The sequence below is a fragment of the Artemia sp. Qi Xiang Cuo genome, chromosome 9 (genome assembly GCF_049724085.1).
Source record: "Artemia sp. Qi Xiang Cuo chromosome 9, ASM4972408v1, whole genome shotgun sequence".
NCBI classification, from domain to species: domain Eukaryota; kingdom Metazoa; phylum Arthropoda; class Branchiopoda; order Anostraca; family Artemiidae; genus Artemia; species Artemia sp. Qi Xiang Cuo.
The window spans coordinates 77,581,478-77,703,934 of NC_142802.1; the positions used below are offsets into that span (position 1 = coordinate 77,581,478).

The 122,457-nt window shown below is 36.4% G+C and overlaps 1 protein-coding gene across 1 annotated transcript; it reads left to right on the plus strand.

The window, feature by feature from the left end:
* Window positions 1-37,626: 37,626 nt before the first annotated feature.
* Window positions 37,627-121,685, plus strand: LOC148949041 (zinc finger matrin-type protein 2-like). The gene is made up of 4 exons (XM_089095098.1): window positions 37,627-37,638; window positions 42,620-42,852; window positions 46,218-46,291; window positions 121,304-121,685. Exons 1-4 carry the CDS (start codon window positions 37,627-37,629, stop codon window positions 121,579-121,581), a joined length of 597 nt encoding a protein of 198 aa, XP_088951224.1. The 3' UTR covers window positions 121,582-121,685.
* The last annotated feature ends 772 nt before the right edge of the window (window positions 121,686-122,457 follow it).

Genomic DNA, 122,457 nt, shown 5'->3' on the forward strand with positions numbered 1-122,457 from the left:
TCTCTGTATGTCTTGGTGTGCCTCTGTGTGTCTCTGTGTTTCTCTGTGTATCTCTGTGTGTCTCTGTGTGTCTCTGTGTATCTCTGTGTGTCTTTGCGTGTCTCTGTGTGTCTCAAAGTGTCTTTGTGTGTGTCTGTATGCCTCCATGTGTCTATTTGTCTCTATGTGTCTCTTTGTTTCTCTGTGTGCCACGGTGTGTCTCTGTATGTCTCTGTATGTCTCTGTTTGTCTCTTTGTGTCTCTGTGTGTCTGTTTGTGTCTCTTTTGTGTCTCTGTGTGTCTCTGTAAGTTTCTGTATGTCTCTTTGTTTCTCTGTGTCTCTTTTTGTGTCTCTTTTGTATCTTTGTGTGTTTCTGTGTGTCTCTTTGGGTCTTTGTGTATCTCTGTATGTTTCTGTGGGTCTTTGTTTATCTCTGTATGTCTCTCTGTGTCTCTGTATCTCTATCAGTCTCTATGTCTCTCTGTCTCTGTGTGCCTCTTTATGTGTCTGTGTGTCACTGTGTGTCTCTATGTGTCTTTGTGTCTCTGTGTGTCTCTGTGTGTCTCTTTGTTTCTCTGTATGTCTCTGTGTGTCAATGTTTGTCTCTTTATTTTTCGATGTGCCTTTGTGTGTCTTTGTGTCTCTGTGTGTCTTTGTCTGTCTCTGTGTGTCTCTGTGTGTCTCTGTGTGTCTGTGTATGTTTTTGTGTGTTTCTTTGCGTCTTTGTGTGTCTCTGCGTGATTCCGTGTCTCGTTGTGTCTCTCTTTGTGTTTTTGTTTGGCTTTGGGTGTCACGGTTTGTTTCTTCTTTTTTTTATGTGTCTTTGTCTTTCTCTGTTTGTCTCTATGTGTCTTTGTGTTTCTGTGTGTCTCTGAAACTCTGTTTGTCTCTGTGTGTCTCTGTGTGTCGCTGTGTGTCTCGGCTTGTCTCTTTATTTTTCGATGTGTCTTTGTATGTCTCTGTGTGTCTCTTTGTCTCTATGTGTCTTTGTATCTATCTTCGCGTCGCAGTGTGTCTCATTGTGTCTCTTTGTATACTGGTGTGTTTTTGTGTGTCTCTGTGTGTTTAGGTGCGTCTCTTTATGTCTTTGTGTGCCTCTGTGTGTCTCTATGTTTCTCTCTGTGTCTTTGTGTAACTTTGTGTGTCTTTGCATGTGTCTGCGTATCACTGTGTGTGTCTACATGTCGCCGTGTTTCTTTTTGTTCGTCTGTTTGTCTTTGTGTTTCTCTGAGTGTCTCTGTGTGTCTCTGTGTATCTCTTTATTTTTCAATTTGCCTCTTCGTTTCTGTTTGACTTTGTGCCTCTGTGTGTCTCTATCTGTCTCTGTGTCTCTTTGTGTGTCTGTGTGTCGCTGTGTGTCTATTTGTGTCTAAGTGTGTCTTTGTGTGTCTCTGTGTGTTACTGTTTGTCTATATGTGTCTTTGGGTGCTTCTGTGAGTCTCTCTGTTTCTCTGTGTGTCTCTGTATACCTCTGTCTGTTTCTGCGTGTCTCCCTGAGTCTCTTCGTGTCTCTGTGTCTCTGTGTGTCTCTCTGTGTTTTTTTCTACTGCCATGTGTGTCTGTTTTTCTGTTTGGGTTTTTGTGTGTCTCTTTCGGTCTCTATATGGCTCTTTATGTCTCTGAGTTTTTTTAAATGACTCTGTGTGTCTTTATATGTCTCTCTGTGTCTCTAAGTTTCTTTGTGTGTCTCTGCTTGTCACTGTATGTCTCTGTGTTTCTTTGTATCTGTGTGTCTCGGTGTTTTTCATGTGTGTCTCGGTTCTTCTCTGTGTGTCTTTGTGTCTCTGTGTGTCTTTGTGTGTCTCTGTTTGTTTCTGTGTGTCTTTCTGTCTCGGTGTGTCTCTGTTCTTCTCTGTGTGTCTTTGTGTCACTGTTTGTCTCTGTGTGTCTTTGTGTGTCTCTGGCTCTATGTGTCTCCTTATCTCTCTGTGTGTCTCTTTAAGTCTCTGTGTGTCAATTTTTAACTCTGTGTGTCTCTGTTTAACTTTGTGGGTCTCTGTATGTCTCCGTGTGTCTTTTTGCTTCTCTGTGTGTCTCTGTGTGTCTCTATGTACCTTTGTGAGTCTCTGTGTGTCTCTGTTTGTTTTTGCGGGTCTTGGTGTGTCACTGTGTGTCTCTTTGGGTCTCTCTGTGTTACTGTGTCTGTCTCTGTGTCTCTTTGTGTCTCTGTTAGTCTATGTGTGTCACGACCTATTTCTTTATTTTTCGTTGTGCCTCTGTGTGTCTGGGCGTGTCTTTGCGTTTATGTCTGTCTCTGTGTGTCTTTCGGTGTCTCTTGCAGTCTCTGTGTGTCTCGTTGTGTCTCTATGGGTCTCTGGGTTTTGCTGTGTGTCTCTGTGTTTCTATTTGTGTCTTAGTCTGTCTCTGTGTGTCTTTGCCTGTGTCTCTGTGTGTCTTGGTTTACTTCTTTGTGACTTTGTGTGTCCCTCTTCGTCTCTTTCTGTCTCTGTGTCTCGCTGTGTTTCTCTGTATGTCTCTGTGGATCTCTATGTATCTCTGTGTGTTTTTGTGTGTCTCTGTGTATATCTGAGTCACTGTGTGTCTTTCTGCGTCTCTTTCTGTCTGTGTGTGTCTCTTTGCGTCTCCTTGTGTCTATGTGTGTCTCTGTGTGTCCCAGTGTGTCTCTGTGTGTCTTTGGTTGTCTCTGTGTGTCTCTGTGTTCCTCTGTGAGTCTTTGCATGTCTTTGTGTGTCTCTGTGAGTCTTTGTATGTCCTTATGTGTCCCTGCGTGTCTCTATTTGTCTCTATATGTGTCTCTGTGTCTCTTTCTGTCTCTTAGTGTTTCTATGTGTCTCCATGTGTCTCTGTGTATCTATGTGTGTCTTTTTGTGTCTCTGTGTGTCTCTGTGTGTCTCTGCGTGTCTATATTTGTCTTTGTGTTTCTCTGTGTTCCTCTGTGAGTCTTTGTATGTCTTTGTGTGTCTCTTTGAGTCTTTGTATGTCCTTGTGTGTCTTTGCGTGTCTCTATTTGTCTCTCTATGTGTCTCTATGTCTCTTTCTGTCTCTTAGTGTCTCTATGTGTCTCTGTGTGTCTTTGTGTATCTCTTTGTGTCTTTTTGTGTTTCTGTGTGACTCTTTGTGTATCTGCGTGTCTATATTTGTCTTTTGTGCCTCACTGTGTCTCTTTCTGTTGCTGTGTCTCTCTTTGTGTCTCTGTGTGTCTCTAAGAGTCTTATTGTGTGTCTGTCTGCCTCTGTGTGTCACTTTAAGTCTCTGTTTGTCTCTTTGTTTCTCTATGTGTCTTTTTTTTCTCTTTTGTGTCATTGTTTGTCTTTGTGGGTTTCTGTGAGGCTTTGTGTATATCTGTATGCCTCCATTTGTCTCTGTATCTCTATCAGTCTCAATTTCTCTTTCTGTCTCTGTGTGTCTTTTTGTGTCTCTGTGTATCACTGTGTGTCTCTATGTGTCTCTGTGGGTCTCTGTGTGTCTCTATGTTTCTTTTTGTGTTTTTGTGTGTCTCTGTTTGCCAATGTGTGTCTCTGTGTGTCTCTTTATTTTTCGATGTGTCTTTTTGTGTCTCTATGTGTCTTTATGTCTCTGTGTGTCTCCGAGTCTCTGTGTGTCTCTATGTGTCTTTTTGTGTCTCTGTCTGTCTTTGTTTGTCGCCGTGTGTCTCTGTTGGTCCCTTTGTTTCTATTTGTGTCTTTGCCTGTCTTTGTGTGTATCTGTGTGTCTTGGTCTATCTCTTTGTGTTTATATGTGTCTCTCTATGTTTCTTTCTGTCTCTGTGTGTCTCCCTGTGTCTCTTTGCGTCTTTGTGTGTCTCTGTGTGTTTCTATGTCTCTCTGTGTGTCTCTGTGTGTCTCTTTGTGTCTCTGCGTGTCTCTGTATGTCTCTTTGTGTCTCTTTGTGTATTTGCGTCTCTGTATTTCTCTGCATGTTTTGCTGCGTCTCTATTTGTATTTGTGCCTCTCTGTGCGTCTCTATGTGTCTTTGTATTTCTCTGTTTGTCTCTGTGTGTCTATATGTGTCTTTGTGTGTTTCTGAGTCTCTGTGTGTCTTTGCATGTCTCTGTTTGTCTCTGTGTGTCTCTGTGTCTTTGTGTGTCTCTATTTGTCTCTGTGTTTCTCTGTGTGTCGCTTTGTGTCACTAAGTGTCTCTGCGTGTGTCCGTTTGTCTCTGTTTGTCTGTTTCTTTCTCTTTTGTGTCTCTGTGTGTCTCTGTGTTTCTCTATATGTCTCTGTGTTTCTTTGTGTCTCTTTGTGTGTGTCGGTGTCTGTTTGTGTCTCTATGTTTCTCTGCATGTTCCACTGTGTGTCTGTATGTATTTGTGTCTCTCTGTGCGTCTCTGTTTCTTTGCGTGTCTTTGCATGTCTCTGTTTGTCTCTGTGTGTCTCTATGTGTATCTGTGTTTCTCTGGGTCTCTGTGTGTCTCTGTGTGTCTTTGCATGTCTCTGTTTGTCTCTGTGTGTCTCTATGTCTTTGTGTGTCTCTATGTGTCTCTTTTGTGTTTCTTTTGTCTCTGTATGTCTCTATGTGTCTCTTTTGTGTTTCTTTTGTCTCTGTGTGTCTCTGTGAGTCACTGTATGTAATTGTGTGTCTCTCTGTGTTTCTTTGTGTCTCTTTATGTGTGTCTGTGTCTGTTTGTGTCTCTATGTTTCTCTGCATGTTCCGCTGTGTGTCTGTATGTATTTGTGTCTCTCTGTGCGTCTCTGTTTCTTTGCGTGTCTTTGCATGTCTCTGTTTGTCTCTGTGTGTCTCTATGTGTATCTGTGTTTCTCTGGGTCTCTGTGTGTCTCTGTGTGTCTTTGCATGTCTCTGTTTGTCACTGTGTGTCTCTATGTCTTTGTGTGTCTCTATGTGTCTCTTTTGTGTTTCTTTTGTCTCTGTATGTCTCTGTGTGTCTCTGTGTCACTATGTGTCTCTCTTTGTCTCTTTCTGTCTCTTTGTGTCTCTGTGTGTCTCTGTGTGTCTCTATGTGTATCTGTGTGTCTCTGAGTGTATCTGAGTGTATCTGTGTGTTTCTTTATGTCTCTGTGCGTCTCTGTGTATCTCTGTATGTCTCTGCGAGTCTCTGTGTGTCTCTGTTAGTCTCTGTATGTCTCTCTGTGTGTCTTTCTGTCTCTTTGTTTCTCTGTGTGCCTCTGTGTGACTCTTTGTGTCTCTGTGTGTATCTGTGTGTATCTTTGTCTCTGCGTGTCTCTGTTCGTCTCTTTGTGTCTCTGTTTGCCTCTCTATATCTCTGAGTGTATCTGTGTGTCTCTGCGTGTCTCTGTTTGTCTCTGTGTGTCTCTTTGCTTCTCTGTGTGTCTTGGTGTGTCTTTGTGTATATCTGTTTGTCTCTGTGTGTCTCTGTGTGCCACTGTGTGTATCTGTGTTTTTCTCTGTGTCTCTGTTTGTCCCTGTGTGTCTCTTTGTTTCTCAGTGTGTCTCAGTGTGTCCCTGTGTATCTCTGTGTGTTTCTGTGTGTCTTTGTATGTCTCTGTGTGTTTTCGCGTGTCTCTGTGTGACTCTTTGTGTGTCTCTCTGTCTCTCTGTGTGTCTCTGTTGTGTCTCTGTGTCTCTTTTTTTCTTAGTGTGTCGCAGTGTGTCTCTGTTTCTCTTTGTATCTCTCTGTTTCTTTTTTGTCTCTTTTTGTCTCTGTGTGTCTCTATGTGTCTCTGTGTGTCATTGTGTGTCTCTGTGTGTCACTGTGTGTGTCTGTGTGTCCCTGTTTGTCTCTGTTTGTTTCTGTGTGTCTCTGTTTGTGTCTGTATGTCTTTGTGTGTCTCTCTTTCACTATGTGTCTTTTGTGTCTTTTTCTGTCTCTGTGTGTCTCTGTGTGTCTCTGTGCGTCTTTGTGTGTTTCTCTGTGTCTTTTTTTGTCTCTGTGTGTCTCTGCGTGTCTATGTTTGTCTCTGTGCGTCTCTCTGTGTCTCTGCGTGTCTCTGCTTGTCTCTGTTTGTCTCTATATGTCTCTCTGTTTCTCTTTCTGTCTCTATATGTCTCTGTATGTCTCCGTGTGGCTTTTTATTTCACTGTGTGTCTCTGTGTGTCTCTATGTGTCTTTATGCGTCTTAGTGTATCTCTGAGTGTCTTTGTGTGCCTGTTTGTCTCTGTGTGTCTCTATGTCTCTTTCTGTCTCTGTGTTTCTCTAAGTGTCTTTGTGTGTCTCTGTGTGTTTCTTTGTGTCTCTGTGTGTCTCTGTTTGTCTCTGTTTGTCTCTTTATTTCACGGTTTATCTTTTTGTGTCTCTGTGTATCTCTGTGTGTATCTGTGTGTCTCTTTGTGTCTCTGGTGTCCCTGTGTGTCTCGGTGAGTCTTTGTGTGTCTCTGTTTGTCTCTGTGTGTGTCTGTTTGTCTCTGTGTGTCTCTTTGGGTATGTCTCTATGAGTCTCTTTGTGTTTCTGTGTGTCTGTGTGTGTCTCTCTGTATCTCTCTGTCTCTCTGTTTGTCTCTGTCTTTCTGAGTGTATCTAAGTGTGTCTCTGTGTGTCTCTGTGAGTCTTTGTGTGTCTCGGTGTGTCTCTTTGTATGTCTGTGTGTCTCTGTGTGTGTCTGTGGGTCTTTGTGTCTTTATGTGTCTCTTTGTGTCTCTGTGTTTCTCTGTGCGTCTCTCTGTATCTCTATGTGTCTCTGTTTGTCTCTTTCTTTCTCATTTTGTTTAAGTCTTTCTCTTTGTGTCTTTGTGTGTGTTTTCGTGTTTCTGTGTGTCTCTGTGTGTCTATGTATGTCTCTTTTTGATTCTGTGGGTCTCTGTTTGTCTCCTTTATTTCTTAATGTGTCTAAGTGTGTCTCTGTGTGTCTATGTGTATCTCTGTGTTTCTCTGTCTTTCTCTGTGTGTCTCTGTGTGTCTTTGTGTGTCTCTTTATGTCTCTGCGTGTCTATGTTTGTCTTTTTGAGTCACTGTGTGCCTCTTTGTGTCTCTGTGTGTCTCTGTGTGTATCTGTGTGACTCTGCGTGTCTCTGTGTGTCTCTGTGTGTGTTTTTGTGTCTCTTTGCGACTTTGTTTGTCTCTATGTGTCTCTGCATATCTCTGCTGGTCTGTATTTGTCTCTGTATGTCTCTCTGTGTCTCTTTCTTTCTCTTAGTGTCTCTATGTGTCTCTGTGTGTCTTTGTGTATCTCTGTGGGTCTCTGCAAGTCTCTGCGTATCTCTGTTAGTCTCTGTATGTCTCTCTGTGTGTCTTTCTGTCTCTGTTTGTCTCTGTGTGCCTCTTTGTGTCTCCTTGTGTCTCTGTGTGTCTCTGTGTGTATCTTTGTGTCTCTGTGTGTCTCTGTTTGTCTCTGTGTGTCTCTGTGTGTCACTGTGTGTATCTGTGTGTCTCTGTGTGTCTCTGTGTGTCTCTGTGTGTCTCTGTGTGTCTCTGTGTGTCTCTGTGTTTCTCTGTGTGTCTCGGTGTGTCTCTGTGTGTCTCTGTGTGTTTCTGTGTGTCTCTGTATGTCTCTGTGTGTTTTCGCGTGTCTCTGTGTGTCTCTTTGTCTTTTTATGTCTCTGTGTCTCTCTGTTTGTCTCTGTTGTGTCTTTCTGTGTCTCTGTGTGTCTCTGTGTGTCTCTTTGTTTCTTTGTGTGTCGCGGTGTATCTCTGTGTCTCTTTGTATCTCTCTGTTTCTTTTTTGTCTCTTTTTGTCTCTTTGTTTCTCTTTGTGTCTCTGTGTGTCTTTGTGTGTCTCTGTGTGTCACTGTGTGTCTCTATGTGTCTTTGTGCGTCTCTGTGTGTTTCTGCGTGTCTCTGCTCGTCTCTGTTTGTCTCTGTATGTCTCTCTGTTTTTCTTTCTGTCTCTCTGTGTCTCTGTGTGTCTCCGTGTTTCTTTTTGTGTCTCTGTATGTCTATGTGAGTCTCTGTGTGTCTCTGTGTATCTTTGTGTGTCTCTGTGTGTCTTAGTGTATCTCTGAGTGTCTTTGTGTGCCTGTTTGTCTCTGTGTGTCTCTATGTTTCTTTCTGTCTCTTTGTGTTTCTCTGTGTCTCTTAGTGTCTCTACCTGTCTTTGTCTGTCTCTTTGTGCCTTTTATTTTCTCTGGTTGTGATTATGTATGTCTTTATGTTTTGATGTGTCTCTGTGTGTCTTTGTTTATATTTATGTGTATCTGTGTGTCTCTGTGTGTCTCTGTGTGTCCCTGTGTGTCTCGGTGAGTCTGTGTGTTTCTCTGTGTGTTTCTGTGTGTCTCTGTTTCACTCTGTGTGTCTCTTTGGGTATGTCTCTATGAGTCTCTTTGTGTTTATGTGTGTCTGTGTGTGTCTCTCTGTATCTCTTAGTGTGTCTTGTGTGTTCTTTCTTAGTGTGTCTAAGTGTGTCTCTGTGAGTCTGTGTGTGTCTCTGTGTGTCTCTGTGTGTGTCTGTTTGTCTCTGTTCGTCTCTTTGGGTGTATCTCTGTGTGTCTGTGTGTGTCTCTCTGTATCTCTGTAAGTCGCTGTTTGTCTCCTTTTTTCATAGTTTGTTTAAGTCTGTCTCTTTGTGTCTTTGTGTGTCTTTTTGTGTTTCTGCATGTCTCTGTGTGTCTATATATGTCTCTTTGTGTTTCTGTGGGTCTCTGTTTGTCTCTTTTATTTCTTAATGTGTCTAAGTGTGTCTCTGTGTGTCTATGTGTATCTATGTGTTTCTCTGTCTGTCTCTGTGTGTCTCCGTGTGTCTCTTTATGTCTCTGCGTGTCTAAGTTTGTCTTTGTGCGTCACTGTGTGCCTCTTTGTGTCTCTGTATGTCTCTGTGTGTATATGTGTGTCTCTGCGTGTCTCTGTGAGTCCCTGTGTGTGTTTTTGTGTCTCTTTGCGACTTTGTGTGTCTCTGTGTGTCTCTGCATGTCTCTGCGTCTCTGTATTTGTCTCTGTATGTCTCTCTGTGTGTCTTTCTGTCTCTTAGTGTCTCATGTGTGTCTCTGTGTGTCTTTGTGTGTTTCTGTGTATCTTTGTGTGTCTTTGCATGTCTCTGTATGACTCTTTGCGTATCTGCGTTTCTCTGTTTGTCTTTGTGTGTTTCTCTGTGTCTCTTTCTGTCTCTGTGTGTCACTGAGTCTCGATTTGCGTCTCTCTGTTTCTCTGTTTGTCTCTAAGAGTCTTTGTTTGTGTCTGGCTGTCTCTATGTGTCTCTGTGTCTCTATGTGTCTTTTTGTTTCTCTGTGTGCCTCGGTGTGTCTCTTTGTGTCTCTTTATTTCTCTGTGTGTCTCTGTATTTCTCTGTGTGCCTTTTTGTGTTTCTTTTGTATCTTTGTGTGTTTCTGTGTGTCTCTTTAAGTCTCAGTTTGTCTCTTTGTTTCTCTGTGTGTCTTTCTGTGTCTCTTTTGTGTCTTTGTGTGTCTCTTTGTGTTTTTGTGGGTCTTCGTGTATCTCTGTGTGTCTCTGTGTGTCTCTTTGTGTTTCTGTGTGTAATTGCGTCTCTGTATTTCTCTGCATGTTTTGCTGTGTCTTTGTATGTTTTTGTGCCTCTTTGTGTGTCTCTATGTGTCTTTGCATGTCTCTGTTTGTCTCTGTGTGTCTCTATGTGTCTTTGTGTATCTCTGAGTCTCTGTGTGTCTCTATTTGTCTTTGCGTGTCTCTGTGTTTCTCTGTGTGTCACTTTGTGTCACTAAGTGTCTCTGCTTGTGTCTGTGTGTCTCTGTCTGTTTCTGTTTCTATATGTCTCTGTGTGTCTCTGTGTTTCTCTGCGTGTCTCTGTGTTTCTCTGTGTTTCTTTGTATGTCTCTGTGTATCTCTTTGTGTCTCTGTTTGTCTCTGTGTGTATTTGTGTGTCTCTGTGTCTCTTTGTGTCTCTCAGTGTTTCTTTTGTCTCTGTGTGTCTCTGTGAGTCCATGTATGTCATTGTGTGTCTCTTTGTGTTTCTATGTGTCTCTGTGTGTATATATGTGTATCTGTTTGTCTCTAAGTGTATCTGAGTGTCTCTGTGTGTTTCTTTATGTCTCTGTGCGTCTCTGTGTCTCTCTGTGTGTCTCTGCGAGTCTCTGCGTGTCTCTGTTAGCCTCTATATGTCTCTCTGTGTGTCTTTCTGTCTCTGTGCGTCTCTGTGTGCCTCTGTGTGTCTCTTCGTGTTGCTTTGTGTATCTGTGTGTCTCTGCATGTCTGTGTTTGTCTCTGTGTGCCTCTCTATGTCTCTGTGTATCTCTGTGTCTCTGAGTGTATCTGTGTGTCTCTGCGCGTCTCTGTCTGTCTCTGTGTGTCTCTTTGTTTCTCTGTGTATCTCTGTTTGTCTCTGTGTGTCTCTGTGTGCCACTGTGTGTCTCTATTTGTCTTTGTGTTTCTCCGTGTGTCTCTGTTTGTCTCTGTGTGTCTCTTTGTTTCTCTGTGTGTCTCTGTATGTCTCTGTGTGTTTTCGCGTGTCTCTCTGTGTCTCTTTGTCTTTGTGTGTCTCTGCGTCTCTCTGTGTCTCTGTTGTGTCTCTGTGTGTCTCTGTGTGTCCCTTTGTTTTTGTGTGTGTCGCGATGTGTCTCTGTGTCTCTTTGTATCTCTGTGTGTTTTTTGTCTCTGTGTGTCTCTGTTTGTCTCTGTGTGTTTCTGTGTGTCTTTGTTTGTCTCTATGTGTCATTGTGTGTCTCTGTTTGTCTCTGTGTGTCTCTGTGTGTCTTTGTGTGTCTCTGTGTGTCTCTGTATGTCTCTGTGTGTCTCTGTGTCACTATGTGTGTCTCTGTGTCTATTTCTGTCTCTGTGTGTCTTTTTGTGTCTTTGTTTGTCACTGTTTGTCTCTGTTTTTCTCTTTATTTTTCGATGTGTCTTTTTGTGTGTCTGTGTGTCTCTGTGTGTATCTGTGTGTCTCTTTGTGTCTCTGGTGTCCCTGTGTGTCTCTTTGGGTATGTCTCTATGAGTCTCTTTGTGTTTCTGTGTGTCTGTGTGTGTCTCTCTGTATCTCTGTGTGTCTCTGTTTGTCTCTGTTTGTCTCTGTATGTCTCTCTGTTTTTCTTTCTGTCTCTCTGTGTCTCTGTGTGTCTCAGTGTTTCTTTTTGTGTCTCTGTATGTCTATGTGAGTCTCTGTGTGTCTCTGTGTTTGTTTGTGTGTCTCTGTGTGTCTTAGTGTATCTCTGAGTGTCTTTGTGTGCCTGTTTGTCTCTGTGTGTCTCTATGTCTCTTTCTGGCCCTTTGTGTCTCTGTGTCTCTCTTAGTGTCTTTGTGTGTCTCTGTGTGTCTCTTTTTGTCTCTTTGTTTGTCTTTGTGTTTCTGTTTGTCTCTTTATTTCTCGGTGTATCTTTTTGTGTCTCTGTGTATCTCTGTGTGTATCTGTGTGTCTCTGTGTGTCTCTGTGTGTCCCTGTGTGTCTCGGTGAGTGTTTGTGTGTCTCTGTCTGTTTCTGTGTGTCTCTGTTTGTCTCTGTGTGACTCTTTGGGTATGTCTCTATGAGTCTCTTTGTGTTTATGTGTGTCTGTGTGTGTCTCTCTGTGTCTCTGTGTGTCTCTGTTTGTCTCTTTCTTTCTTAGTGTGTCTAAGTGTGTCTCTGTGTGTCTCTGTGAGTCTTTGTGTGTCTCTGTCTGTCTCTTTGTATGTCTGTTTGTCTCTGTTCGTCTCTTTGGGTGTATCTCTGTGTGTCTCTGTGTGTCTCTCTGTATCTCTGTAAGTCGCTGTTTGTCTCCTTTTTTCATAGTTTGTTTAAGTCTGTCTCTTTGTGTCTCTGTGTGTTTTTGTGTTTTTCTGTATGTCTCTGTGTGTCTATTTATGTCTCTTTTTGACTCTGTGAGTTTCTGTTTGTCTCTTTTATTTCTTAATGTGTCTAAGTGTGTCTCTGTGTGTCTTTGCGTATCTCTGTGTTTGTCTGTGTGTCTCTGTCTGTCTTCGTGTGTCTCTTTATGTCTCTGCGTGTCTAAGTTTGTCTGTTTGCGTCACTGTGTGCCTCTGTGTGTCTCTCTGTGTCTGTGTGTGTATCTGTGTGACTCTGCGTGTCTCTGTGAGTCCCTGTGTGTGTTTTTGTGTCTTATTGCGACTTTGTGTGTCTCTGCATGTCTCTGCGTGTCTATATTTGTCTCTGTATGTCTCTCTGTGTCTCTTTCTGTCTCTTAGTGTCTCTGTGTGTCTCTGTGTGTCTTTGTGTGTTTTTTGTGTATCTTTGTGTGTCTTTGCGTGTTTCTGTATGACTCTTTGCGTATCTGCGTGACTCTGTTTGTCTTTGTGTGTTTCTCTGTGTCTCTTTCTGTCTCTGTGTGTCACTGAGTCTCTATTTGCGTCTCTGTGTTTTTCTGTTTGTCTCTAAGAGTTTTTGTGTGTGTCTGTCTGTCCCTATGTGTCTCTCTGTGTCTCTTTGTTTCTCTATGTGCCTCGGTGTGTCTCTGTGTGTCTCTGTGAGTCCATGTATGTCATTGTGTGTCTCTTTGTGTTTCTATATGTCTCTGTGTGTATCTATGTGTATCTGTTTGTCTCTAAGTGTATCTGAGTGTCTCTGTGTGTTTCTTTATGTCTCTGTGCGTCTCTGTGTATCTCTGCGTGTCTCTGTTAGCCTCTATATGTCTCTCTGTGTGTCTTTCTATCTCTGTGTGTCTCTGTGTGCCTCTGTGTGTCTCTTCGTGTTGCTTTGTGTATCTTTGTGTCTCTGCATGTCTGTTTTTGTCTCTGTGTGTCTCTGTGTGCCTCTCTATGTCTCTGTGTATCTCTGTGTCTCTGAGTGTATCTGTGTGTCTCTGCGCGTCTCTGTCTGTCTCTGTGTGTCTCTTTGTTTCTCTGTGTCTCTCTGTTTGTCTCTGTGTGTCTCTGTGTGCCACTGTGTGTATCTCTTTGTCTTTGTGTTTATCTGTGTGTCTCTGTTTGTCTCTGTGTGTCTCTCTCTGTTTCTCTGTGTGTCTCTGTATGTCTCTGTGTGTTTTCGCGTGTCTCTCTGTGTCTCTTTGTCTTTGTGTGTCTCTGCGTCTCTCTGTGTGTCTCTGTTGTGTCTCTGTGTGTCCCTTTGTTTTTGTGTGTGTCGCGATGTGTCTCTGTGTCTCTTTGTATCTCTGTGTGTTTTTTGTCTCTGTGTGTCTCTCTGTGTCTCTGTTTGTCTTTTTTTGTCTTTGTTTGTCTCTATGTGTCATTTTGTGTCTCTGTGTGTCTCTGTTTGTCTCTGTGTGTCTCTGTATGTCTCTGTGTGTCTCTGTTTCACAATGTGTCTTCCTGTGTCTCTTTGTGTCTCTGTGTGTCTCTGTGTGTCTCTGTGTGTCTCTGTTTGTCTCTGTGTGTCTGTGTGTGTCTTTCTGCGTCTTTGTGTGTCTCTCTGTGTCTATGTGTGTCTCTCTGTGTCTATGCGTGTCTCTGTTTGTCTCTGTGTGTTTCTGTGTGTCTCTGCGTGTCTCTACTCGTCTCTGTTTGTCCCTGTATGTCTCTCTGTGTCTCTTTCTGTCTCTTTGTGTCTCCGTGTGTGTTTTTGTGTCTCTGCGTGTCTTTGTTTGGCTCTGTGTACTTCTGTGCATCTCTGAGTGTCTTTGTGTGTCTGTTTGTCTCTGTGTGTCTCTAAGTGTCTTTGTGTCTCTTTTTGTGTCTCTTTGTAGCTCTGTGTGTCTCTGTATTTCTCTGTGTGTCTGTTTGTGTCTCTGTGTATTTCTTTGTGTCTCTGTGTGTCTCTGTGTGTCCTCGTGTGTCTTGGTGAGTGTTTGTGTGTCTCTGTCTGTCTCCGTGTGTCTCTGTGTGTCTCTGTGTGTCTCTTTGGGTATGTCTCTATGTGTCTCTTTGTGTCTCTGTGTGTCTGTGTGTCTCTCTCTATCTCTGTGTGTCTCTGTTTGTCTCTTTCTTTCTTAGTGTGTCTAAGTGTGTCTCTATGTGTCTCTGTGAATCTTTGTGTGTCTCGGTCTGTCTCTTTGTATGTCTGTTTGTCTCTGTGTGTGTCTTTGGGTGTGTCTCTGTGTGTCTCTTTGTGTCTCTGTGTGTCTGTGTGTGTCTCTCTGTATCTCTGTGTGTCTCTGTTTGTCTCTTTCTTTCTTAGTTTGTCTAAGTCTGTCTCTTTGTGTCTCTGTGTGTTTGTGTGTTTTTTTGTATGTCTCTGTGTGTCTATGAATGTCTCTTTGTGTCTCTGTGGGTTTCTGTAAGTCTCTTTTGTTTCTTAATGTTTCTAAGTGTGTCTCTGTGTGTCTTTGCATATCTCTGTGTGTCTCTGTGTGTCTCTGTGTGTCTCTTTATGTCTCTGCGTGTCTTCGTTTGTATTTGTGCGTCAAACGACAAACACTCAGATACGAGACAGACACAGAGACGACACACACACAAAGACGACACACACACACAGACGAAACACACGGAGAGACGACAAGCACACAGAGACGACACACACACAGAAACGACAAACGCACAGAGACAACAAACACACAGAGATGACTAACACAAAGAGACGAAACACACACACACAGACGACACACAAAGAGAGAAGACACACAAACATGACGACACACACACAGAGAAGACACACTCATAGAGACGACACACACACACACAGACAAAACACACACAGAGACGACACAAACATAGAGACGACATACACACAGAGACGACACACAAACAGACACGAAAAACACACAGAGACGACAAACACAGAGGCGATACAAACACAGAGACGATACACACACAGAAATTACACACGCATAGAGACGACACACACAGAGACGACACACACATAGAGACGACACACACAGAGAGCCGACACACACACAGATACGTAACACACACAGAGACGACATAAAAATAGAGACAACAAACACACAGAGACGACACAAACACAGAGACGACACACAAACAGCGACGAAACACACACAGAGACAACAAACAAACAGAGCCGACAAAAACACGGAGACGACACACAGAGAGACGACACACACAAACAGAGACAACTAAGACACAGAGACGACACACACACAGAAACGACAGACATACAGAGACGACACACACACAGAGATAACAGACACACAGAGATGACTAACACATAGAGACGACACACACATAGAGACAACACACGTAGAGAAACGACACACACACAAAGACGACAGACACATAGAGACGACACAAACAGAGGTGACACACACACAGAGACGACAAACACACAGAGATGACACAAACACAGAGACTACACACACTGAGATAACACAAAGACAGAGACGAAACACACACAGAGACGACACACACATAGAGAAGAATGACACAAAGATACGACAAACACACAGAGGTGATATTCACACCGAGACGACACACAAAAAGAGACGACAAACACAGAGACGACAAACACACAGACATTACACAGACAAAGAGACGCACACACACAGAGACTACACACACATAGAAATGAGGCAAACAGAGAAGAAACACAAACCGAAACGAAACACAAACAGAAACGACATACACACAGAGACAACACACACACTGAGACGACACACACACAGAGTCTATAAGTGTGTCTCTGTGTGTCTCTGTGAGTCTTTGTGTGTCTCGGTCTGTCTCTTTGTATGTCTGTTTGTCTCTGTGTGTCTCTTTGGGTGTGTCTTTGTGTGTCTCTGTGTCTCTGTGTGTGTATCTCTATGTCTCTGTGTGTCTCTGTTTGTCTCTTTCTTTCTTAGTTTGTCTAAGTCTGTCTCTTTGTGTCTCTGTGTGTTTTTGTGTTTTTTTGTATGTCTCTGTGTGTCTATGTATGTCTCTTTGTGTCTCTGTGAGTGTCTGTTTGTCTCTTTTGTTTCTTAATGTGTCTAAGTGTGTCTCTGTGTGTCTTTGCATATCTCTGTGTGTCTCTGTGTGTCTCAGTCTGTCTCTGCGTGTCTCTTTGTGTCTCTGTGAGTCTCTGTGTGACTCTGTATGTCTCTCTGTGTCTCTGTGTGTATCTGTGTGATTCTGCGTGTCTCTGTGTGTCGCTTTGTGTGTTTGTGTGTCTCTGTGCGGCTTTGTGTGTCTCTGTGTGTCTCTGCATGTCTCTGCATGTCTGTATTTGTCTCTGTATGTCTCTCTGTGTCTCTTTCTGTCTCTTTCTGTGTATCTCTGTGTGTGTTTGTGTGTGTCCGTGTGTCTCTGTGTGTCTCTTTATGTCTCTGTGTGTCTCTGTTTGTCTCTTTATTGATTAATGTGCCTTTGTGTGTCTCTGTGTGTCTCCATGTGTCTCTGTGTGTCTCTGTGTGTCTCTGTGTGTCTCTATGTGTCTCTGTGTGTCTTTGTGCGTCTTTGTCTGTCTCTGTGTGTTTAAGTGTGTCTCTGAATGTCGTCGTGTGCCTCTGTGTATCTCTTATTTTCTCTGTGGCTTTCTGTGTGTCTCCCTGTGTCTCTTTGTGTTTAAAAGTGTCTCTGTGTGTCTCTGTGTATCTCTGTGTGTCTTTGCGTGTCTCTCTGTGTCTCCGTGTGTCTCTATGTCTCTGTGTGTCTCTATGTGTCTCTTTCTATCTCTGTGATGTGTCTTTGTGTGTCTCTGATTGTTTTTGTGTCTCTGTGTGTCTCTGATTGTATTGATCTGTCCCTGTGTGTCTTTTTGTGTCTGTGTGTGCCTCTATTTCTCATTCTGTATCTCTATGTATATCTGTGTGACTCTGCGTGTCTCTGTGTGTCCTTTTGTGTGTTTGTGTGTCTCTGTGCGGCTTTGTGTGTCTCTGTGTGTCTCTGCATGTCTCTGCATGTCTGTATTTGTCTCTGTATGTCTCTCTGTGTCTCTTTCTGTCTCTTTCTGTGTGTCTCTCTGTATCTTTGTGTGTCTCTGTGTGACTTTTTTGTCTCTCTTTGTGACTATTTGCGTATCTGCGTGTCTCTGTTTGTCCCTGTGTGTCTCTCTGTGTCTCTTTCTATCTCTGTGTGTCTCAAAGAGTCTTTGTTTGTGTCTGTCTGTCTCTATGTGTCTCTGTGTATCTCTGTGTGTCTCTAAGAGTCTTTGTTTGTGTCTGTCTGTCTCTATGTGTCTCTGTGTCTCTAGGTGTCTCTTTGTTTCTCTGTGTGCCTCGGTGTGTCTCTGTATGTCTCTGTATGTCTTTGTTTGCCTCTTTGTGTCTTTTTGTGTCTTTTTGTGTCTTTGTGTGTGTCTGTCTGTCTCTGTGTGTCTCTTTAAGTCTCTGTTTGTCTCTTTGTTTCTCTGTGTGTCTTTTTGTGTCTCTTTTGTGTCTTTGTGTGTCTCTGTGTTCCTCCGTGGGGCTTTGTGTATCTCTGTATGTCTCCGTGTGTCTCTGTATCTCTGTCAGTCTCAATTTCTCTTTCTGTCTCTGTGTGTCTCTTTGTGTCTCTGTGTGTCACTGTGTGTCTCTATGTGTCTTTGTGTGTCTCCCTGTGTCTGTATGTTTCTCTGTGTGTCTCTTTGCTCATGGCTGTATCGGTGTGTCTCTTTATTTTTCGATGTGTCTTTGTGAGTTTCTGTGTATCTTTGTGTCTCTGTGTGTCCCTGTGTGTAGCTGTTTGTCTCTTTATTTTTCAATGTGCCTTTGTGTGTCTTTGCATTTATCTGCGTGTCTCTTTGTTTCTCATTGTGTCTCTGTGTGTCTTTGTGTGTCTCTGTGTTTCTCTATGTGTCTCTCTGTGTCTCAGCGTGTCTCTGTGTGACATTGTGTCTCTCTGTGTGTCTTTTTGTCTCTGTTTGTCTCTGTGTGTCACTATTTGTCTTTTTATTTTTCGATGTGTCTCTGTTTGGGTCTTTGTGTCTCTATGTGTCTTTGTGTCTCTGTGTGTCTCTCTGTGTCTCTAAGTTTCTGTGTGTGACTATGTGTCTCTTAATGTCTCTGCGTGCCTCTATGTGTGTCTTTGTGTCTCTGTTTGTCTCTGTGTGTAGGTGTTAAACTCTTTATTTTTCGATGTGTCTTTGTGTCCCTCTGTGTGTCTATGTATGTCTCTGCGTGTCTCTGTGTGTCTCAGTGTGTGTTTGTGTATCTTCTTGTGTCTCTGTGTGTCTTTGTGTGTCTCCGTGTGTCTCTATGTCTCTTTGTTTGTCTTTGTGTGTCTCAGTTTGTCATTGGGTGTCACGGCTTGTCTCTTTATTTTTTGATGTGTCTTTTTATGTCTCTGTGTGTCTTTGTGTCTCTTTGTGTCTTTATGTGTCTCTAAGTCTCTGTGTGTGTCTATGTGTATTTTTGTGTATCTGTGTGTCTTTGGGTGTCTAGGTTTGTCTCTTTATTTTTCGATGTGCCTTTGTGTTTCTTTGTGTGTCTCTGTGTCTTTGTGTCTTTGTCTTTATTTTTGTGTCGATGTGTGTCTCATTGTGTCTCTGTGTGCCTTTGTGTGTCTCTGTGTGTCTGTGTGTGTTTATTTTCTTCTATATATAGCTTTTGGTGTTTCTTTGCGTCTCTGTGTTTCCCTCTGTGGCTTTCTATCTATATTTGTGGATTTCAATGTGTCTGTGTGTCTCCGTGTGTCTTTGTGTGTCTCCATGTTTTTTTGAGTTTCTCTGTTTGCTTATTTGTTTCTCTGTGTGTCTCTGTTTGTCTCTTTATTTTATGATGTGTCTTTGCATGTCTGTTTGGCTCTGTGTGTTTCTGTGTATCTCTGAGTGTCTTTGTGTGTCTGTGTGTTTCTGTGTGTCTATAAGTGTCTTTGTGTGTCTCTTTGTGTCTTTGTGTGTCTCTGTGTGTCTCTTTATTTCTCGGTGTATGTTTTTGTGTCTCTCTTTATCTCTTTGTGTATCTGTGTGTCTCTGTGTGTCACTGTGTGTCTTGGTGAGTGTTTGTGTGTATCTGTGTGTTTCTGTGTGTGTCTGTGTGTCTCTGTGTGTCTGTTTGGGTGTGTCTTTATGTGTCTCTTTGTGTTTATGTGTGTCTCTGTGTGTCTCTGTATATCTCTGCGTGTCTCTGTTTGTCTCTTTCTTTCTTAGTGTATCTAAGTGTGTCTCTGTGTGTCTCTTTGAGTCTTTGTGTGTCTTTGTCTGTCTCTTTGTGTCTCTGTGTGTCTCATTGTGTCTCTTTGTGTCCCTTTGTGTGTCTCTGTGTGTCTCTGTGTGTTTATTTTCTTCTATATATAGCTTTGTGTGCTTCTTTGTGTCTCTGTGTTCCCTCTGTGGCTATGTGTATCTCTGTGTGTCTTTGCGTGTGTCTGTGTGTCTCCGTATGTCTTTATGTGTCTCCGTGTTTTTCTCTGTGTCTCTGTGTTTCTTTGTGTTTCTCTGTGTGTCTCTGTTTGTCTCTTTATTTTTCGATGTGTCTTTGCATGTCTTTGTTTGGCTCTGTGTGTTTCTGTGTATCTCTGAGTGTCTTTGTGTGTCTGTTTGTCTCTGTGTGTCTCTAAGTGTCTTTGTGTGTCTTTGTGTCTCTTTGTGTCTCTGTTTGTCTCTTTATTTCTCGGTGTATGTTTTTGTGTCTCTCTGTATCTCTGTGTGTATCTGTATGTCTCTGTGCGTCCTTGTGTGTCTTGGTGTGTGTCTGTGTGTGTCGTTGTGGCTTTTTGTATGTCCGTTTGTCTCTGTGTGTCTCTGTGTGTCTCTGTGTCTCTATGTGTCTCTGTGTTTTAATCTGTGTCTCTATGTGTCTCTGTGTGTCTACGTGTGTCTCTGTGTGTCTCTTTCTTTCTTAGTGTGTCTAAGTCTGTCTCTGTGTGTCTCTGTGAGTTTTTGTGTTTCTTTGTTTGTCTCTTTGTATCTATGTATGTCTCTTTGTGTCTCTGTGAGTGTCTGTTTGTCTCTTTTGTTTCTTAATGTGTCTAAGTGTGTCTCTGTGTGTCTATGCATATCTCTGTGTGTTTCCGTGTGTCTCTTTATGTCCCTGCGTGTCTTTGTTTGTCTTTTTGAGTCTCTGTGTGCCTCTGTATGTCTCTATGTGTCTTTGTGTGTATCTGTGTGACTCTGCGTGTCTCTGTGTGTCCCTTTGTGTGTTTGTGTGTCTCTGTGAGGCTTTCTGTGTCTCTGTGTGTCTCTGCATGTCTCTGCATGTCTGTATTTGTCTCTGTATGTCTCTCTGTGTCTCTTTCTGTCTCTTTCTGTGTATCTCTGTGTGTGTTTGTGTGTCGCTGTGTGTGTCTGTCTTTCTCTGTCTGTCTCTGTGTGTCTCTGTGTGTAGCTGTTTGTCTCTTTAATTTTTTATGTGCCTTTGTGTGTCTTTGTGTGTCTTTCTGTGTCTTTGTGTGTCTTTGTCTATCTCTGTGTGTCTCTGTGTGTCTCATTGTGTATCTATGTGTCCCTATGTGTCTCTGTGTGTCTCTGTGTGTTTCTATCTGCCTCTGTGTGTTTTTGTGTGTCTCTGAATGTCGTCGTGTGCCTCTGCGTATCTCGGATTTTCTCTGTGGCTTTCTGTGTGTCTCTCTGTGTCTCTGTGTGTCTCAAAGTGTCTCTGTGTGTCTCTGTGTATCTTTGCGTGTGTCTCTGTGTCTCCATGTGGGTCCGTGTGTCTCTATGTCTCTGTGTGTCTCTATGTGTCTCTTTCTTCATCTGTGATGTGTCTTTGTGTGTCTCTGTGTGTCTTTGTGTGTCTTTATCTGTCCCTGTGTGTCTTTTTGTGTCTCTTTGTGTCTCTGTTCGTGTCTTTGTGTCTCTGTGTATCTCTGTGTGTTTATGTGTGTCTCTGAATGTCTTTGTGTGCCTCTGTGTGTCTCTGATTTTCTCTGTGTGTTTCTGCGTGTCTCCCTGTGTCTTTGTTTGTCTCAAAGTGTCTCTGTGTGTTTTTAGTGTCTCTCTGTGTCTCCGCTTGTCTCCGTGTGTCTCTATGTTTTTTTTTCTATTGACGTGTGTCTCTTTGTTTCTGTTTGGGTTTTTGTGTGTCTCTCGCTCTCTATATGGCTCTTTATGTCTCTGTGTTTCTCTATATGTTTCTGTGTTTCTCTATATGTCTCTGCGTGTCTCTAAGTGTCTCTGTGTATCTCTGCTTGTCACTGTGTGTCTCTGTGTTTCTTTGTGTGTCTTTGTGTGTCTCGGTGTTTTTCTTGTGTGTCTTTTTGTCTCTCTTTTCGTCTCTGTGTGTTTTTGTTTCTCTTTGTTTGTGTTTGTGTGTCTCTGTTTGTCTCTGTCTGTCTTTATGTTTCTTTTTGTGTCTCTATATGTCTCGGTGTTTTTCATGTGTGTCTCGGTGTGTCTCTGTTCGTCTCTGTATGTCTCCGTGTGTCTTTTTGCTTCTCTGTGTGTCTCTGTGTGTCACTATGTGTCCTTTGTGAGTCCCTGTGTGTCTCTGTGTGTCTTTGTGTGTCTCGGCTTGTTTCTTTATTTTTCGATGTGCCTTTGTATGTCTCTGTGTGTCTTTGTCTCTGTGTGTCTCTTTGTCTGTGTGTGTCTTTGTCTGTATTTTTGCGTCGCTTTGCGTCTCATTGTGTCTCTGCGTGTATTTGTGTGTCTTTGTGTGTCTATATATATCTTTTGGTGCTTCTGTGCGCTCTGTGTTTCTCTATGTTTTTTTGTGTTTCTCTGTGGGTCTTTGCGTTTGTCTGTGTGTCTCCGTATGTCTCTGTGTGTCTCCAAATGTTTCTCTCTGTCTCTTTGTGTCTCTTTATTTTATGATGTGTCTTTGTGTGTCTCTGTATGTCATTCTGTGTCTCTGTGTGTCTTTACCTGTCTCTGTGTGTCTCTTTGTGTCTCTGTGTGCCTCTATGCGTCTCTGTGTGTCTTTGTGTGTCTCTGTGTGTTTTCGTGTGTCTCTGAATGTCTTTGTGTGCCTCTGTGTGTCTCGGATTTTCTCTGTGGCTTTCTGTGTGTCTCTCTGTGTCTCTTTTTGTTTAAAAGTGTCTCTGTGTGTCTCTGTGTATCTCTGTGTGTCTGAGCGTAGCTCTCTGTGTCTCCGTATGGGTCCGTGTGTCGCTTTGTCTCTGTGTGTCTCTTTGTGTCTATTTCTTCCTCAGTGATGTGTCTTTGTGCGTGTCTGTGTGTTTTTGTGTCTTTGTGTCTCTCTGTGTCTCTGTGTGTCTTTATCTGTCTCTCTGTGTCTTTTTGTACCTCTTTGTGTCTCTGTTTGTCTCTTTTAGTCTCTGTGTGTCTGTTTGTGTTTACGTTTGTCTATGAATATATTTGTGTGCCTCTTTGCGTCTCTGTGTTTCTCTGTGTCTCTGTGTGTTTCAAAGTATCTCTGTCTGTTTTTAGTGTCTCTATGTTTCCCTGCGTGTCTCCGTGTGTCTCTTTGTGTCTCTTTTTATTGCTGTGTGTCTCTTTGTTTCTGTTTGGGTTTCTGTTTTTGTGTGCATTTAAGTTTTTGTGTGCATGTTTGTTTTCGTGTGCATGTGTAAGTTTTTGTGTGTGTGTGTGTAAGTTTTTGTGTGTGTGTGTGTGTAAGTTTGTGTGTGTGTGTGTGTGTAATTTTTTTAGTGTGTGTGTGTTTTTTATTGTGTGTGTGTGTATTATTTATTGTTATGGTTTTTTTTTTTGTTTGTGTGTAATTTATTTCATGTGTGCTTTATTTTTAGTCTTTTTGTGTGTAATTTTTTTTTTTGTATGTGTGTGTGTGTTAATTTTTTTTTTAGTGTGTTTGTGTGTGTTTTTTTTTGTTAATTTTTAAGTTTTTTTGTTTGTGTGTGTGTGTATGTGTTATTTTTTGTGTGTGTGTAAGTTTTGGCATGTGTGTTTGTGAGTTTTCGTGTGTTTTTGTGTGTATGTTTTGTTTGTGTGTGTGTGTGTTATTTTTTGTGTTAATGTAATTTTTTGTGTGAATGTTAGTTTTATAGTGAATGTGTTATTTTTTGTGTTTTTGTGTGTGTGTGTGTGTGTTAGTTTTTGTGTTTTTTATTTTTGGAGTGTTTGTGGAATTGGGCTTTTGTTTGGGTGTTAGTTTGTGTGTTTTTTGGTATGTGTGCGTGTGTATGAGATGGTGCGTGAGTTGTTGAGTTTTTTTTTGTTTTCATGTGTTATATTTTTTTTTCGTGTGTGTGTGTGTGTGTAATTGGTTTATTTGTGTTAAGTTTTGGTGTGTGTGTGGGTGTTTTCGTGTGTGGTATCTGTTTTATGTTTTGTGTGTGTGTGTGTGTGTGTGTAAATTTTTTTGTGCATGTAATTTTTCGTGTGCATGTAAGTTTTTATGTGCATGTGTAAGTTTTTGTGTGTGTGTGTAAGTTTTCAGGTGTGTTTGTGTTTATGTTTGTGTGTGTGTGTGTAAGTTTTTGTGCGTGTGTGTAAGTTTTTGTGTGTGTGTAAGTTTTTGTGTCGTCTAATGTGAATTTCAACCATTCAGGCTGGTGGACTAAGACCCCAATTCTGAGCTAGTGAATTTCCACCATTCGGGCTGCTGGACTAAGACCCTAATTCTGAGTTAGTGAATTTCCACCATTCAGGCTGGTGGACTGAGACCCCAATATTGAGCTAGTGGATTTCCACCATTCAGGCTGGTGGACTAAGACCCCAATTCTGAGCTTGTGAATTTCCACCGTTCAGGCTGGTGGACTGGGACCCTAATACTGAGCTGGTGGACTAAGACCCTAATTTTCCAACTCTTGCATTTCATGACAGAAATTCAAAATGAACAAGCCTGAAATAGCAAACTAGTCATCCCAAACTATTGGTTTCAGACAACAAACACCAATGATGGACTAAGAATCCTAGCTCTGAAAAGTTCAAATAGCAAACTACACATCCCAAATCGTAATTTTCTGACAACAGACACCTATGAAAGGCTATGAAACCTAGCTAATAAAAGCCGGAAATATTAAATTAACCATCTCAAATCACAAGTTTCAGACAGCACTCACCTATGAATGGCTAAGAAATCCAGCTCGGAAAAGTAAAAAAATAGCAACCCACAGATCCCAAATCATAGGTTTCAGACAACACATACCTATGAAAGGCTAAGAAATCTAGCTTAGAAAAGCCCGAAATAGTCATTTACATATTCCAATTCCTAGGTTTCAGACAACACTCACCTAAGAACGTCTAAGAAAACAAGCTCAGAAAATAAAAAAATATAAAAAAACTCATCACAAAAGATAGTTTTCAGAAACCAAACACCAATGAAAGGCTAAGAAATACAGCTCTGAACAGTCAAAATTAGCAATCCACCCATCCCAAATCATAGGTTTCAGACAACACACACCTATGAAAGACTAAGAAATCCCACTCAGAAAAGCCCGAAATAGTAATTTACATATCCAAAATCATAGGTTTCAGTCAACATACTCCAACGAACGGCTCTGAAACCTTAGATTATAATAGCCAGAAATATCATACTACTCATCCCAAACTAGAAGTTTAAGACAACAAACGCTTATGACAGCGTACGAATCATAGCTTTTAAAATCTCAAATAGCAGACAATACATCCCAAATCTTAATTTTCTGACAATACATACCTATGAACGGCTAAGAAATCTAGCTCAGAAAAGACAAAAATAGCAAACCACTCATCCCAATCATATGTTTCAGTCAACACACACCTAGGAAAGGCTAATAAATCCAGCTCAGAAAAGTCAAAAATAGCAAACTACGAATCCCAAATCATAGGTTTCAGTCAACACATACCAACGAAAGACTAAGAAACCTAGCTCAGAAAAGTCAAAAATAGCAAACTACTCATCCCAAACTATAGGTTTCAGACAACATTCACCTACGAAATACTACAAAACCTTAGCTCAGAAAAGACTGAAATAGCAAACTATAAATCCAAAATAATAATTTTTTGAAAAAACAAACATATGAAAGTCTAATAAACCAAGCTAAGAAAATTCTAAAATAGAGAAAAATAAAAAAAACAAAAAATATTTTTGATACAACACACACCTATGAATTACTAAGAAATCCAACTCAGAAAATCCCGAAATAGTAATTTACATATCCCAAATCATAAGTTTCAGACATCATTCACCTACGAAATACTAAGAAACCATAGCTCAGAAAAGTCTGAAATAGCCAACTACTCATCCCAAACTCGAAGTTTCAGACAACAAACACCTATGAGTGACTAAGAATCCTTGCTATGAAAAGTCCAAAAAGCAAACTATACCTCCCAAATCATAATTTTCTGAAAGGACACACCTATGAAAGGCTAAGAAACCTTAGCTCAGAAAAGCCTGAAATAGCAAACTACACATCCCAAATCATAATTTTCTGACAACACATACCTATGAAAGGCTAGGAAACCTAGCTCAAAAAAAGTCGAAAATAGCAAACTACACATCCCAAATCATAGGTTTCAGACATCACACACCTATGAAGGACTAAGAAATCCAACTCAGAAAAGCCCGAAATAGTAATTTACATATCCCAAATCATGATTTTCAGACAGCATTCACCTACGGAATACTATGAAACCTTAGCTCAGAAAAGTCTGAAATAGCCAACTACTCATCCCAAACTCGAAGTTTCAGACAACAAACACCTATGAGTGACTAAGAATCCTAGTTATGAAAAGTCCAAAAAGCAAACTATACCTCCCAAATCATAATTTTCTGAAAGGACACACCTATTAAAGTCTAAGAAATCTAGCTCAGAAAAGTCAAAAATAGCAAATTAACCATCCCAAATCATAGGTTTCAGTCAACACACACCTACGAATGGCTAAGAAATCCTGCTCAGAAAAGCCTGAAATAGCAACCCACACATCCCAAATCATATTGTTCTGACAACACATACCTATGAAAGGCTAAGAAACCTAGCTCAGAAAAGTAGAAAATATCAAAATACACATCCAAAATCATAGTTTTCAGACACTAAACAACTATGAAAGACTAAGAAATCCAACTCAGAAAAGCCCTAAATAGTAATTTACATATCCCAAATCATAAGTTTCAGACAGCATTAACCTATGAAATACTAAGAAACCTTAGCTCAGAAAAGTCTGAAATAGCCAACTACTCATCCCAAACTCGAAGTTTCAGACAACAAACACCTATGAGTGACTAAGAATCCTATCTCTGAAAAGTCCAAAAAGCAAAATATACCTCCCAAATCATTATTTTCTTAAATAGCAAACATATTATAGTCTAAGAAATCTAGCTCAGAAAAGTCAAAACTAGCAAATTAACCATCCCACATCATAGGTTTCAGTCAACACACACCTACGAATGGCTAAGAAATCCATCTCAGAAAATTAAAAAAAATAGCAAGCCACACATCCCAAATCATAGGTTTCAGACACCACACACCTATGAAAGACTAGGAAATCCGGTTATGAAAAGTCGGAAATAGCAAATTACATATCCCAAATCATTGGTTTCAGACAACACTCACCTATGAACGGCTAAGAAACCTAGCTCAGAAAAGTCAAAAATTGCAAACTAGTCATCCCAAACTATAGGTTTCAGACAACAAACACCAATGAAAGGCTAAAAAATCCAGCTCAGAAAAGTCAAAAGTAGCAATCCACCTACCCCAAATCATAGGTTTCATACAACACACACCTATGAAAGACTAAGAAATCCAGCTCAGGAAAGTCAAAAATAGCAAACTACATATCCCAAATCATCGGTTTCAGTCAACACACACCAACGAAAGACTAAGAAACCTAGCTCAGAAAAGTCAAAAATAGCAAACTAGTCATCCCAAACTATAGGTTTCAGTCAACATTCACCTATGAAAGGCTAAGAAATCCTGCTCAGAAAAGCCTGAAATAGCAAACTATACATCCCAAATCATAGGTTTCAGACAACTCACATCAACGAAAGACGGGTGCTCGGGGAGAGCGTTTGTGGGTCTGTGGGTCCCTTGAGGGCCGGTGGTCCTTTGGGAGCTCGGGGGGACCTTTGGGGACCGGGGGTTGGGCTTTGGGGTCCGGGGATGGCATTTGGGGGTCTGGGTGGGCGTTTGGGTGCCTGGGGGACCTTTGGGGACCGGTGGAGGGCCTTTGGGGCGCCGGTGGCCCTTTGGGAGCCCGGGGGACCTTTGAGGACCAGGGGAGGGCAGTTGGGGCAGTTGGGGCCCGGTGTAGGGCCTTTGGGACCCCGTGGGTCCTTTGGGAGCTCGATGGGCCTTTGGGGGGCCCGGGGATGGCCTTTGGGGGTCTGGGTGGGCCTTTGGGGGCACCGGTGGCCCTTTGGGAGCTTGGGGGACCTTTGAGTGTCCGGGGGGGCAGTTGGGGGCCTGGGGGACATTTGGGGACCGGTGGAGGGCCTTTGGGAGCTTGGGGGGCCTTTGAGGACCGGGGGCTTCCTTCGGGGTTGGGGTAGGAGGATTGGAACCCTTTGGGGTTGGGTTAGAGGACCTCACAACACTGTTCAAATGAAACTTGTGTATTATAACGACCACAGAGTTTCACCATTAAATTCTCTTCTAAAATCTTTCCTAAAATCATCTTTTAAAATGTCTCTAACCGTTTCGCCGAAATAGTTCCATAACCTGTCTAAAACGGTTTCGCCCAAATAATCCCTAAACGTAAATTTAGCGTGTTCCTTTGTTATTGGCATCTCCGCGCTAACGCATTTCAAATTAATATGAAACCTTTTCGCACGCTAAAACAATTCATCGCTAAGATGCTTCTTGCCTAATTGTTTCCATGGCCTTTGGTTATTAATATCCTTTGGAGTTCGACCAGTAGAACTGTTCCCGAGGCAAAGACATTAATGTCTTGGATCTATTCCTGGAGAAATGTTTCTAGGCGAAAATTTTTAAAGTCTGACAGATGATGTCATTGATTGATTGATCTGTCAAGAAAGGGGAAATTAATTTGTTGTTTCTAAGGGGAATTATTGATTCACGATAGGTGAATTGAGGTCGACAGCACAGGTGTTCCACGGTCGATGTTGTTGTAATTGCACGCTCTCAGCGAATGTCAAGGTCGATGTTGTTGTTGTTGACACACAATGATTACGCAATCAAATTCTCGGAAATTAACATCCCCCACGAGTCCTAGATAAAAAACACTTTTCCCCTGAGAATTCAATGCGCAGGTGCAACCTTCGCCCCGGAGCTATTACACATAGAAACATCAAATAAATCGACCTTGGAAAAAGAGGTCATTGACCCCATTACGCAATCTTTCTCCCTAGGGAGGCTATGCCCTTATTTGGGGTGCAAAAAAGTTGTAGGTGGCAGCAGGGGTGCCACATGGGGCTGGTACCCCCTCCTCTACTCTAGACCACCTTTCACCTCTCTTCTTCACCAAATGTATCAGATCGAAATTGTGAGATAGCCATTTGGCTAAAAAAAAACTCCAAGAAAAATATAACAATGCATAAAACAAGTTTCCCCCCCCTAGAGCCCTTGTGCAAGGGTTGTAAGGTATGCCCTGGGGGCATATAAGGTCCTTATGGAATGGGAGAGCGTATCAACTCACAAAAAGATGGGGCTCATTTGATTTGAAATTTACGGTTAGAGTGCTCTTTTTAAGAGTCAAAAGTGATTTGAGATCAACCAGCCCCACCCCACGCCTATCATTCCCAAAACAAACAACTAAACATAGCTTTGAGATATCTATAATTTTGATTCATCGTTGAAAGGCTCAGTAATTATTCGTTTGCCCTTTAGGCCTCAGGGCACGGGCTGTAAGTAGGACAATTTGTTCATTATTTCCATACTGTGTATGCTATATAGGAAATGTATGCATGTTTATCTTCCTCTTCCAGAAATACGAAGGGCAATAAGGCGAGTCTTTTAAGAAATTTAATAAAAAAACAAGTAGTTTGAACTGACATTAAGGAGCGAAATTAAAACTTAAAATGATCTAAAATCATTCCGAATATCAAAGTGGCTGTCCCCTCCTCAACGCCTCGGTTTTTATGCTAAAATTTTTATTGCTTAAAAAAAAGTTGTGAGACAGAGTCAAACTTTCAAACAGTTCGTGGTAACGAACTGTAAATAAGGAGCGACCCGGCTCAATGGTAACCAAAACTCTAGAAAACGGGATTTTAATACCAATAAATACATCAAAAGAATCAGATTTCAATTATATAACTTTCATCAAGTTTATTGCTACTCATCAAAAGTTATCCGCCTGAGACAATTTGGCCGATTTTCAAAAAAAGGGGGAAAGACCCCCTAAAAGTTATAGAACCTTAATGAAAATCACACCATCATATTCAGCGTATCAGAGAACCCTACTGTAGACGTTGCAAGCTCCTATCTACAAAAATGTGGAATTTTGCATTTTTTGCCAGAAGAAAGATCACGGATGCGTGTTTATTTGTTTGTTTTTTTTTCCCCAGGGGTGATCGTATCGACCCAGTACTCCTAGAATATCGTGGGTAAACTCATTGGAACGGAAATTAAAAGTTCTAGTGCCCTTTTTAAGGGACCAAAAAATGGAGGGCAACTAGGCCCCCTCCAACGCACATTTTTTTCCCAAAGTCATCCGATCAAAATTTTGAGATAGCCATTTTGTTCAGCATGGTCAAAAATATGATAACTATGCATTTAAGGATGACTTAATTCCCCGAAGTCCTCGGGGGGAGGGCTGAAAGTTATGAACTTTACCCAATGTTAACATATGGTTTTGGTTATTGGGAAGTATACAGAAGTTTTCAGGGGGGATTTTTTCTGGTAGTGGGGGAGGGGGTGGGTTGCGTATTATGTGGGAGGATCTTTCCATGAAGGAACTTTCATCTGGGAAGGGACATTGCTATGAAGGGGGCGCCAGATTTCCCAGCATTCTTTAAAAAAAAAGACCAGAAATCAAATGGAAAAAAATACGTTTTTCAACTGAAAGCAACATCACAACTTAAAACGAACAGAAGGGAACACCCCGAACTACGCATATGTACGCATATGATTGGGTTCACCCCCTAGTCAATACCCCGCTTTTTAAGTCAAAAATATTCCAGTATTTTTATAGAAACTATTAAATCTAATTTACGGTTTGTGTGATTAAGGGAAATTGCTAAAGTACAAAGTTTGAAATATTTCTTAAAGAACAAGGTCGCTACTATAGGATGACCTCTTCAATATAAATATTAAGAGTATATTAATATAGAATTTCGTTACGTAAGTTAATTCGTAAGTTACGTATATTTATTGCTAATAAAAACGTTCGTAAATAAAATTAAACAGGTTTCGAGAAAGCCATTTAACCAAATAAAATTAAAATTAATATTCAAATAAACACGCATGCGTGATCTTTCTTCTGGCGAAAAATGCAAAATTCCACATTTTTCTAGATAGGAGCTTGAAACCTCTACTGTATGGTTCTCTGATACGCTGAATATGATGGTGTGATTTTCATTAAGGTTCTATAGATTTTAGGGGGAATTTCCCCCTTTTCTCAAAAATCAGCCAAATTTTCTCAGGCACTTAACTTTAAATAGGTAGGAATAAACTTGATGAAACTATATTTGAAATCAGCATTAAAATCTGATTCTTTTGATGTATCTATTGGTATCAAAATCCTGTTTTCTAGAGTTTCAGTTACCATTGAGCCGGGTCGCTCCTTACTTACAGTTCGTTACCACGAACTGTTTGATTGACTATCCTGTGCTGGGTATGGAGGTTGGGGGAAGGGGAGGGGGAAAATCTACTGCAATAGCAGTGTTGAATCTGGCTGAAAAATGTCGAGCGTATGCAACATTTACCCTTGCCCACCCGAAAGCTTGTCTACGCTATTCGCCTGTAGCTGCTCATTCCTGACAATTTTAGCAAAAGCCAAGCACTAGCTCTTATATTTATTACTTGTTGTCGTGTATTTATTGCTTATAATGTGTTGCGTATTTTCTTTAGTACACCATGTAGCGTGTGTGTTAAATAGTTACTTTTCTTCACTACTGCTTGAATACCACCTATTTCTGAAGCACCCCCTCTCCCCCCCTAATAAAAATAATTTAGCTACACCACTGAGTAGTTCCCCTCGTTTACATTTAACTGCCCTTTAACTGGAACTCAATTCCCATCTCAAGCATAATTACTAAAATTTGAGGAAGGGGGATATTACTAGTTTGAGGTGGTGTGGTGTTTTTAAAAAAGAACCAGGTTGCATTCCGGAGTATCTGGATTTTATTTGTATTTCTTATGTGTGGAATGTTTTCTTTTATGGAAGACTTATTCCCTCCCCCCCCTCTCTGCAGACACTGACACAGAACAGTTTCTAGAATCCACAGATTGTGGTAAACATGGATGTTTGGGCTAAGTATTCAAACAAATTATAATAAATATTTCTCCCACTCCATGATTGTTTGGGCTACTTTTCACAAACATTTATTACTTATTTAATTGCCTGGAATAATAAGAATGGAGGGGTAGAGGAGCGTAAAATATACTTTTTCAAAATCTAGGGGGTTGCACTTTAAATGTTTTTTTCAATGGAATTCTAAAAACGATATTTTTAATTAAAATATTATAGAGGAAATAATTTTTATTATATAGGGCGCGAACACTCCTTTCACCACCTCAAAATTAGAGCTCGTGCTGAAATGCTGCCAATTATTATTTTCACTGGAAAATTGTTGATTATTTTATTCTGGAATTTATTTATAAGTTGATTCATCTATTGTTATATCACTAAATGGTTTGTTTAATATTTTAATTAAACATCTTAGAAAACACATTTTTTCCCCAAATAATAAGGTAGATAACTAAAACAAAATTTATTTTTTTAGAATAGTCGTTTTTTTTTTGTCCACCCAAAAAGCAGATTATTCACCCTCCCCCCCCCCTTGGTTCTTTAACTGTCCCCTCTTCTTGCTGCATCCCCCTCGTTTTCTATGTTGCTGTTATCCCTTAATTTAGAAAAAAGTCCCGATCCTTAGCAGCAGGTTTTGCAGCACTTGGTTCAGACAGAGTATTTTCCTTTGGTTCCTCATACAACATAACAAATATTGCTTTTTTTATTTTTAAATACAAAGTAATAGAGCTAATTTTTTTTTATTTACATATTTGATTATAATCGTGCAAACTGATAATCAAACTTGACTGTGTCCCGGAAATAGCCAATTTTTGGGTTATTTGAATAAAAAATTTGTGGGGCATCAAAATGTTAATGATATTATTTGCATTTGTAATGAAACATAAGTCTCTTGGGTTACTTTTGATTAATTAAAACTTAGTATTTTAAAACTAGATAATTGGAAAAACTATCATGACCTTGATTCAGTCAAGTTTTAATAGTGGTATATGCAACATATCTGAAGAACTTTTAACAAAAAAGAGAAGAAAAAAATGGAAAACTGTATTGCAGTAAGTGTTTTAGGCTAAATTAAGTTAGTTTTGTTAAACTAAGTAGTTGGCTTTGGGAACCAACAAATTCTTATTGTTTAAATTTTTACAAGCGAAATCTTCGTCAAATTCTACAAGTTTGTTTTTCTCATCTTCAAAGTGTAAAACTCCAACAAATCACCATAAATAAATAAAAACCCAAACAAAGAGAAATTATAAAAGATAACCAACAGACCACTGTTCTTTATATCTTTAAATGTCCATGGGTGGGCATGCATGAAAGCCTTGCGCCATGTTTTTATGCACTTTTCCTGATCTATAAAATGCTACCGGATTCCATTCAGATTCCCAGAAGGCTGATGAGTAAACATGAGTTAATTTGAGAGACTGCATTTAGGATTTAAAAAGCTTGTAAGAACAGAAAACAGGCTAATCTGATGAATAAATCACTGGAAAGTATTGAAAAAAAATTATAAGATTAAGCATGGGGGGTATTAAGTCCCATTTTCAATTCTCTTTGCTAGTAGGGTATTAGGTCCCATTTTCTATTCTCTTTGCTATTGCTATTATCCACTTAATTTAAAGCTTATGGTACTACGTTAATTTGGCTTTGTTCTTCCAATCAGCTATTTGTTTTGTGTTATATCAAGTGAAAAAATAATTAGGAGGTTATGGTAGGGGTCCTAACCCAATTTTACTAATCATTTGCATACGTGTTTTTCCTCTGTTTAATTTGGAGGTTGTGGTTTTTAGTCAATTTACCCATTTGGTTTTCCACATGGCTGCATTTTGGGTTCTTTTTGCATTTTGAATTAAAACAATGTATTATTTGGATTCTGTTCACTTATTTTTAAAGTTTTCTTTGCTAATTGTATTTTTAACCTTGTCATTCTTAGAGCCTAAATATGTACCCTAATAAATCAGAACTTTCTGTCAGTCTGTCAGTGAAATTTTTGTAAAATCCTTTTTTATCAGCCTGTAGCTTCAAATTACAAATTTAAGAAAGTTAGCTCATCCAAATGGAATATTTATAGCCTACAATTAAACCTGAGTTTAAATTTGATTTATTTGTTTTCTTTTATCTTTAAGCTGTTGTCCTAACCATTAGGAAACTTCGATTATTTACTAAATTTAACTAAAATAATTTGCAATGGAAAATGATGTATACACACTGTATAAGCTTGCAAACAGCCTGAAAGAAAATTAAGAGACAAAATTTACCTATATATATCACAAAGTACACATATAGTTTTGTTTTTCTACAGTTTTTTGGTGCAATGTGGAAAAGTCCAGGGCCTCAGAAAGTAGGTATTTATCTTTACCCCTTTTTCTTTTCTTTTGTAAGTTTTTCACTAACTTAGGCTTTTGTGAATGCAAATCCTACCTGGTCCCTTCAAATTTATAATCTAAGTGATTATAATTTATAATCACTCGGTTTAAGATTTATTTATTAATTTACATTAATATCTGTTGTATGTTTGTTCGTATTGATTATTTATTTAATTTCTGTTCGTTTTAAGTTTAATTTATACTTCAATATGAAAATATTTTTTTTCATTTTAAGCTTGATATTCTTATTCAATCCAATCATTACTCACTTTAAGATTTATTTATTTATATTATTACTTGTTGTATGTTTTTGATATGATTGCTTATTTAATTTCAGTCTATTTTGGGTTTAATTTATTATTTAATAGTATTTTCTGGTCGTTTTGAGTTTTAATTTTAAAAGGTATTTGTATATTCTTAAAATAATTTTAAAATTTCCTTCAATTTTATTTGAAAAACTTATTTTTCGGAAAGTTCTTTTTTTAATTAATACGTAAAAAATCGGGTTTTTAGGCTTATTTCTTCGATTTTTGTACTCTCTGATCAATCTATAAAATTTTTCCTGGCTTAGGGGGGGGGGGGGTTCTTGGGGGACCAAAATTGACTAAGAAAGTGAGAAAAGAAAAAAGAACGAACTGATTGAAGAATAAGATAGCATTCATAATTTTATAATATTTTGCAGATCCAAGATGCAAATTCATTTGCTTAAGGACAAAAGGACAGCTCACTGCCAAATCTGGTTCAATATGACTTTTCTGATGGCGAAGAAACATCTGAAAGTGAAGAAGAGTTAAGCATTGGCTCTGTTGAAGTGACTGACTATAGAAGCTCAAGCGTGAGCAGATCCCCCAGAGAACAAGAGGAAGCACAACTTAAAACAGAAGCAGATTATTGGCTGCTACCTGAGCCATCATCAAAATGCCCAGGAAGGCTACAAGCACGTGTTAGTGAGATGTATGAAAGAAAAATTAGAGATGGTATTGACTATAATGCTAAAATACAAGAATTGAAATCCTTTAGGAACCCTAGTATTTATGACAAACTTTTAGAGTATTGCGAAGTTGATGAATTAGGAACAAATTACCCTGAAGACCTTTATCCTTCTGATAGCTGGTGGGGTAAAGAATCTTATTATGAAGCACTTGCTAAAGCTCAAAAAGAGGAAATGTATAAAAGAGAAAAAGAAAAAAATGAAAAGCTATCCAAAGGTCAAAAGGAAACCGGCTCTGCTCAGAAATCTCCCAATGCAGAAGAAAAGATAAAATCTAAATGGGATCAAGTTGGGTCATCTATGGGTTCAGCCCAATCTGCAGGAGCACCCAAAACAACCCTTGCATCATTTGGCACACTTGAAAAGTCCAAACCCTGAAGTGCATTTTTGTTCTAGAAGGAAATTATTATTCACTGATCCTTGTTTTTGTACCATAAATGACTTATATATTGTATGATATATTTTGTAAATTTTGTTTTTATCGTATAATAAGAATTGGCTGGACTTAAACCTAGATTTTGAGCAATAGTATAAAAACCCAAAAAAATTTTTCCCACCGAGAATATACTTCTCTAAAGCAGTTGTGGATCCAGGGAGGGGCCCTCATCTTGGTTTGGGTCTAGTTTTTTTTTTCAGTTTTTACTTATATTTCTACCAATCTGTTACCCCACCCCCCAGAGTTTGGATATCCCATCATTTAAATAAATCTGCTGGAAAAAAGAGGCAATCAGAACTCTAACCTGAAAATCTGTCAAGTAAAGTTGAAATTCTAGCTGGCCTCTAAAAAGTTCTGGATCTGCTTTTAATATAAAATAAAGATCTCCGTTCTAGAAACAAAACAGCACATCCTCCACTTTTTTGCCCAAGCATGTTCTTAACAATGGCTGCTTTTGCAGAAATGTATTTATTCCACAAACCTCCTATTCAAAAATAAAGCAGAAAAAGGGGAAAGATATCGTATTTCTAACTTCATCCTACCATATTTCAAGCAGTAAGATATTAGACGAATGTGGTTCCATCCCGCTTTCTAGGGCTAAAATGAGAGAAAGGTTGAGACGGCTAGAACACGTTTTGAGGATGAAATATGAAAGATTGCCCTTGTTGGCCAAACGAAAAGATTTTGCCATAAAGACTTTACCATATGTAATACCCCAAATGAAACATTTCACACTAAAAAAAAGAGAAAATATTGGTAACTTTCCACTTGATTTATGTAGTCTTATTGTTGGTTAATTGAAAATCTAAATAAGATTAAGTCAAAGAAATAGACTGTCAGGTTATTTTACATTGGAAGTGCTGGACTGAAAGAAGAATGATAAAACTTCCAACAAAAAACAGGCGTGTTCATTTGCCCTGGGAGATACCTTTTGCGTCTTTTTTATCCACTGGTCATGTTAGCGAAAGTGTATTTACTCCATAGGATTAAGGGTAGTTCAGGTATCATTAGTTCAAAGGGTAGCTCACTGATATTTTGCTTTATGTGGTCTTAAGTTTTGGTTCGTTGAAGATCTAAATTAGAGTCAATAAAAAATAGACTTTGTTTCAGTGCTTCAGAATTAGAAGTACTGAGCTAAAAGAAAAATGACAAAACATCTAAAAAAAAGTTGTGTATGTGTAACTGAACCTTCGTTCAACTCGGCCCATTTAACTGAGCCGTTGTTAAACTGAACCCTGGTTTAACTCAATACCCATTTCAACCCTCGTTCAAATCATTTTCCGTGCAAACTCCACCTTTATTTAATTTAAGAACATGCAACTCAACCCCAGTGCAATTTAACCCTCATGCAACTCGATTGCTGTCTAACTTAACTTTCATTCAACTCAATTGCTACAACCATGAAATTTAGGTGTGTTCAGGATTGGACGTGACAGCTTTTGCCAATTTCAAGTATTTAAGACAGAAGGTCAAGTTGTTACTATTCATAGGAAGGGGGGATAGTTTTGCATTAAATCAGCATAAAACAGACTTACATAATAATTAACCAATGAATAAAGACCATTTCATTTGAGTAAACTCTTATCACTTACGACAAAATGGGCTGAACTACATTTTCTAGGTATATTGTTGATTTAAAGAAGGTTGAGATGAATGGGGCCGAGTAAAATAGGGTTAAAAAGGATACAGTTGGGTTAAAGGAGGGTTGAATTAAACGGGGATTGAGATGGATGAGGATTGAGTTGAATGAGGGCAGAGTCGCACGAGGGCTGATTCGAATGAGGGTTGTATTAAACCGGGATCGAGTTGTACGAGGGTTAAGTTAAATCGTTTCAGTTCCACAGAATCAAAAAAGGACGCATTCATTTGCCCTTGGAGGTACCTAGTAAGGCCCTTCATCATTCTTATTCTTTTTCAGAGCTATTAAGATTTAGTTTTCCCATTGGTGAAAACAGAAGGAAATGAAGTTATGGGTTGACTTGCATGATTTTTAATGTCATTCTTTTTATATACAGCAGCTATGCTTTTTCTAAGCTCTAATAGATATCAAAACACGGTTTATGTGACTAAATGCATAAAAATTTGACAGGGTTTCTTTCTGCAACTCTGTTTTTGTACTTTTATTTGTACTCGAATAAAGATAAAGGCTCACTGAAGGCTTTTTGGGTCTGAAGCCATATCAGGGGCCCCAATTACGAAAATGTATGGGAGCTGTGAAATTTTTTTGCAACCTAAATAGGGTTGCAGTCTCTCTCTCTCTCTCTCTCTTTCTCTCTCTCTTTCTCTCTATCTTTCTCTATCTTTCTCTCTCTCTCTCTAAACGCCTCTGCTCTAAACTGAGGAGAACTAAGTAGGTAAAGTTTTTTCCCAACATATAGTTAAAATTTTGTCTTGATAATTCCTTAGAAATTGCCCCTGGATTATTTTTTGCAGTGATAAGATTTAAAGGCGACAAAATTACCCCCCCCCCCTAGATTTTGAATAATAAATTTTTGTGCCTCTCTCCCCCCTTAATTTCCATAACTTGGTGTTACTGATTTATCATGGATCTCTAGTAGCTCATTAACGTGTGCTATGGACTGTGTATAAATTACTATATGTTTGTATTTACATGCACTGGAACTATTTGGGAGTAAATACATAGCTTATGATTACAATTTTAGCGGGTTTATGCAGTTTTTTAATATTGTATTTCAGTTGAGACTGTTGATAGTATAAAATATTGTACATTTTTAATGCTTTGTAACTTCGTTATTTTTGGCTTGCCAGAGGTTTATGCAAATGTGGCATTGATCTACACTTTAATATATAAGAGCCTAAATACCCCATATGAATCTTTGAAGGACTCTAGCGCAGCAAGATTCCCTCTGCAATCAGTTTATTGATAATACATTGCTAATTTTATCTATCGGATAATTAATAGGAATCGGCGGAGATTTTTCAAAAGGCAGTATGTTGCACAACATATATTTCGTAAGAAAAACAGGAAAATATTCTTCTGGAATTTTGAATATTATAATCTCCAATTCCCATTATTTTGAGTGCGAGAAAAGAGGACAGGCCGTATTTTGGGAAAAAGAGAAGCTTCTAAATAGTTGCGTACAAGGAATTGAACCAATCAATAGAATTGGTTTTGCTTGAGGGATGAAATGTAGGCTCAAGTTTTCTGAAATAACGTCACATGACCCCCTTTAATATCAATGCGATCTATGGTTAGTTCATAGAGTAGACAAGAATTATGTTGGAGTGAAATCGCCTTATGTGATTATTTAACCAGTCTTTGGCTTTGCATTTATCATTCAGAGGTGATGCCAATTCTCATAAAGCCTTATAGTCAGTACACTGTAGCGTCCATTACATTTACATTGAAGCGCCAAATATTTAAATTCTGCTTTAGTCTAGTATAATAGATGTCAGCTGCGCTTGAAAAAAGCAGGACAATATATTAAAATCATAATTTAGGCTAATGAAGTAGATGCCATTAGTGTGCCTTAGGCACGTGGGCAACTTGGAAAGATAATGGGGTTATTGACCTATTCTGATACGTGTGCCTTTTAACTTTTTCCCTAAGAGTGTCCAGAAACTTTACTGATGGGGGGGGGGGGGGTCAGAATTTTCCAATATAATCTAAAAATAAACTGAAAGTCTAGATGAGGGTCTTTTGCTTAGTTGAATAAAATTTTTACGGATTGATAGAAAGCATAAATTATGCTCCAAAAGGATCTTTTGAAGTGTCTATTCCACTTTTCCTCCATCCAAAGGACACTAATATTTTGATGAGCTTGAACAGATGTTATGTTGTAAAGATTATCCACCTAGAGCGCAAATAAGGTCGAATGACTCGAAGGGGCGTGTTTTAAGCCTCACGAATTTTCTAAATCCTGATTTATAAGGTTTCGAATAATTCACAAAAATGCGGCTCGAAAAAAAAAAAAAAAAAAATTTTGGAACTATGCTTTTGAAACCTAAATCATAGAAAAATAGATTAAATTCAAGATTAAGGAAGCATTGCCTTTCAAGGTCAAGATATGTCTTCAATATAACTCTTTAAGCCTTAGAAATAGGGAAGCAGCAAAAACAGGACCAAAACTGAATGGTGCATACAATTGATTGATGACATTATGTTGGTTGTTCGTCTTTAAATGTATCCGAAATGAAGCATTGCTTTTATTTCAAGATGTATCCTGCCACCAACGAGCGCTGAAACCTGCATCATCGGACTATCAAGGGTGACAATATGGTTTAACATAAATCTCTTTTTATTTTCGGATTTTACCTTAGACTTTTTCCAATAAAAGCGATTCTACGCTAGAGTAACCTAAAATAATCTTGTAATTGACACGAAGTCCTCAATTTCCTTTCTATAAAAACAACTTTAATTCTAAAAGCGCAAATTTCTACAAAACTTAGCTAACTGAAAGGTAATACGTATTCAAAGGAGAAAATGCGGACCGACAAAATAGTAGAATTATGCGTATAAATAACCACTTCGGACAAAGTAGATGTCGTCGTCCGATTTTTTTATCTCTTAATGTGCCATATGATAGGTCTACTCGATCATCTTGCACTAGCTATCCTAAAAAAAAAAAAATGAAATTGCTGCATGGATATAGACAGTAGTCACTGTCTTTGCTTCGTTCCTGAACCAATAAATGACTGTGATAGAAGTTTCCGATGGCCTGATCAAGAGACATTGAAAAAAGCGGAAATATATAATTTCGAAGTTCTTGGTAGAATTTTCAACTTGAAGACCTTTCATCCCCTACTTTTTAACTGGCAAAGCTTTTCATTTTATTTGTATCTGGTCCCAGCTTTTTATCGGATAATAGCAGAGAAGTGGCCCAGAAAATATCAAAGGAAGACTGCGATCTCTTAACAAGCATTGGTGTTCATCCAAATTCAAAATTGATTTTGAATTCAAAATTGATTTTGAATTCAAAATGTATTTTTGTCAATCAACACGGTTTGAACTTCAACAGTAGTTTGAAGTTTCTTGAATATCATTTTAAATTTGACTATAGGACCATTGAAAGTAATATGTTAAATATAAGTTCAATTCAAATATTTGAATTATAGCAGAAAAAGGCGAATGCTAATTAATTTTGAGCATATAAAGATAATTATAAAAATAAGGAAATATTTTTTTACTTTGAAATAAGTTGAGCTTTCTTGTCTGCAGTATGAACACACAGAAATTTATGTACAAATATATTTTTTAACTTTTACAATCGCTTTTTTTAAATACATATGTTGTGAGCTTCTATAGGTAGAAAGTTTCTTAAGATGCTACCCTAATCTTAAAAGTAATAATAGTGAAAATATATTGCTTTCTGAATTCAATTTTTTCTAATTAAGAATGAAAATCCTTTTGTGGGAACAACTTATGTTTTTGTGATGAACGTCATTTTTGTAATGAGACCCAAAAAGCGTTTCAAAAAAAATTCTTCCCTGGATTTGTCGTAAATTTGATGCTTACCCTGAAGCAAATATATCGAAGAAAAGAAGACGCCTGTAAGGGTAGATCAGTTCTTTACGTACACGTAAAGAAACCAAAAGCTTCCCCCAAAAAGAAAATTTTCTAAAATGGTGCACATTTCAACTAGACTCAGAAATACTACACTTTAATAGCATGAATCGCGCTTCAAAATCTCCGGTCTGCTACAGGATTAATTAAAAAAATGGGAAGTTAGCCAAATAAGTTTTATCAAACAGTTCATAGTGTTAAACTGTAATAAAGGAGCAACTGAGCTAAATTGTAACCGAAACTTAAAAATAGAATTTTGATAACAATTCATAAGAATTGGGTTTCTATGCAGATTGCAAATATATAAAATTCATTACGTTTAATATCTACCCACCAAAGGCTACCCACCCACGGATGCGTTTCGATTTGTTCTTTTTTTTTTCTTCTAGTGTCCTTTTTAAGAGACCGTAAGGATTGGACAGCAACTAAACATCCTTTCAAGACCTAATTTGTCTCTTATTTTGTTTTCGAATATTATTATTTGAGATCAATTTGACAAAAAAAAATCATCTCCTTAAACTACCTGCAAACGTATAATATAGAAGTAGATTTAATGTTAAGACCTTTAAACGACAAAGCGACGATTTCGCCTAGGGGGCATTCAGAGCAGAGAGTGAAGACAGTCTGATTGTGATGGTAAGTATTCAGTTTAGTTTATTAATATTGATAACTTGTCTTATGTTTCCCAAAATGTTTAAGATAGTATATTTTTATAAATAAAAAAAGTTTGGTAAAATTCTACGGTACTGTTCTATTAGCTGTAGACCATGCAAGAAGTAAAGTTTGGTTAATGCTAATGAAACAAAACAAAATAAGATAAAAATATAATAGTTTAGAAACAAAATTCAGTTATATATTTGCACATTAGGGGTGTGAAGGGTAAAGCATAGCATATATTAAATACGTGGATGAAGTTAGGAAAAGCTAGTGGTTGAAGCTATAAAAAGCTAGGATAAAGCCTGTGTTCTAGTTTTAACGGCAGTAATTGAGGGGAAGAGAAGTCCGTACCTCCTTGGGTTTTTCTCTTGCCTACGCTTTGAAATCATCTTTTTTTGGAAATTTCATTGGGGATGGCAATTGTTTCATTTAAAAAGTTGTGAAAACAACTAAAAATGCATTTTGTGGGAATGTGCTACTAAGTAAAATTCTTAAAAAGCGATTAGATATAAATATGAGCTTTTAAATAAGCGCTTAAACAGCTTTATTTTGTCAAAGTAGCCTTCTAGTTTCTGCAAGTAAGTGGGTTATTTATAAATCCCTGTCTTCATTATGGCTTTTCAGGCGAAGTCGGCCGAGTAAAAACAGCTTTTTGCTCATCGAAAAACAAACTTTCCTGAAAAACATGTATTGTTTTGTGAAGTATGGATAATGAACTTTATGTTATAGACTAAAATTTTTTCTCAGCTGTCAAGATTGTTTGCAGTATTTTTCAGAGCTGTCTTATCTCCCCTAGATCGGTGATAATTTGATATTATATTAAAAATAAGTTTTCAACTGAAACTAAGAAGCAACATTAATACTTTAAAAAAGCATACATTATGCCGTATAAATAATAAAGATCATAGCAGCGATGTTTCAGCTTTAAATTTTAATAAAAACGAACAAAGATTAATTTAAAAAAACTAAGTTTTTCCGAGGGAAGTAAAGAGTGAAGTTGAAGCTTAAAACGGACAAAAATTATTGCTTCACAGCCTATTTAATATATATTAATATAACTAGTACAAATAAACCAACTAATTATGTTTCCCTATGCTTTCATGATTATACAAACCTAGCGCTTTACTGAAAATGCAAAATAATATAGGAGTTTTGGTACAGTAAAAGCAAACCAAATTAAATCACTCCCTTTCAGGTTCAATCCCTTTTAAGATAAAGCAACAATCCATTTTAGGATTTTCTTTATCTTTTTACTTTTAATTTGGTATCACTTCTGCACAATGGCTCAGTTCAATGACTGGCTCTCGTTTTGGTTCTTATAAGGACATGTCATGATTAGTTTGTACACAAGTTTGAATTAAGGCCATCTTGATAGTATTAGGACTATAGACTAGCTTTAGAATTTGTATCATTGATTGAAAATCACTCTTGCCTGGAGAGAAATAATCGGATTTCCTGAGTTCATCGTATTATGTCTTATTTGATCTACATTTCAAGCTACTGACAAAAATCAGAACTTTTTATCAGTCTGTCAGTGAACTTTTTGTCAAATCCTGTTTTGTCAGTCTGTAGCTTGAAATTACAAATTTAAGACAAGTTTTACAAATTTCAAATTTGAAAAACTTAGGCTTTTGTGAATTCAAATCATACCTGTTTACTTCAAATTTATAATCTATAAAAATTAATAACCCACTGCTCCACTTAAGTAAGTCTTATGTCCTTTTTTTTACCATGAGCTTCAATGTTTTGCAACAAAATTATAGAAATTATGTGTCTATAATTCAAACGTGTACCATTCAATCAAGGAGGCTTAGTCCTGGTTAAAAAATGGGCCCTCTTTATGAAAAGTTCACATAACTAGCTCTTACAGCATGGGTTGCTTTTCCTTAGATCTTCATTCTTATCCAAAATCTTATGAATCCAAAATCTTCATTAGATTTTATTATTATGCATGTCATGCTTTACTCTTAAGCTTAAGATCAGTCTTTTTATACTGAATGTGTATTTTCTAGGCTCAAATTCCTGGTTTTCGCCGCACCTGGGACTGCGACCAATATGAAAAAAAGGCAGAAGAAACATACAAGGAGATCATAAAATCTTCAGATGAAGAAGAAGATAGAAAAATAAAGTATCATCCTGTAAAGAGAGAATTCCTGAATAAAAGTAAATATAAAGTGGACCTCGAGTCAAAACTAGGGAAAACTATATTTGTCACGAAAAAAACTCCACAGTCTCAGTCTGGTTTGTAATTTGTTTTTTTTAGTATAAACTTTAAAAATTCAATGCTAATTTTTTTTTTTTTGTTTTTAGTATGTTTTTCTTAAATTATAAAATTTATATTGAAATTTGAGAAATGTTCTGCCTTATATCTATAAATTTTAAAATCCCTATTAAATCTACATTTCAAGGCACTCTTATTGAAAGCTTAAAAAAAATTAACACGTAAACTGATCCCTCGAAGTTTCTGTCTATTATAGAAAATAAAATACATAGTTAATCATATAATAAAAGACATTAATACTACCGTTCAATAGTAACAGATATAGCTGATAATCAAGTTTTCTTTTTAAATTTTGTTTCTTTTTTTCTGTTTCTATTAAGCAGAAGACATGTCATGGTTTTGACAAAAACGTTATTGAAATGTTATTTAAATAAATAAAACTAAATAATGTCAATTTCATCTCGAATAAATGACAACATAATGTTGTATAATAGTGAAAATCTTTAAAATACAAAAATAATACTCACTTTGTTTTAAACCCTGCGTTCAATGTAGCCCCCACCCCCCAAGTCACTTTTTTTATTCTGGCAAAATGAGAGGTGATGAGACCTGCCATGTGCTCAATATAGTTTTTTGTAATAGCAATTAGTTTGTGAATAAGCGCAATTATTGTGCTCTAACTAATACCGCCTGGACAGCAAAAATTTCTTTAAGTGAGTTATTATAAAATTTAAAGAAATTGTCAAAATTATTAAGTTTAGAGGCCGACCTTTTCCCCTCTATACGCCTATGTTGTTCGTGTTTTACAAAAATTTTTATCAAAAATGGAAAAAATCTTTGGAGTTATAGATCATGTGCCTCCATGCGCCATTTAAGAAAGGTTCTAAAATGAATGATTTTTAACTTGTCTAGATAGACTAATACACTAAATATTTTTTATCTGGGACAGAATGAATCAAAACTAATTGAGCTTGGAAGTGCAATAAGCAAATAATTAATTTAATAGGTTTCAATAAGTGCTTTCGAATGTCATTCAAATATTTGCATTTGCCTATTGAATACCAAAAATTACAAAAATCAATTACATTAAGCTTAATGAATGTGGGGTAAAGTAGGTTTCTTTGAAAAACTTTTTTTTGGGGAAATATTTTTTTTAATTAATTAAGTAAAAGGCTTTACACATCGTCTAATTTTTTGCTATTAACAATAATTGAAATCGGACTCAAGGGCAAAAAAAAATTAAACGAATAATATTAATATAAATGTTGTATAATAACGTAAGCAGTTGTAAATGGTAGGGTAACTGCTTCAATTACTTGTTCAAACTAAAAGGGCAAGCGCTTGCCTAGAGATTAGTTATAACGGAACTACGTCCTAAGATGAGATTTGCCATATTTAGGAAATGGCTTGGGTTATTTTCCTTAAAAAAACAAAGTTTATCTGATAAAAGCAAGAGTGTTTATGTTGAAATTTAAAATTAACTGACTAAGCCTGACTCATGATATTCATGAACTGACTCGTGATATTTTTTTATATTTGTTAAATCAGGAAAAACTAGCTCTTAATTAAAAATTGAGATTCCTTGAGATGTTAGAAAATTTGCATTTAATTCTAAAAGTTATCAACATATTGGTTGGTGAGGTACAATTGAGAGCCTTATAAAATCCTTATGAATTAGGCATATTCATGGACATATTTTTTAGTTACTGCAGTAAATGTCTTCATGGCCAATAGAATAATTCTGAAATTAGTTTTTTTTTTCGTTTGCCTTTTTTGTGTGCGATCTGCAGTGTTGGTAGATATCTCTTTTTTGTGATGCCTTGTTTCAAGACACAACAATTGCTGTCATTACACGTAACTTGGTAATTTCAAATTCCTATCGCTCAAAATTCATATTGATTCAGGATGGTCTATTTTATGCTATTTTAAAATGATGGCCAAAAGAATAATTCAAGTTTGAATTTGTGTTTGTGACCCAACATTTTTTTTTTTTTTGCACTATGTTTTTCTATTACTTTTGCTGGTCAGATAATTTTCTTTTTAACCATTTCTTTTAGATGTTATTGTAACGTCTGTGATTGCAGCGTGAAGGATTCTATAAATTTTATGGATCACATTAATGGCAAGAAGCGTAAGTGTATTTACATTTTGAAGTTGTAATATATATTTGTTTGATTTTTGACGTTTGGGAAACCATCAAATTTGTTTCACCCCCATGATTCGAAAGGATCTAGCCAAAGTACAATTTCAAAATGATTGTATGGGAATAATTAATATATTTTAGTTTTCTTTTCACCTTTTGATTGATTTATTTAATTTTACGTTCACATATTTTTCTGCCCTTGATTAGTTGCACACTCATGCAAACTTAGTTTTTTTATGGATTGCTGGTTTTTTGTACTGTATTTGAAATCAAATATTGTACTACCAAACTGAGTCCCAAATAGCTATTCTCTTACGTATGTTCCGTCATCCACTTAATTTAAAGTTTGTGGTCCTTAGTAAATGGTTAGGATTTAGAATATTTACTTTTAACTTTTTTTCTTTTATAAACATCTATTAACGAGTATATGGAATTATTTTTATCTCGTGAATTCGAAAGAAATACAAACTAATAGAATGAGACTAAGGGCACAATAGAAATTAAATCTCTTTTCTTGGTGGAAAAGAGTTAAATATGATTATCGGTTCTCCTTCAAAAATCCGTTATTATAAATATAATATTTGATCCCGGGAGTAAATGTAGATAATGCTGTTGATGTTCAATCTCAATCAAACAGTTCGTGGTAACGAACTGTAAGTAAGGAGCGACCCGGCTCAATGGTAACCTGAACTCTAGAAAACGGTTTTATATAACTTTCATCAAGTTTAGTTCTACCCATCAAAAGTTACCAGAGAAAATTTAGCTGATTTTCGAAAAAAAGGGAATAGACCCCCCACAAGCAATAAAACCTTGATGAAAACCACACCATCATATTCAGCATATCAGAGAAGTCTACTGCCGAGGTTTCAACCTCCTATCTACAAAAATGTGGAGTTTTGTATTTTTTGCGGGAAGAAAGATCAATATAATAATTCTTAAATTAGTTTTTTTTTTCGTTTGCCTTTTTTGTGTGCGATCTGCAGTGTTGGTAGATATCTCTTTTTTGTGAAGCCTTGTTTCAAGACACAACAATTGCTCTCAGTACACGCAACTCGGTAATTTCAAATTCATATCGCTAAAAATTCATATTGATTCAGGATGGTCTATTTTATGCTATTTTAAAATGATGGCTAAAAGAATTATTAAATTTTGAATCTGTGTTTGTGACCAAACATTTTTTTTTTGCAATATGATTTTATATTAATTTTGCTGTTCAGCTAAGTTTCTTTTTAACTATTTATTTTAGATGTTATTGTAACGTCTGTGATTGCAGCGTGAAGGATTCTATCAATTTTCTGGATCACATTAATGGCAAGAAGCGTAAGTGTATTTACATTTTGAAGTTGTAATATATATTTGTTTGATTTTTGACATTTGGGAAACCATCAAATTTGTTTCACCCCCATGATTCGAAAGGATCTAGCCAAAGTACAATTTCAAAATGATTGTATGGGAATAATTAATATATTTTAGTTTTCTTTTCACCTTTTGATTGATTTATTTAATTCTACGTTAACATATTTTTCTGCCCTTGATTAGTTGCACACTCATGCAAACTTAGTTTTTTTATGGATTGCTGGTTTTTTGTACTGTATTTGAAATCAAATATTGTACTACCAAACTGAGTCCCAATTAGCTATTCTCTTGCGTATGGTCCGTCATCCACTTAATTTAAAGTTTGTGGTCCTTAGTAAATGGTTATGATTTAGAATATTTACTTTTAACTTTTTTTCTTTTATAAACATCTATTAACGAGTATATGGAATTATTTTTATCTCGTGAATTCGAAAGAAATACAAAATAATAGAATGAGACTAAGGGCACAATAGAAATTAAATCTCTTTTCTTGTTGGAAAAGAGTTAAATATGATTATCGGTTCTCCTTCAAAAATCCGTTATTATAAATATAATATTTGATCCCAGGAGTAAATGTAGATAATGCTGTTGATGTTCAATCTCAATCAAACAGTTCGTGGTAACGAACTGTAAGTAAGAAGCGACACGGCTCAATGGTAACCGAAACTCTAGAAAACGGGTTTATATAACTTTCATCAAGTTTAGTCCTACCCATCAACAGTTACACGCCTGAGAAAATTTGGCTGATTTTCGAAAAAAGGGGGAAAGACCCCCTACAAATTATAGAAACTTGATGAAAATCACACCATCATATTCAGCGTATCAGAGAACTCTACTGTAGAGGTTTCAAGCTCCTATACACAAAAATGTGGAGTTTTGTATTTTTTGCGAGAAGAAAGATCAATATAATAATTCTTAAATTAGTTTTTTCTTTCGTTTGCCTTTTTTGTGTGCGATCTTCAGTGTTGGTAGATATCTCTTTTTGTGAAGCCTTGTTTCAAGACACAACAATTGCTGTCATTACACGCAACTTGGTAATTTCAAATTCCTATCGCTCAAAATTTATATTGATTCAGGATGGTCTATTTTATGCTATTTTAAAAATGATGGTCAAAAGAATAATTCAATTTTGAATTTGTGTTTGTGACCCAACATTTTTTTTTTTTGCACTATGATTTTCTATTACTTTTGCTGTTCAGCTAAGTTTTTTTTTAACTATTTCTTTTAGATGTTATTGTAACGTCTGTGATTGCAGCGTGAAGGATTCTATCAATTTTCTGGATCACATTAATGGCAAGAAGCGTAAGTGTATTTACATTTTGAAGTTGTAATTTATATTTGTTTGATTTTTGACATTTGGGAAACCATCAAATTTGTTTCACCCCCATGATTCGAAAGGATCTAGCCAAAGTACAATTTCAAAATGATTGTATGGGAATAATTAATATATTTTAGTTTTCTTTTCACCTTTTGATTGATTTATTTAATTTTTATGATTGATTTTTATTGATTTATTTTTTTTATATATATTGTTATTTTGGGGGATGGGGGTAAAAGTAAATTATAAATCGGGGGAAATAGAGGTTGATGAAAAAGGATTTGAAAAGTGTAATTTAAGGTCACGATGGAAGGGGTGCCCTAAGGGGGAAGGGCAGCCTGAGATATCGGATGAACCTAAAAGGTATATGAAATTTGAAATGTAGTATACCTCTATTTTTGTAACCTGATATATTTTGTTCAGCGTAGTTGATTTCCAAAAACAAAATATATTTTTGAGGAGGACACTCCCCCACAACCCTCAGGGCGAGGGTTTTAAGTTATGCCCTGGGGGTATATAAGGTTTTTAGAGAAGGTGTTGTCGTAGAAACTTCAAAACAGAATCAATCGATTGGAAAATAAAGGGCTAGTGCCCTTTTTAATAGTCGAAAGTGATTGGAGGGGAACTAGCCCCCCCAATCCCCCCAAACACATCCAATCAAAATTTTTAGATAGCTATTTTGTTCAGCGTAGTTGATTTTCACATACAAAATATATTTTTGAGGAGGACAATCCCCCACAACCCCCAGGGCAAGGGTTTTAAGTTATGCCCTGAGGGCATATAAGGTTCTTATAGAAGGCGTTGTTGCAGAAAATTCAAAAAAATCTCATTCGATTGGAAATTCAAAAAGCTAGTGCCCTTTTGAAAAGTCGAAAGTGATTGGAGGGCGACTAGACCCCCCCCCCCACGCGCATTATTCCTCCAAACACATCCAATCAAAATTTTGAGATAGCCATTTTGTTCAGTTTAGTGGATTTCCAGATAGAAGATATATTTTTGAGGAGGACACTCCCCCACAACCCTCAGGGCAAGGGCTTTAAGTTATGCCTTGGGGGCATATAAGGTTTTTTATAGAAGGCGTTGTCGTAGAAACTTCAAAACAGAATCAATCGATTGGAAATTAAAGGGCTAGTGCCCTTTTTAATAGTCGAAAGTGACTGGAGTGCACTTAGCCCCCCCCCCACCCCCCTTAATTCCCCAAACACCTCCCAACAAAATTTTTAGATAGTCATTTTGGTCAGCGTAGTTGATTTCCAGATAGCAAATATGTTTTTGAGCAGGAAACTCCCCCAGAACCTTCAGGGCAAGGGTTTTAAGATATGCCCTGGGGGCATATAAGGTTTTTATAGAAGGCGTTGTTGTAGAAACTTCAAAAAAGGCCCATTCGATTGGAAATTCATAGGGATAGTGCCCTTTTTAATAGTCGAAAGTGATTGGAGGGCAACTAGCCCCCCACGCCCATCATTTCCCCCAAACATATCCAATCAAAATTTTGAGAGAGCCATTTTGTTCAGCGTAGTTTATTTCCACATAGAAAGTATGTTTTTGAGGAGGAAAATCCCCCACAACCCTCAGGGTAAGGGTTTTAAGTTATGCCAATACCAAAGAAGCGATATCTACTGCCTCCGTGCTTCATTTCTTTTATTTCGCGGAATATTATTGATTCCATACATCACAAGGTACTGTTTGTGAAGCCTGCTTAGCTTTCCATGTGATATTCGTGTCTATTGGAAAGTTGCCAGACCAATAATCGTGAATAGACAAGAATTCACTAGACTTGAAAAGCAAGTCCAGACCAATGATGGAGTGTTCACGACTAGTATTTTTAACGACAAACTGAAGTTATTATACCCATGGCTTTCAAAATATCGCTGTCTTCTTTATCTTGTAAATGAATAACTTCAGGACATGAATAGTATTCTTGAAAAAATTTCAGAATTCCAGCAGAGACCAGGTCACTAACACCAGTTTATTGAGTTGTTTTTTATGGCAGTAAAAGCGTTGCCGATTTTGCAAATAGTTTGCTTTTTCAGGCGATATTCACAGTAATTTTCACTGGGCGGTCTTATATGCAAGCTCCACTTTCAATTGGATATTCGGGAATGGTAAATATTTCCCATTAAGACTTGGCTAGTCGCCAATAACCCCATTATCTTTCCAAGTTGCCCACGTGCCTAAGGCACACTAATGACATCTATTTCATTAGCCTACATTATGATTTGAATATATTGTCCGCCTTTTTCAAGCGCAGCTGACATCTATTATACTAGCCTAAAGTACAATTTAAATATTTGGCGCTTCAATGTAAATGTAATGGACGCTACAGTGTACAGACTATAGGGCTTAATGAGACTTGGCAACACCTCAGAAGGATAAATGCAAAGCCAAAGACTGGTAAATAATCACATAAGGCGATTTCACTCCAACAAAATCCTTGTCTACTCTATGAACTAACCATAGATCGCATTGATATAAAAGGGGGTCATGTGACGTTATTTCAGAAAACTTAAGCCTACATTTCATCCCACAAGCAAAACCAATTCTATTGATTGGTTCAATTCCTTGTACGCAACATATTTAGAAGCTTCTCTTTTTCCCAAAATACGGCCTGTCCTCTTTTCTCGCACACAAAATAATGGGAATTGGAGATTATAATATTCAAAATTCCAGAAGAATATTTTCCTGTTTTTCTTACGAAATATATGTTGTGCAACATACTGCCTTTTGAAAAATTTCCGATGATTCCTATTAATTATCCGATAGATAAAATTAGCAATATATTATCAATAAACTGATTGCAGAGGGAATCTTGCTGCGCTAGAGTCCTTCAAAGATTCATATGGGGTATTTAGGCTCTTATATATTAAAGTGCAGATCAATGCCACATTTGCATAAACCTCTGGCAAGTCAAAAATAACAGTCTCAATATCAACAGTCTCAACTGAAATACAATATTAAAAAACTGCATAAACCCGCTAAAATTGTAATTGTAAGTTATGTATTTACTCCCAAATAGTTCCAGTGCATGTAAATACAAACATATAGTAATTTATACACATTCCATAGCACCCGTTAATGAGCTACTAGAGATCCATGCAAAATCAGTAACACCAAGTTATGGAAATTAAGGGAGGAGAGAGGGACAAAAATTAAATTTTTGAAATCTAGGAGGGGGGGGGTAATTTTGTCGCTTTTCAATCTTCTCACTGCAAAAAATAATCCAGTGGCAATTTCTAAGGAATTATTAAGCCAAAAGTTTAACTATATGTTGGAAAAAAATTTCCCTACTTAGTTCTCCTCGGTTTAGAGCAGAGGCGCTTAGAAAGAGAGAGAGAGAGAGAGAGAGAGAGAGAGAGAGAGAGAGAGAGAGAGAGAGAGAGAGAGAGAGAGAGAGAGAGAGAGACTGCAGCCCTATATAGGTTGCAAAAAAATTTCACAGCTCCCATACATTTTCGTGAATGGGGCCCCTGATATGGCTACAGACACAAAAGGCCTTCAGTGAGCATATATCTTTATTCGAGTACAACTAAAAGCGCAAAAACAGAGTTGCAGAAAGAAACCCTGTAAAATTTTTATGCATTTAGTCACATAAACCGTGTTTTGATATCTATTAGAGCTTAGAAAAAGCATAGCTGATGTATATAAAAAGAATGACATTAAAAATCATGCAAGTCAACCCATAACTTCATTTTCTTCTGTTTTCACCAATGGGAAATCACAAATCTTAATAGCTTTGAAGAAGAATAAGAATGATGAAGGGCCCTACGAGGTACCTCCAAGGGCAAATGAATGCGTCCTTTTTTGATTCTGTGGAACTGAACTGATTTAACTTAACCCTCGTACAACTCGATCCCGGTTTAATACAACCCTCATTCGAATCAGCCCTCGTGTGACTCTGCCCTCATTCAACTCAATCCCCTTTTAATTCAACCCTCATTTAACCCAACAGTATCCTTTTTAACCCTATTTGACTCGGCCCCATTCATCTCAACCTTCTTTAAATCAACAATATACCTAGAAAATGGAGTTCAGCCCATTTTGTCGGAAGTGATAAGAGTTTACTCAAATGAAATGGTCTTTATACATTGGTTAATTATTATATTATAGTCTGTTTTATGCTAATTTAATGCAAAACTATCCCCCTCCCCTCCTCTGAATAGTAACAACTTGACCTTCTGTCTTAAATTCTTGAAATTGGCGTTTTCAATACTTGAAATTGAAGTTTTCACGTCCAATCCTGAACACACCTGAATTTCATGGTTGTAGCAATTGAGTTGAATGAAAGTTAAGTTGGACAGCGATCGAGTTGCATGAGGGTTAAATTGGATTGGGGTTGAGTTGCATGCTCTTAAATTAAATAAAGGTTGAGTTTGCACGGAGAATGATTTGAACGAGGGTTAAGTTAAATGGGGATTCTTCTTTCAGTCCAGCTAATAATCTAATTTTTCGTTCATACATCTCACTAACACGCGCTTGTAGCCTTCCTGGGCATTTTGATGACGGTTCAGGCGGCAGCCAATAATCTGCTTCTGTTTTACGTTGTGCTTCTTCTTGTTCTCTGGGTGATCTGCTCACGCTTGAGCTTCTATAATCAGTCACTTCAACAGAGACAATGCTTAACTCTTCTTCACTTTCAGCTCTTTCTTCACCTTCAGAAAAGTCATATTGAGCCAGCTTTAGCAGTGAGCTGTCCTTGTGTATTAAGAATGCTGAACTAGATAAATTTGAATCTTGTATTGGAGAAGATCTCGTGGATTGTGTTCCCAAGCTCATGTCTTCAGGTTCCATTTTCTCCTCTTCTTTTTCAGATTCTGTATATTGAGCAGTTAATGAAGCAAGTGAATTTGACATCTTGGATCTGCAAAATATGATACAATTATTAATGCTATATTATTTTTCAATCAGATTGTTTTTTTCTTTTCTCAGTTTCTTAATCAATTTTTTCCACCCAAGAACCCCCCCCCCTAAGCCAGGAAAAATTTTACAGATTGATCAGAGCGCACAAAAATCGAAGAAATAAGCCTAAAAAGCCGATTTTTTACGTATTAATTAAAAAAAGAACTTTCCGAAAAATAAGTTTTTCAAAGAAAAGTGAAGGCCATTTAAAACTTAAGTTCAGCAGATACAAATACCTTTTAAAATTCAAACTCAAAACGACCAGAAAATACTATTAAATAATAAATTAAACCCGAAACGAACAGAAATTAAATAAGCAATCATAGCAAAAACATACAACAAGTAATAATATAGATCAATAAATAGATCTTAAAGCGAGTAATGTTTAGATTGAATATGAATATCAAGCTTAAAATGAAAAAAAATATTTTCATATTGAAGTATAAATAAAACTTAAAACGAACAGAAATTAAATAAACAATAAATGCAAACAAACATACAACAGATATTAATGTAAGTTAATAAATAAATTTTAAAACGAGTGAAACTTAAATTGAATATGCAAATAAAGCTAGAAACGAACAAAAATCACCACAAACAAGAGTTTGGGTACGACCTCATTCTCTCATTGTAAAAGTCTAAAACCTACTGCGTCATTGGCTCTTTACTGAAAACTATATGCGTCTAGAACAGTATTGGAAAGTATAAACAATATCAAATTGATTATTGGATGAATAATGATATTAATTGTTGAAAGATCCATCAGTTCAAGAATTTATTTCACTGTAATTGTAGTTTTATTTTCAATACTGTAAGAACTGGAAAAGAAAATATTTGTAATATAATCCGTTTTCAGTTAAGCGCCAATGACGCAGTAGGCTTTTGGTTTTTATTTACAGTTAGGAAAGGAGGCAGTATCCAAACACTTGTGTGTAGGGAAACTATATTCGTCTTTAACAACTTTAAAAAGAGCTAATAAATTAAACTGAATATTTGATGCATAATGATATTAATTGCTGAAAGCTCATCAGTTCAAAATTTTACTATAATTCCAATGTTTATTTTCAATATTAAGTACAAAAGAAAACATTTGTCATAAAATTGGTTTTCAGTAAAGCGTTCAGCATATTTAGGCTCTAAGAATGTCAAGGTTAAAAAATACAATTAGCAAAGAAAACCTTACAAATTAGTGAACATAATCCAAATAATACATTGTTCTAATTCAAAATGCAAAAAGAACCCAAAATGCAGCCATGTGGAAAACCAAATGGGTAAATTGACTAAGAACCACAACCTCCAAATTAAACAGAGGAAAAAACGTATGCAAATGATTAGTGAAATTGGGTTAGGACCCCTACCATAACCTCCTAATTATTTTTTCACTTGATATAACACAAAAAAATAGCTGATTGGAAGAACAAAGCCAAATTAACGAAGTACCATAATCTTTAAATTAAGTGGATAATAGCAATATCAAAGAGAATAGAAAATGGGACCTAATACCCTAATAGCAAAGAGAATAGAAAATGGGACTTAATACCCCCCATGCTTAATCTTATAATTTTTTTTCAATACTTTCCAGTGATTTATACATCAGATTAGCCTGTTTTCTGTTCTGAAAAGCTTTTCAATTCCCAAATGCAGTCTCCCAAATTAACTCATTTTTACTCATCAGCCTTCTGGGACTCTGAATGGACTCCGGTAGGATTTTATAGATTAGGAAAAGTGCATAAAAAGATGGCGCAAGACTTTCATGCATGCCCACTCATGGACATTTAAAGATATAAAGAACAGTGGCCTTTTGGTTATCTTTTGTAATTTCTCTTTGTTTGGGGTTTTATTTATTTATGGTGATTTGTTGGAGTTTTACACTTGGAAGATGAGAAAAACAAACTTGTAGAATTTGACGACGATTTCGCTTGTAAAAATTTAAACAATAAGAATTTGTTGGTTCCCAAAACCAACTATCCTTTCAAAGGAAAGCTAAACCTTCTTAAGCTTTTTAGTGCCATATATTTTTTACTGTTTTTTTCTTCTTCTTTGTTTTTTAGTTCGGCCACCGCTACTGCCAAAATTGCGGAAGTTCATATGGAAGTCATTTCAACAAAAATAAATTTGCGCTTAGTCTAAGTTTTTTCCTCCTAAGTAAATTCCTATTTATCCCTTCCATAGCCACTTCTCAGCGAAACTAAAAAAAAAACTCAAATAAAACTCTCAAATTTGGAAAATTTTACTTTCCAAGGAGGAAGGGTTATTTTCTTCGGGGAAATATTTTCTGGAGGGGTAAACGCCTAGAACTGTGTATGTAGTTGAAAAGGATGCATAAGCAATACATTGTAAACCGCTTTGAGTATCATATTGGAACTTTCGGGTATGTTGATGGGGATGTTAAACTAATCAAAAGGCACTATATACATGCTGCTAATACTACTACAACAACTGCCCCTCTTTTTGGGGCCCCTTCCTATCTTTAACATGTACAAGTCCAGATTGACTATACCCTTTTGACCTATTAACATGCCAGTAAAATATGTTACTGCTATGCCGTCAGGCTTCATGTTCCACATCATAGCTTGGATAAATATTTTCCATTTAAACTTTCCAATGTCCTGGAAATATGTGTAGGTCAACTAAAACTGAGTTTACGCGCTAGCTTCACCGTTTTGTCTTAAAAGTCGCGAATATATACTAGTTGGTCCAGAAATATTGGAATGTCGGAAGATTACTTTTTTCTAGAACTTAACAGAATAAAAAAGAGTAATTGCCTACTATTCGCTTCCAACACAGCACTCATTCCAAATATAATAATCGCTGTCGTGATGATTGTGTACTGTCCAACTGCCATCTTCTAAAGTCTGAATATAGCTCTAGGCAAGCAAGTAGACAGATTTCATTTCCGAGAGGGGCTAGGTATAGAAGCCCTTTCATGTGTACGCCCCTAACCCAGGATCATATACAATTTAAACATACAAAAGTTCAGTCTAAATGCATCGGATAACCCTCTTAATTTAGCCTAAAACACTTACTGCACTACAGTTTTCCATTTTTTTCTTCTCTTTTTTGTTAAAAGTTCTTCAGATATGTTGCATATACCACTATTAAAACTTGACTGAATAAATGCAATGATAGTTTTTCCACTTATCTAGTTTTAAAATACTAAGTTTTAATTAATCAAAAGTAACCGAAGAGACTTATGTTTCATTATAAATTCAAATAATATCATTAACATTTTGATGCCCCACAAATTTTTTATTCAAATGACCCAATAATTGGCTATTTCCGGGACACAGTCGATTTTGATTAGTAGTTTGCATGAGTATATTAAATTATGTAAATAATAAATATTTAGCTCTATTACTTTTTATTTAAAAATAAAAAAAACAATATTGGTTATATTGTAGTAGGAACCAAAGGAAAATACTCTGTCTGAACCAAGTGCTGCATAAAAAGATATAAAGAACAGTAGCCTTTTGGTTATCTTTTGTAATTTCTCGTTGTTTGTGGTTTTATTTATTTATTTATGGTGATTTGTTGGAGTTTTACACTTGGAAGATGAGAAAAACAAACTTGTAGAATTTGACGAAGATTTCGCTTGTAAAAATTTAAACAATAAGAATTTGTCGGTTCCCAAAACCAACTATCCTTTCAAAGGATAGTTGAAATCTTTATCCCTTCCAAATTTGATAATGTAGATGGAAGTTGGTTGGAAAAATTTTGGAAAAATTATTTGTGAAGTTGCTGAAAGTGTCTTACGGAAGAAAGCTTGGACTACAACTATGAATATTAGTGAAAAAGCTTTAGTTTAATAGAAAAGAGAAAGGACTTGTACAAGAATTATCTGAGTGATAGATCATATGAAAACAAAAGGAATGTAAAGAAAGTGGAGAAAGCATTAAAATATGACCTAAGGTGCTGTGAAGTGGAGGCCATGAATAAACTTGCCGAGGATCCATAAGATGTAGCTAGACGGCATAATAGTAAAATATTGTACTGGCATGTTAATAAATTGAGAGGGAGTAGTCAATGCAGGATTGGACCAGTTAAAGATAGGAATGAGGCCACAATTAGCGATAAGGGAAGAATTATAGAGAGATGGGCAGAACATTTTAAGAATTTGCTAAACCGAGATAGAGTTGCAGGGAAAGATACAGAGGAAAATGAAAAAGTTTGTGATACCTTGGATGTGAAGAAAGATTTGTTTTGTGAGGAAGAATTAGCGACAGTACCTAAATGATTAAAAAATTTTAAGCCTCCAGGTGCTGATAGGGTCGTAAATGAGTTTCTTAAATATGGTGGCTCTGAGGTTAGAAATAAGTTACTGAAGATTATGAATATGATTTTGAAAAAGGGGAAGTACCTTACAATTTTAGGAAAACCTTAATTAGGCCACTTTATAAGAAAGGTGATAAAATTGAGTGTGGTAGTTAAGGAAATGGGAACTTCGTGGAAGGGTGTAAAGAGGGGGGCTTTAAATAGATTGGGATGGAGGAGGAGCTTTCGTAGCTTTCTTGGCCTCAAGGGACTTGGTGCTGCGGTGAGTTATTACTAGTAGTAGTAGTAGTAGTTTTTCAAATCGTGCCTGAAATCCCTCCATCCTCAAAAAATTTTTCCAACCTTCAAATTTTTTCAAATTTCATAAGAACTTATACTCTGTTTCGTGGTCCTTGGCCTAACAACAGAAAGGGCCATTTCAAAATGTCTCACTTCAACAATGGTTGCGTTAATATCTTCCTCTTACGTCTTTCAAATGGTTAGACTGCATGTTTTAAAGCATAATCTATATCCTACCTACTATGGGACCATCTCACAGAAAGTGGCTGTGCTCAGTAGTGGCTAAGTGGACGTATTCACTTAGTAGATTTCTTTTGACTGAGAGAGGGCTTTGTTCCGTTGTATCGATATCTTGTTTTTTATATAGTCTTTATTTAGACGACAAACCACCAGCTGAAGAACCACCTATTCAACCGACAACTAGCGGACCAGTAAGCATTTTTTTTCTTGTTTTTTTTATGTATATAAAATGAAACTATGAACGATTAGTTTTTAATTTTATTTTCGGTACCACTTTCAAATCTGTATTGAAAAATATCCATTGTCACACTTCCTTCATTTACGTTTTCTACTTCTTATAGTGTTTTTTTTTGTACTCTGAGGTTTGTTTGTCGAAGGCTCTGCTGAGGTTTGTTTGTCGGAGGCTCTGCTTCACAGCCTATGTAATGTATATCAGAAACTATTCTAAATTAACCTATTGACTATATTTTCCTATGTTTGTAAAACTATGCAAAACTGGATCTTTACTGTAAACATAAAAGTATAACCTTTATAGTCTAAGCTTTATTTCTAAGTCTATAGTCTAAGCTTTATTTCTAAGTCTATAGTCTAAGCTTTATTTCTAAGTCTATAGTCTAAGCTTTATTTCTAAGTCTATAGTCTAAGCTTTATTTCTAAGTCTAAAGTCTAAGCTTTATTTTTGTATTAAAAAAATTGCAGAGAGCCACTTTATGTTTCTGCTGTACAAAAGTCCTATAATTTTTATTTGCAATCCGTAGAGTTTAGTGTTGTCGAATTTTGTCTAGCCTACGAATAAAAAATTTTATTTTTTTTAAGTTACGACTGAGTTCTGTACGATCATATGGAAACTATGATTTTGGAGTAATTTTTGCTTTCTTCCATTTTAAACGAAAAATGCATACCGTATATGACTTGGGTAATAAACCTGAATGTCACTATTTGAAGTAGCTAGGTGTAGATGAGGTTTTGTATGGTTGTTAAGATGCAGTATTTGGTACTAGTGCACAATTTGGACTATTGAGAAGGAAACATGTTAGAAAAGCTATTCTTACTTCTTAATATGCAGAAAACTTGCAGTTAACAAATTTTGAGGGTGATTCTTCTAAGATTCACCCCCCTCCCCCCACAAATAGGAGGGGGGGTGGACTTCATTGCGAATTGTGAGGGTTTTTGGTAATTGTAGTGATTATCGACCGCAAAGTCTTGTGCTAAGTGACATTATTGAATTTGTGCTTTTGATCCCAATGGTAATGTTTTTAGTATCTTTTTGGACGCTATTTCAGGAAAAAGTTAAAAAAATGATTAGCAGTGGTGCGATTTCGTCAAATCCTGGGGAGGGGGGGCAAATTTAAAGCCAATTATCCCTAATCAAGGGAAAAGGACAGTGAAAACTGAAAAATGGGTCATATATTGCCATAAAGGCAAAGAAATAATAAAGGAAATTAAAAGTTTTTCTGGATCCTTGAATTATGCAGGCTTATCTTAACTTTGACAAGACTTTTTGCAGAAACTAAATTTCAGCTTGGGGGGGAGAACTAAGGTAGGGGGGTCAAACTGAGATCTGGGGGGTCAAACTGAGATTCGGGGGCCAAACATGGTTCTGGAGGGGGCAGTTGCCCTTCCTGCCCCATAGCAAATTTAGCCCCTGATGATTAGCAATATCTTTTCTTAAGGTGCGAAGTTTTGTTGGAAATTCTAATTTAGGCTCATAATTGAATGATTACCCGTAGATGAGCTATAGCTAACCCGGGTCTTATCGCATCGGAACGGCCAGTAGCTTTTGTAATTCGCTTGATCAAAACCACAGTTTTTTTCAATGCAATTATTTTAATTTTCGTGTATATCTACGCAAGTGTGATTGTTTTGCTGTTTTTTTTATCCTTGTCTTTTTGCTCTGTAGTGTAATTTTTTTTATGTTTCTAGTCGGCAATCAAAGTAATTATTAATAGCAATGTGAAATTTAGTCGTCAAAGACATTCGTCCCGATAAAAAGTCTTTCCTGCTAAATTCCCTAGGAAACTTCCCTCCGAGTGAAAAATTCTCCCAGTAGAAAATTACCACTCACTGATAATTACCCCCCCCTCTCTTAAAATGTCTGTAAATATCAAATATATATCAAATGTCTATATATATAAAGTCTAGGGTAAAATCAAAAAATAAAAAGAGATTTATGTTAAACCATATTGTCACCCTTGATAGTCCGATGATGCAGGTTTAAGCGCTCGTTGGTGGCAGGATACATCTTGAAATAAAAGCAATGCTTCATTTCGGATACATTTAAAGACGAACGACCAACATAATGTCATCAATCAATTGTATGCACCATTCAGTTTTGGTCCTGTTTTTGCTGCTTCCCTATTTCTAAGGCTTAAAGAGCTATATTGAAGAATAATATATATCAAAATATATCATACAATATATAAGTCATTTATGGTACAAAAACAAGAATCAGTGAATAATAATTTCCTTCTAAAACGAAAATGCACTTCAGGGTTTGGACTTTTTAAGTGTGCCAAATGATGCAAGGGTTGGTTTGGGTGCTGCTGCAGATTGGGCTAAACCCATAGATGACCCAACTTGATCCCATTTAGATTTTCTCTTTTCTTCTGCCGTGGGAGATTTCTGAGCAGGGCCAGTTTGCTTTTGACCTTTGGATAGCTTTTCATTTTTTTCTTTTTCTCTTTTATCCATTTCCTCTTTTTGAGCTTCATAATAAGATTCTTTACCCCACCAGCTGTGAGAAGGATAAAGGTCTTCAGGGTAATTTTTTCCCAATTCATCAACATCACAATACCTCCAAATCAAACAGAGGAAAAAAACGTATGCAAATGATTAGTGAAATTGGGTTAGGACCCCTACCATAACCTCCTAATTATTTTTTCACTTGATATAACACAATAAAATAGCTGATTGGAAGAACAAAGCCAAATCAACGAAGTACCATAAGCTTTAAATTAAGTGGATAATAGCAATAGCAAAGAGAATAGAAAATGGGAGAATAGAAATAGGATTTTATAGATCAGGAAAAGTGCATAAAAACATGGCGCAAGGCTTTCACGCATGCCCACCCATGGAAATTTAAAGATATAAAGAACAGTAGCCTTTTGGTTATCTTTTGTAATTTCTCGTTGTTTGGGGTTTTATTTATTTATGGTGATTTGTTGGAGTTTTACACTTGGAAGATGAGAAAAACAAACTTGTAGAATTTGACGACGATTTCGCTTGTAAAAATTTAAACAATAAGAATTTGTTGGTTCCCAAAACCAACTATCCTTTCAAAGGAAAGCTAAACCTTCTTAAGCTTTTTAGTGCCATATATTTTTTACTGTTTTTTTCTTCTTCTTTGATTTTTAGTTCGGCCACCGCTACTGCCAAAAATTGCGGAAGTTCATATGGAAGTCATTTCAACAAAAATAAATTTGAGTTTAGTCTAAGTTTTTTCCTCCTAAGTAAATTCCTCTTTATCCCTTCCATAGCCACTTCTCAGCGAAACTAAAAAAAAAACTCAAATAGAACTCTCAAATTTGGAAAATTTTACTTTCCATGGAGGAAAGGTTATTTTCTTCGGGGGAATATTTTCTGGAGGGGTAAACGCCTAGAACTGTGTATGTAGTTGAAAAGGATGCATAAGCAATACATTGTAAACCGCTTTGGAACTTTCGGGTATGCTAATGGGGACGTTAAACTAATCAAAAGGCACTATGTACATGCTGCTAATACTACTACAACAACTGCCCCCTCTTTTTGGGGCCCCTTCCTATCTTTAACATGTACAAGTCCAGATTGACTATACCCTTTTGATCTATTAACATGCCAGTAAAAGATGTTACTGCTATGCCGTCAGGCTTCATGTTCCACATCATAGCTTGGATAAATATTTTCCATTTAAACTTTCCAATGTCCTGGAAATATGTGTAGGTCAACTAAAACTGAGTTTACGCGCTAGCTTCACCGTTTTGTCTTAAAAGTTGCGAATATATACTAGTTGGTCCAGAAATATTGGAATGTCGGAAGATTACTTTTTTCTAGAACTTAACAGAATAAAAAAGAGTAATTGCCTACTATTCGCTTCCAACACAGCACTCATTCCAAATATAATAATCGCTGTCGTGATGATTGTGTACTGTCCAACTGCCATCTTCTAAAGTCTGAATATAGCTCTAGGCAAGCAAGTAGACAGATTTCATTTCCGAGAGGGGCTAGGTATAGAAGCCCTTTCATGTGTACGCCCCTAACCCAGGATCATATACAATTTAAACATACAAAAGTTCAGTCTAAATGCATCGGATAACCCTCTTAATTTAGCCTAAAACACTTACTGCAATACAGTTTTCCATTTTTTTCTTCACTTTTTTGTTAAAAGTTCTTCAGATATGTTTCATATACCACTATAAAAACTTGACTGAATCAAGGCAATGATAGTTTTTCCACTTATCTAGTTTTAAAATACTAAGTTTTAATTAATCAAAAGTAACCCAAGAGACTTATGTTTCATTACAAATGCAAATAATATCATTAACATTTTGATGCCCCACAAATTTTTTATTCAAATGACCCAATAATTTGCTATTTCAGGGACACAGTCAATTTAGATTAGAAGCTTGCATGAGTAAATTTAATTATGTAAATAATAAATATTTAGCTCTATTACTTTGTCTTTAAAAATAAAACAAAAAATATTGGTATATTGTAGGAGGAACCAAAGGAAAATACTCTGTCTGAACCAAGTGCTGCATAAAAAGATATAAAGAACAGTGGCCTTTTGGTTATCTTTTGTAATTTCTCTTTGTTTGTGGTTTAATTTATTTATTTATGGTGATTTGTTGGAGTTTTACACTTTGAAGATGAGAAAAACAAACTTGTAGAATTTGACGAAGATTTCGCTTGTAAAAATTTAAACAATAAGAATTTGTTGGTTCCCAAAACCAACTATCCTTTCAAAGGATAGTTGAAATCTTTATCCCTTCCAAATTTGATAATGTAGATGGAAGTTGGTTGGAAAAATTTTGGAAAAATTATTTGTGAAGTTGCTGAAGGTGTCTTAGGGAAGAAAGCTAGGACTGCAACTAAGAATATTAGTGAAAAAGCTTTTGTTTAATAGAAAGGAGAAAGGACTTGTACAAGAATTATCTGAGTGATATATCATATGAAAACAAAAGGAATGTAAAGAAAGTGGAGAAAGCATTAAAATATGAGCTAAGATGCTGTGAAGCGGAGGCCATGAATAAACTTGCCGAGGATCCATAAGATGTAGCTAGACGGCATAATAGTAAAATATTGTACTGGCATGTTAATAAATTGAGAGGGAGTAGTCAATGCGGGATTGGACCAGTTAAAGATAGGAATGAGGCCACAATTAGCGATAAGGGAAGAATTATAGAGAGATGAACATTTTAAGAATTTGCTAAACCGAGATAGAGTTGCAGGGAAAGATACAGAGGAAAATGAAAAAGTTTGTGATACCTTGGATGTGAAGGAAGATTTGTTTTGTGAGGAAGAATTAGCGACAGTACCTAAATGATTAAAAAATTTTAAGCCTCCAGGTGCTGATAGGGTCGTAAATGAGTTTCTTAAATATGGTGGCTCTGAGGTTAGAAATAAGTTACTGAAGATTATGAATATGATTTTGAAAAAGGGGAAGTACCTAACAATTTTAGGAAAACCTTAATTAGGCCACTTTATAAGAAAGGTGATAAAAGTGAGTGTGGTAGTTATCGAGGCATTAGTCTGGTCTCTGTAGGTAGCAAATTACTTAGTAATATGATACTTTTTAGACTGAGAGATTTCGTAGAAAGGGTTTCAAGAGAAGAACAGTGTGGTCTTAGAAAAGGTAGAGGATGTGTCGACCATAAAAAAGTTTGGAAGAATAGGAAGATAAGTCTGCAAACCAAGATTAGAATATTAGGAGCTACAGTGATGAGAGTGGTCAAATATGGCTCTGAAGCATGGGCGCTCCGAAAAGCGGATGAAGATTTGCTAGATGTTTTCCTTGAAATTGCTTAAGGATTGTTCTGGGTATCCGGCTGACTGACCGTATTTTAAACAATGCTCTCTGGGGCTATAATGAAAGAAAGTTTGAGGTGGCTAGGCCACGTTGTGCGGATGAAGGATGACAGATTGCCGAAGATTGTTCTTTTCGACCAAATGTCTAGGGCTAAACGGATATCGGGTCTTCCTCGTCTGGGATGGGAGGATGTCATAAATAAAGATTTAAAGGAAATGGGAACTTCGTGGAAGGGTGTAAAGAGGGAGGCTCTAAATAGATTGGGATGGAGGAGGAGCGTGCGTAGCTGAGTTGGCCTCAGGCGACTTGGTGCTGCGGTGAGTTGTTTGTAGTAGTAGTAGTAGTAGTTTTTCAAATCGTGCCTGAAATCCCTCCACCATCAAAAATTTTTTCCAACCCGCCGAAATTTTCCCCTGGACAGTACCCCCGGAACATTTATGCTTGGACGGCTTCGTGATAGGCAAAAATTACCTTCGACTAATGGAACGTTTATTTCACAAGTGATAGTTCTGGTAAGAAAGGATATTCATCAGGGTACGATTTTATATACAGTGGTCTGTTAAGAGAGTTTTATCTACAAAACCGAATGTTTCGACAAGTTATATTCTCTGCAGTTCAGATTTATCTTTATTAAATTATTATATTAAATTATGCGGACCGCAATTTAAATTTAAGTATATCGTTATCTCAAATTGAAGAAAACTATACAATTTTGAGTAAATGTAATTCTTACCCGCAGAACAACTTCGCTTCTTCCATACTTCTCGTTCCTTTTTAAATCTATAAATTGAGTGACCAACACTAAAAGTAAGTCGTTCCGCTAATCTTGGTTTTCCACTAAGATTTAAAGGAAATGGGAACTTCGTGGAAGGGTGTAAAGAGGGAGGCTTTAAATAGATTGGGATGGAGGAGGAGCGTTCGTAGCTGTGTTGACCTCAGGCGACTTGGTGCTGCGGTGAGTTATTACTAGTAGTAGTAGTAGACCAAAACTGAATGGTGCATACAATTGATTGATGACATTATGTTGGTTGTTCTTCTTTAAATGTATCCGAAATGAAGCATTGCTTTTATTTCAAGATGTATCCTGCCACCAACCAGCGCTTAAACCTGTATCATCGGACGATCAAGGGTGACAATATGGTTTAACATAAATCTCTTTTTATTTTTTGATTTTACCTTAGACTTTTTCCAATAAAAGCAATTCTACGCTAGAGTACCCTAAAATAATCTTGTAATTGACACGAGGTAAAAAAATCACCTCAATTTCCTTTCTATAAAAACAACTTTAATTCTAAAAGCATAGAATTAAAAAAAGAAAGAAAGCATAGACATAGTCTTTTTTTAGGGAAAAAGAAAATAATAGTTTGAATTTTTCCGTTTTTTTTAAGAATTTACAGTTTAGCCTAGTATTTGTGTGCTGGTAAAACTTTTTCAGCAATTTAACACAACATAAACGATTTTGAATATGTACGATTTTATGTACAGAGGTCTGTTAAGAGAGTTTTATCTGCAAAACCGAATGTTATGACAAGTTATATTTTCTGCAGTTCAGATTTATCTTTATTAAATTATTATATTAAATTATGCGGACCGCAATTTAAATTTAAGTATATCGTTATCTCAAATTGAAGAAAACTATACAATTTTGAGTAAATGTAATTCTTGTAATTCTTACCCGCAGAACAACTTTTGATTTTACCCTAGACTTTTTCGAAGATATGATATGATATATATATATATATATATATATATATATGATATGTATATATATATATATATATATATATATATATATATATATATATATATATATATATATATATATATATATATATATATATGGCTCTGAAGCATGGGCGCTCCGAAAAGCGGATGAAGATTTGCTAGATGTTTTCCTTGAAATTGCTTAAGGATTGTTCTGGGTATCTGGCTGACTGACCGTATTTTAAACAATGCTCTCTGGGGCTATAATGAAAGAAAGTTTGAGGTGGCTAGGCCACGTTGTGCGGATGAAGGATGGCAGATTGCCGAAGATTGTTCTTTTCGACCAATCATCTGGGGCTAAACGGATATCGGGTCTTCCTCGCCTGGGATGGGAGGATGTCATAAATAAAGATTTAAAGGAAATGGGAATTTCGTGGAAGGGTGTAAAGAGGGAAGCTTTAAATAGATTGGGATGGAGGAGGATCGTGCGTAGCTGAGTTGGCCTCAGGCAACTTGGTGCTGCGGTGAGTTGTTTGTTGTAGGAGTAGTAGCAGTTTTTCAAATCATACCTGAAATCCCTCCACCCTCAAAAATTTTTTCTAACCCGCCGAAATTTTCCCCTGGACAGTACCCCCGGAACATTTATGCTTTGACGGCTTCGTGATAGGCAAAAATTACCTTCGACTAATGGAACGTTTATTTCACAAGTGATAGTTCTGGTAAGAAAGGATATTCATCAGGGTACGATTTTATATACAGTGGCCTGTTAAGAGAGTTTTATCTACAAAACCGAATGTTTCGACAAGTTATATTCTCTGCAGTTCAGATTTATCTTTATTAAATTATTATATTAAATTATGCGGACCGCAATTTAAATTTAAGTATATCGTTATCTCAAATTGAAGAAAACTATACAATTTTGAGTAAATGTAATTCTTGTAATTCTTACCCGCAGAACAACTTCGTTTCTTCCATACTTCTCGTTCCGTTTTAAATCTATAAATTGAGTGACCAACACTAAAAGTAAGTCGTTCCGCTAATCTTGGTTTTCCACTAAGATTTAAAGGAAATGGGAACTTCGTGGAAGGGTGTAAAGAGGGAGGCTTTAAATAGATTGGGATGGAGGAGGAGCTTTTAGCTGTGTTGGCCTCAGGCGACTTGGTGCTGCGGTGAGTTATTACTAGTAGTAGTAGTAGTTTTTCAAATCGTGCCTGAAATCCCTCCATCCTCAAAAAAAATTTTCCAACCTTCAAATTTTTTCAAATTTCATAAAAACTTATACTCTGTTTCGTGGTCCTTGGCCTAACAACAGAAAGGGCCATTTCAAAATGTCTCACTTCAACAATGGTTGCGTTAATATCTTCCTCTTACGTCTTTCAAATGGTTAGACTGCATGTTTTAAAGCATAATCTATATCCTACCTACTATGGGACCATCTCACAGAAAGTGGCTGTGCTCAGTGACTTAGTAGTGGCTAAGTGGACGTATTCACTTAGTATATTTCTTTTGACTGAGAGAGGGCTTTGTTCCGTTGTATCGATATCTTGTTTTTTATATAGTCTTTATTTAGACGACAAACCACCTGCTGAAGAACCACCTATTCAACCGACAACTAGCGGACCAGTAAGTATTTTTTTTTCTTGTTTTTTTTATGCATATAAAATGAAACTATGAACGATTAGTTTTTAATTTTATTTTCGGTACCACTTTCAAATCTGTATTGAAAAATGTCTATTGTCACAATTCCTTCATTTACGTTTTCTACTTCTTATAGTGTTTTTTTTTGTACTCTGAGGTTTGTTTGTCGGAGGCTCTGCTTCACAGCCTATGTAATGTATATCAGAAACTATTCTAAATTAACCTATTGACTATATTTTCCTATGTTTGTAAAACTATGCAAAACTGGATCTTTACTGTAAACATAAAAGTCTAACCTTTATAGTCTAAGCTTTATTTCTAAGTCTATAGTCTAAGCTATATTTTTTAAGTCTATAGTCTAAGCTTTATTTCTAAGTCTATAGTCTAAGCTTTATTTCTAAGTCTAAAGTCTAAGCTTTATTTTTGTATTAAAAAAATTGCAGAGAGCCACTTTATGTTTCTGCTGTACAAAAGTCCTATAATTTTTATTTGCAATCCGTAGAGTTTAGTGTTGTCGAATTTTGTCTAGCCTACGAATCAAAAATTTTATTTTTTCTAAGTTACGACTGAGTTCTCTACGATCATACGGAAACTGTGATTTTTGATTAGTTTTTTCTTTCTTACATTTTAAACAAAAATTTCACACCGTATTTGACTTGAGTAATAATCCTGAACGTCACTATTTGAAGTAGCTACGTGTAGATGAAGTTTTGTATGGTTGTTAAGATGCAGTATTTGGTACTAGCGCACAATTTGGACTATTGAGATGGAAACATGTTAGAAAAGCTATTCTTACTTCTTAATATGCAGAAAATTTGCAGTTAACAAATTTTGAGGGTGATTCTTCTAAGATTCACCCCCTCCCTCCACAAATAGGGGAGGGTGGACTTCATTGTCAGTTGTGAGGGTTTTTGGTAATTGTAGTGGTTATCGATCACAAAGTCTTGTGCTAAGTGATATTATTGAATTTGTGCTTTTGATCCCAATGGTAATGTTTTTAGTATCTTTTTGGACGCTATTTCAGGAAAAGGTTAAAAAAATGATTAGCAGTGGTGCGATTTCGTCAAATCCTGGGGAGGGGGGGGGGGCAAATTTAAAGCCAATTATCCCTAATCAAGGGAAAAGGACAGTGAAAACTGAAAAATGGGTCATATATTGCCATAAAGGCAAAGAAATAATAAAGGAAATTAAAAGTTTTTCTGGATCCTTGAATTATGCAGGCTTATCTTAACTTTGACAAGACTTTTTGCAGAAACTAAATTTCAGCTGGGGGGAGGGGAACTAAGGTAGGGGGGGGGGTCAAACTGAGATCTGGGGGTCAAACTGAGATCTGGGGGGTCAAACTGAGGTCTGAGGGGGCAAACATGGTTCTGGAGGGGGCAGTTGCCCCTCCTGCCCCATACAAAATTTAGCCCCTGATGATTAGCAATATCTTTTCTTAAGGTGCGAAGTTTTGTTGGAAATTCTAATTTAGGCTCATAATTGAATGATTACCCGTAGATGAGCTATAGCTAACCCGGGTCTTATCGCATCGGAACGGCCAGTAGCTTTTGTAATTCGCTTGATCAAAACCACAGTTTTTTCAATGCAATTATTTTAATTTTCGTGTATATCTACGCAAGTGTGATTGTTTTGCTGTTTTTTTTATCCTTGTCTTTTTGCTCTGTAGTTTAATTTGTTTTTATGTTTTTAGTTGGCAATCAAAGTAATTATTAATAGCAAAATTTAAAATTTAGTCATCAAAGACATTCGTCTCGATAAAAAGTCTTTCCTGGTAAATTCCCTAGGAAACTTCCCTCCGAGTGAAAAATTCTCCCAGTAGAAAATTACCACTCACTGAGGATTACCCCCCCCCTCTCTTAAAATGTCTGTAAATATCAAATATATATCAAATGTATATATATATCAATGTATATCATATATATATATATATATATATATATATATATATATATATATATATATATATATATATATATATATATATATATATATATATATATATATATATATATATATATATATATATATATATATATATATATATATATATATATATATATATATATATATATATATATATATATATATATATATATATATATATATATATCAAATATATATCAATGTCTATATATATCAAATACATGTCAAATATATCATAATATATCAAATGTCAAATAGCAAACACTGTATGGAAACAATGGACAAATTTCATTTATACTTTTTAAGGAGCTGTGGGGAAGGGGGGGGCATATCATCATCTTAAGAGGCATAAATGTTGAACTTGTCAACTATGCTAAACAATACTTCTTTCTCAAAATTTTGATTGAATGTTTTTGAGGGAAAGGGTTTGGAAGGAAGGAAGTTGGATTCAATCTTTTTGGTCACTGAAAAAGGTCACTGGAACTTTTAACTTCATTTTCAATGAGCCCTCTTTCTATCTTCTAAGACCATTGGTTCGATACCATCACCTCTGAGGAAAAAACGAAGTAACAGATAAACACGTATCTGTGATACTTTTTTGGCACAAAATATAAATTCTACGTTTTTGCAGACAGGGGCCTGAAAGCACTAGTGGTTTTCTGATATGATGAAACTGGTGGTGTAATTTTCATTAAGGTGCATTGACTATTTTTCAAGATGTGAGGGGCCCATCCTTTTAGAAAATCAGGCAAATTTTTCTCATATTTGCAGCTTTTGATGGGGAACATTAAACTTAGTGTTACCCAAAAAATATACAAATTATAGAAATTTATTGAATTCCTTAATTCATAAAGCCAAGTACATTTATTACTCCCAGATGTTCTCCAAATTTGGTAAGACTATGAGAAAAACCTGGCAACTTAGTTACACAGATCTTCATCTCAATTCCACAAGAAATAACTTGCCAAATAAATTAATTTCTAAAGAGATAGTAATAACTAGTAGCAAGGTTGTAATGGATGAATTTTGCTCTTACTTTGCATCCATAGGAAAATCAATTTGGTGAAGATATTTTTATTAGTGCTTCTTTTACCAGTGACTTTAAAAAGCACCTCGGTCCATCTTGTCAAAAACCGATGGCTTTGGATCCTCTTTCTGAGTTTGAAGTCCAGAGAATCGTCTCTGAGCTAATAGGACCTTCCTCTTGTTGACCTTACCCAATTCCTGCCAAGGGTTTAAACTTTATATTACTCTCTATTCTATCTCCTCTCACCATTCTTGTGACCTTATTATTTTTGAATGGAACTTTTCCTAGTGCCCTAAAATCTGACAGATTTAGTTATTCCCTATAAGGAGGGTTCTAGAGATGATCCTTCTAATTATCGGCCAATTTCTCTTTTATCAGACTTTGGTAAAATTTTTGAATAATGTATATACTCTAGACTTCTGTCGTTTCTTGATAAAAAAAAACAAACAATTTTTCCATTACAATCAGTTTGGTTTTCACCCTAACCACTCAACAGAAAATGCTTGCATGACCATGCTGAAGTTTATTCACAAGGCACTTGATGAGGGTAGCATTCCAGCTGCAATTTTCCTTGATGTCAGAAAAGCGTTTGACAGCATATCATATACTATCCTACTCTCCAAAAGGGAACACAGAGGGATATGGGGAAGCCATTATCATTGTTTTGAAAATTATTTATCTGAAAGGTCTATCAGTATTGACCCTAAGCTTCAAGATCAATTCCATGTTGGTTTTGGAGTCCCTCAAGGGTCTATCATAGGACCTGTTTTATTACTTATGTTCACCAATGATCTTTTTATTGATGTATCTGAACAAACTAAAAAAAATTTGCTGTAGTATTTGTGGTCACAGTTTTGTTCCACCTATTGAGGCAGCTCAAGACTCAGTGCCATTTGAATTTGTGGATGATAGTACTCTTTGGTGTTCAGAAAATAGGGATTCTTCCCTTATCAAGAAAGTGTATTCTGTTTTTGAAAGAACCTTTGCTTGGTTCGATGCAAATCACCTTGCCCTAAATCTAGCTAAATATAGTCTGATTATTTTTTTCAGACCACGTACTTCTTGTCTTCTGGTTCAAACTATTTCTACAACTCATGGTGATATAACTCATCCCCCTGACAGACATGTTCGAATGCAGGGGTTTTATTGGACGAAAATCTCTCTTTCAAACATCACTGTGCTCTCGTAAAACTTCAGTTCTCCAGAAACCTAGGAGTTCTTCAAAAGCTTCGTCATTGTTTCTCTGGCACAATAACAAAGATCCTCTTTCACTTTCTCTTTCAGCCTTATATGTACTACTGTTTAACAGTATGGCTATCGAAATTCTCTTCTGTTACCTTCCCCGTTTTCAAAATATATAACAGAGCAATTAAATTAGTGTCTAAGGTGACAGGCCAGCTCAGCATGAATTTAGTGGATGGTCAATCCACATGCATCGTTATTTCCTCTTGTTTAATTTTTAAGTATTTTCATGGACTCCTCCCTAACTTCTTCAAACAATTATATGTTTTAAATTCTGAACTACAAAAGGAATCTTGTGTTTCTTTTTCTCTCAGAAAGTACATGTTTATTATCATTCACAAAACCATAACCATAGCATCAGATTTTAATCCAGTTTTATATTGTGCCTCCGTATGGAATTCCCTACCAGTTAAAATTTGGCTATATCATTCTTATGGACAATTTAATAAAGAGCTAACGACCACCTCTTATGCCTAGAGAATTAATTCTCTTCCCCTTTCAGTTTTTTCCCTCTATCTTTCCTTTTCAATTTTTTAATTTTTTATTTTGTTTGGCTTGGTAGTTTTTGTTGTTGTTGTTTAAGTATTATTCCTTTTTCTTTTTTTCTTCATCTTGTCTTTCTGTTTGATTTTGAGTGTTATTATTTAATGTTATGTTTAGTCTCCCACTCTCAAAGACCAAAGAGCCTCTGTGGGGGGTTTAAAGTCTTGTAATTTTTTCTCTGTTTCTTTTAAATAAATTGATTGATTGATAATGAATCTCATATATTTGGAATCACCATAAAAAGCTAATTAGAAACCATTTTGATATTTCTCTTGGTGTCAACATTTTATTTTTTAGATGTGCAGTTACTATTGGGCCAAACCGCTTCTCATTTACAGTTTGTTACCATGTATTGTCTGATAATTGTACTGGCTAAATATATACGAATATTTCATGAATGTTGCGCTTTATATTCGATTCACCTATAACACAGGCAATTTACTAGGCTTAGGCTTTATGATATATATGAGAGAGTAAAGTTCTTTCTAATTTATTAATATAACATAACTTTCAAAAGTACTACAAATAAATTGTAGGTTGATAAAACTAACACTTTTAATAAACAGCATATATGCAATAAATACATACGGGTACCATTCTTTCCCCATGAAATATTTCAACTATCAATGTAAACAAACATTTTAATATTTATAGAATTGATGGTGCAGAAAGGGGTGGCAAAATATACGTTTGCCCCCCCCCCCCTGAGAAAAAAAATATCTGGCTTTCCCGTAACCTGACTTCCAATCAATCCACTCAGCCCACTTGCTTTGCTCGGCAGCTTGGGCCTTCAGTTCCTGTATAATTTTTTTTCCTTAGAATCCTCAGTTGCCTTTTTCTATTTTTATCTTTAGTACAAGTAATTTTTTTCCTAAAGTTTGTTAAGTTTCAAGGTGTTAATTTTATTTCTGTTTTCTTTTCAGGAGGACCCAAGAGTTGCCCCTTCTCAAGGTCTATTGACTGCTTATATCGCGTGATTTGAGTTATAGATGGCGCTACTTAAACACAATCACTGGATATAGCAGTATAGACTGCTTGGAACTTAAATCAGGAAATTTATCTCAGATGTATAACAAAAAAGCAGATTTGCAACACTCCTTTGAAAAAAAGACATAAAATAAAAATAGCGCTTAATGTTCACTTCACAAAAACGAGAATCAGATTAGCATCTACTTTTTGTAGACATTTTTGAAATTAAATTGGTTGTAAGTTGGTTTGAGTTTTCTCCTTCAGAGGCCGAGCCATTCAATAATATAGTTACGAATAAAGCCTACCTATACATGGAGTTTAGTATTCTAACTAGTAGGGATATGAAATTATGGAAAATTAGCGTTTTATTGAAACTACAAAAACTCCAGAAAGGAAAATTTGCTATTTCAAGAGTCAAAATTCAAAATTAGTTAATTCTTGAAAGGTGCAGATGATCCTTTAAGCTTGATTTTTTGAAAATTAACCAGGCCTCCATTGTTCGTATTAACCCATATCGATAAACAGCGGTATGGCAAACATGATTGAAGAAGAAACTGTTTCCTGATTCAGAACGACATATATATATATATATATATATATATATTATATATATATATATATATATATATATATATATATATATATATATATATATATATATATATATATATATATATATATATATATATATATATATATATATATATATATATATATATATATATATATATATATATATATATATATATATATTTATGGTTTCCGCTTTTTTCAATGTCTCTTGATCAGGCCCTCGGTAACTTCTATCACAGTCATTTATTGGTTCAGGAACGAAGCAAAGACAGTGACTACTGTCTATATCCATGCAGCAATTTCATTTTTTTTTTTTTTTTTTTTTAGGATAGCTAGTGCAAGATGATCGAGTAGACCTATCATATGGCACATTAAGAGATAAAAAAATCGGACGACTACGTCTACTTTGTCCGAAGTGGTTATTTATACGCATAATTCTACTATTTTGTCGGTCCGCATTTTCTCCTTTGAATACGTATGACCTTTCAGTTAGCTAAGTTTTGTAGAAATTTGCACATTTAGAATTATATTTGTTTTTATAGAAAGGAAATTGAGGTGATTTTTTTACCTCGTGTCAATTACAAGATTATTTTAGGGTACTCTAGCGTAGAATGGCTTTTATTGGAAAAAGTCTAAGGTAAAATCAGAAAATAAAAAGAGATTTATGTTAAACCATATTGTCACCCTTGATAGTCCGATGATGCAGGTGTAAGCGCTGGTTGGTGGCAGGATACATCTTGAAATAAAAGCAATGCTTCATTTCGGATACATTTAAAGACGAACGACCAACATAATGTCATCAATCAATTGTATTCACCATTCAGTTTTGGTCCTGTTTTTGCTGCTTCCCTATTTCTAAGGCTTAAAGAGTTATATTGAAGACATGTCTTGACCTTGAAAGGCAATGCTTCCTTATTCTTGAATTTAATATATTTTTCTATGATTTAGGTTTCAAAAGAATATTTACAAAATTTTTTAATTTCAGGCAATCTTGGATTTTTTTTTTCGAACCGCATTTTGTGAATTATTAGAAACCTTATAAATAAGAATTTAGGAAATTCGTGAGGCTTAAAACACGCCCCTGCGAGTCATTCGACCTTATTTGCGCTCTAGGTGGATAATCTTTACAACATAACATCTGTTCAAGCTCATCAAAATATTAGTGTCCTTTGGAGGGAGGAAAAGTGGAATAGACACTTCAAAAGATCCTTTTGGAGCATAATTTATGCTTTCTATCAATCCGTAAAAATTTTATTCAACTAAGCAAAAGACCCTCATCTAGAATTTCAGTTTATTTTTAGATTATATTGGAAAACTTTGACCCCCCCCCTTCAGTAAAGTTTCTGGACACTCTTAGGGAAAAAAGTGCAAGGCACATGTATCAGAATAGGTCCTGTAATACAGATTAACCTAAATAGGAGCAACATGTTTTTTTCTTTCTAAACTGAAAAATATGAAGTATGGAATTTTGTTTTTCTAATTGCCTGTCCGCTGAGATATCTTTAAGTTAATTTTCTTTTTAGCTACTCAGAATTTCTTTAATTCTCAAATCCTTTTTTTCTGAAAAAGGGTGATTTAAAGGATATTCTTTCTCCAAAGAACATTTTATATACACATCCTTTAAAACCAAATCAATATTTTTTTTTAAACAAACCTACCCTTATTTATTTTTGTAAGTTCATTATTAAATTTATCTTTGTTTCCTTCTGAAAGCTAGGATTCACAGAATATTATTTTTTCAGATACTCGTTGAAAAAGCATTCCATAATCACCTACCGAATTATACAATGAATCCTATAAAAACAGAATTTCCAATACCAAAGAAGCGATGTCTACTGCCTCCGTGCTTCATTTCTTTTATTTCGCGGAATATTATTGATTCCTTACATCACAAGGTACTGTTTGTGAAGCCTGCTTAGCTTTCCATGTGATATTCGTGTCTATTGGAAAGTTACCAGACCAATAATCGTGAATAGACAAGAATTCACTAGACTTGAAAAGCAAGTCCAGACCAATGATGGAGTGTTCACGGCTAGTGTTTTTAGCGACAAACTGAAGTTATTAAACCCATGGCTTTCAAAATATTGCTGTCTTCTTTATCTTGTAAATGAATAACTTCAGGACATGAATAGTATTCTTGAAAAAAGTTCAGAATTCCAGCAGAGACCAGGTCACTAACACCAGTTTATTGAGTTGTTTTTTATGGCAGTAAACGCGTTGCCGATTTTGCAAATAGTTTGCTTTTTCAGGCGATATTCACAATAATTTTCACTGGGCGGTCATATATGCAAGCTCCACTTTCAATTGGATATTCGGGAATGGTAATTATTTCCCATTAAGACTTGGCTAGTCGCCAATAACCCCATTATTTTTCCAAGTTGCCCACGTGCCTAAGGCACACTAATGGCATCTACTTCATTAGCCTACATTATGATTTGAATATATTGTCCTGCTTTTTTCAAGCGCAGCTGACATCTATTATACTAGCCTAAAGCAGAATTTAAATATTTGGCGCTTCAATGTAAATGTAATGGACGCTACAGTGTACTGACTATAAGGCTTAGTGAGAATTGGCATCACCTCTGAAGGATAAATGCAAAGCCAAAGACTGGTAAATAATCACATAAGGCGATTTCACTCCAACATAATTCTTGTCTACTCTATGAACTAACCATAGATCGCATTGATATTAAAGGGGGTCATGTGACGTTATTTCAGAAAACTTGAGCCTACATTTCATCCCTCAAGCAAAACCAATTCTATTGATTGGTTCAATTCCTTGTACACAACATATTTAGAAGCTTCTCTTTTTCCCAAAATACTGCCTGTCCTCTTTTCTCGCACACAAAATAATGGGAATTGGAGATTATAATATTCAAAATTCCAGAAGAATATTTTCCTGTTTTTCTTACGAAATATATGTTGTGCAACATACTGCCTTTTGAAAAATCTCCGCCGATTCCTATTAATTATCCGATAGATAAAATTAGCAATGTATTATCAATAAACTGATTGCAGAGGGAATCTTGCTGCGCTAGAGTCCTTCAAAGATTCATATGTGGTATTTAGGCTCTTATATATTAAAGTGCAGATCAATGCCACATTTGCATAAACCTCTGGCAAGTCAAAAATAAAGAAGTTACAAAGCATTAAAAATGTACAATATTTCGGACTATCAACAGTTTCAACTGAAATACAATATTAAAAAACTGCATAAACCCGCTAAAATTGTAATCATAAGTTATGTATTTACTCCCAAATAGTTCCAGTGCATGTAAATACAAACATATAGTAATATATACACAGTCCATAGCACACGTTAATGAGCTACTAGAGATCCATGCAAAATCAGTAACACCAAGTTATGGAAATAAAGGGGGGAGAGAGGGACAAAAATTTATTTTTCAAAATCTAGGGGGGGGGGTAATTTTGTCGCTTTTCAATCTTATCACTGCAAAAAATAATCCAGGGGCAATTTCTAAGGAATTATCAAGACAAAAGTTTAACTATATGTTGGAAAAAAACTTTCCCTACTTAGTTCTCCTCAGTTTAGAGCAGAGGCGTGTAGAGAGAAAGAGAGAAAGAGAAGAGAGAGAGAGAGAGAGAGAGAGAGAGAGAGGAGAGAGAGAGAGAGAAAGAGCGAGAGCGAGAGAGAGACAGAGAGAGAGAGAGAGAGAGAAAAAAAGAGAGAGAGAGAGAGAGACTAAAACACTATATATCGTGCAAAAAAATTTCACAGCTCCCATACAAATTAATAATTGGGGCCCCAGATATGGATTCAGACACAAAAAGACTTCAGTGAGCCTTTATCTTTATTCGAGTACAAATAAAAGTACAAAAACAGAGTTGCAGAAAGAAACCCTGTCAAGTTTTTATACATTTAGTCACATAAACCGTGTTTTGATATCTAGTAGAGCTTAGAAAAAAGCATAGCTGCTGTATATAAAAAGAATGACATTAAAAATCATGCAAGTCAACCCATAACTTCATTTTCTTCTGTTTTCACCAATATTAAAACTAAATCTTAATAGCTTTGAAGAAGAATAAGAATGAAGAAGGGCCTTACGAGGTACCTCCAAGGGCAAATGAATGCGTCCTTTTTTGATTCTGTGGACCTGAACTGATTTAACTTAACCCTAGTACAACTCGATCTCGGTTTAATACAACCCTCATTTAAATCAGCCCTCATGTGACTCTGCCCTCTTTCAACTCAATCCTCATCCATCTCAATTCCCGTTTAATTCAACCCTCCTTTAACCCAACTGTATCCTTTTTAACCCTATTTTACTCGGCCCCATTCATCTCAACCTTCTTTAAATCAACAATATACCTAGAAAATGTAGTTCAGCCCATTTTGTCGGAAGTGATAAGAGTTTACTCAAATGAAATGGTCTTTATTCATTGGTTAATTATTATGTAAGTCTGTTTTATGCTGATTTAATGCAAAACTATCCCTCCCCCTCCTCTGAATAGTAACAACTTGACCTTCTGTCTTAAATACTTGAAATTTGGCAAAAGTTTTCACGTCCAATCCTGAACACACCTGAATTTCATGGTTGTAGCAATTGAGTTGAATGAAAGTTAAGTTAGACAGCAATCGAGTTGCATGAGGGTTAAATTGGACTGGGTTTGAGTTGCATGCTCTTAAATTAAATAAAGGTTGAGTTTGCACGGAGGATGATTTGAACGAGGGTTGAGTTAAATGGGTATTGAGTTAAACCAGGGTACAGTTTAACAACGGCTCAGTTAAATGGGCCGAGTTGAACGAAGGTTCAGTTACACATACACATCTTCTTTTTTTTAGATGTTTTGTCATTTTTCTTTTAGCTCAGTACTTCTAATTCTGAAGCACTGAAACAAAGTCTATTTTTTATTTACTCTAAGTTATATATTAAACGAACCAAAAAAAAGAACACAAAAAGCAAAAAATAAGGGAACAAACCGTTGTAATAATTATAACAGAACAACCCATAATACAAAGGAGTAAATACACTTTCGCTAACATGACCAGTGGATAAAGAGACGCAAAAGGTATCTCCCAGGGCAAATGAACACGCCTGTTTTTTGTTGGAAGTTTTATCATTCTTCTCTTAGTCCAGCACTTCCAATGTAAAATTGCCTGACAATCTATTTCTTTGACTTAATCTTATTTAGATTTTTAATTAACCAACAATAAGACTACATAAATCAAGTGGAAAGTTACCAATATTTTCTCTTTTTTTAGTGTGAAATGTTTCATTTGGGGTATTACAAGTGGTAAAGTCTCTATGGTAAAATCTTTTCGTTTGGCCAACAAGGGCAATCTTTCATATTTCATCCTCAAAACGTGTTCTAGCCGTCTCATTTCTCTCCTTTTGGCCCTAGAAAGCGGGATGGAACAACATTCGTCAAATATCTTACTGCTTGAAATATGGTAGGATGAAGTTAGAAATACGATATCTTTCACCTTTTTCTGCTTTATTTTTGAATAGGAGGTTTGTGGAATAAATACATTTCTGCAAAAGCAGCCATTGTTAAGAACATGCTTGGGCAAAAAAGTGGAGGATGTGCTGTTTTGTTTCGTGAACGAAGATCTTTATTTTATATTAAAAGCAGATCCAGAACTTTTTAGAGGCCAGCTAGAATTTCAACTTTACTTGACAGATTTGCAGGTTAGAGTTCTGATTGCCTCTTCTTTCCAGCAGATTTATTTAAATGATGGGATATCCAAACTCTGGGGGGGGGGAAGGGGTAACAGAGGGGTAGAAATATAAGTAAAAACTGCAAAAAAATAAACTAGACCCAAACCAAGATGAGGGCCCCCTCCCTGGATCCACAACTGCTTTAGAGAAGTATATTCTCGGTGGGAAATATTTTTTTGGGTTTTTATACTATTGCTCAAAATCTAGTTTTAAGTCCAGCCAATCTCGATTATACGATAAAAACAAAATTTAAAAAATATATCATACAATATATAAGTCATTTATGGTACAAAAACAAGAATAAGTGAATAATAATTTCATTCTAGAACAAAAATGCACTTCAGGGTTTGGAATTTTCAAGTACGCCAAATGATGCAAGGGTTGTTTTGGGTGCTGCTGCAGATGGTGCTAAGCCCATAGATGACCAAACTTGATCCCATTTAGATTTTCTCTTTTCTTCTGCCGTGGGAGATTTCTGAGCAGAGCCGGTTTCCTTTTGACCTTTGGCTAGCTTTTCTTTTCTTTCTTTTTCTCTTTTATCCATTTCCTCTTTTTGAGCTTTAGCAAGTGCTTCATAATAAGAATCTTTACCTCACCAGCTGTCAGAAGGATAAAGGTCTTCAGGGTAATTTGTTCCCAATTCATCAACTTCGCAATACTCTAAAAGTTTGTCATATATACTAGGGTTCCTAAACGATTTCAATTCTTGTATTTTAGCATTATAGTCAATACCATCTCAAATTTTTCTTTCATACATCTCACTAACACGTGCTTGCAGCCTTCCTGGGCATTTTGATGACGGCTCAGGCGGCAGCCAATAATCTGCTTCTGTTTTACGTTGTGCTTCCTCTTGTTCTCTGGGTGATCTTGTTCTCATGTTGTTCTCTGAGCTTCTATAGTTCTCAGTCACTTCAACAGAGCCAATGCCTAACTCTTCTTACAATTTCAGATCTTTCTATCAGCCTTCAGAAACCAGTCATATTGATACCAGCTATTGGCAGTGAGCTGTCCTTGTGTCCTGAAGCAAGTGAATTTACATGCTAAATGGATACATGCAAAATATGATACAATTATGAATGCTAGCATTGAATTTTTCAATCAGATTGTTCTTTAAAATTCAATTATTCTCCAGACTTTGCTTAATCAATTTTTTCCACCCTAGAATCTCCCCCAGTTTAAGCCGAGGACAAATTTTATAGATTGATCAGAGCGTACAAAAATCTCTCTTTACAGGATGATACCTGATTTTTTACGTCTTCTTCATCTGAAGATTTTATGAATCTCCTTGTATGTTTCTTACTGCCTTTTTCAAATTAAGTCAGCAGGTCCCAGTACCTTGAAAACTCAAGAATTTGAGCCAGAAAATACCATTCAGTATAAAAAGACTGATCTTAAACTTAATAGTAAAGCAATGACATGCCTAGCAATAAAATCTAAATGAAGATTATAGATTCATAAGATATTAGATAAGAATGAAGATCTAAGGAAAAGCAGTCCATGCTGTAAGAGCATAGTATATGTGAACTTATCATAAAGAAGATCCATTTTCTTAACCAGGACTAAGCTCCTTAGATTGAATGGATACACGTTTAAATTATAGACACATAATTTCATATAATTATTAGTTGACAAAACATACAGAGATCATCGTAATATAAAGGACATAAGACTTAATCTTAAAATGGAGCAATGAGTAATTATAATTATTTATAGATTATAAATTTGAAGGAAACAGGTAGGATTTGAATTCACAAAAGCCTAAGTTAGTGAAAAAGTTACACAAGAAAAGAAAAGTCCAGTGACGAAAATATATTTTTTTTATTGTTAGGGAGAGTGTTAAAGGTAAAGATAAATATCTACTTTCTGAGGCCCAGGACTTTTCCACATTGCACCAAAAAATTGTAGATAAACTAAACTAGATGTGTACTTCGTAATATACAGATAAATCTTGTCTTTAAATTTTCTTTCCGGCTGTTTGCAAGCTTATACAGTGTGTATACATCATTTTCCATTGCAAATTATTTTAGTTAAATTTAGTAAATAATGGAAGTTTCCTAATGGTTAGGACAACAGCTTAAAGATGTTTATAAAAGAAAACAAATAAATCAAATTTAAACTCAGGTTTAATTGTAGGCTATAAATATTCCATTTGGATGAGCTAACTTTCTTAAATTTGTAATTTGAAGCTACAGACTGACAAAACAGGATTTGACAAAAAGTTCACTGACAGACGGGCAGAAAGTTCTGATTTTTTAGGGTACATATTTAGGCTCTAAAAGTGACAAGGTTAAAAAATACAATTAGCAAAGAAAACTTTAAAAATTAGTGAACAGAATCCAAATAATACATTGTTCTAATTCAAAACGCAAAAAGAAGCCAAAATGCAGCCATGTGGAAAAACAAATGGGTAAATTGACTAAAAACCACAACCTCCAAATTAAACAGAGGAAAAAAACGTATGCAAATGATTAGTGAAATTGGGTTAGGACCCCTGCCATAACCTCCTAATTATTTTTTCACTTGATATAACACAAAAAAATTGCTGCTTGGAAGAACAAAGCCAAATTAACGAAGTACCATAAGCTTTCTAATTAAGTGGATAATAGCAGTAGCAAAGAGAATAGAAAATGGGACCTAATACCCTAATAGCAAAGAGAATAGAAAATGGGACTTAATACCCCAATAGCAAAGAGAATAGAAAATGGGACTTAATGCCCCAATAGCAAAGAGAATAGAAAATGGAACTTAATACCTCCCATGCTTAATCTTATATTTTTTTTCAATAGTTTCCAGTGATTTATTCATAGATTAGCCTGTTTTCTGTTCTGACAAGCTTTTCAATTCCCAAATGCAGTCTCTCAAATTAACTCATGTTTACTCATCAGCCTTCTGGGAATCTGAATGGAATCCGGTAGCATTTTATAGATCAGGAAAAGTGCATAAAAACATGGTGCAAGGCTTTCATGCATGCCCACCCATGGAAATTTAAAGATATAAAGAACAGTGGCCTTTTGGTTATCTTTTGTAATTACTCGTCGTTTGGGGTTTTATTTATTTATTTATGGTGATTTGTTGGAGTTTTACACTTGGAAGATGAGAAAAACAAACTTGTAGAATTTGACGACGATTTCGCTTGTAAAAATTTAAACGATTTATTCAATTATATTAATATATATTGTATGTTATTTCGCATTGATTGTTCATTTAATTTCTTTTCGTTTTATGTTTCATTTACACTTTAATAGCAAAATATTTGTTTCTGTTTTAAGCTTGATTTTCATATTCAATCTAAGCATTACTGGCTTTAAGATCTATTTATTCATTTAGATTATTACTTGTTGTATGTTTTTTGCTATGATTGTTTATTTAATTTCTGTTCGTTTTGGTTTTCATTTATTCTTTAATAGTAATTTTTAGTCGTTATTAGTTTGAATTTGAATAGGTATTTTGTCTCTCCTGAGCTTAAGTTTAAAATGGCCTTTACTTTTCATTGAAAAACTTACTTATCGGAAAGTGTTTTTAAATTAACTTGTGTTCGTTTTTGATTGTAAAAAGTCGCAAGTTTTTATGGCATGGGGGGGGGGGTGCCTACTGTCCCATTATTCTTGACTTTAAAAAACAGATCTAAAGCTTTTAATTTAAATGGAATGAGGGTTTTTTCAAAGTCTATACGATTACCTCTTTAATGAAGACCTCACATATGAACAATAGACAGCCTGCATAACTCGTGGACAGCGATTGACAACAATGAATGGATTGAAAAAAATAGCTCCAATAAGGGGGTTTAGACCATTTCACTTGCTAACACAAAGGGATCACGACTGTTTGGAATTGACCTTAATATGATTTTGTGTGCCAAAGCAATTTTGCATCTGTCACAGAGTATGTATTTTAACCTTGTAATTGGATAATTATGATAGATTTCCTATGTGTTCTTCCCATACAAAAAACCTTCCCATAAGTTATAAACCCTCCTTAATAAGTTATGCCCCAGGGCATAACTTACAACGCCTACCCCCGGGCCCTGGTGGGCTGTGTCGACACTGGAGTTTTTTGTTATCAGAACTTTTAACTATTTTAACAAAATGTCTATCTAAAAAATTTTATGTGATGCATTTAGGGTGTGGAGAATGGGGGGGGCTAGTTACCCTCCAATCTCTTTTGACTCTTAAAAAGTGAACAAGAACTTTCAATTTTCAGTCAAATGAGCCCTCTCTAACGTTTATACGAGCATCCCTTCCATAAGAAATAAGAAACACTTTTACGTCTTATAAACTATTTAAATATTTATTCAGTATCCGTAACCTAGTGGAAGGTGTGACGTCACTGGAAAAATTGAATTGACTGGAGTTTTCTGTCCAATGCATTAATTTCATGTTAATTTCATGAGACATCCAAGTGCGGTATGCTAGTTTGGCAATAATAAGGATTATTATTCATCATTAGGATTATTATTAGCCATTCTGTTCTCATTGAGTGAACATCAAAAGTGGATTATAGCTATTTTTGACAGAAACTAAGGAATACAAGTAGACTGGATTTAAATTACATTTCAGCACTTGACTAATTGCATCTGTGTTACCTGTTTGTGGATATTTGCCAAGTGAAATACCAATTAAAGGTAATCTGAGTACTATTTGTCATGGAATAAACTAAATATTTCACTTCGCGGATTTTGTAGTATCTAAAGATGTCATACGTCAGTCAGTCGTCATTCGACAAATTTGCTGATTTATTCGGAGAAAAACTGGACAAAACAATTGCGTCTCAGGTGGAGTTTTCCAGCAAACTAGACTCAATTTCGGCAGAAGTTGTGTCGTTAAAAAGTGATGCAACAACCCGTGACTCACGAATAGTTGAACTAGAATCTACACTAGAGGAGCAGAAGCTCAAATCTGAAGCTCTAGAGAAACGATTGCTTGCTTTTGAAGTAAAAGACCGAAAGCTTAACTTGTTGGTTCACGGATTACCGGAAGAAAAATCTAATGAAACGCCTGAAGCTAATGTGAAAAACCTTTTTGCGAATAAGCTAAGAATCGATGAGCCAGTAATGACAACGAAGTGCTATCGCATTACTTCACGTTCAGCAAATATTACTGACTCCCGCCAGCGCAAAAGTAAGCAAAAGCAAGTGAAGCCTTTGCTTGTATCTTTAGGGTCCGAAAATGAGATTCAAGCTATAATGTCAAACGTCGGTAAACTTAAGGCCAGTGGTATCGTTATTTGCACAGACTTGCCGCCTGAACTGAATATCCGAAGAAGTGAGCTATTAGCCAAAGTACGTGAGATGAAAATGAAAGGGGAAATAACGTCTTCTCGGGTTCGTCAAAAAGGCATAGACATATGGCTTGAAATTAAAGGATCTGCTTCGTCTTCGTGGTCTAGCGTCCAAATTAGTTAATGAATTAGTTGTGACATCGATTTTGATTTATTATTATATTCCGCGAGTGAAAAAAGAGATTGGAATTGATCTCGTCATAGTGTGTTTTTTATGCCTTGTCATTATGTGTGATTATTTTCCTGTTTTCTTTCTTTTCTGTCTTGCTCTAGTTGTGCAAAAGAAGTTCTCGTTCTGCTGTTTTTTTCACTCCTCGTATGCTGGGAATTATCCAAGGTACCACCTTTTACTCATTAGCCAATCATTTCATATTGAATTTGGTAAGTTTTATGTGTATGATATTATTATGATATAAATTGTTAAATGAAAGAACATTGGACCGGCTCCATGATTTTGAGAAAAAACAACTTGACCTAAATGAATTATTTAAATCGGTAGGATCAACTGGTGATGAATCTTCTGATCTTTTTATCCAGTCTTTTCCTCGTAGTAAATGTATAAATAATTACAAAATCCCTCCATTTAATCAGTTAGAATCCTCCCGTATCGCATTTTGGAATTGTAGAGGAGTGCTTAGTAGTTTAGATTTTCTATCCACATTCCTTTATAGTAATCGTATTGGTATTCTGGGACTATATGAGACTTTTCTTAGTGATGGTAATATTTCTTTGGTTGGTGTATCTGGGTACGGGATAGTTACTAGAAACAGGTCTACCCGTTCGAAAGGTGGACTTGTCGTGTTTATTGACAAGAATCTCCCTATCCGTAAAATTACAGATTTTAATGATTTGTATCAAGAGATGGAGTTTGAATTTTTAATGGTTGAGATCAAGTCTGGTAAGGAGAAGCTACTCCTATGCTTATTTTATCGACCATCGGGATCAAGTGCGTCAAATTTTATTCATAACTTGAATGGTCTAACACAACGGATGACTTTTAAGGATCATAAAGTGGTTTTTATGGGTGATTTAGTAAAGATTTTGGACTGGTGAGTTCTGAGTCTCAAGAATTAAGATCTCTACCTGTAGATTTACTAACTACTTGCTTTTCTGCCGGATTGGTTCCAACAACAAGAATGCCAACACGTATTAGTGAGCAGTCGGCATCAGTTATTGACAACATTTTCACGAATTTCTACATTCGAGTTATGTCGTATTAACTGATGAATCGGATCACTCTATGTTACTTGGTGAATTCTTGATAAATAAACTGAAATCTAACCCGAATATAAAAGTAAGAAGGACTATTGATGATAAATCATTACAAATTTGAGAGCTAAATTGACTTGTGGCGACTGGACTTCAGTTTATGAAGAAACCAACCCAGATGCAATAGCTACCCTAGTTAATGAGAAGTTCTCTTCTGCCCTTGACTCTGCCTGCCCCTTTTCCAAAAACCGCTCCAGGTATGCGATCCCGAAAAAGCATTGGATCACCCAGGGCCTACTAACCAGTATTGAACACAAAAATATGCTATTCAGGCATTATATTGATAATCCTGATGCTCTTGGAACGGAATTCAAGAATTATAAAAACACTCTGACAACCCTGCTAAGGAAAGCTAAACAGGTTTACTACCATAAGCAATTTCAAGAAGCAGAAGGATCACCAAAGAAGACATGGACACTGATAAATGCATGCCTGAATAAACAAAAAACTAATACGTTTCCTGAGACCACAACCAAGCCTGATGGAACATCTTCAGCATCCCAACAAGAAGTAGCCAACACGTTAAATAAATTTTTTGCATGCATTGGAGAAGCAACCGTAGAGGAAGCTTATGGCCTTTCAATTGTCGTCACGGATAATTACAAGAAACACCTACCTTCGCCGTCTTCCTCCTCTATGTTTCTGTCACCAGTCACTGAAGACGAACTGCTGAATATTGTTCAAGCCATGAAAAACGGTCTCTCCGAAGGTTCAGATGGGTCGTCAAATTACCTCATAAAGAAGACCATCGATTGCTATGTCGGAGTTATCGCACACATCGTCAATTCTTCATTAAAAGATGGCATCTTTCCTACTGTCTATGGAGGTTATACCCCTCCACAAAGGTAGCGACCCCAAGCTGCCTTCAAACTACCACCCTATCTCTATTCTCTCTGCTTTTTCAAAAATTATGGAGCGTTGCATCTACAAGAGACTGATGAATTATCTAACTAGGTCTAACTTCTTCAACAAGTATCAGTTTAGGCCTGGGCACTCAACCGAACATTCTATAATGGTTTTGCTACAGTTTTTGAATGATGCGATGGACTGTGATGTGATACCAGCTACAATATTTGTGGATGTAAAAAAAGCGTTTGACACAATTTGTCATCTGATTCTTCTGGATAAGCTTGACAACTACGGAATAAGAGGTAATGCTCTTTTACTCATCCAGTCTTATCTCAGTGGTCGGAATCAATTTGTGTATGGAGGTGCAGTAAGATCGGTAAAAACACCATGTTCTGAAAAGGTAGGAGTACAACAAGGTTCAATTCCTGGACCACTACTATTTTTAATATACGCCAATGACCTTCTGGACAATATCACCGATGATGGACTTGCTGTACTATTCGCAGACGACGCGGCTAATTATGTCACAGGTACAGATGAATCATCCGTCAGAGAAAACATCTGTTTTGGTCTAAAGAAGCTATTGCAGTGGTTTGCTGACAACCTCATGGTGTTAAACTCTTCGAAGACCCATTTTATCTTCTTCTCTCGAATTTCACATGCCGTACCGTTGATTTCCCAAATATCTGTCCCAACTAGTTACCATTGCCAGGAAGGAGTCTTGTAAGTATCTAGGGCTAACAGTTGATGAAAATTTATCTTGGAAACTTCATCTTGATAGGCTAAGGATGCAGCTAGGAAGGAATGTGGGGTTACTGCGGTATCTAAAACTCCACCTCCCTTTCCCTGCTCTTAAGTTAGTTTATTATTCTCTAATCCATTCTTATTTTAATTATTGTCCAATTGCTTATTTAAATACTTTCAAATCTCTAATTAAGCCCCTTCAACGTCTTTAAAATAATACCCTTCGTACGTTAAAAGCGCTCCTTCCTTCCCCATCTTCGCTTCCCGATAAATCCCCTACTAAGAGCCTTTATAAATTTTTAAGAATATTGCCAGTTGATGCAGTAAGGATCTAGTCCTTACTGCACATTGTGTCCTTTTCAGACTAAAACAAATAAAAGAATTATTACCATTGGCTTTAAATTCTAGTACCTTCTCTTTAGTTTCTTTGGTCCCGAATAATTAGTGTTTAAGAGGAATTTCAGCCAAATTACCTTGCCCAAGAGTCCGATCTGAAAGATCCAGATTTTCTCCTAAAAATTCCATAATAAAGTTCTGGAATATTACTGAAAGTAATACAGATTCGCCTTTTTCTATTGCAGTTTCTAAAGCTAAATTCAAACTATATTTAATAAGTAATTATAGATAACTATTCATTTATTTGAAGTCATGTTTTCCGGTGCTATTGTTGATAAATATTTAATTGTGTGGTTTTTTGTTGATTTGAGGTGTGGTCTGTGGGTTCAGTTTGGTGTCTCATTTTCTTCCTAGTATATCTAGTGTATTATTATTTCTTTTCATCATTTGTTATTATTATTATTATTTCTTTTATTTTATTTTTTTTATTTTTTTTATTTATTTTTAATTTTTTTTTTTTTTTTAGGGTGCCTGTTTTCGAGTATAACTCACTGTGCAGGAACACTCTGTAAATATTTTGTTTTCCATTGATTCATATTGTAAAAGTGTTATTTTGTCTTGTAGTGATTTAATGAGAAATTAAATGAACTGGAACTTGAACTTGAATGAGCCTTTGTTGAAGTTTCTACGACAACGCCTTATATAAAATGCTTATATGCCTAAAAGACTTAATATAAACCACTTTCCCAGAGGATTGGGGTACAGTGGTCGTCTCATGCACCCATTCTCAATGAAAAACTTAACTGTGTTAAACAATCCAGCCCTCTCAGAAGTTGTATGGGATGGATTTGGGGTAATGATGGGCGTGGCCTGGGGGCTAGTTGCCCTTAAATCACTTTCGACTATTTAAAAGGGCACTAGCCCTTTGAATTTCTAATTGAATGAGCCTTTTTTGAAGTTTCTACAACAACGCCTTCTATAAAACCTTATATGCCTCCAGGGCATATCTTAAAACCCTTGTCCTGAAGGTTCTGGGGGAGTTTCCTGCTCAAAAACATATTTTCTATCTGGACATCAACTACGCTGAACAAAATGGATATCTAAAAATTTTGATTGGATGTGTTTGGGGAAATTTTGGGGGTGTGGGGGGGCTAGTTGCACTCCAATCACTTTCGACTATTAAAAAGGGCACTGGCCCTTTAATTTCCAATCGAATGAGCCTGTTTTGAAGTTTCTACGACAACGCCTTCTATAAAAAACCTTATATGCCCCCAGCGCATAGCTTAAAGCCCTTGCCCTGAGGGTTGTGGGGGAGTGTCCTCCTTAGAAATATATCTTCTATCTGGAAATCAACTAAACTGAACAAAATGGCTATCTCAAAATTTTGATTGGATGTGTTTGGGGGAATAATGCACGTGGGTGGGGGGTCTAGTCGCCCTCCAATCACTTTCGACTTTTCAAAAGGGTACTAGCTTTTTGAATTTCCAATCGAATGAGCTTTTTTTGAAGTTTCTACAACAATGCCTTCTATAAGAACCTTATATGCCCCCAGGGCATAACTTAAAACCCTTGCCCTGAGGGTTGTGGCGGAGTGTCCTCCTGAAAAATATATTTTCTATCTGGAATTCAACTACGCTGAACAAAATGGCTGTCTGAAAATTTTGATTGGATGTGTTTGGGGAAATAATGGGTGGGGGGTGTAGGGGGGCTACTTACACTCCAATCACTTTCGACTATTAAAAAGGGCACTAGCCCTTCAATTTCCAATCGAATGAGCCAGTTTTGAAGTTTCTAAGACAACGCCTTCTATAAAAACCTTATATGCCCCCAGGGAATAATTTAAAACCCTTGCTCTGAGGGTTGTGGGGGAGTGTCCTCCTCAAAAATATATTTTCTATCTGGCAATCAACTACTCTGAACAAAATGGCTATCTCAAAATTTTGATTGGACGCGTTTTGGGGAATGATGGGCGTGGGGGGGCTAGTTGCCCTCCATCAAATGAGCCCTTTCTAAAGTTTATACGAGCATCCCTTCCATAAGAAATAATATGAAGAATCCTTAAATTACAACCCTAGCCCTGAGGGCTTTGGGGGAGTTTTAATCCTCAAATACCTAATTTACAGAACTTAAAACTACGTTTAATAAAATGGCTGTCTTAAAATTTTGATTGGATGTGTTTGGGGAAAAGGTGGGCGTGAGAGGGAGGCTAGTTACCCTCAAATCACTGTCGACTATTACAAAGGGTACTAGCCCTCAGAATTTCCAATAGAATGAGCCTTTTTCGAAGTTTCTACGACACCGCCTTCTATAAAAACCTTATATGTCTCCAGGGTATAACTTAAAAACCTTACCTTGAGGTTTGTGGGGGAGTGTCCTCCTCAAAAACATATTTTCTATCTGAAAATCAACTACGCTGAACAAAATGGCTATCTCTAAATTTTGATTGTATATGTTTGGGGGAATGGTGGGCGTGGGGGGGGGCTAGTTGCCCTTCAATCACTTTCGACTATTAAAAAGAGCACTATCCCTATGAATTTCCAATCGAATGGGCCTTTTTTCAAGTTTCTACAACAACGCCTTCTATAAAACCTTATATGCCCCCAGGGTATATCTTAAAATCCTTGCCCTGAAGGTTCTGGGAGAGTGTCCTGCTCAAAAACATATTTTCTATCTGGAAATCAACTACGCTGAACAAAATGGCTATCTAAAAATTTTGATTGGATGTGTTTGGGGAAATTATGGGTGTGGGGGGGGGGGCTAGTTGCACTCCAGTCACTTTCGACAATTAAAAAGGGCACTGGCCCTTTAATTTCCAATCGAATGAGCCTGTTTTGAAGTTTCTACGACAACGCCTTCTATAAAAAAACCTTATATGCCCCCAGGGCATAGCTTAAAGCCCTTGTCCTGAGGGTTTTGGGCGAGTGTCCTCCTCAAAAATATATCTTCTATCTGGAAATCAACTAAACTGAACAAAATGGCTATCTCAAAATTTTGATTTGATGTCTTTGGGGGAATGATGGGCGAAGGGGGGGGGATTGTCCTCCTCAAAACCTATTTTCTATCTGGAAATCAACTACGCTGAACAAAACGGCTATCTCAAAATTTAGATTGAATGTGTTTGGGGGAATGATGGGCGTGGGGGGGGGCTAGTTGCCATCCAATAACTTTTAACTATTAAAACGGGCACTAGCCCTTTAAATTTCTAATCGAATGAGCCTTTTTTTTAAATTTCTACGACAACGCCTTCTATAAAAACCTTATACGCCCCCAGGGCATAACTTAAAACCCTTGTCCTGAGGGTTGTGGGGGAGTGTCCTCCTCAAAAACATATTTTCTATCTGGAAATCAACTACGCTGAACAAAATGGCTATCTCAAAATTTTGATTGGATATGTGTGGGGGAAGGAAGGGCTTGGGGGGGGGCTAGTTGCCCTCCAATCACTTTCGACTATTAAAAAGGGCACTAACCCTTTTAATTTCCAATCGAATGAGCCTGTTTTGAAGTTTCTACGACAACTCCTTCTATAAAAACCTCTAATGCCCCAGGGGCATAACTTAAAATTCTTGCCCTGAGGGTTGTGGGGGAGTTTCTTCCTCAACAATATATTTTCTATCTGGAAATCAACTACGCTGAACAAAATGGCCCAAATAACATCACTTTCAACTAATAAAATAGTCCCGAGTCCTTTGATGTTCTAATCAAATGCGCCTTTTTATATATGTTGATAATAACATCGTCATTATGAACTTAATATGCACCAAAAGCCAAACTAAGAACCCTTTCCCGGTGTGTTTTGGGGAATTTTCCACTTAAAAAACATATTTTCTACCTTGAAATCAACTACGTTGAACAAAATGGCTATCTCAAAATTTTTATTGGATGTGTTTTGGGGAATGATGGGCGTGGGGGGGGGCTAGTTCCCCTCCAATCACTTTCGACTATTAAAAAGGGCACTATCCCTTTGAATTTCCAATCGAATGAGCACGTTTTGAAGTTTCTACGACAACGCCTTCTATGAAAACCTTATATGCCCCCAGGGCATACCTTAAAACCCTTGCCCTGAAGGTTCTTTGGGAGTGTCCTCCTCCAAAACATATTTTCCATCTGGAAATCAACTACGCTGAAAAAAATGGCTATCTCAAAATTTTGATTGGATGTGTGTGGGGGAATACGGGGCATGGGGGGGGCTAGTTGCCCTCCAATCACTTTCGACTATTAAAAAGGGCACTAACTTTTTGAATTTCCAATCGAATGATTCTGTTTTGAAATTTCTGCGACAACGCCTTCTTTAAAACCTTATATGCCCCCAGGGTATAACTTAAAACCCTTGCCCTGAAGGTTCTGGGGGAGTGTCCTGCTCAAAAACATATTTTCTATCTGGAAATCAGAAACGCTGAACAAAATGGCTATCTAAAAATTTTGATTGGTGTGTTTGGGGAAATTATGGGTGGGGTGGGGCTAGTTGCACTCCAGTCACTTTTGACTATTAAAAAGGGCACTGGCCCTTTAATTTCCAATCGAATGAGCCTGTTTTGAAGTTTCTACGACAACGCCTTCTATAAAAAACCTTATATGCCCCCAGGGCATAACCTAAAGCCCTTACCCTTACCTGAGGTAACGCCTTCTATAAAAACCTCTAATGCCCCAAGGGCATAACTTAAAACTCTTGCCCTGGGGGTTGTGGGGGAGTTTCTTCCTCAACCATATATTTTCTATCTAGAAATCAACTACGCTGAGCAAAATGGCCCAAATAACATCACTTTCGAATACTAAAATGGACAGTATCCCTCTGACGTTCTAGTAGAATTAGCCCTTTTTGGAAATTTCTGTGACAAAGTTTTCTATAAATACCTTAAAAGCTCCCAGGGCTTAACTTAAACCTCATGCCCTGAGGGTTTTGGGGATTTTACTTCTCAAAAATAAATTTTCCATCTGGAAATCAACTACGTTGAACAAAATGGCTATCTAAAAATTCTTAGTGGATTTATTTTGGGGAAGGATGGGGGGGGGGGGGGGGGCTAGTTCCCCTCCAATCACTTTCGACTATTAAAACGGGCACTATCCCTTTGAATTTCCAATTGAATGAGCATGTTTTGAATTTTCTACGACAACGCCTTTTATAAAAACATTATATGCCCCCAGGGCATATCTTAAAACCCTTGCCCTGAAGGTTCTGGGGGAGTGTCCTCCTCCAAAACATATTTTATATCTCGAAATCAACTACGCTGAACAAAATGGCTATCTCAAACTTTTGATTGGATGTGTTTGGGGAAATGATGGGCGTGGGGGGGGGGGGCTAGTTGCACTCCAATCACTTTCGACTATTAAAAAGGGCACTAGCCCTTTAATTTCCAATCAATTGAGCCCGTTTTGAAGTTTCTACGACAACGCCTTCTATAAAAAACCTTATATGCCCCAAGGGCATAACTTAAAACCCTTGCCCTGAGGGTTGTGGGGGATTGTCCTCCTCAAAAAGATATTTTCTATGTGGAAATCAACTACGCTGAACAAAATGGCTATCTCAAAATTTTGATTGGATGTGTTTGGGGGAATACTGGGCTTGGGGGGGCTAGTTGCCCTCCAATCACTTTCGACTATTAAAAAGGGCACTAACTTTTTGAATTTCCAATCGAATGATTCTGTTTTGAAGTTTCTACGACAACGCCTTCTGTAAAACCTTATATGCCCCAAGGGTATAACTTAAAACCCTTGTCCTGAGGTTTATTGGGGAGTGTCCTCCTCAAAAACATATTTTCTACTTGGAAATCAACTACGCTGAACAAAATGGCTATCTCAAATTTTGATTGGATATGTTTGGGGGAATGATGGGCCGGGGGAGGGCTAGTTGCCCTCCAATCACTGTCGACTATTAAAAAGGGCATTAACCCTTTGAATTTCAAATTGAATGAGCCTGTTTTGAAGTTTCTACGACAACGCCTTCTATAAAAACCTCTAATGCCCCAAGGGCATAACTTAAAACTCTTGCCCTGAGGGTTGTGGGGGAGTTTCTTCCTCAACAATATATTGTCCATCTAGAAATCAACTACGCCTAACAAAATGACCCAAATAACATCACTTTCGACTATTAAAAAGGGCACTAGCCCTTTGAGTTTCTAATCGAATGAACCTTTTTTGAAGTTTTTACGACAACGCCTTGTATAAAAACCTTATAAGCCCCCAGGGAATAACTTAAAACCCTTGCCCTGAGGGTTTTGGGGATTGTCCTCCTCAAAAACATATTTTCTTTCTGGAAATCAACTACGTTGAACAAAATGGCAATCTAAAAATTTTTATTAGATGTGTTTGGGGGAATGATGGGCGTGGGAGGGGATACTTCCCCTCCAATCACTTTCTACTATTAAAAAGGGCACTATCCCTTTGAATTTCCAATTGAATGACCATGTTTTGAAGTTTTTACGACAACATCTTCTATAAAAACCTTATATGCCCCCAGGGTATATCTTAAAACCCTTGCCCTGAAGGTTCTGGGGGAGTGTCCTCCTCAATAACATATTTTCTATCTGGAAATCAACTACGTTGAACAAAATGGCTATCTCAAAATTTTGATTGGATGTGTTTGGGGAAATGATGGGCGTGGGGAGGGAGCTAGTTGTGCTCCAATCACTTTTGACTATTTAAAAGGGCCCTAGCCCTTTAATTTCCAATCGATTGAGCCTGTTTTGAAGTTTTTACGACAACGCCTTCTATAAAAACCTTATATGCCCCCCAGGACATAACTTAAAATGCTTGCCCTGAGGGTTTTGGGGGAGTGTCCTCCTCAAAAATATATTTTCTATGTGGAAATCAACTACGCTGAACAAAATGGCTATCTCAAAATTTTGATTGGATGTGTTTGGGGAAATGATGGGCTTGGGGGGGGGGCTATTTGTACTCCAATCACTTTTGACTATTAAAAAGGGCACTAGCCCTTTAATTTCCAATCGATTGAGCCTGTTTTGAAGTTTCTACGACAACGCCTTCTATAAAAACCTTATATGCCCCCCAGGACCTAAATTAAAATGCTTGCCCTGAGGTTTGCGGGGGAGTTTCCTCCTCAAAAATATATTTTCTATGTGGAAATCAAATACGCTTAACAAAAGGTTTATCTAAAAATTTTGATTGGATGTGTTTTGGGGAGTGAGGGGCTTGGGGGGGGGCTAGTTGCCCTCCAATCACATTCGACTATTAAAAAGGGCACTAAATTTTTGAATTTCCAATCGAATGATTCTGTTTTGCAGTTTCTACGACAACGCCTTCTGTAAAACCTTACATGCCCCCAGGGTATAACTTAAAACCCTTGCCCTGAGGTTTGTGGGGGAGTTTCCTCCTCAAAAATATATTTTCTATCTGGAAGTCAACTACGCTGAACAAAATGGCTATCTTAAAATTTTGATTGGATGTGTTTGGGGGAATGATGAGCGTGGAGGGAGGGCTAGTTGCCCTCCAATTACTTTCGACTATTAAAAAGGGCACTAACCCTTTGAATTTCCAATTGAATGAGCCTGTTTTGAAGTTTCTACGACAACGCCTTCTATAAGAACCTCTAATGCCCCAAGGACATAACTTAAAACTCTTGCCCTGAGGGTTGTGGAGGAGTTTCTTCCTCAACAATATATTGTCTATCTGAAAATCAACTACGCTGAACAAAATGACCCAAATAACATCACTTTTGACTGTTAAAAAGGGTACTAGTCCTTTGAATTTCTAATCAAATGAGCCTTTTCTGTAGTTTTTACGACAACGCCTTCTATAAAAACCTTATAAGCCCCCAGGGCATAACTTAAAACCCTTGCCATAAGGGTTTTGGGGATTGTCCTCCTCAAAAACATATTTTCTATCTGTAAATCAACTACTTTGAACAAAATGGCTATCTAAAAATTTTTATTGGATGTGTTTGGGGGACTGATGGGCGTTGGGGGGGGGCTAGTTCCCCTCCAATCACTTTCGACTTTTAAAAAGGGCACTATCCTTTTGAATTTCCAATTGAATGAGCATGTTTTGAAGTTTCTACGACAACACCTTCTATAAAAACCTTATATTTCCCTGGGCATATCTTAAAACCCTTGCCTTGAAGGTTCTTGGGGATTGTCTTCCTCCAAAACATATTTTATTTCTGGAAATCATCTACGCTTAACAAAATGGCTATCTCAAAATTTTGATTGGATGTTTTTGGGGAAATGATGGGCGGGGGGGGCTAGTTGTACTTCAATCACTTTCGACTATTAAAAAGGGCACTAGCCCTTTAATTTCCAATCGAATGAGCCTGTTTTGAAGTTTTTACGACAACGCCTTCTATTAAAACCTTATATGCCCCCAAGGCATGACTTAAAACCCTTGGCATGAGGGTTGTGGGAGAGTGTCCTCCTCAAAATTAAATTTTCTATCTGGATATCAACTACGCTGAAGAAAATGGCTATCTCAAAATTTTGATTGGATGTTTTTGGGGGAATACTGGGCTTGGGGGGGGCTAGTTGCCCTCCAATCACTTTCGACTATTAAAAAGGGCACTAACTCTTTGAATTTCCAATCGAATGATTCTGTTTTGAAGTTTCTACGACAACGCTTTCTATAAAACCTTATATGCCCACAGGGCATAACTTAGAACCCTTGCCCTGAGGGTTGTGGGGGAGTGTCCTCCTCAAAAATATTTTTTCTATCTGGAAGTCAACTACGCTGAACAAAATGGCTAGCTTAAAATTGTGATTGGATGTGTTTAGGGAAATGATGGGCGTGGTGGGGAGGGTGCTATTTACACTCCAATCACTTTCGATTATTAAAAAGGGCACTGGCCTTTAATTTCCAATTGATTGAGCCTGTTTTGAAATTTCTACGACAACGCCTTCTATAAAAACCTTATATGCCCCCAGGGCATAACTTAAAACCCTTGCCCTGAGAGTTATGGGGGAGCGTCCTCCTCAAAAATATATTTTATATCCGGAAATCAACTACGCTGAACAAAATGGCTATCTCAAAATTTTGATTGGATTTGTTTGGGGGAATGGTGGGCGTCGGGGGGGGGGGGGGGGGCTAGTTGCCCTCCAATCGTTTTCGACCATTAAAAAGGGCACTAAAAAAATAATAAATAATAATAAAACATTGGAGCCGTATGACCTTTACTATAGGCAACACTACAGCGTTGTCTCTGATTTTGATCAATAACTTGTAGTTGTGTTATGAAGATGTCAATTACAGGAATAGTTCGTATTTTATAATGTTTATGAGAGTCAGATTATAAATTCAATTGAAAAAGATGCAAAATTAGTTGTTTTTTTCTCCCCTGGACTGATTGCTTTTCTTCCCTTTTCAGGACCATGGGTAATGTACATCGCAGTTTACAGCACACAAACCGCGGTAAAGTCTGCCAAGAAGAAACTCCACAATATGGATTGTTTTTATTTGACTGCCCTGGCCAGAGACTGCACGTCAGATTTAATTCTTAGTGTTCGTTTTCTTAGAAGCGCGGCAGTGTATGCAAAGAAAAACCTACACGGTATAGATTGTTGGTTATTTGACTGCCCTGGCCAAAGACCATGGTAAGAAGAATTACTTTGTCTCCTCCCCAACGTCGCATTCGAGGAAGTCTTTATTTGAAAATGGCCAGTTTTTTCTCTATTTTAGGTGCATATAATCAAACCTAAGGGTGTTAAACAATTTGTGGTGTGGAGACGGGGGCTAAAGTTTCAACTGCTTTCTAGCACAATCTATTGTCTATAGATACAGTTCAATATTTAATTCCATTTTTAATCACAATTTTTTGGGTTCGAACGGTATAGTTCTAACATAAAAAACCCTTTTCACATTTTGAAACCTTGCTATTTCCTGGCAACTAGGTCTTTCTGAGGTGGAGGGGTCTTTTCCTGCGACAATTAGGATGGGGAATAGCCTGGGTTAAGAAATGTCCATTTACTTGTGACACATAGTCAAAGTATTGGGGGTAATATTTTTTTTTTAAAGGAATGGTGGTTGAGGCTTCTTTTGAACCATCTATTGGCTCTGGATTTGGTCAAACTGTTGATTTTATTTTTTGTTCTCCTTTTTTAATAAGTGCTGTGTTCCCTTTGCAGTTTTGGTAAGCGATTTTTTGGTTTTTATAGGGTGTTGATCATTGGCAGTGCAATTGAGCTGCCAAAGTAAAGAACGACGTTGGCACCATGTATTATTTATTTTTTGGTTTGTTTTAGACCAGGGCACTTCGTATAGAAGGAGTTGTTATGGAAACTTCGAAAGGGGCTTATTCGTTTGGAAATTGAGAGGGCTAGTGCTCTTTTTAATTGTTGAAAGAAATTGGAGGACAAACAGCCCCCCCCCCACGCCGGTCATTTCCCCAAAGACATCTAATCAAAATTTTGAGATAGCTTTTTTGTTCAACGGGGGTGAAAGATGCGGAAATTATGTCTTTGACGATGACAACTCTCCCCCTCCCTCAAAATCCTCAGGGTAAGGGTTGTAAGTTATGTTATAGGGGCATATAAAGTTTTTATATGGTGGTCGTATAAACCTCGGAGGGGGCTCATTGGATTGGAAATCAGAAGTTCTAGCACCTTTTTTAAGAGTCAAAGTAATCGGAAGGCAACCGTTCCCCCCCCCCCATGCAGGTCGTCTTTTCCAAAAATGTATGCAGTAAATACTTTGAGATAGCCATTTTATTCAAAACAGTCCAAATATAATATAGAAATGTTTTTGAGATTGAAACAAATCCTCAGAGCCTGAAAGCAAGGTTTGCAAGTAATACCCAGGGGACATTTAAGGTTTATATGGAATGGATGGTTGTATAAACTCTAGAGGAGGCTCATTTGGTTAAAAATTAAAAATTCTAGTTTCCTTTTAAGAGCCAAAAGTGATAGGAGGCAGCTAGCCCCCCTACCACCGACTACCACTATTTGTTCACAAAACACATTTGATTAAAATTCTAAGATAGTAATTTTGTTTAAAATAGTCCAAAGAGCATATATCAGTGCCTCCAGCGTTAACATAGGCCCCTAGAGCCCTGGGGCAAGGGTTGTAAGCTATGCCCTGGGGGCATATAAGGTTTCTACGGAATGGGCGGTCGTATAAACCAGATGGCGTTATTTAAATGGAAATTGGAATTTATACGTGCCTTTTTTTTTAAGAGTCAAAAGTGATTTGAGAGCAACCAGCCCCCCCACCCTCCCCCCCCCAAGCGTTTCCCCAAACACATCCAATCAAAATTTTGAGATAGCAATTTTATTCATCGTAGTTGAAAAGTCCAGAAATCATGTCTTTGAGGATGACAACCCCCTCCCCACGGTCACAGAGCTGGATTAAGTTATGCCCTGGGGGCACATAAGGTTTTATTGAAAGGTTGGTTGTAAATACTTCGGAGGAGCCTCAATGGAGTGTTAGTCAGAAGCTCTAGTGTGTTTTTTAGCAGTCAAAGTGATCATAGGGCAACTACCGCTTCCCCACTCCCCACACGTCGTGTTATCCTGAAATGTATCCGATATAAATTTTTAGATAGCCTTTTTATTCAAAATAGTCCAAAGGTAATATAAATAGGCTTTTGCGATTGGTACAAACCAACAGAGCCAGGGAGCAAGGGTTGTAAGCTATTCCCTAGGGATATTTAAGGTTTCAGTCGAAAGAATGGTTGTAGAAACTTCGGAGGCGGCTAATTTGGTTAAAAATTGGAATTCATAGTTCCCTTTTTAGAGTCAAAAGAAATGGAGAACAACTAGACCACCTTTCACCACACTTCTTCACCAAATGTATCAGATCGAAATTGTGAGATAGCCATTTGGCTCAAAAAAGTCCAAAAAACATCTACCCCGTCATCACCCCCGGTTTGCCCCCCTCCCCTAGAGCCCCGGTGCCCGGGCTGGAAGGTATGCCCTGGGGGCCAATAAGGCCCTGATTGAATGGGAGAGCGTATCAACTTCAGATGGGGCTCAGTTGATTGGAAATTTACGGGTAGGGTGCACTTTTAAGGCTCAGAAGTGCTTTGAGATCGACAAGCCCCGCCCCCACGCCTATCATGCCCAAAACAAACAACTAAGCATAGCTTTGAGATATCTATATTTTTTAATCATCAAGGAGGCACACTTGTGCCTCTATAAAGAGGCGACCCACCACAATGTTAAGCGATTTCAGGTCCTAGAGGTTGCAGAGAGACGGCGGTAATCGCATTTTGTAGCCCAAGCTCAAACTAAGGAACTTGCAAAATTTCATCCTCCTCCGACTTTATCTTCATGGGGTAAACTGGGCCAGAAGTTTGGACCCTCCCACCACAGCCCCCCTTTAACGTTGTCCGATTGAGCTGAAATTTAGAGGTTAGGCTTTCCTAGGGCCCGGGAGCTTATCCTCGAAATTTCAGCTCAATCCGATCACTCCTTCCCTGTTTTCAAAAAACCAAATATAGCCACTTAAAATTCTTTTTTTTTTCTTAGCCACGCCTACAGGCCACAGTTGGCAACGGATCCGGTTGAATGAGGACTCATTCGAAGCAGAATTCGACCTGTTAGGGCCTTTTGATATTTTCAGACCGAAAAAATTATCCTCCGAATTTACATTTACGAAAAACCTCGTTTTCCTATATTACCCCATGTTAATTTTTCCCACCACAACCCCCCTTTAACGTTGTTTGATCGGGCTGAAATTTAGAGAATAAGCTTTCCTGGGGCCTGGGAGCTTATCCTCGAAATTTCATCTCAATCTGATCACTCCTTCCCTGTTTTCCAAAAACCAAATATCAAGTTTTTTGGGAATTTGCTTGCGTCGAAATTAGCTTCCATTTACTAAAAAACAATTACTATTGTGTCTCTATAGTCCTGCTGTTGATACTCCAGACTGCCAGATGGAACACCCAGGTTCGATTCAGCATCAGAGTAAATTTTTTATATACTGAATTTAAACTGTAAAAAGAAACTCAGTTTCTTTTTTAAATTATTTGAAAAAAAATTACGTTTTCTAAAGAGTTAAAGAGGCTGAGTTACAAGGTCGACCCTTAAAACGTACTGGGATTAGGAGGCACAGTTGGGGGGCGGTTAAAGAGGCTGAGTCACAAGTTCGAACCTTAAAACGTACAGGGATTAGGAGGTGCAGTTGGGGGGCTGCCAAACCCCAAACCCCCTGCTTTTGTAGATGAAAGGGACTGTGCCCTCCACAACGCCACGCTCTTTTCGCTAAAGTTTGACTTTCTCACAATTCTTTTTTTAAACAATAAAAACTTTAGCGTAAAGAGCGAGGCGTTGAGTTTATATTGAATTTAAAGTTTGTACGTTTTAAGGTTCGACCTTTTAACTCAGCCTCTTTAACTCTTTAGAAAACGTAGTTTCTTTCAAATAATACTTACAAAATAATAAGCGTCAAAAATGCTTCAGAAATAGACTTTTTAGGTATGACATTCATGGTACTCCAAAAATTATAGTTCAGTAATTAACAACACTTTTAGTCTCGTTTAAGGCTCTAATGGTCTCCAAAAGCAACAAACTTGTAAAACAATCTGTTTTTCTGAAAACAATTGCCCACATTTGTTTTTCTAAAGCCAACAAAAACAATCCTCCATGATCTGCCGCGGTTAGGCAGGGAGACTACAATTTCTTCCCCGTATTCTGTTGTTTGTCGTCGGTCATATCTTCCATATTTAAAAACCAGACTCAACCCAGAAAGAGCAGTAAGCCAAAAAACGGTCCAAACACACAACAGAGTACAAACAGTGGTGCCTCAACGTGGCGGGGAAGTGGCAACGGGTTGCAATTACGCTAAATATAATCGTAAATGCAAGCCGGCTAACATAACTGTTTCCACATTCCTTTCCTAGTTTTACAGATTGGTAAGACACACCCAGATAAGGTATATCTTGCGGGTTGCACTTGAAACTGATTGTGCACCACATTTTGGAAGTCTTCTCTTCATGTATAAATTATTTGAAAAAAACTACGTATTCTAAAGAGTTAAAGAGGCTGAGTTACAAGGTCAACCCTTAAAACGTACAGGGATTAGGAGGCACAGTTGGGGGGCGGTTAAAGAGGCTGAGTCACAAGTTCGAACCTTAAAACGTACAGGGATTAGGAGGCACCCTGTACGACGTGATTTGAGTATTCAGGAATTAAAAGCCTTAACACATGAATGTTCAAGAGCGGGGGGTTTGGGGGCGGCAGCCCCCCAAGTTTAACTCCTGACACGATCAGCTAACAGTTAGTCAAGCAATAATAAGTAATAAACTGTACAAAAACGTGCAGAACTTATTTGAAAAAAACTACGTTTTCTAAAGAGTTAAAGAGGCTGAGTTACAAGGTCAAACCTTAAAACGTACAGGGATTAGGAGGCACAGTTGAGGGGCTGCCGCCCCCAAACCTCCCGCTTTCGCAGCCTTTAAATAAAAAAAAAGTTTTTTAAACTGAAAGTAAGGAGAGACATTAAATCTTAAAACGAACAGAAATTATTCCGTATATGAAAGAGGCTGTACCCTCCTCAACGCCTCGCTCTTTACGCTAAAGTTTTTTATTGTTTTAAAAAATAAAGTTGTGAGACAGAGTCAAACTTTAGCGTAAAGAGCGAGGCGTTTAGGAGGGCAAAGCCTCTTTCATATACGGAATAATTTCTGTTCGTTTTAAGATTTAATGTCGCTCCTTACTTTCAGTTTAAAAACTTCTTTTTTATTTAAAGGCTGCGAAAGCGGGGTTTGGGGGCGGCAGCCCCCAACTGTGCCTCCTAATCCCTGTACATTTTAAGGTTCGACCTTGTAACTCAGCCTCTTTAACTCTGTAGAAAACGTAGTTTTTTTCAAATAATCGTTGAAAGGCTCAATAATTATTCGTTTGCCCTTTAGGCTTTAGGGCACGGGCTGTAGGTTAGACAATTTGTTCATTATTTTCATACTGTGTATGCTATTTAGGAAAGGTATGCATGTTTATCTTCCTCTTCCCAAAATACGAAGGGCAATAAGGCGAGACTTTTAAGAAATTTAATAAAAAACAAGTTGTTTGAACTGAAAGTAAGGAGCGACATTAAAACTTAAAACGAGCTAAGATTATTCCGTATATGAAAGGGGCTGTCCCCTCCTTAATGCCTCGGTTTTTACGCTAAAATTTTTATTGTTTAAAAAAAAAGTTATGAGACAGAGTCAAACTTTCAAACAGTTCGTGGTAACGAACTGAAAGTAAGGAGCGACCCGGCTCAATGATAACCAAAACTCTAGAAAACGGATTTTTGATACCAAAAGATACATCAAAAGAATCAGATTGTAATTATATAACTTTCATTAAGTTTAGTGCTACCCATGAAAAGTTACGCGCCTGAGAAAATTTGGCTGATTTTCAAAAAAAGGGGGAAATCTCCCTAAAAGTTATAGAACCTTAATGAAAATCACACCATCATATTCAGCGATCTAGTTCTCAGGATTCAGTTTCCTTTTTTTCATTCTGAAGCATCAATTAATACCAAAACAAAATCTCATTTATTTTACAAGAACAGAAAATTACAACAAAAAAATTCTCCCAGATAATTTGACACCTCTTGACAGCTGCATGTTTTCATGGTGACAATCAGTAAATCAATGTCGTAGTAGCAAGCCGACAGAAGATATTTGAGTAAGAAATGCCTTCTAATCAGGACAATAGTTACAGACGGACCTGAAATGAAGATGAAATCAGATCGAATCACAAATAAAAGAAAGACTTCCCCCCTTTTTTCTACCTCCACAGCTAAACGGTTCCAATAATAATGCCACTAATTCTGTCTTTTCTGAATACCTTTGACGTATTCATCAGATCTCATCAAATCTCTTCTTCACCGACTGAAAATTTAAAACCTTGCAAAATAGATCTTCTGCTTAGATGAAGTACAACAAAATTGTTTTCAGCTTCACAACTTTGCTCAATCCCAATTTATAAGGTTTTAAAGATATGCAAATACGTTTCCTAAATTTGAAGTAACAAACATTGATATGGCTTAAAATTCTGCTCAAATAACAGGAATTGCATTTTTGGAACTAAACCTTGAGATAAAAGAAACTGATAACTGAAAATTAAGATAAAATGCTGTTTTTTCAACATTTCAGTAAGTATAGACCTGTCATGTAGGCAAATTTAAGAACCCTCTAGAGGGATGAGTGGAGGTAGGTACTTCAAAATACCTCCCTGGGACATACTTTGGTACTTATGTACTATCTGGAACACACCCGCTATATTATATAGGGAAGATGCGGCTTTCTTTCCAAAGGGGTTTCTTTCAATAGAGAAATGGGTTGTAAAGCGTGGTTTGTTATTGGGTTTACAATATTTAAAGTATTGTTTTTTCGGGGTTTATGGGGGAGAAAAGGGTCCCTAGGTTTGGTTAGGTATTTATTATATGCTATGCTTTACCCCCCCCCCCCCCTAATGCGCAAATATATAGCCGAAATTTGTTTCTAAACTATTATATTTTAATCCTATTTTGTTTACTTCATTAGCATTAACCAAACTTCATTTTTCGCGTGTGTTCCAGATAGTATATAAGTACCCATGCTTAAACCTGTAGACCCATTCCTGAAAGTTTCATTTTCCTAACCTAACCCCTTTCCAAGATAGCCAAAAGTAGCTAAAGTAGAATCAGTACTGTTCTATTAGCTGTAAGCTACGCAAGATAGATGATAAGAGAAACTAGTCAAACAGGTTCTTTTAACGGAGAATTGGATTGCAAACAGTGTTCTCTAACTGCGTTTACAATATTTAAACTTTAGTTTTTTGGGGTTTAGGGGGGAGGGAAAAGGTATCTAGGTTAGGTTACGTATTTAATATATGCTATGCTTTACCCTTCACACCCCTAATGTGCAAATATATAACCGAATTTTGTTTCTAAACTATTATATTTTTATCCTATTTTGTTTTGTTTCATTAGCATTAACCAAACTTTACTTCTTGTATGGTCTACAGCTAATAGAACAGTACCGTAGAATTTTATCAAACTTTTTTTATTTATAAAAATATACTATCTTAAACATTTTGGGAAACATAAGACATAAGTTATCAATATCAATAAACTAAACCGAATACTTACTATCACAATCAGACTGTCTTCTCTCTCTGCTCTGAATGCCCCCTAGGCGAAATCGTCGCTTTGTCGTTTAAAGGTCTTAACATTAAATCTACTTCTATATTATACGTTTGCAGGTAGTTTAAGGAGATGATTTTTTTTTGTCAAATTGATATCAAGTAATAACATTCGAAAACAAAATAAGAGACGAATTAGGTCTTGGAAGGACGTTTAGTTGCTCTCCAATCCTTACGGTCTCTTAAAAAGGACACTAAAAGAAAAAAAAACAAATCGAAACGCATCCGTGGGTGGGAAGCCTTTGGTGGGTAGATATTAAACATAATGAATTTTATATATTTGCAATCTGCATAAAAACCCAATTCTTATCAATTTTTATCAATATTCCATTTTTAAGTTTCGGTTACAATTGAGCTGAGTCGCTCCTTTATTACAGTTTAACACTATGAACTGTTTGATAAAACTTATTGGGCTAACGTCCTATTTTTTAATTAATCCTGTAGCAAACCTGAGTTTTTGAAGGATGATTCATGCTATTAAAGTGTAGTATTTCTGAGTCTAGTTGAAATGTGCACCATTTTAGAAAATTGTCTTTTTGGGGGAAGCTTTTGGTTTCTTTACGTGTACGTAAAGGACTGATCTACCCTTACAGGCGTCTTCTTTTCTTCGATATATTTGCTTCAGGGTAAGCATCAAGTTTACGACAAATCCAGGGAAACATCTTAAGAAAGGTTAGGGTAGCATCTTAAGAAATTTTCTACCTACAGAAACTCACAAAAAACGTATTTAAAAAAGCGACTGTAAAAGTTAAAAAATAATTTTTGTACATAAATTTCTGTGTGTTCATTCTGCAGACAAGAAAGGTCAAATTATTTCAAAGTAAAAAAATATTTCCTTATTTTTATAATTATCTTTTCATACTCAAAACTCAATCAGTATTCCCCTTTTTCTGCTATAATTAAAATATTTGAATTGAACTTATACTGAACATATTACTTTCAATGGTCCTAAAGTCAAATTTAAAATGATATTCAAGAAACTTCAAACTACTGTTGAAGTTCAAACCGTGTTTATTGACAAAAATACATTTTGAATTCAAAATCAATTTTGAATTCAAAATCAATTTTGAATTTGGATGAACACCAATGCTTGTTAAGAGATCGCAGTGTTCCTTTGATATTTTCTGGGCCACTTCTCTGCTATTATCCGATAAAAAGCTGGGACCAGATACAAATAAAATGAAAAGCTTTGCCAGTTAAAAAGTAGGGGATGAAAGGTCTTCAAGTTGAAAATTATACCAGGAACTTCGCAATTATAAGTTTCCGCTTTTTTCAATGTCTCTTGATCAGGCCATCGGTAACTTCTATCACAGTCATTTATTGGTTCAGGAACGAAGCAAAGACAGTGACTACTGTCTATATCCATGCAGCAATTTCATTTTTTTTTTTAGGATAGCTAGTGCCAGATGATCGAGTAGACCTATCATATGGCACATTAAGAGATACAAAATATCTACTTTGTCCGAAGTGGTTACTTATACGCATAATTCTACTATTTTGTCGGTCCGCATTTTCTCCTTTGAATACGTATTACCTTTCAGTTAGCTAAGTTTTGTAGAAATTTGCGCTTTTAGAATTAAATTTGTTTTTATAGAAAGGAAATTGAGGTGATTTTGTGACCTCGTGTCAATTACAAGATTATTTTAGGGTACTCTAGCGTAGAATGGCTTTTCTTGGAAAAAGTCTAGGGTAAAATAAGAAAATAAAAAGAGATTTATGTTAAACCATATTGTCACCCTTGATAGTCCGATGATGCAGGTTTAAGCGCTGGTTGGTGGCAGGATACATCTTGAAATAAAAGCAATGCTTCATTTCGGATACATTTAAAGAAGAACAACCAACATAATGTCATCAATCAATTGTATGCACCATTCAGTATTGGTCCTGTTTTTGCTGCTTCCCTATTTCTAAGGCTTAAAGAGTTATATTGAAGACATATCTTGACCTTGAAAGGCAATGCTTCCTTAATCTTGAATTTAATCTATTTTTCTATGATTTAGGTTTCAAAAGCATAGTTCCAAAATTTATTAATTTTAGGCCATCTTAGATTTTTTTTTCTTTTTTTTCGAACCGCATTTTGTGAATTATTCGAAACCTTATAAATCAGAATTTAGAAAATTCGTGAGGCTTAAAACACGCCCCTTCGAGTCATTCGACCTTATTTGCGCTCTAGGTGGATAATCTTTACAACATAACATCTGTTCAAGCTCATCAAAATATTAGTGTCCTTTGGATGGAGGAAAAGTGGAATAGACACTTCAAAAGATCCTTTTGGAGCATAATTTATGCTCTCTATCAATCAGTAAAAATTTTATTCAACTAAGCAAAAGACCATCATCTAGAATTTCAGTTTATTTTTAGTTTATCTTGGAAAATTCTGACCCCCCCCCCCCCCATCAGTAAAGTTTCTGGACACTCTTAGGGAAAAAAGTGCCTTGCACAAGTATCAGAATAGGTCCTGTAATACAGATAAACCTTAATAGGAGCAACATGTTTCTTTCTTTTCTAAACTGAAAAATATGAAGTATGGAATTTTGTTTTTCCATACTTCCATACTTTTATTTTAGTTTTTCGTTTTTTTTTTATTTTTAGTTTTTCCATACTTTTATTTCGCGGAATATTATTGATTCCATACATCACCAGGTACTGTTTGTGAAGCCTGCTTAGCTTTCCATGTGATATTCGTGTCTATTGGAAAGTTGCCAGACCAATAATCGTGAATAGACAAAAATTCACTAGACTTGAAAAGCAAGTCCAGACCAATGATGGAGCGTTCACGGCTAGTGTTTTTAGCGACAAACTGAAGTTATTAAACCCATGGCTTTCAAAATATCGCTGTCTTCTTTATCTTGTAAATGAATAACTTCAGGACATGAATAGTATTCTTGAAAAAATTTCAGAATTCCAGCAGAGACCAAGTCACTAACACCAATTTATTGAGTTGTTTTTTATGGCAGTAAAAGCGTTGCCGATTTTGCAAATAGTTTGCTTTTTCAGGCGATATTCACAATAATTTTACTGGGCGGTCTCATATGCAAGCTCCACTTTCAGTTGGATATTCGGGAATGGTAAATATTTCCCATTAAGACTTGGCTAGTCGCCAATAACCCCATTATCTTTCCAAGTTGCCCACGTGCCTAAGGCACACTAATGACATCTATTTCATTAGCCTACATTATGATTTGAATATATTGTCCGCCTTTTTCAAGCGCAGCTGACATCTATTATACTAGCCTAAAGTACAATTTAAATATTTGGCGCTTCAATGTAAATGTAATGGACGCTACAGTGTACAGACTATAAGGCTTAATGAGAATTGGCAACACCTCTGAAGGATAAATGCAAAGCCAAAGACTGGTAAATAATCACATAAGGCGATTTCACTCCAACATAATTCTTGTCTACTCTATGAACTAACCATAGATCGCATTGATATTAAAGGGGGTCATGTGACTTTTTTTCAGAAAACTTGAGTCTACACTTCATCCCTCAAGCAAAACCAGTTCTATTGATTGGTTCAATTCCTTGTACGCAACATATTTAGAAGCTTCTCTTTTTCCCAAAATGCGGCCTGTCCTCTTTTCTCGCACACAAAACAATGGGAATTGGAGATTATAATATTCAAAATTCCAGAAGAATATTTTCTTGTTTTTCTTACGAAATATATGTTGTGCAACACACTGCCTTTTGAAAAATCTCCGCCGATTCCTATTAATTATCCGATAGATAAAATTAGCAATGTATTATCAATAAACTGATCGCAGAGGGAATCTTGCTGCGCTAGAGTTTTTCAAAGATTCATATGGGGTATTTAGGCTCTTATATATTAAAGTGCAGATCAATGCCACATTTTCATAAGCCTCTGGCAAGTCAAAAATAACGAAGTTACAAAGCATTAAAAATGTACAATATTTCGGACTATCAACAGTCTCAACTGAAATACAATATTAAAAAACTGCATAAACCCGCTAAAATTGTAATCATAAGTTATGTATTTACTCCCAAATAGTTCCAGTGCATGTAAATACAAACATATAGTAATTTATACACAGTCCACAGCACACGTTAATGAGCTACTAGAGATCCATGCAAAATCAGTAACACCAAGTTATGGACATTAAGGGGGGAGAGAGGGACAAAAATTTATTATTCAAAATCTAGGGGGGGGGGGTAATTTTGTCGCCTTTCAATCGTATCACTGCAAAAAATAATCCAGTGGCAATTTATAAGAAATTATCAAGACAAAAGTTTAACTATATGTTGGGAAAAAACTTTCCCTACTTAGTTTTCCTCAGTTTAGAGCAGAGGCGTGTAGAAAGAGAGAGAAAGAGAGAGGAGAGAGATAGAGAAAAAGAGAAAGAAAAAGAAAGAGAGGCATAGAGAGAGAGAGAGAGAGAGAGAGAGAGAGAGAGAGAGAGAGAGAGAGAGAGAGAGAGAGAGAGACTGCAGCCCTATATAGGTTGCGAAAAAATTTCACAGCTCCCATACATTTTCGTGAATGGGGCCCCTGATATGGCTTCAGACCCAAAAGGCCTTCAGTGAGCATATATCTTTATTCGAGTACAACTAAAAGCGCAAAAACAGAGTTGCAGAAAGAAACCCTGTAAAATTTTTATACATTTAGTCACATAAACCGTGTTTTGATATCTAGTAGAGCTTAGAAAAAGCATAGCTGATGTATATAAAAAGAATGACATTAAAAATCATGCAAGCCAACCCATAACTTCATTTTCTTCTGTTTTCACCGATATTAAAACTAAATCTTAATAGCTTTGAAGAAGAATAAGAATGATGAAGGGCCTTACTAGGTACCTCCAAGGGCAAATGAATGCGTGCTTTTTTGATTCTGTGGAACTGAACCGATATAACTTAACCCTAGTACAACTCGATCCCGGTTTAATACAACCCTCATTTGAATCAGCCCTCATGCGACTCTGCCCTCATTCAACTCAATCCTCATCTATCTCAATCCCCGTTTAATTCAACCCTCCTTTAACCCAACTGTATCCTTTTTAACCCTATTTGACTCGGCCCCATTCATCTCAACCTTCTTTAAATCAACAATATACCTAGAAAATGTAGTTCAGCCCATTTTGTCGGAAGTGATAAGAGTTTACTCAAATGAAATGGTCTTTATTCATTGGTTAATTATTATGTAAGTCTGTTTTATGCTGATTTAATGCAAAACTATCCCCCCCTCCTCTGAATAGTAACAACTTGACCTTCTGTCTTAAATACTTGAAATTGGCAAAAGTTTTCACGTCCAATCCTGAACACACCTGAATTTCATGGTTGTAGCAATTGAGTTGAATGAAAGTTAAGTTAGACAGCGATCGAGTTGCATGAGGGTTAAATTGGACTGGGGTTGAGTTGCATGCTCTTAAATTAAATAAAGGTTGAGTTTGCACGGAGGATGATTTGAACGAGGGTTGAGTTAAATGGGTATTGAGTTAAACCAGGGTACAGTTTAACAACGGCTCAGTTAAATGGGCCGAGTTGAACGAAGGTTCAGTTACACATACACACCTTCTTTTTTAGATGTTTTGTCATTTTTCTTTTAGCTCAGTACTTCTAATTTTGAAGCACTGAAACAAAGTCTATTTTTTATTGACTCTAATTTAGATCTTCAACGAACCAAAACTAAGACCACATAAAGCAAAATATCAGTGAGCTACCCTTTGAACTAATGATACCTGAACTACCCTTAATCCTATGGAGTAAATACACTTTCGCTAACACGACCAGTGGATAAAGAGACGCAAAAGGTATCTCCCAGAGCAAATGAACACGCCTGTTTTTTGTTGGAAGTTTTATCATTCTTCTCTCAGTCCAGCACTTCCAATGTAAAATAACCTGACAGTCTATTTCTTTGACTTAATCTTATTTAGATTTTCAATTAACCAACAATAAGACTACATAAATCAAGTGGAAAGTTACCAATATTTTCTCTTTTTTTAGTGTGAAATGTTTCATTTGGGGTATTACATATGGTAAAGTCTTTATGGCAAAATCTTTTCGTTTGGCCAACAAGGGCAATCTTTCATATTTCATCCTCAAAACGTGTTCTAGCCGTCTCAACCTTTCTCTCATTTTAGCCCTAGAAAGCGGGATGGAACCACATTCGTCAAATATCTTACTGCTTGAAATTTGGTAGGATGAAGTTAGAAATACGATATCTTTCGACCTTTTCTGCTTTATTTTTGAAAAGGAGGTTAGTGGAATAAATACATTTCTGCAAAAGCAGCCACTGTTAAGAACATGCTTGGGCAAAAAAGTGGAGGATGTGCTGTTTTGTTTCGTGAACGAAGATGTTTATTTTATATTAAAAGCAGATCCAGAACTTTTTAGAGGCCAGCTAGAATTTCAACTTACTTGACAGATTTGCAGGTTAGAGTTCTGATTGCCTCTTCTTTCCAGCAGATTTATTTAAATGATGGGATATCCAAACTCTGGGGGGGGGGAAGGGGTAACAGAGGGGTAGAAATATAAGTAAAAACTTCAAAAATATAAACTAGACCCACACCAAGATGAGGGCCCCCTCCCTGGATTCACAACTGCTTTAGAGAAGTATATTCTCAGTGGGAAATATTTTTTTGGGTTTTTATACTATTGCTCAAAATCTAGTTTTAAGTCCAGCCAATTTGATTATACGATAAAAACAAAATTTAAAAAATATATCATACAATATATAAGTCATTTATGGTACAAAAACAAGAATCAGTGAATAATAATATCCTTCTAAAACAAAAATGCACTTCAGGGTTTGGACTTTTTAAGTGTGCCAAATGATGCAAGGGTTGGTTTGGGTGCTGCTGCAGATTGGGCTAAACCCATAGATGACCCAACTTGATCCCATTTAGATTTTCTCTTTTCTTCTGCCGTGGGAGATTTCTGAGCAGGGCCAGTTTCCTTTTGACCTTTGGCTAGCTTTTCTTTTTTTTTTTTCTTTTTCTCTTTTATCCATTTCTTCTTTTTGAGCTTTAGTAAGTTCTTCATAATAAGACTCTTTACCCCACCAGCTGTCAGAAGGATAAAGGTCTTCAGGGTAATTTGTTCCCAATTCATCAACATCGCAATACTCTAAAAGTTTGTCATATATACTAGGGTTCCTAAATGATTTCAATTCTTGTATTTTAGCATTATAGTCAATACCATCTCAAATTTTTCGTTCATACATCTCACTAACACGCGCTTGAAGCCTTCCTGGGCATTTTGATGACGGCTCAGGCGGCAGCCAATAATCTGCTTCTGTTTTACGTTGTGCTTCCTCTTGTTCTCTGCGTGATCTGCTCACACTTGAGCTTCTATAATCAGTCACTTCAACAGAGCCAATGCCTAACTCTTCTTCACTTTCAGATCTTTCTTTGCCTTCAGAAAAGTCATATTGAACCAGATTTGGCAGTGAGCTGTCCTTGTGTCCTGAAGCAAATGAATTTGACATCTTGGATCTGCAAAATATGATACAATTATGAATGCTAGCTTATTCTTCAATCAGATTGTTTTTTTTTCTTTTCTCACTTTCTTAGTCAATTTTTTCTCCCTAGAAACCTCCCCTCCCCTCCTAAGCCAGGAAAAATTTTACAGATTGATCAGAGCGTACAAAAATCGAAGAAATAAGCCTAAAAACCCGATTTTTTACGTATTAATTAAAAAAAGAACTTTCCGAAAAATAATTTTTTCAAAGAAAATTGACGGCCGTTTCAAAATTATTTTCTGAATATAAAAATACATTTTAAAATTAAAACTCAAAACGACCAGAAAATACTATTAAGTAATAAATTAAACCCGAAATAAACTGAAATTAAATAAGCAATCATAGCAAAAACATACAACAGGTAATAATACAAATGAATAAATAGATCTTAAATCGAGTAATGTTTAGATTGAATAAGAATATTAATTTTAAAATGAAAAAAAATACTTTCCTATTGAAGTATAAATTAAACTTAAAATGAACAGAAATTAAATAAACAATCAATGCAAACAAACATACAATAGATATTAATGTAAATTAATAAATAAATCTTAAAGCGAGTGAAACTTAAATTGAATATGCAAATCAAGCTAGAAACGAACAAAAATCACCACAAACAAGAGTTTGGGTACGACCTCCTTCTCTCACTGTAAAAGTCCAAAACCTACTGCGTCATTGGCACTTTACTGAAAACTATATGCGTCTTGAACAGTCTTGGAAAGTATAAACTACATCAAATTGATTACTGGATGAATAATGATATTAATTGTTTAAAGATCCATCAGTTCAAGAATTTATGTCTCTGTAATTGTAGTTTTATTTTCAATACTCTAAGAACTGGGAAAGGAAATATTTGTAATATAATCCGTTGTCAATTAAGCGCCAATGACGCAGTAGGCTTTTGGTTTTTATTTACAGTTAGGAAAGGAGGCAGTATCCAAACACTTGTGTGTAGGAAAACTATATTCGTCTTTAACAACTTTAAAAAGAGCTAATAAATTAAACTGAATGTTTTATGTATAATGATATTAATTGCTGAAAGCACATCAGTTCAAAATTTTACTATAATTTTAATATTTATTTTCAATATTAAGTACAAAAGAGAACATTTGTCATAAAATTGGTTTTCAGTAAAGCGCCAATGGCACATTAGGTTTTAGACTTTTACAGTGAGAGAAGGAGGTCAAACCCAAACTCTTGTTTGTGGGAATTTTTGTTCGTTTCAAGCTTGATTTGCATATTCAATTTAAGTTTCACTCGTTTTAAGATTTATTTATTAATTTACATTAATATCTATTGTATATTTGTTTGCATTGATTGCTTATTTAATTTCTGTTTCCTTTGAGTTTCATTTATTCTTCAATAGGAACATTTTTTTTTTCATTTTAAGCTTGATATTCATATTCAATCTAAGCATTACTCGCTTTAAGATCTATTTATTCATTTATATTATTACTTGTTGTATGTTTTTTGCTATGATTGCTTATTTAATTTTCTGTTTTGGGTTTCATTTATTCTTTAATAGTAATTTCTGGTCGTTTTGAGTTTGAATTTTAAAAGGTATTTGTATCTGCTGAGCTTAAGTTTAAGATGGCCTTTACTTTTCTTTGAAAACTTATTTTTCGGAGAGTTTTTTTAATTGATTTTTGTTCGTTTTTGACTGCAAAAAGTTTCAAGTTTTTAAAAATTCCTTATTACAAAATCATGCTTAAAAAAAAATCAAATCTTCATTAGAATTTTATTTATAATTTTATTTATATAGAGGATTTGGCATATCCAATGGTATTCCGTATATGAAAGGGGCTGTCCCCTCCTCAACGCTTCGCTCTTTACGCTAGAGTTTTTTATTGTTTAAAAAAATAAAGTTATGAGACAAAATCAAACTTTAGCGTAAAGAACAAGGCGTTGAGGAGGGGACAACCCCTTTCATATACGGAATAATTTCTGTTCGTTTTAAGTTTTAATGTCGCTCCTTACTTTCAGTTTAAAAAACTTTTTTTATTTAATTTTTGATCGTTTTTTAGTTAATGCAAATTTTATTTTGGCTCACCGTCATTGAATAAGTAAAAAAAATTTGCATAAAAATTTTACTTTTCTTTTGCTAAATAGATGTCTTTAAATTTGGTTATGACGTAATTTACAAATTGACTTACGTAACTAACTTCTATATTCGTATATTTTTCTTCTAGCAAAAAATACAAAGTTGCAAATTTTTGCAGATATGAGCTTGAAACCTATGTAATAGGGTTTTCTGATACGCTAAATCTGACGGTGTGATTTTCATTAAAATTCTTTCACTTGTAGGGGAAGTTTCCCCCCTCTTTACAAAATCGGGTAAATTTTCTCAGGCTCGTAGCATTTGATGAGTAATAGTAAACTTAATAAAATTTATATATTTAGAATCAGCATTATAAACCCATTCTTTTGATACATTTATTGACATCAAAATTCCAATTTTTTAGCATGTCAATTAGATGCTAAAAAAAAAAAAAAAAAAAAATTTAGCATTGAAGTTTTAAAATTTATGCTTAAAAAACCAACTACCCTCCAGACTGAGACTGTGGAGTTGTTTTCGTGACAATTATAGTTTTCCCCAGTTTTGACTCGAGGTCCACTTTATAGTTCCTTTTCTTCAGGAATTCTCTCTTTACAGGATGATACTTTCTTTTTCTATCTTCTTCTTCATCTGAAGATTTTATGATCTCCTTGTATGTTTCTTCTGCCTTTTTTTCATATTGGTCGCGGTCCCAGGTACGGCGAAAACCAGGAATTTGAGCCTAGAAAATACACATTCAGTATAAAAAGACTGATCTTAAGCTTAATAGTAAAGCATTACATGCCTAGCAATAAAATCGTATGAAGATTTTGGATTCATAAGATTTTGGATAAGAATGAAGATCTAAGGAAAAGCAACCCATGCTGTAAGAGCTAGTTATGTGAACTTTTCATAAAGAGGGCCCATTTTTTAACCAGGACTAAGCCTCCTTGATTGAATGGTACACGTTTGAATTATAGACACATAATTTCTATAATTTTGTTGCAAAACATTGAAGCTCATGGTAAAAAAAGGACATAAGACTTACTTAAGTGGAGCAGTGGGTTATTAATTTTTATAGATTATAAATTTGAAGGAAACAGGTATGATTTGAATTCACAAAAGCCTAAGTTAGTGAAAAATTTATACAAGAAAAGAAAAGTCCAGTGACGAAAATACATTTTTTTTTTATTGTTAGGGTGAAGGTTAGGGGTAAAGATAAATATCTACTTTCTCAGGCCCAGGACTTTTCCACATTGTACCAAAAAATTGTGGAAAAACAAAACTAGATGTGTACTTTGTGATATACAGATAAATTTTGTCTTTCAATTTTCATTCCGGCTGTTTGCAAGCTTATACAGTGTGTATACATCATTTTCCATTGCAAATTATTTTAGTTAAATTTAGTAAATAATGGAAGTTTCCTAATGGTTAGGCCAACAGCTTAAAGATATTTATAAAAGAAAACAAATAAATCAAATTTAAACTCAGTTTTAATTGTAGGCTATAAATATTCCATTTGGATGAGCTAACTTTCTTAAATTTGTAATTTCAAGCTACAGACTGATAAAAAAGGATTTTACAAAAATTTCACTGACAGACTGACAAAAAGTTCTGATTTATTAGGGTACATATTTAGGCTCTAAAAATGTCAAGGTTAAAAAATACAATTAGCAAAGAAAACCTTACAAATAAGTGAACATAATCCAAATAATACATTGTTTTAATTCAAAACGCAAAAAGAACCCAAAATGCAGCCATGTGGAAAACCAAATGGGTAAATTGACTAAGAACCACAACCTCCAAATTAAACAGAGGAAAAAAACGTATGCAAATGATTAGTAAAATTGGGTTAGGACCCCTGCCATAACCTCCTAATTATTTTTTCACTTGATATAACACAAAAAAAATATCTGCTTAGAAGAACAAAGCCAAATCAACGAAGTACCATAAGCTTTAAATTAAGTGGATAATAGCAATAGCAAAGAGAATAGAAAATGGGACCTAATACCCTAATAGCAAAGAGAATTGAAAATGGGACTTAATACCCCAATAGCAAAGAGAATAGAAAATGGGACTTAATACCTCCCATGCTTAATCTTATAATTTTTTTTTTCAATACTTTCCAGTGATTTATTCATCAGATTAGCCTGTTTTCTGTTCTTACAAGCTTTTTAATTCCTAAATGCAGTCTCTCAAATTAACTCATTTTTACTCATCAGCCTTCTAGGAATCTGAATGGAATCCGGTAGCATTTTATAGATCAGGAAAAGTGCATAAAAAGATGGCGCAAGGCTTTCACGCATTTTAAGATGTAAAGAACAGTAGCCTTTTGGTTATCTTTTGTAATTTCTCTTTGTTTGGGGTTTTATTTATTTACACGAAATTTAAAGATGTAAAGAACAGTAGCCTTTTGGTTATCTTTTGTAATTTCTCGTTGTTTGGGGTTTTATTTATTTATTTATGGTGATTTGTTGGAGTTTTACACTTGGAAGATGAGAAAAACAAACTTGTAGAATTTGACGACGATTTCGCTTGTAAAAATTTAAACAATAAGAATTTGTTGGTTCCCAAACCCAACTATCCTTTCAAAGGAAAGCTAAACCTTCTTAAGCTTTTTAGTGCCATATATTTTTTACTTAATCTTGACAGTTTTTTACCTATGTTTTTTTCTTCTTCTTTGTTTTTTAGTTCGGCCACCGCTACTGCCAAAAATTGCGGAAGTTCATATGGAAGTCATTTCAACAAAAATAAATTTGCGTTTAGTCTCTAAGTTTTTTCCTCCTAAGTAAATTCCTCTTTATCCCTTCCATAGCCACTTCTCAATAAAACTAAAAAAAAACTCAAATAAAACTCTCAAATTTGGAAAATTTTACTTTCCAAGGAGGACGGGTTATTTTCTTTGGGGGAATATTTTCTGGAGGGGTAAACGCCTAGAACTGTGTATGTAGTTGAAAAGATGCATAAGCAATACATTGTAAACCGCTTTGAGTATCATATTGGAACTTTCGGGTATGTTGATGGGGATGTTAAACTAATCAAAAGGCACTATATACATGCTGCTACAACAACTGCCCCCTTTTTTTGGGCCTCTTACTATCTTTAACATGTACAAGTCCAGATTGACTATACCCTTTTGATTTATTAACATGCCGGTAAAATATGTTACTACTATGCCGTCTGGCTTCATGTTCCACATCATAGCTTGGATAATTATTTTCCATTTAAACTTTCCAATGTCCTGGAAATATGTGTAGGTCAACTAAAACTGAGTTGACGCGCCGTTTTGTCTTAAAAGTCGCGAATATATACTAGTTGGTCCAGAAATATTGGAATGTTGGAACATTACTTTTTTCTAGAACTTAACATAATAAAAAAGAGTAATTGCCTACTATTCGCTTCCAACACAGCACTTATTCCAAATATAATAATCACTGTCGTGATGATTGTGTGCTGTCCAACTGCCATCTTATAAAGTCTGAATATAGCTCTAGGCAGGCAAGTAGACAGATTTCATTTCCGAGAGGGGCTAGGTATAGAAGCCCCTCCATGTGTACGCCCCTAACCCAGGATCATATGCAAAAGGTTTGCACATATACAATTTAAACATACAAAAGTTCAGTCTAAATGCATCTGATAACCCTCTTAATTTAGCCTAAAACACTTACTGCAATACAGTTTTCGATTTTTTTCTTCACTTTTTTGTTAAAAGTTCTTCAGATATGTTTCATATACCACTATAAAAACTTGACTGAATCAAGGCAATGATAGTTTTTCCACTTATCTAGTTTTAAAATACTAAGTGTTAATTAATCATAAGTAACTGAAGAGACTTATGTTTCATTACAAATGCAAATAATATCATTAACATTTTGATGCCCCACAAATTTTTTATTCAAATAACCCAAAAATTGGCTATTTCCGGGACACAGTCGATTTTGATTATTAGTTTGCATGAGTATATTCAATTATGTAAATAATAAATATTTCGCTCTATTCCTTTGTCTTTAAAAATAAAACAAGCAATATTGGTTATATTGTAGGAGGAACCAAAGGAAAATACTCTGTCTGAACCAAGTGCTGCAAAACCTGCTGCTAAGGATCGGGACTTTTTTCTAAATTAAGGGATAACAGCAACCTAGAAAACGAGGGGGATGCAGCAAGAAGAGGGGAGAGCTAAAGAACCAAGGGGGGGGTGAATAATCGGCTTTTTGAGGTGGGGAAAGGAATGTTCGCGCCCTAGATTTTAAAGATTATTTCCTTTATAATATTTTAATTAAAAATACCGTTTTTATAATTCCATTGAAAAAAACATTTAAAGTGCAACCCCCTAGATTTTGAAAACGTATATTTTACGCTCCTCTACCCCTCCATTCTTATTTTTCCAGGTAATTAAATAAGTAATAAATGTTTGTGAAAAGTAGCCCAAACAATCATGGAGTGGGAGAAATATTTATTATAATTTGTTTGAATACTTAGCCCAAACATCCATGTATACCACAATATGTGGTTTCTAGAAACTGTTCTTTGTCAGTGTCTGCAGAGAGGGGGGGGGGAGGGAATAGGTCTTCCATCAAAGAAAACATTCCACACACAAGAAATACAAATAAAATCCAGATACTCCGGAATGCAACCTGGTTCTTTTTTAAAAACACCACACAACCTCAAACTAGTAATATCCCCCGTCCTCAACTTTTAGTAATTATGCTTGAGATGGGAATTGAGTTCCAGTTAACAGGCTTAGGTATACGCGGGGAACTACTCAGTGGAGTAGCTAAATTATTTTTATTAGGGGGGGAGCTTCTGAAATAGGTGGTATTCAAGCAGTAGTGAAGAAAAGTAACTATTTAACAAACACGCTACATGGTGTACTAAAAAAAATACGCAACACATTATAAGCAATAAATACACGTTAACCAGTACTAAATATTAGCGCTTGGCTTTTGCTAAAATTGTCAGGAATGAGCAGCTACAGGCGAATAGCGTAGACAAGCTTTCGGGTGGGCAAGGGTAAATGTTGCATACACTCGACATTTTTCAGACGGATTCAACACTGCTATTGCAGTAGATTTTCCCCCTCCACTTCCCCCAGCCTCCAGACCCAGCGCAGGATAGTTAATCAAACAGTTCGCGGTAACGAACTTTAAGTAAGAAGCGACCCGGCTCAATGGTAACTGAAACTCTAGAAAACAGGATTTTAATACCAATAGATACATCAAAAGAAACATTTTAATGCTGAAATCAAATATATAAGTTTCATCAAGTTTATTCCTACCTATTTAAAGTTAAGTGCCTGAGAAAATTTGGCTGATTTTTGAGAAAAGGGGGAAATTCCCCCTAAAATCTATAGAACCTTAATGACAATCACACCATCATATTCAACGTATCAGAGAACCATACAGTAGAGGTTTCAAGCTCCTATCTAGAAAAATGTGGAATTTTGCATTTTTCGCCAGAAGAAAGATCACGCATGCGTGTTTATTTCTTGTTTTTTTTCCCAGGGGTGAACGCATCGATCCAGTGGTCCTAGAATATCGTCGGAGGGCTCATTGGAACGGAAATTAAAAGTTCTAGGGCCCTTTTTAAGTGACGAAAAAAAATGGAGGGCAACTAGGTCCCCCGACGCTCTTTTTTTCTCAAAGTCAGCCGATCAAAATTTTGAGATAGCCATTTTGCTCAGCATCCCCGCAGTCCCCAGGGGGAGGGCTGAAAGTTATGAACTTTACCCAATGTTAACATATAGTATTGGTTATTGGGAAATATACAAACGTTTTCAGGGGGTATTTTTTCTTGTAGTGGGGGGGGGTGTGGGTTGTGTGGGAGGATGAAGGAAATTTTCATCGGGGAAGTGACATTGCTATGAAGGGGACACCGGATTTCCCAGCATTATTTAAAAAAAAGATCAGTAATTAAATAAAAAAAAACAAGTTTTTCAACTGAAAGTAAGCAGCAACATCAAAAATTAAAACGAACAGAAAAAATAGTAAATGGTTAGGATTTAGAATATTTACTTTTAACTTTTTTTTTCTTTTATAAACATCTTTTAACGAGTATATGGAATTATTTTTATCTCGTGAATTCGAAAGAAATAAAAACTAATAGACTGAGAGTAAGGGCATAATAGAAATTAAATCTCTTTTTTGGTGGAAAGGAGTTAAATATGATTATTGGTTCTCCTTCAAAAATCCGTTATTATAAACATAATATTTGATCCCGGGAGTAAATGTAGATAATGCTGTTGATGTTTAATCTCAATCAAACAGTTCGTGGTAACGAACTGTAAGTAAGGAGCGACCCGGCCCAATGGTAACCTAAACTCTAGAAAACGGGTTTCATCAAGTTTAGTGCTACCCATCAAAAGTTACGCGCCTGAGAAAATTTGGCTGATTTTCGAAAAAAGGGGGACAGACCCCCTACAAGTTATAGAACCTTGATGAAAATCACACCATCATATTCAGCGTATCAGAGAACTCTACTGTAGAGGTTTCAAGCTCCTATCTACAAAAATGTGGAGTTTTGTATTTTTTGCGAGAAGAAAGATCACGGATGCGTGTTTATTTTTTTTTTTTTTACTTATTTTTTTCAAAGGGTGATAGTATCGACCCAGTGGTCCTAGAAAATCGTGGGAGGACTCATTGGATCGGAAAGTAAAAGTTCTAGTGCCCTTTTTAAGTGACCAAAAAAATGGAGGGCAACTAGGCCCCCTCCCACGCTCATTTTTCCCCAAAGTCACCTGATAAAACTTTTGCGATATCCATTTTGTTCAACATGGTTGAAAATATGATAAATATATCCTTTAGGATGACTTTATCCCCCGAAGTCCCCGGGGGGAGGGCTAAGAGCTATGAACTTTGCCCAATGTTAACATATAGTATTGGTTATTAGGAAGTATACAGACGTTTTTAGGGGGGATTTTTTCTGGTAGTCGGGGGGGGTGGGGGGGGGGGTTATGTGGGGTCTTCTGGCAAAAAATACAAAATTCCACATTTTTGAAGATAGGAGCTAGAAACCCTACCTCTATAGTAGGGTTTTCTGATACGCTGAATCTGATGGTTTGATTTTCTACAAGATTTTATACCTTTTAATGGCTGTTTCACCCTTTTTTCAAAAACAAGGCAAATTTTTCCAGGCTCTAAACTTTTAATGGGTAGGATTAAATTTGATCAAACTTATATATTAGAAATCAGCATAAAATCCGATTTTTATGTCGGATTTTTGATGTATCTACTGGTATAAAAATTTGGTTTTTAGATTTTTGGTTACTATTGAGCCAGGTCGCTCCTTACTTACAGTTCGTTACCATGAACTATTTGACCAACTATTTAGATCTTTATGCGCGGATTTCTAATCGTCAGCTATGACAAGAGAGAATCTTCTCCTTGTTCATTTAGCTTAATAATAAAAAAACTTATTGGTAATAGGGAAATTAAGATTGTATCAATACATACATAGGAGGAGGTCGTGTGGAAAAATTTATGGAAAACTGGAACTACTTGGAAGAATGTAAAGAGGGAGGCTTTGGATTAAGGAGGAGCGTGCGTAGATGGGTTGGCCTCAGGCGGTATGGTATTGTTGGGAATTGTTAGTAGTAGTAGTATTATGTTCCTTATTACTCATTAGTTTTTTTTATAGACCAAAAGAATTTGGGCATGTCAATGCGCGTAGAAAGATCAACCTTAGATGAGGTAAAGCAACGAATGGATATGCTGAAAAAGAAAAAAGAAGAAAAGAACAAAGAATATGATTTAGAAGCAAGATTAGCAGAATTGAAGGATGATGAAGCTAGACAGAGGACATTGTCTCGAATGAGAAAGAAGAAAAGACGAACTGATGACGGACACCCGGGTAAGGATTTTGATGAGATGTCAGCAATCATGGGTTTCAGTGGATTTGGTTCTATTAAAAGATAACGGCTGCGTTATGATTCGAAACTATGTCAAACAGCTTTGCTTATATTTCTTTATTTATTTGTTTCACATTTTGGGTAATAATCAGCCGATATGGCATTGTGAGAAAGGTGTACGCTCTACGTTCACGCTAAATTTTTTTATTGTTTAAAAAATAGAGTTGTGAGAAAGTCAAACTTTAACGTAAAGAGCGAAGCGTTGAGGAAGGGACAGCCCCTTTCATATACGGAATTATTTCTGTTCGTTTTAAGTTTAAACGTCGTTCCTTACTTCCAGTTAAAAAAACTTGTTTTTTTTTATTTAATTCTTGAAAGTTTTTGAATTAATATAGGTTTTGATTTTGGCTCACCGTACATGAATAATTACAACAAATTTTTCATATTAATTTTACTTTTATTAGGTTAAATGGCTTTCTCGAAACTTTTTTAATTTTATTTACGAACGATTTTATTAGCAATAAATATACGTAACTTACGAATTAACTTACGTAACGAACTTCTATATTCATATATTCTTAATACGTATATTAGGGAATTCGCCCCCTAAGTCAATACCTTGCTCTTTAAGCTAAATTTCGAATTTTGTTCTTTAAAAATGTCCCTTAATCACAAAGGCCGTTAATTAGAATAAATAGCTCTTATGAAAGTACTAAAACATCTTTGGCTTAAAGAGGGAGGTATTGACTAGGGGGTGAACCGAATCATATACGTAATATTTTCTGTTCGTTTTAAGTTGTGATGTTGCTCTTTACTTTCAGTTGAATAATTTTTTTTTTTTTATTTGATTTCTGGTCTTTTTTTAAAGAATGCTGAATCTGGCGCCCCCTTCATAGCAATGTCCCTTCCCCCATGAAAGTTCCTTCATGGAAAGATCCTCTCA

What these genes read in the sequence shown, in the direction of transcription:
- LOC148949041 (XM_089095098.1), top strand. An exon ending in CCACAGTCTCAGTCTGGTTT is followed by an intron (nt 42,853 to 46,217) that starts GTAATTTGTTTT and finishes TATTTATTTTAG; the next exon opens with ATGTTATTGTAACGTCTGTG. An exon ending in TCACATTAATGGCAAGAAGC is followed by an intron (nt 46,292 to 121,303) that starts GTAAGTGTATTT and finishes TTTTTTTTATAG; the next exon opens with ACCAAAAGAATTTGGGCATG.